The 114,399-nt window shown below is 41.7% G+C and overlaps 2 protein-coding genes and 1 long non-coding RNA gene across 6 annotated transcripts; 2 read left to right on the top strand and 1 right to left on the bottom strand.

Annotated features, from left to right (window-relative positions):
- Nucleotides 1–20,531: 20,531 nt before the first annotated feature.
- Nucleotides 20,532–26,460, top strand: LOC145450867 (uncharacterized). Its single transcript, XM_080329369.1, has 3 exons — nucleotides 20,532–21,730; nucleotides 22,694–22,857; nucleotides 26,117–26,460. The coding sequence occupies exons 1-3, from the start codon at nucleotides 20,590–20,592 to the stop codon at nucleotides 26,210–26,212; spliced, it is 1,401 nt and encodes a 466-aa protein (XP_080185495.1). The 5' UTR covers nucleotides 20,532–20,589; the 3' UTR covers nucleotides 26,213–26,460.
- A 2,636-nt stretch (nucleotides 26,461–29,096) lies between these two features.
- On the top strand, nucleotides 29,097–75,813 carry LOC145451154 (uncharacterized). The gene is made up of 2 exons (XR_013918700.1): nucleotides 29,097–29,439; nucleotides 75,534–75,813. It is a non-coding gene; the product is annotated as an uncharacterized LOC145451154 (long non-coding RNA).
- On the bottom strand, nucleotides 49,740–113,048 carry LOC145451135 (homeobox protein Meis1-like). Of its 4 annotated transcripts, XM_080329635.1 has the most exons (14): nucleotides 112,679–113,048; nucleotides 96,690–96,790; nucleotides 95,061–95,326; nucleotides 93,934–94,075; nucleotides 92,388–92,444; nucleotides 87,888–87,938; nucleotides 87,682–87,825; nucleotides 75,368–75,424; nucleotides 75,142–75,310; nucleotides 62,464–62,612; nucleotides 58,726–58,802; nucleotides 52,463–52,521; nucleotides 50,818–50,928; nucleotides 49,740–50,737 (listed from the first exon to the last, which is right to left on the bottom strand). In XM_080329635.1, exons 2-14 carry the CDS (start codon nucleotides 96,699–96,701, stop codon nucleotides 50,418–50,420), a joined length of 1,614 nt encoding a protein of 537 aa, XP_080185761.1. In that variant the 5' UTR covers nucleotides 96,702–96,790; nucleotides 112,679–113,048; the 3' UTR covers nucleotides 49,740–50,417. The 4 variants fall into 4 exon arrangements, with proteins under 4 accessions (XP_080185761.1, XP_080185760.1, XP_080185759.1 ...); XM_080329634.1 differs by lacking the exon at nucleotides 112,679–113,048 and having other exon boundaries at nucleotides 96,690–96,902; XM_080329633.1 differs by lacking the exons at nucleotides 96,690–96,790; nucleotides 112,679–113,048 and adding an exon at nucleotides 95,570–96,070.
- Nucleotides 113,049–114,399: the final 1,351 nt, after the last annotated feature.

Here is a 114,399-nt window from a genome sequence, read left to right as displayed (position 1 = left end):
CTGCGATTTTGCAGTCGTTTACTTTGATGTTGTGTATCGACTTGGAATCGGCTAGTTTCTGCATTGGCACCACAATTTCAAAGAACAATCTTAGCAAACTTCAATGCATTGCTGGAGGTATATAAATATCGACGAGTCCAGAGGTGGTCAAATTAGACGTCGTTTGTACCCAAGTAGAAGCTGAAGTAATGCCATTAGTTTATACTCCTGTAACTGCAGAAGTCGTGATTTCCAAGTAAGTGAAGTAATGCCATTAGATTATACTCCTGTAACTGCAGAAGTAATGATTTCCAAGTAATTAGGTTACTAAATAAGTGTTCTTAGGCCTAGTTTTGCAAAATTGAAACCTGTTGAGTAGAAGTAGAAGTAGTAGTATATAATTGTCATCACTCCAACAAGTCGCTACTGAAGAGATTCGGCGTCCTAAATATAGAAGATATGCGGAAACTAGAAATCGCCAAGTTTATGTATCAGTTCCACTGCGGTCGTTGCCCATGACTTCTTTGCCGTGAAATCAAAAGCGCTCAAGTAGCCTACAACACACGCGCGTCCACGTCGTCCAAATATCATATGATCGACCGAAAAGATCATCGCTCTATAGCAGTGGTTCCCAACGTGGGCGATATCGCCCCCCCCCCCCCCCACGGGTCGATTTGGCGTACCAGGGGGGCAATAGGGGGCGAAAATGGACAAAGGGGGCGACGGGGGGCGAAAATAGCGAAGGGGGCGATGACGCGTCAAAACAGTTGACCTTTTTTTTTTTAGTAAACCCACGGAAATTTAGTTACAAAAGTGTCAAATTAGGCTTCGAGTCGTGAAGTTGATCTTTTTTTTAGTCAACCCGCATGTGGTGTATCAGTCCCTTTTGACCACTAGTGGGTGTTTATACTGATTGCTCCGATTACCTTCACGTCGGGACTATTCATTTCATTTGTACCAGTTGGGTGTGGCGTCGCCTCTGTTAGTTGTACCTACGTTAACTCTGTATTATTGCCATGTTGTATTCAGATACACTAGCTCACTTTTATGTTAATAAAAGCCTAGGAACCGATCGTATTGAGTTCTATCGAAGGGTACAACAATAATTTTATTAACATAAATGGTCATCTCAACATGGCGTTCTCTCAAGAAAAGTACATACGTGTGCCAGTTTTGGAAGTGATGCCAAGCTCGGCTGACTCGCAAAAGATATTCAATCATTGGGAGAAGATGTTGGGGAAATTCTTAGTTGCCGCGCAGGCCTCCGCTTCAAACTCAACGGCTCCCAATGGATCCTCTTCTGACCCTCCAGCTGAAGTGACTATTGACAAATTGGCTATTCTATACGGATATATATCGCCGGATGTGTTCGCTCTTGTAGAGCACTTCGCTACGTATGAATCCGCTCTTGAGGCGCTATGCAAGCTCTACAAGAAAAAGAATAACGTGATCTACTCCAGACACCTCTTGGCAACGTCTCGTCAGGATCAAGGAGAAAGCGTCACGGATTTTTCGCTAAAATTGCTAACTCTCGCTAAAGATTGCATGTTCGCTGCTGTAAATTCCGACGAGCATCAAAAGGAAGCAGTTCGCGACGCCTTAATTGCTGGCTTACGTTCGCCTAATATTCGTCTTAGATTATTGGAGCACGATGATATGACATTGGACAAAGCGGTTCAGATAGCCGAATCTCTCGAGCGAGCTCAGCAATTTTCGTCATCTTACGTGCCCATATCGATGCCCGTCCCTGTCGCCGTGAGTGCTGTGGGATCTGAACAGACGACTAATAGCGATCAAGTCAAAATAACGCCGGAGGGGACCGGCGAAGTTGCATTAGTCACGAAAGCATACAAGAAGTGCCAATATTGCGGCAGTCAACATTACCCTCTGCGCAAGGTCTGTCCCGCGAAAAACGCCGATTGCTATAAATGTGGATATAAAGGCCATTTCGGTAAGGTATGCAAAAGTGGCACTCAAAATAGGAAGATCGCTGCGCCAGCGTATGATTCTGATGAAGCCTCTCATTTGGCTTCTCTAGCCGCCGGTGGAACTGGTGCGGTAACGTTTAATTCCGCCGAAGTGGCGGACCTCGCTTCCCTGTTGATTGGAGTACCGAAATCACTCAGATACTCGGCTATCATCATCAATATAGCAGGATTGACTATAGAGGCGCTGGTCGACTCGGGGGCCTACGAATGCTTTATGAGACGATCGTTTGCTAATTCGCTTGCACTCCCTCTGCACGGACCGGAATCCACTATTACTCTGGCATCGAAGGACTCCACCTCTAAAGTATTGGGGCACGTTACTTCGCCATTCACAATACAGGATCATAAATACAGCGAAACACGTTTCGGAGTCGTAAACAACTTGTGCGCGGATGTGATCTTAGGATTGGAGTTCCTGAAAACTCACAAGAACGTCATTTTCAAGTTCAACGGGCCTCGAAGCGACTTGATCATCGGTGATTCTCACTGTTCCGTCGCTGCCGCTAAGATCACAGAGACGCCAAAGATATTCCACTTCGTTGATAGAAATGTCGATCCCATCGCTGTGAAATCAAGAAATTATTGCACCGACGACGCCCAATTCATCAAAGAAGAGGTGTCAAGATTACTGCAAGAAGATGTGATAGAAAAGTCCGTCTCTCCGTGGCGGGCTCAGGTTCTGGTGACGAAAGATGAACGCCATAAAAAGCGGTTAGTTATCGACTATTCTCGAACTATTAATAGATATACGCCCCTGGACGCGTATCCGCTCCCTAGAATCGAGCATATTGTTAATGAAGTCGCTAAAGGAACGGTATATAGCACCATCGATCTGAAATCCGCGTATCATCAGGTGCCTCTTTGCCCTTCAGACCGTCCTTTAACAGCTTTCGAAGCTGACGGTAATTTATACCAGTTTCGTCGATTGCCTTTTGGGATAACAAACGGCGTCGCAGCTTTCCAGCGATTCATAGACAATTTCATCCGAAATCATAACCTGCAAGGTACTATTGCTTACCTGGACAATGTTACTATTTATGGCAAAAATAGAAAAGAACACGATAAGAGGTTGGAACGTTTTATGACTTCAGCCAAGGCTGACGGGCTGACTCTGAATGAAAAGAAATGTGCGTTCTCAGTTGAAAAGTTATCGCTCCTGGGGTACCTTATTTCCCATAACAAAATTCAGCCTGATCCTTGCCATTTGAAACCTTTGATGGATATGCCCATCCCTAACAATGCAAAAAGTTTAAAGCGCTGCTTGGGTATGTTTGCCTATTATTCGAAATGGATACCTTCGTTTTCGGAGAAAATGAAACCATTGACTCGAAACAATGAATTTCCGTTGAAAACCTATGGACTCCAGGCTATCAAATCGTTGAAAAATAGCCTTATAGGTGCTTGCCTAAGTTGTATATATGACGACGAACCTTTCGAGGTTGCCTGTGATGCTTCGGACGTGGCTATCGCGGCCATACTAAGTCAAAGAGGCAGACCTGTAGCGTTTATGTCGCATACTCTTTCCAAATGCGAGTCAAAATACAATATTGTTGAAAAAGAGGCTCTCGCTATTATTGAGGCCATACGAAAATGGGGATACTTGCTTCACCGCAATAAGTTCCGCCTCGTTACCGATCAAAAAGCATTGTCGTTCATATTCAGCAAAACTCACGCTAGTAAAATCAAAAATGCTAAGTTGTCGGTGTGGAAACTCGAATTGAGCGCCTTCAAGTATGAAATAATTCATCGTCCGGGTACTGAGAATGTTGTTCCTGATACATTTTCTCGTGTCTGCTGCTCGTTGCCAAATTCTGGCTTGTCTCTCCATCAGGTGCACGAAGCTCTTGCTCATCCCGGAGTACGACGGTTGAACCATTTTATTAGAGCGAAAAACTTGCCATTCTCTGTAGATGAAGTCCGAAAGATCTGCGCTAACTGCAGAATATGCTCCGAAATCAAACCACGATTCTATAAATCCAATGTCCATCACCGTCTCATTAAATCGACTAGACCGTGGGAGATAATAAGTATTGATTTCAAAGGCCCTGTTGAAGGACCTCGAAAGTATCTGCTCGTAATTATTGACGAATACAGCAGATTTCCATTTGCGTATCCATGCCGAGATATGACATCAGCTACCGTTGTTAATTGTCTCACTGATTTGTTTTCCTTGTTCGGTCTGCCCGAATATGTTCACAGCGATCGTTCAAACTCGTTCTTATCGAAGGAAGTAACGACGTTTCTTACCCGTAAAGGCATAGCAACGAGCAAAACTACTCCGTACCATCCCACTGGAAACTCTCAATGTGAGCGTTTGAATCAAACGCTCTGGAGATCAGTAAGAATGCTCTTAGCCTCACGAAAATTGCCTGAAAGTTCATGGGAAGCTGTGTTGCCTGATGCCCTTCACTCTATCCGTTCGCTTCTGTGTACTACTACTAATTCGTGTCCGCACGACAGATTTTTCAATTTCAGTAGGAGAAGTATGATGGGGGAATCGGTTCCAGATTGGATACTCCAAGGAGGCTCCGTGTTGCTGAGGAACTTCGCAAGGAGAAGTAAAAGTGATCCGCTCGGAATCGAAGTCGATTTGCTCGAAGCTAACTCCAAATATGCCTTGATCCGGCATCCATCTGGAGTGGAATCGACCGTCTCAGTCAGGGACCTCGCACCTTATCCGCCTACTACTGAGCCCTACCCAGTCGATGATGGGGCTGCCGAACCGGACCGTGCAGTGGCCGACGATTCGTTTCTGGTTGAACCTACGGTTGACGTTGGCAACAAACAAGATTCTTCAGAAACTTTGCAAGAAGTTGTCGCTGATCCTCCGCCCTTGAGAAGATCAACTAGAATCAAACGCGCGCCTGAACGATATGGACAATCCTCTTTATAATTACTTTGCTTTTGTTAGTGGGGGAGATTGTGGTGTATCAGTCCCTTTTGACCACTAGTGGGTGTTTATACTGATTGCTCCGATCACCTTCACGTCGGGACTATTCATTTCATTTGTACCAGTTGGGTGTGGCGTCGCCTCTGTTAGTTGTACCTACGTTAACTCTGTATTATTGCCATGTTGTATTCAGATACACTAGCTCACTTTTATGTTAATAAAAGCCTAGGAACCGATCGTATTGAGTTCTATCGAAGGGTAAAACACCGCAGGTGATTACAGATTGTATGCCCGATTTTTTCGGTACACAAAATTTGGGGGGCCATGATCGGTGTTGAGCTTGAAAAGGGTGCGATGGGTCGAAAAAGGTGGGGAACCACTGCTCTATATCAAATATGCCGGACCTGATGTTTGGAACGGTATCCCGCCGGCCATCCGACAGTCGATTAGCATGTCCACATTCAAGTCGAAATACAAGCAATTACTACTAAATAAATACAGTCCATCCTCAAGATTACCGGACAACGACTGACCTATCGATCTCGCTTCCCATGACATGCCGCCCTATTTCTTGTCGCTTCTTTTTCTATACTATCTTCTTACTTTCATTCAGTGTGCATGCCTCCTCTTTACATCACATAGGCCAAGGTGGGTGTCTGATTCAATAGACTACTCCAAGTCGCTTCGACATCTTCTGTCTTTTGATTGTATCGCATTTTTTGTGGTGTATTGAACTGATAAAATTGCGAATAAACCAATGATGATGATGATGATGATGATGATGATGAGTAACCGACGTTGTGCAAGCAGTAAAATCTAAAAGTACAAAATTCTTTGGATGAAAAAAAATGGAGTAGGCCTACAAGTGAAAGTAGTCGAAAAATGTAAGCACTTGAGTAAGTACGCAAAATATTCTTAAGTACTCTGACAAAGCAGAAGTACTTCTTTACTGACCACCTCTATCGACGGCAAGGGCAATATATGCTTCCTCATGCTCACACTTACATCGGATTATTTTGCATCCGGATTTTTTCAATAAAGAGGGGAACAGGATCTGGATTGGTTCAGGATTCCGTTTTATCGAAGAGGATCGGACGCGGATCACGAAAAGGCATGCTCCGTAGGTCTACATCTCTGGTTCAATTTTACATGTCACCAGCGTGCCATATGTCACAGCTGCGAGCATGCCAATCACTAGGGACAGCAGTGAGCTATCTGTAAACTAGGACCACTGATTGTGAGCTATCGAATGGATAGAGCTAGCGTGCTCACTAGATTATTTACCGACTTGGTCGGATATCACGGTGCAAAAACGACATTTTTCACTCATGTATTCTTCTTCTTAACGCCTCTTGGTGGAATCACTGATCTGGCGATTCCTAATGGTTGAAATTGAGCGGGAGAGAATTCATGATCTTTCGACGACTTCGATCATCATGATAGCCTTCTTCAATCCCAATTATGTCGTCGACCGCATCCTGAACTGCCGAGTTGATCCGCACTCGGAACCAAATGTTCTCCAATGCTACCAAAAACTGGCGCTGCAGTAACAAAAGTTATTCAATTTCCTACGTATATTATACACATTATACACATTACACAACACATGCATTACACACATTATATTAATACTGTTGCAGAGGTGGTCAGTGACGAAGTACTTCTACTTTTTGGAAGTACTCAAGTAGTTCTCTTCTACTTCTGGTACTTACCCAAGTAGATCTGATTTTCTCTACTTTTACTTCTACTTGAGTAGCTTTGTTGACTACTTTGACCACCTCTGACTGTTGCCCTACCTCGTCCAGTCATTGCTTCATTGATCATTTGCTACCATCGTTTACTTTTCTTCATATTTTCGGATGTGATCAGACTTTGACTCTAAAGGTAGGGTTACCATACGTCCCCTTTAAATAGGATTTGTCCTCTTTTTTTGTCTTTTTTGAAAGTGTCGTCGGAGGACGCCCTTTTTTCCTCTTTTAAAGATTTTGTCCTCTTTATTGAGAATTTTGGTCATATTTATAGCAAAATCCGACTGAGATGCCGTAAAGCAGCACCGAAGTGACTATGCGGCGGATATTTCAGGAGCTGAGCGGGAAGTTGAACTTTTTTTAGTCAACCACCCGACAATGTGAAGTAAAAAACTGTATTTGGGGCACCGGGCGAGAAAGATGACCTTTTTTTAGTTAAACGACCACGATGTGGGTAAAATTTACCATTTTTTGAGAATTCTCCTCCGGTTTTGCAAATCTGAAAATTCTGAAAAAGTGTCCTCTTTTTAGATTTCCAAAATATGGCAACCCTACCCTAAAGGTCGTATCGATCTCTCCTATCTAATATCGAATACTGTGCAATGTGCATTCATCCTTTCTCTACCGCCATCATTGCCGTCTGTTGCTATGTATTTTGGTTGGATGAAAATGAAGACTCTCTCTCTCTCTCTCTCTCTTTCTCTCAGTATCAGTTTCTTCATAATTTCATCGGATCAATACACTGCAACATGGTGATACAATGAAAAGATAGGAAGGTGTCGAAACGGCTTGAAGTAGTATTTGAAATTATACACCGACCTGGGTCTAAGTCAGTGGTTCTCTACCATTTTCGTCTCATCGCCCCCTCATCAAGCTCGACGCAAATTTTCGCCTCCCATATTTTCGGAACCGACAAAGAGGACAAAAACGGGAAACTATATACAACTATAATCTCTGATCGCTGGTGAATTGACTAAAAAAAGGTCATTTATTCGACATGACTCCCGAAAGACCCGCCTCCGCGTATAATCGGTAAGGGTGTAGCCTACATTGTTTTATTCAACTTTCGGGGAACATCCGGAACAACCCGTCATTAACGTGCATTTCGTGCCTATTAGTTGAGTATAGCCGTTCTAACATTTTCACTCCCCTATCGCCCCCTACGTACACTTCCGCCCACCCCAATCGCCTCCTTCGTTATTTTCGCCCGGCCCTGTCTGTCAAAATCGCCCACATTCGATATCGCCCACGTTGGGAACCACAGGCCTAAGCGAAGTAAAGAGGAGGCATACACATTTGATATCACGGAAAACTACCTCACTGGTATAGGTTAGCATTTAGAACAAGTGATATTTTAGACAATGTTTTTTTAAAAAAACGCCATTAAAAAAAAAAAAATTCCTTTTCAGAAGTTCTATAATTATAATTATGCCATAATTGTGTAAGTATTTCGAAAAAAACTGTAATATTGGCCTACGGATGATTTGCACCCGATATAGTCGACGTACACGATACGGATAATCATAATCAATTATCGTCAGATTATATTTTCGTCTGAACAACACACACACAACGAACAAGGTGATAAGACACAATGCGATGTAATGAACAGATAGGAGGACGCCAAACGGCCAGCAATTGCGGTCTCTTGAACTGGAGTCCACCTCGAACTAGTGCCCGACGTCACAGTTCTTTTTCAATGTTAATCTCTATCCCGCCGCCCTTTCCTGCTTTGTTTCATTCCTTGCCCTATCGTTAGGTATATTTTCTGGGCGTTTTGTCGCCGTAAGGACAGCGACGCGAGGTAAGAGGAGCGCAGCATAACCTCCGACGCGGAATCGAACCCGGCCGCCCTTGTAGCAGGCGCTTATCGTCGCCATTACGTCAACTCCTCCACCAACGGAACGGCTGGAACCCTCGAAATCGTCGTCGGCTCAACAGTTATAGCACGTAGTTATAGATCATCGGTACGGAGATATGTGACCGTAGTCACTCCTTGCAGATTCGGGTTCTGTTGATATTCTCCAACTCTTTATTTCTATCAAAACTACACTACGGAATTCTTTGCTGCCTGCTGCTACAGAGGGTTTGGAAGTGCAACTGATAAATCGATACTCGAAAGATTTGGTGTCCTAAACATAGAAGACATAAGGAAGCAAAAAAATGCTTAGTTTATGTATCAGTTTTATTGTGGTCACAGTTCCACAAATTTTAACGACTACTTTACCCCGGAATCAAAAGCGCAGAACTACAACACACATGCGTCCCCGAAGAACAACTACCATATGATCAGGAAGGAATACAACAAACGCATCGCTTTACCAAGTATGCCGGACCTGTAGTGTGGAACAGCCTCTCGCCGGCTATCCTACAGTCGTCGAGCATGTTCAGTTAACATTGAAATAGAAATACAAGCAACTTCCACTGAATCAATACTACATCAAGATTACCTGACCACATTCTGACATATCGACCTCACCTACCGACACATGCAGCATTCCTTTTTGTCGCTTCCTTTTATGTTATTCTTTCTTAAATCCCTTGCGCGTGCCTCTTATTTACATGCTTTAGGCCAATGTAAGTGTCTGATTAAAATACTACTCCAAGTCGTTTCGGTACCCCCTATCTTTTGAATTGATCCCAACACTGAAATGAATGTATTCCAAATATAGCACAGGGTTGCCATACGTCCGGGTTTCACCGAACATGCCTGGAATTTCACTATTCGGGAGTAAATTCTAAAATATGCCTACGTTCGACGAAATTCTGAGGGATTGAAGTAGGCGCAAAGTTTTTTTTGTAAATCAACATAAACAATAATAATTTTATGCGTGTTTATATAACTTGGAATTTTTCTTAGCGCTGTGCGCGATTTAGTGTAACATATAATGATTTTAATATGGGGACCACCGCCCTCGCGAAAAATACAATAAAATATATATAAAACTAACTATCATTTACTGAAATAAGTCTAATTGTAATCGCAGAGAACGGTACATTCCTTGAGTCGGTTAAGGGCGTTTGTAATAGGGTTGCATTTAAAACAAATGGTTGATTAAAACACTTTGTGTAAAACATGTTTTAAACAGTGTTTTAAAAGTAGCCTTTAAATTTCTTTTCAAGTTGTATAATTATGCCATAATTGTGTAAATGCTTTCCAAAAAAACATGTTATATGAGCCTACGGACGATTACCACCCGATATAGCCGACGTATACGATATGGGATGGCTGGAACCCTAGAAATAGTCGGTTCAACAGCTATCGTACGTAGATATAGATCATTGGTACGAAATGAATTTTCTGATGATGATGACCACCGACCGAAAAAATGCTGCATGACGATGTAGTCCTGGTTAGAAATACTTTTGGTCCGTATGTGACAGGGGTTGGAACCGTGGAAGCCTATTTCGTCAAAGGAGCTATATTTTAGGGTTGCCATACGTCCGGAATTTCCCGGACATGTGCGAAATTTCACTGTTCAAACTAGCGTCCGGGAGGAATTTCTAAAATATGCCAAATGTCCGGAATTTTGACGTAGGCTCATATTTTTTTCGTAAATCAGCATAAAAACAATATTGTTTGGGAATATTTATGCTGATGTATCATATTTTTCTTCGCGCAGCGCGCGATTTACTATCACATTTATTGATTTTAATATGGAGACTATGCCACCCTCGCAAAAACTGCCATAAAATATAAATAAAAACGACCTTCATTTACTGGAAAAAGCCAAATTGAAATCACAATTATAGGAGAACGGTATATTCATAGAGATCGTCAGGGCCGTTTAAATGCTTTATTCAAAGATAGTGGTTCCAAACGGGGGGAGGGGGTCGTCGTGTGCCTTTATTCTGGGGTTCGCGAATATATTGATCGTAATCAGCTTCCAAAATAGCCCGTGAGTAAGTCTGGGCAAGGGTGCAGACTTCTTTTAGTAATCAGCTCGCACAATTTTGATCTGGGCCACGGAACATTTTTAAATTGGAGATGGAGTCGCGACCATAAAAGGTTGGAAACCACTGGATGTGGGGTGTTTATAAAGCTCCGTGGTGCGCACCGACATAAGGCTGATTAACAATCTTATCGGTAGGACATGAACATGACTTAACGATGTGCAATTACGCTCCCAGTCTTTTCGAACTCATCATCCTCCACCAGCACTATATATATATATATAATAATACATGTAACGATCAATATTATTGACAGAATTCATTCAAATAATTTAACGACCAGATGCATATAGAAACCAGATTCATATAGCAAGCACCCTCTCCCTTCAGAAGTTGCATCGATTACCCTATAGCAGTGGTTCTTAACCTTGCCCCCAGCGCCCCCCAGGGGGCGCTGGCGATTTTGAAGGGGGCGGAAACGCTCAGGGGGCGATATGGGGGCGCTGGGCTCAGGGGGGCGGTATGGGGGGCGCTGGAGAAAAATGGCTTCGCAGTAGATGATGTGGTGATAGGACATATCCTTAATGAGTATTCAGAGCAAATTAACACCGAAAACTTCGTTACATATAGCCTTCAAAATACATATAGGTTTAATTGGGCGCCTAAATGACTGACACCGAATGTTCCTGTCTTGGCAATCTGAACCCCAGAAGACGAATTCCATCTGGCAGGGAAAAATTATATGTCAGTGATGAAATACCAATCTGAAATCGTGTGCGTCTTTTAGTTTAGTACGATTGGGCGACAGGGATATTCCTGTTGGGCGATATCCCCGTTGAGCGATTCTATATTTTTTGATATTGCAGACAGGGGGTCACGAAATAACATCATGCAACGAAGTCATACCAACGGGTTCGCCCACCCGAATATGTTTAATTATTAGTAACGGGCCCTACAGTTTCCAAGAAACCTCACAATGTTCTTCGCTATAAGTTTTGATGAGTCTGCGCACAGCCGCACACTCAACAACTCACTGCGCTGACCCTTTGACAACAGTGCGTATCGTCTAAAAAAAGGTAATAACTTCGGATTTGTTTTGCGCAACGTAGATTTTCTGTGCGCAGAGACCGTGTCAGCACTGCGCACGTGCGCAGCTTAGAGGGAACACTGCACCTCACTCAGCTCTACCGGTAAATGTGTTTACGTGAGCAGAGAGAGGATAAAAATTGATCTCAATTTACATGCAATTCCCGATGATATTGACCAATTCAATCATTAATTAGTGAAATTTTTCGCGCTCGGCGCGACTAGGCGAGAATAGCTGCCTCAGTAAATGGACACCCAATGCAGATACATAACAGGCTTTCAGCAAATAGAGGACAGCCTAATGGGGGTCTGAGAGTGAAGTCCCCCGGAAGCTTGGTTTATCACCCGATGGGGGCCCAGGACCAACGTATTTTGTTTGGGGGGGGAGGGGGGGCTGACGAAGTGCTGTTACGGCCCTGGTAACGAATAATTGTACCTGCGGGCACGCCCGAATATCTTTAATTATTAATTACGTGCCCTTTATCTTCCTATACAACAGCTCACTCAGTTTATCGCGACTTATATAAGTAATTACCACCTATTCATTCATGCATTATAGAAAATTTTGGTACCTAGGGCGACCAGGCCACACAAACTTTGCTGGCCATCGAAATCACGATAGGGGGTTCGCGGGGGCGAAGCCATCAGAAGTTCGGTTTATCACGCTATGGGTGCGCAAGGCAATCGTTTTTAGGGGGTTGACGAAGTGCTGTTACGGCCCTCCCTCATACTCATTGTCTTTATTACATTCCTTAAATTATGAAGTTGGGGGGGGGGCGCTGGTGCACGATAATTTTTGAAAGGGGGCGCTGGAGGAAAAAAGGTTAAGAACCACTGCCCTATAGTGTGGGCTCAAAATCATTGGGTATTTGGGCGGGAAGGGCTGAAAACATGTGCTTTCGGTCATGGTTACACAACACACAGCCACAAACTTCTGAACCGCACCGTGACCACCTCTGGTCTATGAGCAAAGCTTTGATGGTGTGACGTCATAACTCATTTTGAAATCCACTAGTGGGCGGTAAAGAGTGTCCGGAATTTGGTTTGCTGAAATATGGTAACCCTACTATATTTGCCCTATATATGTCGTCATAATTTAATATTCGTGACGTCTTGGTTTAAAATATACAGATTAAAACAATAAAAAAAGCAAGTTTTAAACTAGGGCTTGTTTTAAACTAGTTTGTTTTAAATTGATTTTTGTTTTCAATGCCACCCTAGTTTGGATGCTGTTGTCAACGACAGAGGTTCTAAACCCGGGGCCGGGGCTGCCATTATTCTGGGGATCGCGAAGATGTTGAACGTGATCAGCTACCAAAATAGCAAGTCTGGACAAGCCGATCTTTTTTAATGATCAGCTTGTCAAATTTTGAGTTGGGCCACATAACATTTTCAAATTGGAAATGGTGTCGCGGCGATAAAAGGTTGGGAACCACCGTATGATGATATGCAACAATATATAGTAACACAGGGAAGAACCAATATTTATTGACAGAATTCATTTACAAAAGTTAACTACTAGATGAATATGTAAACCAGAGCAAGACCCTAAGACAGTGGTTCTCAAACTTTTTACGGTCACGACTCCAAATTTCGATTTGAAAATGTTTCGCGACCCCACCTCTCAATTTGGCGTGATTATTACCTGCGTCTTATGTAGAGCCTGACCGATTATCGGTTTGCCGATAATATCGAGTCGATATCAGACTTTGAAAGAAATATTGGTATCGGGCATTGGAGGTGAAAAATATCGCCAATTTCCGTGTCGTCACAACATGATTGTAGGAAGTCAGAAAACTATAATCTTTGACCACTAGACTGGGAATATTGATCTATTTCATACAGGTGTCCAGATGCAGCCTTCCAGTTTCTTTAATGTTCAAGTATAACAATCGCTCTAAGGCTGATAAAATAAATGCTCTTTAATTTTTGAAAATGTGCCTTTATAGTAGATTCCACCTCTTTGGAATATCGGCTGAATATATCGGAGTTATCGGTGAAGGTGTTAGATATCCATTTTATTGGCATCGGCTCTAAAATCCAATATCGGTCGGGCTCTAGTCCTCGCCGAAATACCCGGTAATAGGCGCTAAAGAGTGTCCGGAATTTGAGTCACAAGTATATGGCAATCCATAATAATGTGAGGTTGTGGATCACTAAACCAAACAGTATCATCCTTTATGATGCGATGAAGAACTATTCTGACAATATAATTTTGTAGCTTTCAAATACTATTGCATTTTCTAATCATTTTGCCCAAAAGGCTTCAATGTAATTATTCTACAAAGGGCACAGTGTAGGAATGGTGTGTACGTGAGGTTCACGTTCGCGTTCTGTGCGTGAACCTTAGAAATTTAGAGGTTCACGCTCACAACCGAATCTTGGTATATGTTCTGCACAGTGAACCTTTTTCAGGTATTGCAATTTTCACGTCATTGTAACATAGTCTTTGCATTTCAACTTCGGACCACTCTCTGCATAGCGCTGGCAGCATAAAAAATCAACACTAAATAGCATGCACTTTTCCAAAAAATTTACTTCCTTTGGTTTGTTCGAAATATTCAGTTGTCTGTGAGCTTGACCCGCAATCACACAACATCAAGAACGAGATGCACTACATGTATGTAGTCAGCGAATGATGGTTATTCAACCAATCATTGAAATTGTTATAAAGAATACGTTGTCTAATGTAAAAAATCCAGCAGGTGTATAGGATCAATCTTGATTTGATAAGTTTATTGTGTCATAAAAGTCAAATCTGTGCGATTGGGGTGTTCGCTAGGCTACAGTACAACTTGTTTATGGGGTAACCTCAGTAGCAAGTATTGAAATCCGTTTTACAATCTGCTCACTATCAATGTAGCAAGTCAGACGATGAATACATATTGTCCGGTCTGGCTTATATTCCCTTGACGATGCAGGTCCTCGTCGAAATTTTTGGGAAAGCGACGGAAGTTATTGATTTTATGGAATTAACATAGCATTTGATTGTTTCGGTTGATACATTTGGTTATGTTTAAAAAGCCAGCATGTACTTCAGCATTGTGGCATTGGGTCGTCTCTAGATATCTTGTATATCACATCACTGAAATGTAAGGTTAGAATTAGCAATATAACGTCACAAGATTCACGCTCGCGTTCACACAGAACCTTTGAAAAAGGTTCGCGTTCACACGAACCTGAACCTTTCAGGGATTCGCACCATCTCCAGCACAGTGCCTCATTCTTCGATTTCGACGCGATGTGCGCTGCAAGATACCATACGTATAGTTCGAAAGATTTTGTGGAAGATAACCCGAGCTAGCGTGACGGGAGTGTTTTTTAAATTAATTTTGTAGGTTGAAGCACTTGGTAATATATTCATAACTAAAATTATAATTTTCTGAGTAGATTTGCAGGAATGTCGGAGATTTGTGAAGTAAATGTTAGGAGTCCGAATAGGCATCGGAGTCGGTTCGGTATATTGGAAGTGTTTGGAGTCGGTGGTATATTGAACCGAACCCACAACCCTGGATAAGAGACACCCACGGAACCAGGACTGAGAATGCGCATTGTTCCTCTGCTTCCCCCGATTCTTGGACGTCGTGACGTCATCAGTGTCTGTCATGTCACATTGTATCCGTGACATCATGCCACTGTGCAAAAATTACTCCCTCATAATTTTCATCCTGGCTTGGCCGTATTGGGAACGAAGATAAACCGTCAACAACGCAAAGGATATGCCGAAATGCTATAGCATATACGGTGGGAACCTGTGGTCCTACTGCATTTTTAATGAGGCCCTCGTAACTACCGAAGGAATTACCAAAGATGATTGTATTCATTTATCTTGGATTGGTCCTATTTCCACCCACTTTTTTCTTTTCGTTCCTTCTATTTTTTTATTTATTTTTTTAGTCATGAACTGTGATAGTTGCTCCTGTCCTGGGTGGCTCAGCTCCGAAGACTTTGTCATATCGAGCCGCCTCCCGTCTATCTTGCATGTCGCCTTCACTGTTACATTTTGTAGTGTCATGTTGATATGTAATGTATAAGAATAAAGATTCTCTCTCTCTCATATTTTGTGATACGATGTATACAATGTTCTTTCCAATTCTCTACCAGTTGCTGACGATTACCCCTGATGACAGCATTGCAGCCGAGAATATTCGGTTTCATTTCAATATGAATATGCCGTTCAATTATATATTGAAGTTCTATACCTCCAAGAAGCTCTTCTTATAATACCACTTGGGTAATTTTACGAAAAATATTAATTTCGCCCGCTCCGAATATTGTAGAATTCATGCGGCCCGCAGTGCCAATGAAGGTCCGCACTTCCGCACTCGTGGCCCAGTGCTCACAAGGTTAGTATAATAGTCAAGGTCCTTAAGACATTTTATATTCATCAAAGATGAATGTCATAATTCATAAAATCCCCCAAACATCTCTGCCTCAATTTTAGGTCACCTGAAATCACTCTTCTTAGAGACATATGGTTCGAGCAAACCAACTTCCGTTGCCTCATAAAAGACACCTGGTGATTTACTTGTCGCCGGAACACATTTCCCAATGACTAGTGTCATCTTTTGTAACAAGGTAAATCGATACACTTATATTTGTAAGAGTTGACCATGGCGGAAATTAAAATACTTGTTTTCGGTTCCCTTGTTTTACTGATTGATAGCGGCTGCATAATTTACTTGTCTCCAGAGAGCTGGATTCTTTCTTACATTTGCTATCACGACAACTACAGGCTCGCCGGGCGCAATGTTCCACACAAAGACAATACAATTATGATATCAACCAATAATCAAATCCTGGCACATGAAGGGATGATTCCGTCGGCTGCATCGTGTATTGGTCGATACGAATCACCGAGTCGAAATCAATTCGAATCATTTGAATGCCGTCCAATTCGACCCAGCGGCGCTCAAAGATCCTTTAAAACTATCACAAAATACAATTGCGTGCGCACTGAATGCGGTCACTGGTCAGTCAAGCCACTGTTATTTTGTATAGTTCTAACGTTATATGAATCAATTTGATTCGGATGTACGATTCGGCTATAGTTATGGAAGTCCGATTTGAATAAGCTGTGATTAGGTTTCCATGACTGCAATGTATTTACCAATTAGACAAATCAATTGCTACGTCATACCATCCATTTAGATTAGAATTTTAGATAATGCATTTGTAGTTTGGCGACGGCACCGGCTTTCAAACAGGCTAGGAAATACCCTCATATTAAATTCAAGGACAACGCATTGATGCGCATTGCACAATGCACATGAACAGCACATTGCCCATTGTTACGTTTAACCTCTGTACAAACTTGTTCCTGATGCGCGCCAGAGATAGAAGTGAAATATTAATACCAGACTTACGTTATACTTGTGTTATATTCGTTGAGATCGGTTATTTATCATTCTATTTATGATATTTATTTTTTACAATTCGCAATGAACGGAATTTTATTGCTCTGCTTGTAGAAACGAAATGAAATCGAAATATAAATTGCGCCGCCTATATAATATGAAGCGTTATTCCATATTTGCAAAAACCATGATAATTCCAAGCGATTATTTATCAATCAGTCGCATAAGTTTGCGACAAGCTTCTGTTTATAAACGTGAGAATTCCAGACTTCCAACTACGAGTGGATGATACTTATTATGAAATACAAACACACCTGCGACAGAATAAAAGTACGTGCTAAAATCGACTACCAGAGTCATTTAGATGATATCATATCATGTATGAGAAATATTGACAACGACGTATGGATTAGCGCCGGTATATTGAAGAAAACGCGCATCTTAGTGTCGCCCATACCCTGCCAATCATATCACCTCGTCGGCTAATGACAAACTCAGAAATAGAACGCCATTATGAATAATATTTCATACTATGCAGATACTCAAACACATTATCTATTGCTCTAGTATTTGACATAACGTATATTACAGTGGCATTAAATTCTTGCAAATCGTTATGACTTATGACCCAATTTAGCTCTTTAATTCTGCCTTGTTCCACGTAGATCAAAAGCGTAACTTTAAATACACAAGGCCTTCAAATTTAACCACATATTACAATAATACATGGATTTCGTTTTGCGAGTACATTTTTTGTGTCAAGCTCTCAAAATCTCTTTTTTTCCTCCTGTTGATTTATTCTGGCAGACACAAACCAAAACAGGCTTTAACAATCGGTTACATGAACATTTTTCGAAATTAATTACGTTTGTTTTAACCAAAGCATTTTGGCCAATTGGTGTCGGTGCTGGCGGTGGTGCTTGAGCGGGCATATACGTGAAGCAGTGGTTCCCAACGTTTTTCGACGTCGGAGCCGCATTTCAAACTTCAGAGTACGTATGGAGCCACATGAAAACAATCGAGTAGTCTACGTGTAACGAAAATTTAAGGGTAGCTGCTAGCTAGCCTACCTCTGGATCTCACTATGGAGCTAATTCAAAAGCATGCACATGTAGGCTATTTATATAGATTCGATATGGGTTATTTCAGCATATCATTATTAGAACATACTATTATGCCGTTGTGTGATAGCTCTTCAAACATTCCGGCACTTGATGCACAAGTTAGCGGGGGATTTTACGCTCAGTAATATTGGACTTATTGCAATTATACTTGACAATGAGCCTTTATTTTGATGTTAGTAAAATTGTGTCGAAATTCACTCCTCGCAGATGTGATATAAAAATATCTATGACCAGCAGAACTGAAAATATATCCTTGTATGACAGGTATTCATCCATGCGTTTGACGCTTGAGCATTCTGCAAGAATTCTATTTCCCGGTTTCCAGAAGCGGCATAGGACTGCTTTAGGCATATCTAACATCCCTCATTTTAGCCTTCATGCACATAAATTGACTATAACTATTAATAGAAACAAACGGCAGCTGTCGTCTATTATATTTTGTGGCATATTTAGAGGTCAATCAGAGCCGCATGCGACTCTGAGAGCCGCGGTTGGGAATCACTGACGTGAAGTCTTTTCAGGAGTTCTCGCTACGTATAAGTTGCATTCCGAATGCGAAAAACCGTAATCAATTTGACCGCAAGAGGTGCGTATTATTTATCAAATAAATATATATAGTGTATCTGTGAACGGAGTCGAATCGATCGACTAGATATAGTTTCTTTTTATATCTCAACGTTGTATATTTACCTTCTCGAATATATGTGAAACTTTGCAAGGCAGTATGTAATTTGCATTACACAGGTTCCTTCTTCGATTGAACCCAACTTGCATATTTCCAGCGTCGATGCTCTCGTCGTTACTAACCCTAGTGTGAATATATTACGCATTTCTGAAATGATTTTCGGTTGATGTTCATCTCATTCTTCTTTATCATTGTTCATCCTAGTACTAAACGCATCATTTCCCTCATTGTATATGTAATTATGTATGCATACCAAATTGCATAGTTTGGGACTGCGAATTGAAGATTTATATACTGGAATGTATTCAATTCTAAAACAAGAATTCTAATAAATAGCAGGAGGAAGTTGAACGAGCTGCGTTGCTTATAGCGATTATCTGAACGCCGACTCCGATTATATATATATCAATGAGATGTATATACGCAGGTCTGCCATTTTGTTGGTCTTTAACGCGACCCGCGAAGACAATAAGGTCAGAACATTGCAAATATCATGCAGCAATGGTGGGTATCCACCGAACAGTGATTGCACTTAGGGGATTTTCTCTACGATAAGACCTTTCAATCAGAAGTATCTCTAATTAGGAAACGAAAGTGTTGTCAGGTGTATTGGACTAATATGGCTCATTATTTGCACTTCTGAACCCGTGTTAAACATTCGAGATCCTATCGATGTGGACTGGCAACAATTCAGCTGTTTGACACAGAAACGTGTACTCGGCGACATAAGCACAAAATAGTACAGATAAGCACTGTTTGCCGAGCGTTCGGGAATTTTCAAGAGCTATCATGATGCGTCGTTTATTGCAAGTAATGACATTTATTGCTCTAACACTTGTGATGCGATTATTCCGGCACAGGTGATGATCCGTCTCCACCGGTGACTAAGGCTGCCAATTACAGCAGGTTGCGATTTTTGTTAAAGTATATCTCGCCAATGCGCGCTAAATTAATGAACCTACAATCAATTTTACAAGCTGTCTGTAAGTATAGTTGAGTGGATATATGGATCGTTTCAAACTCAACCGTCAAAAGTATCAATTCCATCAACCGCAAAGGTCGTTTCCGATTCTAATAATGCTAATAGAGTCTGATTAGGTATGGATCCCCGTGGGAGTGTCGTCAACTATTTCGCACTATCCTGTTGATTGGATATGGCATAGTTATGTCGGTAGGATGACAACAATTAATTAGACACCATGTTAGCGGCGATCATTCCCAACAAATGCCGATCAATCGCACCTATCCTTGACACCGTACTGCGACTGGACACGGATTGGAATCATGCGGAGATGGTCAACAACTGACAGAAATGACTGCGAAAATTTTATCATTGTAATATTTAACACGGGCGCGAGAGATTTTGTCAGTGTGAAAACAAACACGGTATACCCAATCGAATGTTATAACCAACAGCGGTTTATCCAAAGATTCTCTCATTTCCCGATTAATGAGTCTGCCAGCCATTTTCCGAAAGCGTTATGCTCTCGAAGTGCCATGAAACATCTTGCGAGCTAATAAGATACAAAGGGGGTCAATCATTTCGTATTGTTTTTAATCGATAGGCGCCCATTACTTGGATGAAGTGTATAGATTGTTTTTGGTCGGAGAGAGTTGGCATAGCCGCCCGGTGAATTATAAGTGATGAGTGTTTATGACACGATCAGTCCATTCCCTATCGCCCTTCCGGGACGGAGCGGAATACCACTATCTTAGGTTGGTTGCGAGAGGTGAAGACAGATGTGCTGAGTTGTGTCAGTATCAATTGGCGTTGTTCCGAACGAGCGCCCAATTATGTGCAAATCTATTGTTTCGCAGATCCATAGTCAAGTTGCAATATGCTAAGCGCAAGAAATAAACATTTGGGCGTTGGTATATCGTCCAGATTACAGAACGAATTGGGAAGAAACGCAAGAATCGATACTGATGTGGTGGGTATGAATAAAAACGAAATGGACTCGACTCTAGAGGTACCACGAAGCAACGGAAACATGATGATATCTCCACTGTTAATGAAACGCTTTATGACGCGACAAGCAGAACTCGACTCCTCCATCAGAAGCTCGTCGAGGTGTTCAACAGCATCTCCATCGATGCGGGATCACGGAAGGATGAGTTCTACGCCACAATCTTCGTCCGACAACGACGAATCACTGGTCGAAGTGTGTTCAACAGAGCAGTACACTCGCTCCAAAGGCTCGGCCTTTAGAATCGATGCTATCTTGTCGGAGAATACAGAAAGTTTAAAGCAATCCCCACCTTCCAAACAGTTTCAAGAAACAGAACGCATGCACTCGACTCATGCATATGCAGCTTCGCCGTTGGCGGGTACAAGCACTATACGTTCGCGGCGGGCACGACGACAACACGGCACCAACGTGAAGATTGAGGCTCGTGAAACAGACAGCGTTCAGTCGAGTTCTTCATGTTCCTCGACAGAAAATACTGCCGATCCCACCAATCTAGGAAGCAGAGACTGCGGACACGATAACCTCGGAAGCCCCGAAAGAATCGGCAGTGAAAAGGAATCCCCCCGTCACACGCGCGATTTCAAAACCGAAAACCCTGAATGTTGCGACGGCAAATCTGTTCAGAACCGTAATTATGTTTCGTGCGGTGCGTATCCGATGAACCCGTTCGCTTTCATGGCGATGATGTCAATGGGTAGGGAAAACACAAGTAAAATATCCCGCGACTTCGATAGAATGTCTTCGGCTGCGTCTGAGTCCAGAGAATCCATTCATCAGTCACTTAACGGACAATACAGCTTACCTGGTGCGTTTTCTTGCGGGCCGAATGCTTTATTCCCGCGGCATCACGTCGCAGTCAACCCACACCCTTCGCAGCCGTTCGTGCCGATTCAAGCCGTGAATGCGTTCGCCACGAATCCGCGATTTTTCGATGGTATCGGACCACATCTGCCGGCTTTGGACTTGATGAGAGGAGGGTCGTTTCTTCACGGATTCGGAGACTATCCAGGTAACAAAAGATTTAACGGATTGCTATGTTGCCGATACAATCTAATTTGTAAAATACACTGTTGGATTTGGCTGAGTTTTAGTCTACAAATATTAGCTTTCAGGCGTATAATATATTCCGATATTCACTTAATACTTATAGTCCCTGCTGAAGTGTGAAATATTACTTAATAAGCTCTGGAATTTTGCAGAAACGCATAACCAGTATCACTTTTGCACTTATATCAACAATTAACATATCTCAATTGTTTTGAAATGATAGAAACAAAGCAACGACTAGTTAATGTTGATCATTATAATAATTATTCTCTGCCGAAATATATGGTCGTGAATGCAGTATCGATACTGAAATGCATGTACCAAACAAGACGCTAAGACAGCCCTTAAACTACTTTTGCATCCACTTATTTGTTTAAAAATGAAAAATAAAAAGCATCAATGCCCCATATGTCCAGTAAAATCCGTGATCCCAGATTATCAACTTCCATATGGTAATTGTTAATTTACAACGCCTTGGACATCAGCAAGACACCATTATCGCTCTATCCAAATTGATTTAGATGCCTATCTTACATCGGACGCTGTATTAAAATGGTGTTTAGTCATGTGATAATGATGATATGCATTGCACCCTGATGTTTGTATCTATATTTGCTTTCTATGTTACTAATGATCGTCGGATTTATAAGCAAAACGATTGAAATTTTGCGAGACGGAAACAGCTTTTTGCCATATGCTGAACACGGCTTTCTATTTGATTTGGCTGATAGCGAACGCTCATAATCGTTGATTAATGACGCGAAATATATTTCTTGTTCATCCGAACATGGCTTTTACATGGAAAACAGAATTATAATGAGCTGTGACTCCCACCTGCTCAGGTTAAAATGTAACGCCCGCAAACACAATGTAAACAATTTAAACGGAGTGAAGGGGGCATGGAAAATATCATTTTGCTTTTCAGGTCATATACACCCGGGATTTTTCAATAACAAGGCACGGCGACCCAGAACTGCGTTCACATCGCAGCAATTGCTCGAACTTGAGAGCCAATTCAAGCAGAATAAGTATCTAACACGACCAAGACGGTACGAAGTTGCGAGGGATTTGTGTCTCACGGAAACTCAGGTGCGTGTGTGATCCGTGGAATTGAGCCATCCAAATTTTGATTGATTTGGACCAGACACTATGCGTTCCGCCATTTTGTATTTCGCGCTACGAATCGCTCTCACGCAGACAAGTACGACAGTCATTGACTACTCCATCAATCAGCACCACGTGAAACATGACGCCATTGTAGTAATCAGCCTAGTCAATTTACTTCACTATTGTCGTTATAAGTCATTCTGATTACCATCAACTTAGAACTTCACAGTGCTAAGAATTATTCAGTACAATCTCAATGGACTTTCACTGGGAGTCAACGTCAATGATATACAGCAGAGGTGGGCAATTATTTTTCTCCGCGCGGGCCAAATGAGAAGTAGAAAATAAGTTTGGGGGGAGGAATGAAATTTTTTAGCTATATTCTGCAGCGTATTTTGATTTTATTTCTAAATTATATTGTTAACAAATGCTGGTCAGCGAATGTCTTGATGTTAGGTAATGGGAAACTGACGGTCAATGAAAAAATATCAATTTTGCGTCATGATTAGGGCTGGACAAAATCGAGTACCTGAGTGATTCGATTCTGAATCACGTAATATGCTTCGAGTCGAGTCGAGTAATCGAGTATCTCACATAATGACGTCATAACAGAATGTAAAATTTCAAAGTTCAAATATGTACCTTTTATTCGTCCACAGAGAATATAATGACTGTATCCATCACGATAAAGATACTTTGGTGTTTTTTCGACCATACCGATTTCATTGCACTTGCTGACAATGTTGTGGGAAGATATGACTTCAGCAATATGCTATTTCCAGTTACGTTCCTAGCTCTGTACTATATGTTTCGTATGCTACGATACGGCCAAGCAAGGTTTCAAGGCTTCAACAGTGAAAATTAGTTTCGAAACTATAATTCTCGGTGATAAATTAACTTTCAGTCGCGAGGAGCGTAGAATTTCAGTACTCAAAAAAATCGTCTTTCACTACTCGACTCGAATCATTAAAATGAATACTCGATTCAGATTCGAGTACTCGAATCATTATGCCCAGCCCTAGTCATGATTCGAACAAAATGTTAAACACGATACAGTTTCAACTCTCTTTAAACCTGTTTCCACGTTCTACTATTAAGACACTAAATCAGTGGTTCTCGAACTTTTTTAGGCACGCTCCCCTTTATGATAGTGAAAAATTTCGTGTCCCCCATCATGATATCGCAAAATGATAAAAATAGCAACGAGAATGCTAGCAACGCCAACGGATAGTTTGATGGCATGGAAGGTGATGGCTGTTGATGAGATAATTCTGAAATATCAAAGTCGGACAATACACAGAGCAATAACTATATGAGCTGGGTGGGTAAATCGCGCATTGCGTAAAAAAAAATCATTTAACCTCGGTTTCGCGCCCCTTTCAGATGCTTTCACGCCCCCGGTTCGGGAACCACTGCACTGGAATATATTTGGGATAGTAGGCCTACAAAACATATAGTCTTGGTCGCTGCCTTTCGAGCAGTGTGCAGTGCAGCTTAAATAGTCATGATGTTGAGTGAAGCTTTCAGTTTTTTTCTGAAATTCGCCTTCCCTTGACCGAGTGTCTGTCATAATATGATACCTACTTTATTTAAAATCCAACATCTCGGTAGCATGTTATTTGAATTTAAATTTTCGGCTTCCTTTGTGACATGACCGTTCAACCTTTATGGGTGATAGATATGATGAGTTATATATTCATCGCGAGCACTGATTGACTTGTTTTACGAATTCGGTATTTGGAAACGTATCACGTAACAATTTGAAACACTGACCGTACAATGCGTAATGTGAAAATGGCAACATTAATTGATACTCGTACTTTGCTACATTGACTTTATTTCGAATCTGGAAGACGCATGCGAGGTATGTAGGCAGCGTAATCGTGGCGAACTAATTAACAGGCTTCAAGTTACTAGAATTTTCTGTCCACTTAATACAGCCTATGGTTTTATCCCACGCATCAGCATTCAAAAAGCAGGTTTTATATTTTGCATTCCAAGCATCCTCTCGTGGGCCGCACAAAATAGCCCCCCGGGCCTCATTTGGTCCGCGGGCCGCACTTTGCCCAGGTCTGATATACAGTAATCCAAATTCGATTATTAGGGCAGATAATGTCTTTGTATTATGTTTTGTATTATTTGTATTATTATTTGTATAATGTCTTTTATATGATTTCATTTCAATGTCTTATTATCAAGATTAAGAAAAGTCAAAATCCTCCCTCAATTTTGAATTCGTATCACGTCATCGCTGACGAGGTAGTGCTAGAAAGCTTTAAGTGAAGTAGGTTTACAGGTTTAGCAATAAACCATCGGAGACAGTCACAATACCCCAGTGACGAGGGAACTGGTCCTGTGATTAGCATATCCTCAAATCATCGGCTGTCACACCGAACACAATCCAGACAAGTACCGGTCCCAACTACGGATAAATAGTAGCTGGAAGGGCTGCATGCGTGAAAAACGTCTGCCAGAACTAATGCGCTGCGGCAACTCCTACATACGGAAAAAGTTGAATGGCAGGGAAGTGCGAACATTGCAGCTTTTTGCATAATGTGAAGTCACAGTTTCCGAATAAGCCCTAGTTAAATCTAGAATGAAAATTCGCGAGGTACACTTTGACGTTTCCTTTTAGCGTCATAACTTTCTCGTTTTAGCGATGTTGCCATGATGACTGTAGCAGCTGCTTACATCAGTGTTGTCGCCACTGAATAAAAAGTAATTCACATATTGACCATCTAAATTGCTGGTATGGTTGAACATGTACGACTCGCCTTATTTGACTTCCCTACAAGCTAATTATTTCATATAGTGAAAAGTGATACGGTGCGGTTAAACTCGAGATGTGCCAGTGGAGACCCTCTAAAGTCTGGGATCATAAAGTTAACTTATTTGGGAGAATGGAAAGCGTCTAAAAACTGATAATCGTGTACAGCTATACACTTTACTGGATCAAAATTTTCTCAAACGACGCTGGATAATCCTCGCGCGAAATCTTTTCCAACTTTATATGGGCCACGATCAACATTTTTAATCAGACGATTAGCATTCTCCCGTAAGAGCTATCCTTGCGATCTGTTCTCTAAGAGACCTCATTCTAAACAGGATGTCGACAATTTCTTACTGGCATCTCAGTGAGACGTCAAGCGATCATTGATATTATTTTTTCGTCCCCTCTATTTTGATGAATTTTTCGCAATTACTAGATTGTTTCGTCGCACTTAAGATCTTTCGGTTTCAGGTGAAAATTTGGTTTCAAAATCGCAGAATGAAATGGAAGCGCAGCAAAGCCGAGCGGGAGGAACGCCACAAGGAAAGTCTGACCAGTACTTCTTGAAAAAAGAGAGACTCTTGCAAAGCTGAGATCACGTCAAGACCGCGAGGCGTTGTATTGGGGATGACGTTGGGGAAAGCAGAAATTGTCGTGTGACGCATGACACGCATTTGTTTCGTTGTCGATTTATTGCGGTGTTCTCGAGGTTTCGTAGATCTCGAGATGCAGTCGTGGAATATACCTTATAAACATATAGTTTATGTCTTGTTATTCATTTAAATCACTGAAATACACATACATTTTCCAATGGATCACTTGGGGTGATTGCATAATACCAGATATCATGAATGATATCTGTTAATAGGATATTATGTTATTGGGTTTATGCAAGAAATAGACACAGGCGAAAGGCGTTGTACTATTTTAGAAGCGAACTATACCAACCAACATAGAGACTCCTCCTAACAACTTCGGTCAATGGAGACCCAAACTCACACACGTACGGAGTCTATCCGAGAATATGGAGTTAGCTGTACCTCACGCGGGATTAATATAAATCATTGCGTTTTTGCCGATGTAATTTCTCGCCTCCCGATCTTCACTTGCATGGCTGCGGGCTCGCTGTTATGTTTATCTGCGAAGACCCTATATGTGCAGCGACTTGGCATCAGGAGATAGCGTTTATAGTATATGGGAGTTAAAATAGGAAAATTGCTTTACATATAAGGAAAAATGCAAGTCAATTCCCGGTGAGAGTATATGTGTGTTCGCAGTGCATATCATTTACATTACACCGCTAGTCCAATCGAGAAGCAAATTTTGGAAAATAACTTTAGACGAGGCAATGACGCCGCAGTACAGTGCCTTGACGTCATCGACTAGCAATATAGAACAAGTTTAAATTTTCTCTTCAATAATATCGTCGGAACGGGTCCTATATTCGCCGTTTGATCTTGACCAATCTCACGACACAAAATCGTTAGTAATCGCGCCGATGTTTCAGTACGAACGGCTATATCGGTAAGGACGAACACGTGCCAGAGTTTACAGACACTTTTTTTTTATCAATTTGGCGAGTTCCCACAATATTTACGGAGGTAATGAAGAATGCAACCGTTTCCGTCGTGCAATTAAGAGCTACGCGGCACCCCGGCATTTATCTTTGGTCTGCTTGTTATATCATGATAGGTAGGGTTGGATTAAAAGTAAATGGAGTTTTAAAACACTTCGTGCCATTTAATTGTTTTTCAAAGTTGTATAATTATGTCATAATTGAAAACATGTAGTACGAGCCTATGGGCGATTTGCACCCGATATAGTCGACGTTTACGATTATGAAATGGGTGAAATCATAGAAATAGTCGAAGGTTAAAATTTATAGCATGTAGATATAGATCATTTGTACGGAATGGATGCTCTGGCGATGATGACCGCAGACCGTAAATATGCTACATAACGATGTAGTACTGGTCAAAGATATTTTGGGGCCGTTTAAGACAGGAGTCGGAGGCCTTTTTCTTGTCAAGGAGTTATGTTTACTATATCTTTTCAATTGACAACGTCAATCAACTGTGACATCACAATTAAAGATTCATGACGTCAAGGCTTAAACAACTACAACAACAACAACAACAACAACAACAACAAAAACATGTTTTAAACATGCTTGTTTTAAATTGACTTTTGTTATAAATGAAAACCTAATTATAGACCTACTTCTTCATAGTATGCTGTGACTTCCAGTATGTACAGTATACACTATACACTATACAACATGTATCTTGTATCGCCTTCTGGTCTTATGTATAGCCGATATTATCAATAGAAAAATCGAAGATATTATCAATCTGTGAGGTATATAGGAGGCGATAGGTTAACGACGTTTAGCTCAATGCGTACAATACCAAATAATCAGGAGCATCAGTGAGATGGTATTCAACGAAAATCTTACAATTGCAGTTTTTGCGTATAGCCTACGTCAGCATCGCAAGAATCGAGAATTCGATGTAATAGACGAAACGTTTACGGTACGTTCGTAAGCACACCTGCCAGCGACAAACACTCCGACTTCATATGAAATATATATCGATTATGTGCTCTCCCAACAAGCGCAAGTGCGACAAACACAATTAATACCTAACGCTCTAAACAAATCCTTGATATAACACGAAATCGAATGAGCTGCACAGCCGCTCGCGAAAATGTTTTCATTACAAAATCGCTTTGAAAGCTTTATGAATTATCGCCGAAGTACATTAACTGTCAGTTTCCAACAAATGAGCGCAATATTAGAATATGCTGGTTCTGGTATTGTTTTAGTGTGAGCGCGAACAGGTGCGGTAATCAGTTTTGCAACTAGATTAATTGCGATTTTAAAGGATTCTTGATGGCGCGAAGGCGGTCGACGTTTTAATAACGCGGCCTCAATACGACCCGAGCACGTTCTGTAGCGGGAAATGTGTGATATCTCCTCGTTTGCAAGTCCACCGATATGATTTCGAGTAAACAGATCTTGAATCGTGCCCTGTGCCGAGCGGAAATATGTTTATTCAACTTGATGGGCGATGGGGAAATATTAATAAAGCCATATTGCGTTAATGGCTGTCAATTTACCAACGAGAAGTACGCCGCACTCCGCATTCCTGAGGCAATCAAGCTACCGGTTACAACATAGCGGCGAAGTGAACTTTTGACTGTATACCTACTATACATTTGGCTTGCGGTGATTTAAGAGTCTAAATTTCCTAATGACACAAAGTAAATTGCAATTTCACGAAATCGTGGCCATCAAGAATGAATCCGACTATAATAATTATTTGCTAATCCTAATAATGTGTGCTATTTGGATGAAAAATAAGATATAATAAGCATATTCCTTCGGGCCTAAAATCTAATTGCGCACTGTAATCTATTAAAGGTTATGGGTGACCTGGACACGACAGCGATCCATCATATACGCGTAGTCATGACGTATAGGCAACCTTCTTTTACTGAGCGACGGGTTGCAATAAAATCGAATAATGAAGCGGTCGTGGTAGCCTACACAGTGGTCAATATGCTCAAACTATGCTAATAACTGTGTTGATGGTTCATAGACTGGATTCGTAAAATGACTTTATGATGACGTCGGAGTATGCACCAAAGTTTGTTTGTTTTGGGGGTATTCATGGTGCTTGTCGACTACTATGGTCATTTACACCAGGTCGATATTCTTCTTATTTTCCGTAACTGCCGACTTATAGCACGGCCCACCTCTAGGCTTTTTGTAAGACACCGCTGACGCGAATGAGGTGGAAGGAGGAGCCTAGGCAAACCTCCAACACTTAGGTATCGGAATTCGGAAGTCGACCTCGGTCGGACTCGAGCCCGCACCCATTGGTGTTGCAGCCGCGGATTATACCACTGCACTATCTCGCCACTAAGCGAATAAGTATAATTATATCAAACGCAATGGCCAGCGGGCCAGACTGTGTGCTAACCAGAGTTGGATCAATAGTAATTTGTAATTGAGCTGAATGTAATTTATTACATTTTTCATGTAATTGTAATTCTAGTTATATTGAAGCATTTCTATTTTGTGTAATTGTAATTTGATCAGAATTTTGCTCAATCACAATCTCAATTACATTTCAATGGAAACCTGACAATCACAACATAAAATAATCATTTAATCAATCAATCATTTATTCGTCGCACCAGTGAAAATCCGGTACGAACCAGGATGACGACGAGGGGCCTTAAGGCCTTAGTAAACAGTCACCACATATAATAATTAACCTATTTACATCGATGTTTTATGCGTGCTGCGTTATAACTAGATAATTCAGTCACGCTAAACTGTTTCCTATACTTCAGTAGCAACAGTAAACTTTGTGAATTACAATATAGGCTAAACCAGTGGTTCTCAAACTGGGGGCGTGCCCGCTTGGGCGGCGCGAAAGCATCTGAACGGGGCGCGACGCTCCAGTGAACTGAAATCTTTTTCGCGCTTGGCCCGATTCACCTCCGTTCTATGGTTATTGCTCGGTGTCTAGTCTGAATTTCGTATTGCACGGTACTGTATTCTGTACTCGTCACGAACTGACATAAACTGAACAATGAACATTACTGAACAAGGAATAGTGCGCTATAATATCAGGTTATTGATAGCAGAACTGTCGGATTTTCAAATTCCGCTGTTCATTATTACATCACAAGTATTAACTTTGCTCATCATTGTGTAGCTGTAGCGAATTATTATTCATAATGCAAGAATTACCTGTTCAATTTATCTTATTCTCATATGGTCCAACACTTAAAAGGGGCGTCAATCATTATTTCGCAATTCTGTGCTCAACATTTGAATCTGCCGCCGAAGCCATCCGCTGATATTTCATGTTAGCGTGGGTCTTAGCTAGAATGAAAATAGTTGGGGTCGAGAAATCATCAGCAATATATAGTTGGGCAATTGACGCATTGTGACGTCAAAATCAAAAATAAAATTGTTCTCTCGTGACGCCTTCTCATCTCAAAAGCCGCTCACGTATATCAGAGCTGGAGCAACATTTACAAAAGGGTCAAAACGAATTCCGCCACGAATATAACGCAGAAGGCTGGCATCGACAAATATGATCGCGACACATTAATAGAGTTTTCTCATATGCCAGATGTCGAAGTATGAAATCCGAGTTTACGGACGTAAGCTTTTACTGGAAATTATCCTTTTCTGAAGGCCATATGAACTTATGATGCGTAAGTTGAATGTTTACAAGTACGCCTAAGGAGGATTTGATTTCGCTGTAACACCACTAAACTTTATTTGTTACGGCGGCACATCTCACCGTTACCCGCATGGTATAGCCTATTGGTTTAATGTGGATAGTTTATTATTCGTGATAAAGGAATTAGTAAAGGTTTTCACTAAAATAAGTCACCAGCACTATGTTATTAGGGTGTATAAATCAGAATCTGGCAATTTACAGCTGCATTGTCGCAGAAACCAATGTCGCACATATTCATAACTGGCGTATGAGTGATTTGTTGGCGTATGAGTGATTTGTTTTCGTCGCTGCTGCAAATATGACGTGACATGTTTCTATGGTTATCGCTATTTGCGGATCCTGTCTTATCGCAGGTGACACAAATAACGTTATTTATATATCAGTGCATAATTCTTCATTTAGAGAAGATGCTTTTATTTTTACGACTGAGAATAAATCAATGCCAGTCCACTCTGTAACGACACAGGTCCTGTCACCAAAGCGGGCATAATTACAGATAAGGAATGTGTACGACTATGTACTCTATCGTGTTCCGGATGAATTTATCGGTCCGTTGCAAAACGTTTGAGGGTATTGTGGGATCGCAGAGTGCCGTTAATCTGGACCTAGAGGAAGATCTGAGAGAAAGATATATAGTTTCCATTCATAAAAATCGATCGGTCGAAGAAATGAGGCACACTTGGATAGGTCGGTTTTATAATTGACCTCGATACGATTTGGAGTTCTTCATCCCAATAATACATCACTGACACATTGCCATCGCATGCCAACGTAACATGGCGAGAACTATCATAAAAGAGACCACGCTGACGGGCCTTGATGAAACTTACAGTTTGACAAATATCACTATAAACACCTATATTTCACAAATAAATTACTTGAGTTTACATGTGCTACTCAATCAGGTTGGTTTTATATAAAATCACCACCACCGTCCTCAATTAATCCTGCTCGAATCTACATACTCCATACTCCATCATCATCATCATCATTGGTTTATTAGCAATTTTATCAGTTCAATACGCCACAAAAATGCGATACAATGAAAAGACAGGAAGACGTCGAAGCGACTTGGAGTAGTCTATGGAATCGGACATCCACCTTGGCGTAGGCGATGTAAAGAGGAGGAGTGCAAACTGAATGAAAGTAAAGAAGATAGTATAGAAAAAGAAAGCCACAAGAAATAGGGCTGCATGTCATGGGAGGCGAGATCGATAGGTCAGTCGTGGTCCGGTATTCTTGCGGATGGATTGTATTTATTTAGTAGCAATTGCCTGTATTTCGACTTGAATGTGGACATGCTCGTCGACTATCGGATGGCCGGCGGAATACTGTTCAACACATCAGGTCCGGTATATTTGATGATTGCAATTTCAGACAATTCCTTCATCCATATATATATATATATATACCTATGGATGTTTTATGCCCGTCGTGTATATTTTACTTTGGAAGCTTAGTTAAGTTAGATGTAATTTTTGGATGCGTCATTTTCGAGAATTGAAATCGCCAGAGCCGCTGGGAAAATGGCTATTTTAGAACAGTCACGGTGTATATAGTTTCTGAATGGCGCTTTCAAAAGTCAAAAAGTCTGAAATTCCGAGAAAAGTTAAAGTCTGGTCGCAAGATCCTATTAAACTAGACATTCCTAAATTATTCTATGCTCAAGTTCCAAACACAACGTTTCCTACTTCTATTTGGAATAGTTATCGTCGTCTGGAGATTGGACCTAGTGCTACCACCCCTGCAGAATGACAATGGTCCATAAGGTGTGACAGCAGAGGTAAGCATCTTTCCGCAATCACCGGCACACATTGTTATCGAATACAGCCGTAATGCACAGTGAAGGAAATTGGCAGCATGCGTCTGCTGTAAAATTACTGAGGTGCGAAAATAATCCGGACTTGGTATCTTCACACCAAAACAATCGTGATGTGTTAGATTCCTATGAAGTTCTGTTATGAACGACTAGCATAAACGGTTTACACATTCTATAAGTGTGTCAGTTCGGTCTCATTTCTTCAGCAGCTAATTAAACAAGCATTTGAGGATTATCACTTCAAAAAGGAGATTTGACGAATGATTCAGAAGAATAACAAACCACACGACATTAGCTCGCGTTTTGTCTATTAATCGCGTGCCATCTTCGATAATCATCCGCCGAAATTGTTACATCGGAGGTTAGGTGTCATAAAACATATTTTTAATCAAGATGAACCATAATTAAAGAGCAGCAGAGGCTTAGTGGTTGTCCTTTCGACTACCAAACGTGCCGTTTATGCTCTCCTATACGGTGTCCCCGCAACCGGATCTGTCATCATTACATAAACATGATCCGCCAATTTAATTATGGGAATATAGGTAAATCAGCAAAGTAATTATGATTTTGTGTCCAAAGCATTAGAATAACCGAGAGCAAAGGTGAATGTACGTAACGTGTCTCTTTCTTGGAGATACTCGCGCCTGCGGAGATACACCAAAAAAACTTGGGTTCATGCGAAAACGAAAACTTTTATGAAAGGCTCTTTATGAACGCGAACGTGAACAGTGAACACTGACACGTGATTTTATGTAAAGGCCGCAATAGGGATGGTGTGAACGTGAGGTTCACGTTCGCGTTCTGTGTGTGAACCTCGCAAATTTAGAGGTTCACGTTCACAAACGAACCTTGGTAGGTTCTGCACTGTGAACCTTTTTCATGTATTACAATTTCTTTGGTTGAAATTTATTGTATTTCAACTGCGGGCCACTATATGCATGGCGCTGGCAGCATAAACAAAATCAACACTAAACGAGCATGACCCTTGACAATCTCTAAAATATTAGTGGCTTTGTTTCAAAAATTTGCTCGAAATATCCAGCTTTCCGTTTGTGAATATTTAATGACTCTGTGCTGTGAGCTTGGCCCGCAATCACAGAACATCAAGAGTGAAATACACTACATGTAGATAGTCAGCGAATTATGCTTGTGCAACCAATCAATGGACCTGATATCGTTCTCTCGTGTAAAAAATCTAGCAATGATACGGGGTCCATCTCGATTTCATATGTTTATGGTATCATCAAAACCAAATCCGCGTGAGTGGGGTGTTGGCTACTGCTATATAACTTGTTAATGGGGTAGAACCCATAGCTCACTCTGCTCAATATCAACGTAGCAACACTCGGACGCCGAATACATTATATTGTCTGGCCTAGCCCGTTAAGGCGTAAAAGTAAAGCTCATATTCCCTTGCAAGTCCTCGTTGAAACTGCTAGCAAAGCGACGGAAGAAATTGATTTTATGGAATTATTATACCATTTGATAGCTCCAGTTGATACATTTGGCGACCTTTAAAAGGTCAGTATGTAGGCCTACTTCAGCATTGTGGCATTACGTGGCCTGAGTCGTCGCTAGGTATCGTGTACAACTGTACATTAAAACATATCACTTCACTGAAATATAGGGTTGGAATTATAGATATGACGTCACGTGACGTCATGAGGTTCGCGTTCGCGTTCACACAGAACCTTTCAAAAAGGTTCGCGTTCACACGAACCTGAACCTTTCAAGGGTTCACACCATCCCTAGCCGCGCCGATCTTCTCACTGCCGGAGTTTCAAACATAGACCGCACGACAATGCGACATCATGATTTAATTTTACTTGTTGGTAAAATTCTAATAGTGGGAATTAGTTTTCGGCTTGCAAGAAGCTCTAAGTCGCACCCAGTGTTATTCAACTATTCGGGGATCTTCGGATCCCAGGAAAGCATTTCCAGGACTGGATCTAGGTAACATTTGTGGTTGCATCAAAAACGAGTCAATTCATTGTTTAGAACCGTAATAGCGTAATACCTTGAGCAAGATTCTCGAGGATCAGGATTTGGCGACGTAAGGTTTATTTTGCTAGGGAGTTCATGCTGCAACTGTTATTGAAACAGCACTCGCACCATCGCAGCTTTTACTGAGTGAAATCCTCCGTTTCAATATTAAGAATTTAGGGATGATTTTTGTTGTTGCTGTTGTTTTCTGTGGTATTCATGGTGTTTTTTGACTACTATTGTCATTTACACAAGGCCGATAAATTATGATGGAGATCATACCACGATGCTATCTCGCCACACTTACGGATGGGGCTATCCCATAAAAGGTCCGACTTGTTGTGAACTAGAATGTATACAAAAAGATGTCAGGAATTGATATATAATCGCCCTGGTGTAACCTATGGTGACAAGGTCAGTCAAAATGTAGAGCACGGATCAAAGCGTTAACTATTGTCTTGCGTTGACTTCAAGCGGTTGCTGTATATTTTTCTGCCCTGCCTGCATTCGATGCAATACACCTTTCAAATCCGCAATCTCTCCAGGTCAAGGATATTATCCATGTTCGTCTGACAGTTAGCAAGATGAAAGACGAAGCTGCTGAAAATAGTTGTTGGTATGATATAACGGTGCTAAAAGTAACTGTGGCCTCGTGTACCTTAGTCAGTTTTGTTTCTATTGGTTCATTAAATATCTCTTCCTGTTGACAGAACAGATTCAATTGTCGTGGGATTCTGCAGAGGTGGTAAGTAACGAAGTACTTCTACTTTTTTGAAGTACTCAAGTAGTTTTCCGCTACTTGGGTACTTACTCCAGAATATCTAATTTCCCGCTACTTATACTTCTACTTCATAATATTTTTGTGATCTACATATTTACTTTTCGCTATTTTCAGTTTATCAAGTAGAAGTAGTTTAATCCTTCAATCAATAAGATAGCCTGAGGAATTTCGGGGCTGTTTTCACGGAGTATCAACATTTAATTTTCATAAAATTTATGTAAAGCCCAGAATTTTCGTCGAACTTCGCGCACAGTGGATATGGAGAGACCAGTATGATTTCGCGAAAGTACCTGTGAATATAATTGAGGTAGCGGGTTGCGTGGTTCCGTTCACACCGCATTGTCGCCCATATGAAATATTTCATCACAGTATAGAAGGCCCATTATAACGTTTGAAACTGATGCTTCGCAATCCATAGCATTTACTTATATCGTATTTTAGCAGTCCATGGCGTGTCCTAATCTGGACTAGTGGACTGTGACTTTTTTTTTAGCTTAAGACCTGTTTTGGTATAGGTGAAACTTTCTGGACTAAAGTCATGAAATATATTCCCGCTTTTAGAATTAGTATTTACATTGCTCTTTCAAATTCCCAGTATCATACTTTGAGTTCTAGTTAGTTTCAGTTATCTTGTCTGGGGAACATAAATGTTGAAGAATAAAAGCAAGTGTAGTAATGCCTTTAATTTCCGGAAATAAAGCTAGACAATATGGCATTCTTACGATCCATCATATTTTTATTAACGTTTCCTAATCACGCAAAGTGGTTACGCCGTATCCGATACAACTTCTCCGTATTGCTCTTCATTTTAACTACGGGCTTTATAATATGGGGGTCGCCATACCACGATATTTTCTAAAACGGGCTGTTCGAGTAGACAGAGGATTAGTATCGCATTTCCATATCAATACTATCATTTTCATCCCATGATGTAGACCAGAGTTGGATCAATTACATTATTTCAGTTCAATTACAATTACAATTACTTTCATGCATCTTTCAATTACATTACAATTACAATTACTCCATGCTAAAAATATCAAATTAAAATTACAATTACAATTACAATTGCTGCTGTTGAACATGTGATTGAATAATCATAAATTCAACCGTGTTCCTTGACAACCGTAGCGTCGTAATTAACAACAATTCAGGTATTCATGTTTCATTCATGATGCGCAAATACCCGTTAATTAATAAAAAGAAAAAACGTTTTCGAACTATATGCAGTATGTCGTTGAAAAAAGTATTATAATATATGCAAGTGTTGGATATGCGTATATAGTATATAATTAAAGAAATAATATCATTTTTATCGAGGGACGTAGGAATCAGGATGAGGAGTAAAAACAAAATCGTGCTCTGTCAGATAAGACGTTATATAATATTCAGTGATCTGGTTAGTTAGCCAGACAAAGTAACGATGCAGCATCGTGATCTGAAATCGTATTGTAGATTGCCAACCCACGGATAGATGCGCAAGATGTGAGTCACGGATGAATGCACCGACAAACGTACTGCAGAGCCGGCTAAAAGCAGCAAACCTTGTAGTCCTAGAGCTGGCGATCCAAGCGTCTAAATTTGATGAATCTGGTCTTTATCGTACGCTATCGATGTACTAATTCCAAAAATACAAATTAAAATCTCGTCAGGGCAATGTAACTGCTCCAAAATAGCCGTTTAAGGCCGACTGTTCTGAAAAGTGAGAGCGCTGCAGCAGCATGACCACAACAATTACCAATTACGCCCAGCGATTGTTCAGAACAATGCCGATTCCCAGACTTTCACGACTATTTTGGGATGGACCCATTGCCTGGAAATATACTTTTATTGCGGAATCAGTGCGACACTAGCCTTCGATTAGGACCATACATATCAAATTTCGACGCTTGGATCGCCAGCTATGGGACTATCAATTCTGCTGCTTTTAGCCGACTCAGCAGTTCGCTTTTCGGCGTATTCAATCGTGAGTCACGTGTTGCGAATCCATCCGTTGGTTAGTAATCTAATAATTGTATACAATGGCAGCCGAGGCCAGCATGGCGGTAAAAATAAAAAACTTCGCCCGCAAGGGATCCACCAAATTCCTTGTCGACATTTAAAGAGAATGCATTATAAGTCAATTATTTTATGTTGTGCTTGTCAGGTCTTAATAGCAATTTAATGTAATTGAAATTGTAATTGAGCAAAATTTTTGTCAAATTACAATTAGAATTACAATTACACAAAATAAAAATGCTTCAATTACAATTGCATTACAATTACATTGGAAAATGTAATAAATTACATTGGAAAATGTAATTAATTACATTCAGCTCAATTACAAATTACAAATGATCCAACTCTGGTTGTAACCAGGGCCGAAACAATATTTGCAGCCCCTCCCGCCCACAAAAATACTGATCTTGGCCCACCACAGGGAAATCGATGCAACTTCTGGGGGACTTAGTATGTGCATGTGCTTTCCAGATACTCTACATCAGGCAGCTAAATTTTGTTAATGAGTTCTATCAATAATATTATTTCTTCCATATATTACTATAAAATTTTGATCCTTTCTCCCCCAAGTGTTCGGAGTGACTGGTAGAGCTGGTGGAGGATGTTGACTTCGAAACTGATGGGAGCGATATTATTAGGGCAAGTTTTTGTTGCAGTTACATCCGTGGAAAGTTGCATTTATTTTTGAAAAAAGTTGCATTTATTTTTTCACAATAGTTGCAGACCACATTTTGCTCCGTTGACTAAAAAAAAGGTCAACTTTCCAGTTTGACTAAAAAAAAGGTCAACTTTCCAGCTGAGCTCGTACGAGCTCGTACCCATAAGAGCGTTGCTTCAGTGCTGATTTACGGTATTTCAGTGGAATTTGGCCGTGTATTTCACCAAAATCAAAAATACTTTCACGAAAAATCGAAAAGTTGCAAAATATTGCAAAAAGTTGTATGAAATTAAATGGACAAAAGTTGCAAAAAGTTGCACTATAAGATTCCTTCAAACAGCTTAAAACAACATTCTACATATATTACGAGTATTTAGGAAGCTGCCGGAAGCTGTCAAAAAGTTGAAAAAGTTGAAAAAACTTGCCCTATAGTTAATATACATCATTAAGTCATGTTGTTCATATGTCACTCGTATAACACTATTTATGAGCCGAAATCACGGTCCGCACCAGCAGGATGCACACTTGGTGGTTTCCAACCTGCTATGGCCATGACTCAATTTCCAATTCGAAAATGTTCCATGGTCAGGCTCAAAATTTGATAAGCTGATCACTAAAAAGGTCAGCACTTTTGCCCAGACTTACTCACGGTCTATTTTGAAAGCTGTTAATGCTCAACATCTCCCCGATCCCCAGAATAAAGGCAAACGACCCCAGGTTTAGAACTACTGTCCTTGACTAAAACATCCATATAAATGATGGTTATTTGTATTTATTTTTGATTGCATCTTTTGCGAGGGCGGTTGACCGCATATCAGCCTACTATATCGATATATGTGATACTAGATCGCGCGCAGCGAGAAGAAAAATTTCAAGTAGCATACATTTACTTAAAAATAATATTGTCTATGTTGATTTACGAAATTTTTTTAGCTTACCCCAAGCCTTCAAAATTCCAGACATTTAGGCATATTTTAGAATTTCCTCGCGGACGCAGTTTGAACAGTAAGATTCCGGACGTATGACAACCCTATACTGGCTATAAGCTAGCGCACCGTCTGTAGACTTTGATAGTAATAATACCAGTTCGTCGAGTAGTTGGACAGACCAAATTCATTGCGACACCTTCCTATCGCATCAAGCTTCAATAAAAACTTCGCTCCATCCCGCTTTGTTGGTTATAGAGCGACCTCTCGCGTTCAATAACAGTGTTGACATGATCGCAAAAACAGCGACTACCAATGGTTACATACTATTACCGACAAAGCTTTTACCGAGATGGACACGATCGAGAATGTTATTACCGACAATTGGACATTACCGAGACAGTACTAGTTGCTGACGATTAGCCTGCGGCCTCAAGCAATATTAGGAATACACCGTTTCTCATAATTGCGAATATAGCCGGAGTCTTTTCTGTAAATTCTGCATATTTTTCGTCTGGTGGGTACATTATATATATATACTTAAAATCAAGAAATCCGGCGTCATTAACTCGCGCCAGGCACGATGAAAAATGTCAAGTTTATTTAATCTCTCATAAGTATTATATAGGGCCTACTTTATAATGCATTAGGCCCTACCGACAAGATAGCGTAATGGTGAGGCGTCCGGCTTCGTGATCGGTGGGTCATGGGTTCCATCCCTGGCCGGATCAGACCAAAGATCTGATTAGTAACACTGATATCCATGACTTCCCCGCTTGGCGCTCATGCATTACTGGAATAGCATGGAGGGGTGGTGCAAGACTTAGAAAGCTGTACATTGTACAAGGCTATATCTGCACCTTACTGGTCCAGCGGCATATGCACAAGCACATCATGCACTCATGGTATGCATATGCACAGATCATGTGTATATCTATCATGAGTCGGTGAACACGTCGCAAAAAAAAAAAAAACACCAAACATTAACTACCTAGCGACGACTCGGGCCACATAATGCCACAATGCCGAAGTCTTTATTGACGTTTTAAACGTCGCCAATAAATGCATCAACTGGGGGAATTAAATTATATATTAATGCCATAAAATTAATATCCTTCTTCGCTTTGCCAACAATTTCGACGAGGACTTGCAAGGGAATATAAACTTTGTGGTCTAGGCCAGTGGTTCTTAACCTTTTTCACCTCGCGGACCGGTAAAATTTCAAAAGGTATTTGGCGGACCGGTGAACCTTAAAAAATTAAAATCAACCTTTCTGCTATTAACGGCCGCATTCCAGGACATATAGTCGAAATGAACTAACTGGACACCAAATACCAATGTTAAACTCTCCATGTCCATTTCTGGTGAATTCCCGACTAATCTACTTTTTCGTATCGTCTTAGTAAATGCATCGAAATCGCTACATATGGTGGTCACGTTACGAACAATGACCGGGACCGGAACATTTTTATCAATTGACGAAGAAATTTCGTCATTATATTCGTAGTTCCACATCTTAATGCCATTTGTCCTTTCTCGACCAAAGTGGTCGGATTCATCGGTAGAGTTGATGGAGGGAGTATTTTTTAAAAATTTAGAGTAGATGGTGCATCTTCCGGTGGGCCAACTGTTAGTATAGTCACTTTGTGGCGTGTTGTCATTTTTGACCTCCCATACGGATTGTCGGTATAGTGGAAAGATATTTGAAACTCTCAAACGTACCAGAAACATATTTCTTTCGTGAGAAGCGCACGATTCCATCATTTCCCTCCGCTGTTCGCATCTGTACTGTGGGGCTCAAGATTGCAAAGGGCGCTACGACTATACTAAAATCGAAAAATGAAGTCGCATAGAATCGCGCCTATGGCGAGAAGAAAATGCCAAGATTAATTAAAATATCTCAAAAATTCGGGAGTCAATTCGTAAATTCCATTTTCATGTCGACGGCCGCGAACACATACTAATTGAATTACGTGTCCACGCCCGTACGAATTTCCTTCTGCGGCAGCAGGTTGGCCACCCCTGTCCCAGAGAGTGAAATTCTGAGGGTTTTGTTCGTAATTAAATATGTTTATGATGGTATTCATTTGACTTTACGCTATTGTCTGCTGAGACGAGGTAAAATTGACTGGCCCAGATAAACAATTTCTATCCGACAATATCCAGAGATGAAGCGTTTTGGAGTAGGACCAAGCACCTTGTCGATCTATCTTGCTCATTTCCCACTACTTCCAGACGTACCCTACTAACTAGTCAGGGACGGGCAACTTCTCCAGTCGGAGGGCCGGATATAGGAAAATTAAGTACTTGGCGGGCCGGATTGCTGAATCGATACATTATTCGCCTATTTATCCACATATACAAGGAATAAATCGTATTTGATGAATATATTTTAACGACAGCAATGTCACTTCACAGCCATTTCACGCCGATAATGACGAAGACAATGTGGATTTGAGAATAGCGTTGTCATACAGGCGCCACCATGTCTGGTTCTCTCTGATCAATCAACACACGGTGCAAATCCTTAATTAAGATTTCAAGCCGTTCGATAAGTCCAGTACCCCAAATTTACAAAGATATCAATTCATTGGGGTTGAGTCGGTGACGGGATAGCGTCGTTGTTAACTGTGTGGCCTAGTTAATCACGATATTGAATTCATGCGGCCTGCGTCCCCTACGAAACTTGGATAGTGGCCAGCGACCCGTTTTGAGTTGACAACCACTGGCATATGCGGTGTCTCACAAAAGTCGAGAAGTGTGCCGTGCTACATGTCGGCAGTTACGGAATCAAAAATAAGAAATATCAGCCTAGTGTAAATGACCATTGTAGTCGGCAAACACCATGATTACCACAAACGGCATTAGGGTTGAGTACATCGTAAATGCCGATAATGCATTCTCGCTTCGACGAACTTACGCGTACACGCTCCACTCTCGCACGCTGCGCAATGCGCATACACGTATATAATGACATACAGTCACCAAAATTGAACCTAGTAAGCAAGTAGTGGGGAATCTTGGCAGACTAGGGCCGCGGGCCACATTATCATGTAAGACGGAAAACAGTCCGCGGGCCGAACAAAATCCCTTCGTGGGCCGGATCCGGCCCCCGGGCCGTATGTTGCCCGCCCCTGAACTAGTACAATGCGACGCACGAAAACAGCCGGCAACAGCGAGACCTGGATACCCAGAAAACTAATGAGTCGGGAACGAATAGTCGTACGGACTGTGCGGTTTAACCAGTCAGCTGGTACTTGGTGAGTCGCCCACATGTCGTCACCGGAGACAGTTTGAACTTCAAGTCAAATCGAACATGTCTCTGGGCCTAATCTTACCTCACGAAGTTTTGTATCAGTTCACAATTTGACGTTTTATTCATTTTACTAATGCACATTTGGACAAGCCTGCAACATCCTGCATCTTGAAATTAAGGTATAAAATCTTGATATGCCTCGCGGACTGGCGGAAAAGTCGTCACGGACCGGCACCGGTCAGCGGACCGGCGGTTGAGAACCACTGGTCTAGGCAACACCCCAATCGCTCGGATTTGTTTTTATGATACAATAAACATATGAAATCAATATTGATCCCGTGCGCCTGCAAGATTTGTCACATCAGACAACGATATGAATTTCATTGATTGGTTGATGATAACCATCATTCGCTGACTATCAACATCAGTGGTTCTTAACCTTGTCTCCAGCGCCCCCGGGGGCGATTTGGATTTTAAAGGGCGCGGAAACGATCCGGGGCGAAATGTGAGGCGCTGTGCTCAGGGGGCGGTATAGGTGGGCTGAAGGAAAATGGCCTTGCACTAGATGGTGTATTAAGGACATATGATTATATAGTAGAGGGGTGGGCAACTTCTCCAGTTGGGGGGCCGGATATAGGAAAATTAAGTAGGCTACTTATCGGGCCGGATTGCTGAATCGATACCCTATTCGCCCATTTATCCCAATCTACATATACAAGGAATAAATCGTATTTAATGAATGTATTTTAACGACAGCATTGCTACTTCAAAGCCATTTCTCGGCGATAATGACGAAGACAATGTGGATTTGAGAACAGCATTGTCATACCGGCGCCGCCATATCTGCTTCTGTCTGATCAATTAACACACGGTGCAATCCTTAATTAGGATTTCAAGGCGTTCGATAAGCCCGGTACCCCAAACCCAAATTTCCCAAGATATGAATTTATTAGGGTTGAGTAATCGTAAATGCTGATAATGCAAGTTTTCTCGCTTCGACGAACTTACGCGCAAGCTCCACTCTCGCACGCTGCGCACGCTGCGCACACACGTTTACTGTACAATCACTAAAATTTGACGTTGGAGTGGGCAATCTCGGCAAAATTGGGCTGCGGGCCACATTATCATATAAGACGGGAAACTGTCTATTAGTGCGGAGCATGGACCAGACCCGGATTGGATATCCGGCCGGATTTTCTCAATTTTGGCCGGAGCTGGATCGGAGCCGGATCAGTACTTTTTTGATAAGGCCAGAATCTTTATGGATAAGCACAGTGGCGGCTCGTCCTATAGGGCAACTGGGGCATTGCCCCACCTAAAATTCTGTTCAATAACAATTTAACCATTTATAGACGCACAGCAGTCAATATATACCGAGATCACAGCGAAACCCGCGTTCTTCTTGTGCTTTCGCTTGCAAACGCCCATACATAGCGAAGTCTCTGCGAAAATCGAATTCTCTTCTGTGTTTTCGCTTTGTGAATGCCTAGCCGGGGCTTGCCCGGTAGCGCTCATAACAAGCTTTCACTATCTATTCTCTCAAAGCCGCGCACAATAAAGAAACGGTGATTTACTCTCTCCTATTCGTAAAATGGCCGAGCAACCGGGGCAAATATGCCTACTCGCCCCTAAGGTGTGATGTAACAATCGTATCTATATCTGAACTCGGTTACCGTAATATGCGTTGAGTCGACCTTTGCTGGTATAGGTCGATTTTGACGGTGTTTCGCACCATGATAATTCTTGAAACTTGGTATGATATGTCGTGAAGGTAGTATTTAACACTGCTCCAAGTTTCAGGCTTGCTACTTAAAGATAATGGTAGTAATTCCGTTTCCGAAGTTCAGTGTGTGCTGATCTATCATGTACATAGTACAGCAAACAGATTTTACTCAAAAGCCGGTATTGGTCTCCATTGATTTTGACGATGTTCTATACCGAGATCGGTCATGACATTTGGCACGGTAAGTGTTAGTATCGACCGCTGTAACAAGTTTTAAGTTTGTCACTGAACTATGTGGGTGGTAATTTCGTTTCCTAAGTCGAGTAAGAGCTGACTCTTCACTTATCGCCAACAAATTTACGCAAAAGCCGTTATTGGTCTCTATTGATTTTAACGATGTTCCATACCTAGATCTGTCATGAGCTTTCACACGGTATGTCTTGATTTTAGTATCGAACACGGTGCCAAGTCTTAAAGTTGACACTCAATGATTGAGGCAGTTATTTCGTTTTCGAGGTCGAGTATGGTAGAGATGCGCGCTGATCTGATACTTAGCCTACCTACGTCATTGCGGATCTCACGCAAAAGCCGGTGTCGGTCTGTGCTAATCTATAGTCTGCGTTCCATAACGAGATCGTGGTATCAATGGTATATCTCGATGATCGCATGAAACAGCTAACCAAGATTCTCGGTTTGCATTCAAATATTCACATAATTTTATGTTCGCCAATGTCCATTTCACTGTGAAATTGTGGCTTTAAAACCATTTGCTTACAATCCCCTGTCAATTGCGATAGCTATTTCATTTTCGATGTCGGCTAACAGCTGATCATTCGATCAGCCTATTCCTCGATCTATTTTACTCAAAGTTCGGTGTTCGTCTGTTTGCATTGATTTTGACAGTGTACCATACCGGAATGGGTTATGAGATTGCGTATGCTACTTCTCGATGATTTCTTGTAACAGTATACTAAGTTACGGCTTTTATTCATGTATTTATTGATTAATATATTTTCCAACGGCGATTTCGCAGCAGACTTATAGACAGTAAGCCGTATGTGTTGTGTCACAGTCTCCAGTTTCAAGGCCAAAATGTCCTACGTTGTTCCGAGACCGAAGTTCCGAGGCTGCTGTCCTTAGTTCTTCAAAGACCATTCAAATTGATGTTCTGGATTCAATATGACAGGCCCAATCTATGAGATAACAATTGCGTATGTGTCCGAACTCGTTGACCTTTCCAGTTAGGCTTACGCAATCTCTCGAGTTCTAGTCATTGGAATTAGTCAGGTCAAGTCAAGTGCGAACATGAATCGTATTGAATCTTTATTCCGTACGTAGTTTACGCAGTTGCCTTTAGAGCGAAAATGAGAGGTCTAGAAGTTGTCCGGTCTATTGATCCAATCGTACGCCGGGTGCCTCCGCTTTGGTTGCCTATTATCACCTGGTCGTAACCAGAGATGGCCACAGTCCGGTTCAGGAGCCGGAGCAGGATTTCAATGTTTTTTTACCTGGCCGGACTGGATCCGGATTTCGAATTTGGGGTGACGGTCGGATTTTAGGGTCTATCGATTTGCGTAATCTATAACTCTACCATGAAATCAAAACGCATGCTACTAAGGATGACCTGATACTTGATTCGTAGCATAGGGACGATTCTTAGTTCACGTACATTTTGTAAAATAATCCTTTGATTAAAAATAAATGAATAAAACATTTGTTACCACACTTCAAGTCACGGCTCACCGGCAAACCTCTCGCGGCACCTACGTTAAAATCACTGTTGTCGGGAAATTCATGTGACCATCATAAAGTTACTTTTTTACGTTGGAAAACGCCATTGTGACGTCATGTTGATAAAAGTCGCTCGCAGCCCTTGCCCCACCACCCGATATTGTCACGAGCCGCCACTGGATAAGCATGAGGTTTGTAACTAAATAACTACCAACCAATCACGGACAAGTAGCCGCCAAGCCAGTGCGAAAATAAAAGATCCATATTTTGAAATTCAATGAACCACCGTAACGTGTAGGGCCGGATTTCCGACCGGACTTTTTCATTTTTGGCCGGAGCCGGATCAGTACTTTTTCCTGATACGACCGGAGCCGGACCAGAGAATTGAAAAACCGGATCGGAGTCGGACCATAGAATTTGTCGATCCGCTCCTCACTAAAGTCTATAAGCCTATATCCCTTGGTTCTCATTGCAAACTAGCATTCGACAAAATCTGTTAAATCACAACGTTTGTCGTTGCGTTCATCGCGAAATATCCACCTACGATGTTTCCATGAATGCAGTAGTTTATTCTAATTCTTGTAAAATGATTTTGGCGTACTTTTGGATTGCCAATTCCGCGCCAACACTCCCGTCACGATACCTACTCCAAGTTGTTTCGACACCTTCCTATCTTTTCATTGCATCGCAGTTTTGTTGTGTTTTGATATGATGAAAATATTAGCTCGGGGTATTTTCCACAAAATGTTTTGAACTAGGTACTGTATCCTGCAGTGCACTGCGTGTCGAAATCCAAAGGCACTGTACTGTACAACTTTTGAGAGTGATGCCCTTTGTACATTAAAGCTGTTTTGAAGCGTTTTGGCCAAAATGATTACCTGCATTTGAGAGCTACAAAATTAAATCATCGGAAAATTTCTTCATCGTATCATAAAGGACGATGGTAACCCTACTGTAGTGCCAATGGCAGAGGAGAATTCGGGATGTATACATCGATCTCGAACCAAATGCTATATGAGCCCGTATGCTTTACCCGATGGTTGCTATAACAACCTGGATTTGATCCCGGAAATAGCACATACAATTGTACCGTCAATTAGTCGAGTGGTCTAATAGTGAAGTCCAAACCCGAAACCGGAATTCGACTACTTACTTATTTTTTTTACTACAGTCCTTAAAATAGGGGGCACCAGACCCAGGCAATTGTGGAAAGGGGGCGCTGGAGAAAAAAAAGGTTTAAGATCCACTGATCTGCATGTAGTGTATTTCGATCTTGATGTTGTGTGATTGCGGGTCAAGCTCACAGCAGAGAGTCACTAAATATTCACAAATGAAAAGCTGGATATTTCTAGCAAATTTTTGTAACAAAGCAAGTAAAATTTTTGAGATTGTCAAGGTGCATATGCTCGTTTAGTGCTGATATTTTTATGCTGCCAGCGCCAATGATAGAGTGGTCCGGAGTTGAAATGCAATAAGTTTAAATCAAAGATGTTATAATGAAGTGAAATTGTAATATATGAAAGAGGTTCAAAGTGCAGAACCTATACCAAGGTTCGTTTGTGATCGTGAACCTTTAATTTTCTTAAGGTTCACACGCAGAACGCGAAGGTGAACCTTACGTTCACACCATCCCTGCAATTTTTCATAAAATAACAACATTCTTTCATGCCATATTTGATACTTTTTCGCTTCTTTCGCAATTTGCGCAACCTCTCAAGTGATATTCTATTTTGATATGTGGAAATGTTCCGGCGTTATTATTCTAATTACTCTGGATGAAATTATCCATTTGAACAGCCCTGTTCCACCACCAATATCCCTAGTTTCTTTATATTATTTGTTGTCAGCAATTTAGGTTGGCTAATCATCGTAGACCAGTGCTTCTCAACCTTTTTCAGTTCGCGACCCACTTTTCATCCAAATTTCATTGCGCGGCCCACTAGACGCCCCTTCGCGATTAACGTTTAAACCACTGCTCACGGGTGCCAGTTTATGTTGTCAGTGTGTTACAGTTATCTGGTCGCGCCTAGTGTGAATATTTTCCGGAATTCATGTATGGCATTCGGTCAATGACATTGCCAATTACATATACTACTATGAATTTTTGGCGACAGCGATATTTGGAGAGAGCCGTTTAGGCGCCTACCGTATATATTCCATGGACAATTCGGCATACATATACCGAAGGTTTCGATCCTTTTTGATGTAAGTTTTCTCACTGTCGACCTTTTTGACTGCACAATTCGCGGAGTTGCATGTTGGCCGAAACTTCATATGTCTTGGTGGGTCGTGGCGCGGTAATGGCCGACACCGAAAGGCCTATTTCCATAAATTATGCGTATTATTCTATGAGGGAGATGGGTATACTGCTATTAAAACCAAGACATCTAACGATGTCAATTCGCCCGATGGACGAAGAAAATTTGAAAGAAGTTTAATAACTCTCCAAACAAATACTCCATAATTTATGTTGTCTCTCGAGATAATTTTGGCCCCTTTTCAAGCTCGATGCACCAATTGGGGGATTGGGGTGGGGCAGGTGAGGTCCCGCATGTAACAGATGATTACAGACGTGAAACGCTTATCTAGGCTCCTCGCCATCCGATCTGCTTAAGCGGTGTTTTAAAAAGGTCTGGAAGTGGACCGTGCTCCATAGTCGTCAGATGCGGAATCATAATAAAGAATATCGGCCTGGTGTAAATGACCATTGTAGTAGAAAAACACCATGAATACCACAAACAACAACAGACGAGCAAGCGCGTATCCAATCAGCCATTCGTCATTACGTCGAACACAAAGGGGCTATGAGTAGGCCTATAACTTGCGTTGTGGCAATTGTTTGCTGATTATAACGACAAATCGAGCTGGATTGCTGCATTACCCGATCAACGTTCGCAAAGCCTTTGCAGGAATGAATGAATTTCAATCTCAAACATACACAATAACGCACTGTCAAATTTCACGCTTCAATCAATATGACTGTGACGAAAATCTCGCTCACAAATTATTGTGAGCACGGCAACGTGGCTTGTGGCGCTTATGGGCGCAAAACAATTTAATTTGGAGGAGGAGAATGTGCAATAACTCTTCTAGTCTTGGGAATATAAAGTGTCTAGAATAGTTGGAAAATTGAATACGAAAGTGTAACAGTTAGGACGTCTTCGCGGCCCACCTAAAATAGCTTGGCGGTTCGCGGCCCACCGGTTGAGAAGCACTGTCGTAGACGGTACGTATAATATGTACACATCGACGATGACAAGAAACATTTTATTTTTTATTGGACCTGCGAAGTCCAAGTGAATCCGTTCAACGCTTTCACAGGTTTTGGGCCATTCGCGATACTGACGATCAGGCACTCTCATTACATTACGGCAAGCGTCGCAACTCTTAACGAGATTTTCAATGTGGCGATTAATGGAAGGCCTTGCGATATAAAGTCGAGCCATCTGTTTCATTTTCGCGATATCCCAATGTCCTTCGTGCTACAATGATGAGGCTCGCGATCGAAGTGACTGCGGATTTACTACGCGCTGAAAACCATCAATATTGACCATGACTACGTCTTCGTGCAGAGAGAGCGAATGTTTGCGAGACGAAGCCCCAGTAAAATCAACGTGCGTCTTTGGATTACAATTACCATAAGTGACAGATAATTTTACCAGTTTCATGGTTTTGTCTTGTTTTGTAAGAAATTAGGTTATCAATCATTTTGCAAATTTAGAGGTTTCGCGGACTCACTCAGAATGCTTCGTGGACCACCGGTTGAGAATCACTGCTGTAAGATATCTGAGAGGGGATCTGTGATTATATACGATTTCTAGGCGACCTGCGACCTGTGACCTTTCCACAGACGAGATGAGTAAGCTATTTAGAGGAAGATTTCCCACAACAAATCCTGTGACAATATAGGTACATTGCCTCAAACATATACGAATAACATGGAATCCGCAAACTCCTCAGTGACCGCTGTATTGCTGGTATTTATTTATTAAAATTTACCGATCCACGGAACCGGATCGTGAAAGAATACTGGAATCTACTAAAAAGGATGATGGTAATAATAATAAGAACAATAATATTAACGATAACAATTATATCGGATAAAAAAACGAAACAAAGATAATAACAACAATAGCGGCGGACGAAAATAGCAAAGAAATTCGGTCAGTTCTATTCGGTTTCCGGCGGCATACCCCGAGACGTTGTCTGAATTTCGGTTTCCTTTTGAGTTCGGGCGGTTCGGGTTCCAGCGCGTCCGGATTTCAGACTATTTTCCAGAACCAGGGATCGTTTTTAGTGCTACATTTCACCATTTTCCACCGGACAACAACTCTACCAAGATCGGGAACCGTAGGAATTTCGGAGTGCAAGCGGGTCCGTGTTCTCTATGCAAAACCGGATCATATTCGAATTCGTGAATCCCTCCCTCCGATATACCGTAAATCGTGGTCATATGCGTCCTATGGGCCTCCCAGGAAGTCACGCGGCATATCGGTCCCTCTCTGTTCCGAGGCCGACTCGCCGTATTACACGCCCCTTTATGGCAGTGAGTAACGATTCCATGTCCCGTGCCCCCGTCACAGTAGGAACGCAGCGGCCATCAACAGCTATTCAGGCATCAGCCCGCGTCTCGCTAGCAAGGGTGGCCCAGCATGTGCGACGCTAAATCGCTGGGGTTGACCAACGACGCCGGGTTCTGCCCTGGATGGTGTCCGTGCGCGTGTCCCAGCCCGGCGCCTGCGTGGTGTGGCATCATCATCGCTGCAGCGGCGGCGGCGTGAGGATGGTGGTACTGCCCCGGCAGTAGTGCCATTGCTTGCGTGTGAACCGGCGGGCGTAGCTGATGGGACAGGGCGCTGGCACCTGGCCCGTGATGGTGGTGGTGGGAGGGTGACACGGTCACGGACGGGTTGAAAGGCATGTTGCGGGAGGCCATCATGTCCGCTTGCATTCCTGAATATTGAGTATTTTGAAGAATTATTACGAAAAACATAAATGGAATGCATTGTAATCAAATTGATTTGAATACCAACCTGGGGGCCAACCATACTGCAAAGGCATGTGGGGTCCTTGACCGTCCATAATAAAACCACCCATGGGCTGTCCGTCAGGACTATACGGTCCGACGCCCATTGCTCCGGACACTGAAAAAAGCATCATTTCGGTTAATATCATGATACACAGCCCTAGAATATTTCCGATAGCATGCTACTATGAAAGAATACGAATGCTGGCAAATTATATCGAAGACATGCCAGATTGCCGGTATAGACGACTTCGTGTCCTGTTATAAACTGTCTTATATGACTGCTAAGTGGAGCAGGAATTCGTGTGCTGGTATCCCGTTAAATTAACCTTATAGTGGTGCAAGATAAAGAGGCTAAGAGGCGAGGCGATTCGGTGGACATGACGTGGCGTTACTGAGTATATATGAGAACTAATTTTACCGAAACGCTTACAAGGATAAACGCGTGGTATAAAATCCGCGAGGTGGCGCTATGCACCAACTCCTAGAGTCCTGGTGATGACCTGTTGTTAAATTCAAAGTTTTCAAAGATGCTGTGATGGTGGAGCGTCCGGCTTCTTGATCGGTGGTCGTGGGTTCAATCCCTGGCCGGGGCTGACTTGAGACATAATGTGGTATGTGTGCCTTCCCCGTCTGGCGCTCACCATTTTCGGGATAGCATGGAGACGTGGTGCCGGACTTAAAAAGCCTTACAAAACTATATCTGTACCTTATTTGTCCAGCGGCACATGCATATGTATGTCATGCACTCAAGGTATGTATATGCAAAGATCATGATGTATGTTTTATATCATGAATCGGTGCATATGCTGCGACAAACATCAAGGACAGAAATATAACGTCCTATTCAAGCTCAAGGACTTTTAGAATACTTCCACGTCTTCTAGGCAAGATACTTATTCAAAACTACTAAGTGTTACACTTTGGGTTTGGAAAAGTAGAAATTAGTTTAAGACAAAATTGCACCACTTTGTTTAGTGAAATTATAAAACAAATAGCCAGAAAATGGCTCCTGTATCACGGTAACTCACTGTATATTCGAAGACTTCACCTATTTGTGGCGGCATTACCATTACTAATCAGTGGTGTGTTTAAGTCGCGAAGATACATCTAAGCAGCCACATCTTATTACCCCTTAAAATTGTGTGAACCACGGGTTTAAGAACTAATTACTCGAGCACTCTTCAAACCTTTTCATTTTATACTTCGACTTGAAGTAGTTATGACATATATCGGAATTCGCTACTACTATATTTGTGATCGATACGATGTTGTTTCTACTTCTACTTGAGCAGCAATGCTGTGTAGTTCGGTCACCCCGGGTGGTGCAGATTCCTTGCGCGTTAAGAGGCGCAGGTTTTGAAAGTAGTCACCGTTGGTACTCAAGTAGAAGTGTCGTCTAAATTTCGATTTGATCACAAGTAAAAGTAGATAATTCCAAGTGAAAAACTATGTATTCTATGTCTAGTTTTGCATAAAAGACTGAATACTGTTTAGTAGAAATAGACTAAAATCACATCCAATTGAGTAAGTATTTAGAGGTACAGGATTAGTAAGTAGAGGTACATCGTTACTGTCCACCACCGCCACCTCGTGTCGCAATTACACCCGAGATTTCACCCCAGCCTACTGACACAAAAGTCCAAACTCACCTGCCCGATTGGACTGGTCTATCATCGGCTGCACGATTCTCCGCCTCGCGTTGATAAACCTGCGAAACAAAACGACACCGCGTCAAGCCACAGTCGCCAACAACCGCGCGGAAACACCGCAGTCGCACAGGGCTAGTATTACGTCACTGCCATCGCGGACGCGCGGATTAATCCCGACAATGAAATGGGTCACATTCCGGCTTATCGTTTACTCATACGCCGACATTGTCCGCCACACATTGGCAGCGACGCGAGAAGTTGACTTCGAGAGTGCAAAGGGACAGTAAACGCAAATGAAACGCGCTTGCCCTCAAGTTTACCGATACGGATCATTTCGAGACTCAAGGCGGCCGGAATGGTATGGGGATACCAGGGAAATTTCGCCCCGCGAAATAGGTGACAACGAGCGATCGCATTACGCTGCGCGTTTCTGTACGACTGTACGTGACATGGTATTGACATCGTACGTGACATTTACGCCGATCGCTCGCGCTACAGCGTCGGTTGACTTGGTATCCAAAACGTTGTTATGATTACGCTCATACCAGCGAGTACTTCGCATTGAATGTTCTGTACAGTGTCGTACATACTGTTACGTGCAAAACAATCTATTGTGAATTGCGCGGTTTTAAATAGGTTGTATCTTGAAGCACGCGCACAAACGCGAAACCTGAAAACAACTTTGCTCCGGGTACGCACAAGATTGATTAAAAGCAGAGGCGGTCAGTAACTAAGTACTTCTACTTTTTCGGATTACTCCAGTACGTTTTGCTTCATTGCGATTCTTACTCAAGTGGATATAATTGTACTTATACAGTTTTCAGTTATTTTAGGTAAAACTTGGAGAAGAATACCTACTTTTTTCAATTACTTGGTAAATGACAATCGCTACTTTTACGTGTACTGCACAGTTTTCAGATCTTACGCAAAACTAGGCCGAGAATACTTACTATTTTACTAACATGCATGAAAATCGCTACTTTTAATTATACTTCACAGTGTTCATTTTATAGGCATAAGTAGGTCTGGCTAGACTCTAGACCTGCGGCTCTCAAACTTTTTGACCTCTGAACCCGTAAAACAAATGTTGTGAACCGGTGAACCTTCAAAAATCAAAAGTTCCCCTAAAGGTAATTACGACTGCAACGTAAATATAATATGAGAAATTCTTTTAATCGGAATTAAACTAAGTTTATTTTAAAATCTCCGCAGTTTTCACATAAAATTTGTCCAAAACTAGCTGCAGGCCACTTTTTAACAGTTGCGCCACTGTAACGCACGTTCAAAGTAGACAGTAAACCAGAGACGGGCAACATACGACCCGCGGGCCGGATCCTGCCCGCAGAGAGTTTCTACCCTGAAAGTAAAACTCCTGGTGTTCACGTGCAGTGCAGTCTTTACTAAGGGTGGCTACATGCGGCATGCAGCCAGAGTCAAAATTATTGACAACTTTAACCGACCACAGACGTCTGATTGACTTCAACAGCTACTGTTAATAAATACATGACATACTGTTTTTGGTCTCTATGCTTTAAACTTGAAGTTTACATTAAATACGATATACGATTTATTCCTTGTATAGGTGGATAAATACGCAATTAATGTACATATTCTGTAATCCGGCCCGCCAAATACTTCATTTACCCTATATCCTGCCCGCCGACTGGACAAGTTGCCCGCCCCTGTCATAACCCTCTATTGCGATAACATACAAAATGGCACGTTCCACATTTCTAATTAAATTTGATGTTTTATATCATCTAATTAATGGACAAGCGCCCAACTTCTTGCATTTTGGAATTGGGATATAATATCCTAATACATCTGGCGGACCGGCGGGAGACTTGCCACGGACCGGCGGTTGAGAACCACTGTTTTCGACTACTTACTTTTGTACTTACTTGCAAATCACCAGTTCTACTTGTACTTCACTTCACTTCAACTACCAGCGAAAACTTGTAGTTTACTACCCCCGAGACCAGGGGGGTCAGTAAAATGGTGGTTCTACTTTTCCGGGATCGTCAAGTCGATTTTGCTTACATAGACCGTTTCCTCTTTTACTTTCAGCTTGTTACCCAACACTATCCATTTTTTACATTTGAAATTTGGTTAAGTAGAAAAGAGTTTTGGTATAAGTTTGAATCGCATTCATCAGTGACATTGTACTAATAACTGGGCGAATAGCGACTATAAAACTGCAGCTGAAACATAGTTTCGGAAATAGCGCCCATCTATTTATACTGCCATCAGTCATTTTGCGTTGGTCATGCATGTTAGTAAGTACCCATCTCCGATTTACTGCTAACGATTAGCGAGATAATCGACCTTTTAAAACTATACGCGAGTATCGTTAAGACCTCCATCTTCTGCATCCATTCGAAGTAGTTTTGACACATATCCGAAATCGCCACTTCTACATATTATTGAGCATAGATTTATATTACTTCTACTTCTGCTCATCTACTAACGTTGACCACTTTGGCCCACATTGCCACTCCCACGTTCTATCCACACCGCTACCCGAAAACGCCCGAATCGGTAATTAATTCGCTGGAGGACAGTCAAGAAAATGATTTATCTGCGTTTCCAGTCATTACGCGTGCAGTCAAAAATCCAATAACGCAAACCGCCCGCAATTACCGGTCATGCGAAAACACCAAGGTAGCAGTACATTGGCGCTTGCAAATCAAATTACTCTCGAATCTCGATTAAGCTTGGATTTGATACAAACTAATCGATGCCACGTTTGACGACGTCAAAGCCGGACAGTTCAATTCAGTTCGTATGAGGAGCAACAAAGACGAAAGCAGCACACTGGATCAGCCAGGTTCTCTAACTTGCGGCAAACGCAACAAAGACATTTCGCAGTAAAATCGAATCTCGGGACTAACGAGGCGTACGGACAATTGACTTTTAATAGGCAGTGAACTGTACGGTCAATTTGAATTATCCCTCCGCGCTATCGGGCGCGCCGTTGCTGTACTACCACAGCGAAAGACTCTACCTACCACAGCCTAAGTAGGTGGCGGTGTATCGCGGAATGCGGCGTATCGCACACGTTAAACCGATTAAAGGCAGGTGCGTGGATCATTTCATCTGCGCACAAATCTCGCGCCGCGATTAACGAAATGTCTATTGAGGTCTTTCCCGTGTAGGGTTACACGAGCTGGTTACAATTTTCGAGTATTTTGAGAACCAAGCTTAACGAGTGTTACCGACACACAAAATGCTTGACACAGCTGTTCTTTCTATGCTGATCAAAGGTCCACTACTGTGGAACACAGAACACCATTCTGTTCCATGGGTTAGCCAATTTGGGCCCAACCAACTTTTCTATCAACATATTGTACGTAACAACACGTCACCGCGCATATATTAGAATTTGAGGCGGACGTGGGATGCGATTTTTACAATAGCTACAGCCTGACTATTGTTGTCAGCATCCAATGGTCGCCAGGAACGAAGTATACGTATAATTTTTACGAGTTCCCAAGTATGTTTCGCCTACCTGAGCTACTCACTAAAGGGGCTATGCTTCAACACTACTTCCACTTAACAATATCTTAGGCAAAACTATTTACATTATACACTTTGGATTTCGTAAAGTAGAACCTAGCTTTTGGATATGTTTGCAGCACTTTAACGACCGAATTTGTCATGACAAGGCGCGAAACCATGGCGAGATAGCGTAGTGGTACGTTCCGCAGCTACAACACCAATAGGTTGTGGGTTCGAGTACGACCTAGTTCGACTCTGGAATTCCTCCCTAAGTCTTGGAGGTTTACCCAGGCTCCTCATCGACATCTGAAGTTTCAAGAAAGCTTAGAAATGTACCGCGCTACAACTCTGCACTTACGAAATTACATACAGAATATCAACCTCGTGTAAAATGACCAATGTAGTCGAAACACATTAAATATCACAGAGAAACAAACAAGACTAAAGACCCCCTATATCACGATAAGTGAATATACTTTTGAAAATTGCACCTATTTTAGTGTCATTGGTGACTTTGCGTTAGTGGCGGGATGTACCCTGCAATTTAGAAAACAGGCACATCCGATTAACTGCTGGAAGTATAGGATCGATCGATCAAACCTATACGTAAAAAGTTACTTGTTGAGTACTTTTCATATCTTCGTTTTTGCGTCTATTTGATGCAGTTCGGACATGACTTCGAAATTACTACTTCTACTCATAATTGAGTAGAAATTTTCGATACTACTTCTACTTCTGTAGCAGCGTTGAGTACTTTGACCGTTTCTCTCAGCGCCAATATTTCCCCAATGGTTGCCTGAACTTGTCCCCCACGAGATGTGGATACATCGTATTTCACACGGGTCTTAAAACGGGACCATCGCGTACAAAAGAATCGGGACGTATTTATGCCGGATCAACAGAAATTACTGTCAGAGAAAAGCTTCTGTCGTGCTGACAAAAGTGACTTTCCAAAAAACTCCAAGTTTTGTGTGCAGAGTACACATTATTCTCCCGTAACGAGGCGCTGGCCTGCATTCAACGCATCACGATTTGAGAGGCTTCCCGTACGATTCTCCACAAGCGTCCCTATTTGCTCATGTTCAAATTGTTCATCCTCCGTCCTACACAGTAGCAGACACAGACCCGCTCGTTCGAAGGCATACAACTCAGCAAACACGACATCTATTATATTCCTATACACTATTAACGTATCAATTCGCCGATCCCAACACGAATTCCAGCGGATGAAATCGCCAAGAAATCTGCGGTCACGAAATACGTTCGCAAATAGTCGTGGGCCGTACGTTATTGAAGCGATGTAAACGCTCTTTATCGCCAGAGCCGTTTCTATTCACGCAGTGTCATCGATGTGACGGAGAGCTGGCATGGCGTGTTTGTCGATGCATTGTTCGCGGGCCCGAAGGCGGGAGAGTGGAAGCTACCCGTTTGATCGATTGCTGTTTGAGCAAGGTCCGGGATGCGATAGGATGGCTATGATACATCATTCTGTCATCACGATTTCCCTTTCGCGGGCTCGCTCACTGCTGTTCTGCAGCTCATTGTGTGCGATGCACCGGTCTAATTTGGAGGTAATGAGAATAGGTTTAGCGTTTCTGATGTGTATTGCGCGAATTAACGCGAATTCATGTTAATGATGGTCGGAGACCGCTGCACTGCGTAAGGCGTAAAAGCATCGGATTTTCCGGATTACTTATAGACGTCACCATGGCTACGCATGTAGAAGTATAGAAAACCGTATTACGATTTTTACCCAACAGAAGTAACCATTTACAAGTAAATTGTCTAAAATCATAAGCACTTGAGTAAGTAGTGCAATTAGGCTGAACTAGGCAAGTAGTCCGAAAAAGTAGAAGTACTTCGTTACTGACCATGGTGACAATTGACCACCTTTGATTGGTACTTCCATAACGTTGATGGCCCAGTGAAATTTCGAATATTGTAACGCCACCTACCCCATGATTATAGCGGATTCCGACACAGCCATAGCACAATAAATTGAACATCACAGCGAAACTACTAATAGCGATCAATATAAATTTAGTAAACACCTCGCTAATGAGACAAGTTGAGGGCTTGTGGATTCAGATAAGTATTGAATATATCACTGCAATTATTACTAGATATAGCTTCACTTCAAAAATATTGTACGGAATACGGCAATGGTCAAATGAGGTTACACGCAGTTCATGTTTCGCTAACTAGTTACTTTGTAAGTAATTTACTGGCCTTGATCTATGGTACAGAGGGCAAGAAAATTAAACTTCAATATTGGCCTAGGATCTTACTGCTAGATCTCACTACTAGAGATCGATTCAATTCATACATATTGTACTGGACAGGGCAATACTTAAATGAGGTAGGACATTTCATATCACGTCAGTTAGTCAGCTAAGTAATTTCAGATCATTCGCTTATACAGCCTACAAGCAAAGTGAACTTCGATATTGGTGTCGTATCTTATAGAACCACTCAGTATACGCAATGTCAGAACGATTCCACATTCAAGTACACCGGCACAAACAAATTCCGATTCCATTTCCGTATTCATCATACTTGGCGCGACGTAGCCGGTACTTTAACCACTTTTCTACATCCGCGGCATTACAGCGTCGCCGGTAAGAGATTGTATCGCGCTGTGGAAATGTTCCCACGGCTCGCCTATATCGAGACGCAAGCAGCCGGAGCCTAGATACCGGCCGTCAGGCTAATCAGACGTGACGTGGCGAAACAGAGCCTTCTCATCAATATCGCAGGGTACTCACCAGTTATTAACTTGCAGTATCGTCAGTCCTGTTTGGCTGGCTAACGTTTTTTTCTGCTCTTCGGACGGGTAGGGATGCTGAAAAAGAATTCGCGCGGTTCTTGAGAGAATTCTCGCAATGGCGAGAATGCGATTCGGTCCGGTTTACGATGTAATGTGGCAACATTGAGGTGTTGATTTCCAAGTAGAGTTTTTCGTCACCGGAAACGGGAGTAGGGAGATTGATAAATTTAAAGGTGCAAAATGTTCGACAGTAAAGTGACGTGACCGATACATTGTGATGTAACCAAAGAAATGAGTCTCATCGAAAAAATATAAAATTTGTGAGGAAAGAGCATCTTTTGCTTCTTGACCAAGCCAATGATTACCACCATGGTACGGGATGTATCTTGATCAAGAAAAGCAGATGGAGGCATATATCTGCGTGCAATGCAGCCGATTGTTGCTACAATCCGAAACCTTGGAATATATCATATCAGCGACAAATCTAGGGCTGCATTTAAAACAAAAATCAACTCAAAACAAACATGTTTATTTAGGCCATTACGCCACGAATACTTAATTGTGACGTCATAATGGATTGACATTGACATGACACTTGAAAATATAGGGTAAATATACCTCATTTGACGAAATATCTACGTACTATAGCTGTTGAACCGACTATTTTGAGGGTTCCAACCCTCCCATATCGTATGTCGGCTATATCGGGTGGTAATTGCCCGTAGGCTCATACAAAAGGATTTTTGGAAAGTATTTGCACAATTATGGCATGATTTTACAACTTAAAAAAACACATTTTTAAAAAGGCCTGTGATTAAAACAACCATAAGTTTTAAATGCAACCCAAGTCAAATCACTTAGCGAGTAAGTGTTTTAGTAGCAAACTGGATGAAGGGAGAGTTTATAGCAGGAAACTGTTCAGAAAGACAGACAGATACACCAAAATTCATGCCATCAGTTCAAATTGGTATTAGCGCTAATCCTACAGAAATGCAAGCTGGCCACGAGGTAAACATACGGCCACCACACCAAGGCTAAGCATACGCTCGTTTTAACCGACACCACGATCTTTGACCAAGTGGGACATTCTAAAAATGTAGCAGTCACGTTTCCGACGACCGGTGCAAGCAAACTATCCGCTACGTATACAATGCAAACCTGCACAGTGCACATGCACATGCACACATACCAATTCTTATTGAGATCTATCCCAGATGTGGGGTGGATCTGCTTTTGTGTACCACCATCAGAAGCGGTAAAATGGTAGAAGTACACATAAACAGGACCCACAAACACCCCTGCGATATGTCTCCACAAGTCTTGGTGTATTCGACTCGCTTTCGCCCAGTAGAATGGGTCGGAATAGTCGGATTTGTGCCATACGCTATGCAGGAAATCTGGTAAATACACCTATTTTCCACCCATGTATTTACAGTGCACCTGTTCGTGCAGATAAGGATAAGTATAAGTATAAAAATATAGATACAATGCAGTCGACGGTGCCTAAGGCGATTCCTACAAGGCGCAGGCAGATCAATCGCGCTCAGGCCGACGACAACAATCGACGGGGCGCTGCGCGGCTTTGTTGTGCTCTTTGAATCCGCCCCGGTGACTGATTACTATTTATTTTCGCCTGTCAAATTGTCGTGTAATCCGCATATGCGCGAAATCGATAAAACCCGTGTAGAGGGCCGCGCGATTCTCTTCAGGATTGATTTTTGTACCGTTTCCGATGCGGAAACTTTTTTGCCTACAGCTTTTACCGGGCCCTAAGAGCGGCTTACACAATTATACCATTCTCCGCGGCGGAGAGTTAAATGATGTATGACAAGGTTCCGACTTTGAGACGGGTCGCTTCGTCGTGAAAAGATTTTACCTTTTGACGGATTGAGATTTTATTAATTTTCGAGAGAGCGCGGTATTTACGCGGTACGGAAATACCTGGTTTATTACCGGTTACGTTTTTGTTTCGTTGCGATGCCGGCAATCACACAGGAACGAGAGTACTAAGTAGTCTGGACCACCCATGGAGTACCGCGGCTTTGATATCGACAAGGAAGGTCTGCTTTAATGTTGAACTTGGGTCGATATCGCTAAATCGGAAAATAAACGTCTATGTCGACTACAGTGAGCTCAATTACTCCTGCCATTTGTCCGATACTTTCGACGATATTGTCGCTATTACATAACCTGTTTATCGCCAGTAATGCTCGTAAGCGAGTGGCGAATGTGGAGTCGGGTCAACGAGTTGCACGACAGCAATTTACGGAAATCCTATCTTATAATGTACTCTGTCGGCGATGTGAGTGTGTACGCAGACGGCTAGATGGATAATAGTACGTGGATGTTTTTTCAAAGAAGCTCCATATTTACCCTATATTTTCAATTGTCAATGTCAATCCATTATGACGTCACAATTGTATATTCGTGACGTCTTAAAAACAAACAATAGAAACATGTTTTAAACAAGGGCCTTGTTTTAAACATCTTTCTTTTAAATCCAACCCTAAATATGTATACTAAAAATGCTATGATATAGCTGTTGAACCGACTATTTTGAGGGTTCCAACCATCCCATATCGTATACATAGGCTATATCGGGGGGGGGGGGGGGGGGGGGTAATTGTCCATAGACTCATACAACATGTGTTTTGGAAATTATTTACACAATTATGGAATAATTTTACAACTTAAACTTAAACTTAACAATTCTTTTTTAAAGGCCTGGTGTTTTAAACAACCATTTGTTTTAAATGCAACCTTACACATATTTACAATAATGTAACAGGAAATCTCTTGGAAATTGCGTTGTCGTCTGATTGTGTTCTGGTTTTTAAAAGGCTGTGACCATGGCGACAGGGAATTCCGTTTTCAGACTTTTCAATTAATATTCTTTCAAATGATGAAAAGTCCCTGGAAATATACTTCGCTTATGGAGTTTGCTATATGGAAGTCAACAATCAATTATTCGTAGACACAACCATTCAGAACTATGCCATGATTGGGTAACCAATTGATATATTGCGCCTTGTGCCTGACTGTCCCATTCCAATGACACGGCCTGAATCGTACGTAAACCTCGCCATTGAATGCGAAAAGTTTTATCTCATCTGACCATGGTGGAAAAGGCAATAACCACCATATATCTTTCTCACTAGGGGTTCCGCATTTGATCCACTGCGTGATGCAGCATTTCGACGACATGAAAGTTGTATCAATAACTAGACTATGCATAAGTCAACTGCGCACGTTGTCAAATTTAGAAGAATTTATCTAAAGCGAGGATATAGGGTTGATCTTGAACGCATAAAACACCATATAGTTCATGGTATCACAGGTAAGCTACACACTCATGACGAAACATAGTTGAGCCAGGAAGGTAAATCGTCGGTTCACAAGTATCAATGGCCAAGGTCATTGATAAATGAGCATGGATTTGGATATTTTAAAACGGATTTGGAAATCTAGGCTGGATTAGGGTCAGATCTGGATACGCGATTTTTCTGAAGCTGTATTTTGACTTGGAATTTAGAACTATTTTAACTTTTTATGCACTTTCGAATAGAATATTAGTCATTACCGGATATGGCCGCGGGCTTGATAAGAAATGAATTCTAAATTTAAATTTGGAAATATTGTACCCGCTCATATCTGGCGGTGAGACGACGCAACACGTCGCAGCCCCGTGCGCGTCACGTTATAGAGAGCGAGAGAGAGAGAGTAGTGATATACGTACTGTTAAATTTTGGAACAACCAATGCCTCATTGTGTTAGTGGCTTGCTTAGGAAATATTCCTCTTTTCTTTTGAGGTTTCTTGCACGGATCGCAATCGTTGTCATCGCCCGCTCCTTCCCCTGAGTATGTGCTTCCTTCTAGGTTGCTCTCTGGAAGACAAAACGCATCCACCACATGAGTCACGTGACTTCACGAACGGATAACACGCTAACGTGGACTTTTGTGACGAAACAATTCCACTAGTGGCACGTGACGTCGGTACCGCCGAATCACTTCGAATCAAGCGACGCCGTAAGAAATCTCGACTGCTTGAATAATTAACACTTCCATCGAATTTTGCAATATTTCCGCGTAACGCATTAACCCCATCCGAGCTAAGAGCTATTCGGCAACGCAGCGGGTTGGCTTTCGTCCCCCGAGAGCGGGCATTTTCCAACGTTTGAGAAGCGTAAAGGGGACTTTTATCGCCAATTCCGATCCAGCCAGAAGTACTTTACGGATCGGACATTGCCTGCCAGTGAATGGCAGGTATGGATATATGAGGAAGCGCATAAAAACATCCCAACAAAATCACACAGATCGACATTATCTCTTTAGTGCAGAAGCAGACTGTGCCTCTTTACGTAATCGATGATGACATCAGAGGCCACTACAACGGAAACTTGTTTTACGAATACTAGTATATTTAGAGTAATTCCCGAGCATTAATCAGCGGCCGGACTACAAGCATGTAGCATATATTTATGCGCACCGCATGAACTCGTTCCACTTTTCTTCAAGTTCCTGAGTTATAATTTAATTGCACCCTTGTCCCGAAACCACTCTCGGGGCTCTGCTATCTGGCAAACGTGACGATATACAGGCTTCCAGGCGCGATTACGCAATGCCGGATTTAATCTAGCGCTGTATTGCAGCCCTAGTACATAGGTTGGTATTTAGTGAACGAAATCTGTGTGCGCCTGGTAGGTAAACACGCCGCATACGACCCGGATACAAAATGGAGAACGCGCGCCATTTTAATCGGGGTTTCAAGATCAACCGGTTGTGCCTCTGCAAGCGTAAACCAAGTCCCGGTTTGCAGTGGATATATCAATATCAGTTTCATGTTACAAAACACAAATGTTTACGTTGGCTGACTAATTGTGGAAACGTTCTGGTAGGCCATCAAACCTACGAATCTGAGTATTGAAACATCGCAAAAAGTGGCAACGCGCTTATGAGGTCAAAGGTGAATGTCAGCAACCGCGTCGTCAGCAAGTCGCGCACGGTTTTCAGCATTTTTGGATGATCACGCTACCCATCTTCATCTGCAATCTACATCGCTGGGAGCAACGTTACAAAATCGAGACGGCATTTCAATGTTTGCACAGCGTTCTCCGTCAACTGACCTCTCGGGGTAAACAGAAGCTCAAGCAATAATAACAGAAGCCTTCACAAATAGATTTCAAGCTGGCGTACGACAAACAAAGTTCCCGAATCACCACAGCATGACAATGGTTCACGGCCCGCGTCGATGTCCCTAAAGAATTTACAAGGCTTACACTCGTACCGAGGGTCACCCAAGGTTCAGCGCGATGTGGCCATCATCGGGCGTACGAGACAACTGTCATGTAAAGACAGCGCGCCTGTATTTTTCTACCAGTCGAACATACCCAATATGTCAATCATACAGAATAATGTCATTATTTCCTATGAGACTGCGTGTATGATCGAATCACGATAAGGCGGGGAGTACTGACGACAGCCGTTAAAATATGCTTTGCGCCCTACTGCAAATAAAAAATTACGCATTGCGCGACAAAGGTAACTTATCGCCCGTTTTCGCTACCGTATTGGCCACCCTCTGCTTCGGGCTGCGAAATGGCAACCGTTGCGCGTTCTGTCAACATACAAGATAATCTCGATATGATGAATCGTCCGCTAATGGGGAGAGGCTTAAACAAATCGGCCATCCTTTAGCATGCAGAAAAACGACAACGTCTTGTCTAGACGTGGTACGAGCGCTTGCCGTTTCTCCGGTAGAGTTAGGCATGAGCCGGTCTTTTAATGCTGTCATTTACATCATAGTAGGGTCTATCTCTCCATATAACGAATCTGTTGGCAATCGAAGTGCAAGAGCGCCGCTGCTAATGAGGCTGTTACGCGCCAACGACCTCGATATACCTCACACGTCTAGAGCCGGCTTGAATAGGCCGAATCACAAGTTAATAGAATAACAGAGCTTCGACTCCTCTTTCCAGAGAATCGTTTCATATGCAAATTTACGGCACCGCATTGTTTGCTTATTGAACTCCTTGAGAAAGACGGTGACCTTTACCGTTCTATGAGGTGTCTGTCTGAATGTGTATATGGTACTCAGATGTGGTCACTGACCAGTACTTATACTTATTTGGAGTACTGTAATCATATTTGAGTACTTGCACTACTTTACTTCAGAGTTTTCAGTCCTTTACGCAAAACTAGGCCACGAATGCTTACTGTTCAGTTACTTGGAAAGAGGTACTTTTACTTGCAATAGAATTGAAATTTCGAAATTTTACTTCTACTTGAGTATCACAGGTGACGACTTTGACCGCTTCTGTTGGTACGATACACCATTGAAATTTGTTTTTGCAGATATGAAAATATTAATGCTTGTGCGACTGTAGGTGTGGGTACGCAGAGTGCATACAGGTTTCAACTTTGAATTGAGAGTGCATACAAATTTTGCATATTTCGTGCATGCCACGTGAAAACGAGCGAGATCCCACGGCACTCAAAATTTGAATATTAAAAACGAATCGGAACGATGTAGCGCGAATTTGCAAGTAAGGAGAGTGTTCAGCTGTTAACGCAACCGTGAAAATTGTTCAATCGACCGTAGAGAGAGATAGTTGTATAAATAACCACTTTGCAGTATCCAGAACCAGCCGTTTTCAATGGGTGCCTTTATTTTGTACATGCAAGCTAATGAAAAGCTAATGCAGCTAATTAAGCTAAGGAAAAGCTAATTAAGCTAATGAAAGGCTAATTAAGCTAATGAAAAGCTAAGTAAGCTAATGAAAAGCTAATGAAAAGCTAATTAAGCTAATGAAAAAGTAAGCTAATGAAAAGTAAGCTAATGAAAAGCTAATGAAGCTAATTAAGCTAATGAAAAGCTAATTAAGCTAATGAAAAAGTAAGCTAATGAAAAGTAAGCTAATGAAAAGCTAATTAAGCTAATTAAGCTAATGAAAAGCTAATTACGCTAATGAAAAAGTAAGCTAATGAAAAGTAAGCTAATGAAAAGCTAATGAAGCTAATTAAAAGCAATTAAGGTAATGAAAAGTAAGCTAATCAAAATCTAATGAAACAAGGTAATGAAAAACTAATGAAGCTAATGTAACAAGGAAGCTAATTGAACACCACGCATCGAAAAACTTCGCTGATTGCAATTGCTAAATGTGTGCGTTTGTTGATTGACGCTGAATTGGTATCTTTGAAATAATAATTATTAACCGACATCAATGCCAGCCTCGTTTATAAATAAACTATGCTGCGAGTACTATCTCGCGATATTATTGAAAATACTCGTGATATACTCATTTACGACTATGAAAATGTTGCTACTTTATCGTTCCCAATGACTATGAAAATTATTATATTTGGAACCACTACACATCGCCGATTTTAGGTTGAACATTGTGCCAATGAAAACGTAGCTTTCTCTTTACAAAATATATTGACCCTACATTGCTTAACTAGACCAGTTATAGAACTTTTTCTCTCCTGCGAACTGTTTGCTCTGGTTAAACCTGTACTCTACCAAACGATAGCTGTCCCGACAACCCATAGCCGCAGGCGCGTAACATCAGTGCCGATATCCAGTCTGGTTAAAAAGGTACGATAACGACAGAAAAGGAATCCGTCGTGAAAAAATCTGTCAACTCATTTAGCGGATCACCGGTTCGTTGAGGCAACCTCACATTCGGGAGAAACCGAAATACGCCATCTCATCCTTGCTGTTCATGTCATTGGGTGATAATTTTCAGTTTTGAAACACGAGCAAGCGTAACACTGTATTGAAAAATATAGCAACATATAAAACGAAACTGAGCATTCACTTGCAGAAAATTACGACAACGAAAGGAAATACGCCAATATGGACAGGGATTTCAGTACTTGCAGACAGAAAATGTTGTACATGTTGTATATGTTCAATTGTTCATGCTGGCAGTATAGGCACAATTGCTGCAAATGTACAGTGCATTTATGAACTTGATTTTCTTTAGTTACAGCTCAACGAACTTTTCTTTTGCATTTAGTTCCTCCTGGCTTGCTGCCACTTCGTTTCGAAGGATTATGCGCCATCAATTGCCCATCAGTGGAGAGTGATAATGATTTAGGCAGCTTACAGGCTGTCGGGGCGGGAAAATTCATTAACTGCTGAAATGAACGGTCTTGCTCGTCTTTTGGCATGTCGTCCCAATCCCAAGGAGATACCAAATAATTTTTACAATTCTCAGCAAGGGTAAAAGTACCACGGCCTGTGATACTCTTTCGTACATCCAAGTATTGTGAAGTGATCGCTGATTTGAGTAGATTAATTAGATCTGGTAACTTTTTCTTTTTCCAATCTGTCAATCGCTTGAGAACATGGTTCATGCTCTCGCAGTTGTTATTGGTGAACCATTTGTGCTCGGCGCCGATAAAGCTACGCATTTGCCAGACCTTTTTTCGCAACAACGGTAGCAATCTATTTTGTAAGTATGTGACCAGCATTGGGCATATGCTATGGCACCTAGTGAGTAGGTCTTCTTCTCTTCGATTAAATTCAATTTCGTCCTTGCTATCCAACAGATTGAAGACTTGATTCACCAGACTTTTTCTCAAATGCTTGCTTGCACCGATGCCGTGCTGAAGTTTGTCGACCAAATTTGTCTTTAAATGATTGACACAGAGAACGTGCTTGCAGTTTTTGAACGAATTTTCTATTGCTGAGTGTAGTGCAATTTCGTCGTCTGTCCCCACGACAAGGTGATCGAAAGTACCTCCTATAACGGAGCTAAGATGACTGAAGAAGTCGTTAAATGTCCCTCTATCTGACCTATGGTGGAGATATATGGGACCAATGAAAATCGGATTTTCCTGCGTTCTGGTGCTAATCATCTTCACGTTTTTGAAAACTGCTACAGTAGCGTACACATTGCCTAGGTTGTATGTCTTGTCAATTCCAAGTACAGTTTTTCCAGTACAACACATCTTTTTAAGATCTGTTATTTGATCATCGGTGTATACAATTATGCTGGATGCTTTTGCTGGAGAATGGATGACTCTTCTCACAAATTTTTCCGTGTGCATCATGTTTATGACATCCAAAAGTTCGTCTGCATAACAGTCTCGCGACAGGCTACTGTGCCCTTCTTTGCTTACTTTTTCCCGGTGCTTAGTGTGGTGGATCTGACTTATATTCCGAGGCATTTGCGAAATACTTTCGGAATCATTTTGAAGATCAACGTAAACTCGCTTTCCTGTCCCGTATGTAACCTTTTCCTTTATCTTCTCAATAGTGCTGGGCGGAGTGCGGATGTAATTTTGAAAGTTCACAGAGCTGTTTCCGTGTGGACTGCAGTCCCCAGATATACCCTTGTACTCCACGATACACACATTACATGGATCCGATGGTCCGCTTTCAATCCAGCTTATACGTTTTTCGTAACCAGGGTTGTTCTTTGATTTAGCGTAGTATCGCCCAACCATGAGTACGTCACCTGGAGAAGGCTGCGGTGATAACGGCAAGTACTCCTTCATTTTTAGGGTACAAATAGCACCCCTGTGGCACCGCGGCTTGTATACATACCTGAGTCGGTCCTCGGTCTTCAAGTAATATGAATATGTTTGCTTGGTTTTCGTCCAAGCTCCCATGTCATCATAAAATATGCGATGAATTTTAGCAGCCTTTCGAAGTATGTTTGTTTTAAAATCAACGATAATGTAACAATTGTCTTTCCGTCCTGGAGGAATCTTCGAAAGGGCGTTTTTACAATCCATAATTTTTTTCACCACATCCTCAATTTTCAAAAACTCGTTAAAGGGCAGCTTCGTTTCATTGTTCAGCTCATTGTTCAGGTTAGGTAGAACTGATTTGGTTTTGTCTCCGTCAGCAACTTCTCCTATTTCAGAATTCATCTGTTCCCCATTCATTTGGTCAATAGGCGAATCTTCACTTAGGATACTGCTTTCTAGGAGCGAATGCTGTTGTTTATTAGCATTCACATCGCCAAGTTCGCTCTTATGAAACGTTTTGAAGTCGTCTTGTTCGCGTATATTCGGCTTGTCAATGTCGTCTTTTTCGCGTACATTCGGCTTATCAATGTCGCTTTTCTGATCCTCCGATTTCAGTTTTGATTCGCATAAACTATTTGGATCACTTGAAATCAGATCGGTGATTTTGATGATTGGCACGAAGTGATTCGGTCGAAATGGATTGCTTGTCGTGGGCACGGTAGTTTGTGTCCACATCAGAGTCGCAACTGGTATGGCAAATTTCGACACACCCCGGCCGCAACATTTGCGCGTGAACGGTTCTGTCAGGTATTCATTTGCCAATGTTGACGGATAATATGAGCGAATCGCGGAGCCAAGGGCGGCACTCAATGCGTAAATATGCATCATCTCGGACCAATGCCCCGGAATGCTTGCTTTTTGTACCAGACTGGCATAAGGCGATGACACAATTCTAACGTCAGCTATAAGGTCAACAAATCCCTCTGCGTCTTCGTCATAATATTTCGGATGCTCAATAATTTCGAGCGCGGTCAGAAGCCTCAAGCGCAAGTGGTGTTTCGCAGTGCCGTATAAGGCAAGCGACATTGCGCGGTAAAAACAATTCCCATCGCCATCAACTCGCAAGGCCGTGTGATCCGTGGTGATGATATAATGAAACTGCTTCAAAATCATAAGTGAAACCTCATCCACTACTGCTGCCTCATTTGGCATGCTCCGATCAGGCTCGAGTACTTTATACAAACGAAGAATCCGTTTTATAGCTGTACAATGTTCCGGATTTGCTCTAATATGTTGCAATGCCCACTCATAATTGAATTCACCTTCGAAGAATATGCAACAACGACATATGAAAATCTGGATTTTCCGCTCATTGAAGCTACCGATCTTCGCACAAGAACAGTGAGAGTATCTGTTGCATTCGTAGCATTCGACGTACTCGTCGGACTTTAAACAATCAAGTCCGCAAACAGTACAAGGATGAGACATAATCCAAGACGAAAACGCAACGTTGTTGCGGAAAAAACAATGAGAATTGCTATCCTTTCCACTGTCCTTCGCTACCTCAAATGATGACCCCAATGGGATTGCTACGAGCGCTGCCGCGCGGGGAAAGTTGCAAATTTTGCACAATTTCTGAAGCGAGGGGACGTCACAATCAGGTTCTTTGATAAACACATGTTAACTCTGTGGTGACGTGGTGACGTTGCAACTCTACCTCAAGTACACGTACAAATGTATCGATATGTGAATTACAAAATTAATGTTAGAGACAGTTAGTCACACTTATCAGTGGTCACACTAACGTAGTAGGTTGGTATTAATGGTGTTTCTACAACTATAGGATGGTCATTGGTCATTTTACACCAGGCTGGTATTCGTTATTACGGTTCCTGATCCACCGACTATTATGGGTCGGGGCCTTTGCAAGACACCGTCTACGCGGATCGTACGAGCAGTACAAGCCCACACCCTAAACCAGAAACACTTGGGTAGGAATACTGGAACCGACTTGGGCCTGATTCGAACCCCCAACCAATTCGTTTTGCAGCTGCGGAGCTGTGAATAGGCTATATTCAAGCGAACTAAAGCGGAACTAGTCAAGTATATTCCGCGCTAGTTAAGCATTATTCTTGTCGGATATTATAATAAAAGATCACGAGCGTGAATGCGTTACGACTCGCTAGTCGATAGGCTATACCTTGCCCCTCCCTGTGAAATATTATAAAGCAGAAATGATACGTGAATATCCCAATTCAGCGCAGCAAATATATGCAATTACAAAGTAGTACATATCCGGACGTTTTCAACTTTAGTTTACTCATTGCTCATTATCAGGATGACAATGGTGCCGATGTCTCACTAGTACGTCATTTAGGTTTCGCAAAGGTAACGAAAAAGAAGTCTTCCCAATTTTGAAATTATGCGCAGAATGATTCAGTTCTAAAGAAAACGATCAATAATCTAAATTATAATCTGTCGATCATGATGTGAAGTTTATTTGTAAAATAAAAATTACTGTCAAGCCCGCAACCAATATCCTCGCGAATTCGGTTTACCAGACATATCGCGTTCCGAAACGGGTTAATCCAGTTTTGTATGATGCGTTGATTGATAGCAGGCATGCTGGAGCTTGTGAGACAATGCTGTTTTCAAATCCTCCTTGCCTTCCTAACTAATTACCATCAAGAAATGAACTCCCTTTGAAACGTCGTTGATGTTCAATGTTCATGTTCGTTCACGCTATCAAATTCAGTTTGCAAACATAACCGGCCACATTATCATGTTAGGCATGCTGGCACTTTAGCACCGAGTAGGCAGAAAAACTTCGTCAGAGATCACCGCTGTATGTAGTGGCGAGATAACGTAGTGGTATAATCCACAGCTGCAACACCAATGGGTTGTGGGTTCGAGTCCGACAGAGGTCGGCTCCAGAATTCCTACCTAGGACCTAGGTGCCATCTCATCCGTGTAAGCGGTGTCTTATAAAAGCCAAGAATGTGGGCCGTTGTACAAGTCGGCCGCTACGGAATAAAAATGTAGAAAATTGCCTGGTGTAAATGACCATGACCATGACCATAGTAGTCGAGACACACCATGAACACCCCAAAACAAACCTGTCGGTGCCGTCAAATCTTCCGGTTTGCAGGGTGCAGTTAGGTCTGAATTGGCACTATTGCAATCATAATTCAAAAATCCCTATTGAGAATCGAATATCCAGATTCTAAACTTGGATTTAAAATTTCGGATTTGATACATCCAGAATCATATGAGCAAAATACTAATCTGGACTTACTTCCTTGCTTCATTGGCTTCATTTTTACATTAGCTGGTTTCATTAGCTTTTCGTTAGCTTACTTTTCATTAGCTTACTTTTTCATTAGCTTAATTAGCTTTTCATTAGCTTTTCATTAGCTTACTTAGCTTTTCATTAGCTTTTCATTAGCTTTTCATTAGCTTAATTAGCTTCATTAGCTTTTCATTAGCTTACTTTTCATTAGCTTACTTTTTCATTAGCTTAATTAGCTTTTCATTAGCTTTTCATTAGCTTACTTAGCTTTTCATTAGCTTAATTAGCTTCATTAGCTTTTCATTAGCTTACTTTTCATTAGCTTACTTTTTCATTAGCTTAATTAGCTTTTCATTAGCTTTTCATTAGCTTACTTAGCTTTTCATTAGCTTAATTAGCCTTTCATTAGCTTAATTAGCTTTTCCTTAGCTTAATTAGCTGCATTAGCTTTTCATTAGCTTGCATGTACAAAATAAAGGCACCCGTTTTCAATCTGGAAAGCGGCGACGTACCGCCGTGTCGATTCTCGATAATGACAAATGATCACTCATGCACGACCGTAAAGGAGTTTTTTTCGACCGCAAAACTTTATTCCCCGCGTACGCACGGCGGAGGAAATCATATTCAAAACTGCCGTACGGTGAGACGGCGGAAAATAAAATATTTATGCTCTATCGATTTCAAAATACCCAGGAGATGCGGCCAGAGCAGGTCCAGCGCCGTGCGGAAACGCCTGGCGCTTGTGTATATGGGAATTACGTATTCTCTTCATGATTATCGAACTAAAGTGCCGATCTCAAGTTTGTCGACTGTACACAACGGCCAGCGAAATCCTCGAATCTCCATTTCACTGCAGCAGTGGAGTTCGACCGCTACATTAATGCACTTTGGCGGTCTTGGTGTTAAACTGGACCGTCTCTCTTCAGTTCTAATCAGTTGTGTTTTGATGGTCAGTATTATTTATTTCGATACGGTTAACAATAATTCATCTCACACTTAATACAACTAAATAATCCATCCAAGTATAGCTATATTAATTACACAATCATACATTTCTTCCTCTCAAACGAACAACAACCAAAGAAACATGTGTACTTTGTGCATGGAAAACCTAGGCACGTGACCATCGTTATTCACCCGATGCACCCACGTAATGACATTTCGATGGCTTTAATGAGATCTGCGAAACGCCATCAAATACCGCAAGACAATTTGAATTTACGGCGGCTACCAGCAAGATCAATGACTTACAATCACGTTGTACGGACGGTATTTATCGCCGCGCCGGGCTGTTTGCGACCGCAATTAAATCAAGCGACTTTACACCCGCCGCTAAACTCCAGCGAACGCTATATCAAAGGCGAGGCCGGGTCGCGACGCAGTGCGGCGCTTTACCTAGTGTGCCATCGACAAATATTGACGGACCAGCGATCACGAATCGCCGCTGATGATTTATGCCCCGTAAATACGGAAGGATAATAATTACCGATGCAGTGCAGGGGCAAAGCCACAAGATGACTGCCTTGAATGCCTTGCGTCGCCGGGCTTTATAGTAGTTAATAAATAGGGCTGAGTTCGAATCCGAATCTAGTATCCATTTCTATGATTCATGTCGAATAACTAGAACCGGTGTTTTGGAGTACCGAAATTATACGCAACTTATTATTACTTTTCGAACGAGAATTGTCGTTATGATATAGAATTGTCATAATTTATTTCGTGCTCACAGAAATAGTACATATTTGGACAGGTCTAGTCTGTCTTCCAGTATGGGATTAGTGGTACTCGAATTGACTCGAAGCATAATATTCGGAACTGAATCGAACCACTTACGGCTCGATTTCGCTATTTGTAAAGCGACTCGTCACGCGTAACATTTCGATGACATTGTCGCGTATGCCGACTTGGACAGCTCCCAAAATCAATCGAATTGGCCGGTGTTATATAACGTGCCCAGACATTCTATCACACCACACCCCTTTCCTATCGCGTGGGAGTAAGATATGCGTCCGGGAATAATTCGTATACTGCCCGATATCACCGCCTGCAGCAAATACACAAGACAAATAGACAGTAGACACACATACACAGTCGATCATCTATATTAGCAAACTGGTGGATATGAATAGAATGACAATCGCCTCCTGCGCTTGAAAAAGTCACGAATCCACAATAAGTACAAGTAACGATGATAGACTGGCTCACGGAGCATGCTGCCTCCAACCACAGGCCGATAGTGGAGCAATTTTATACACTTTCGTGGTCGGATGAATTATATCGGCGTCAGGATCAAAATTCACGACATCTGTTCCAAATGCCGGCGTAATCGACGTTGAAAAAGTGATGCCCTTATCGGCGAATATCGACCCGAACAAATATCATACAACTTGAGCCACACGGCACCGCGCGTCATAATACAGATAAGGCACGAATGCCATTGATTCAGAAAGGTGCGATAGCGATAGGTAACCAAGGGTAGAACACCGATTGGAGCCAATTGTCCAAACCTAATTCTGATTCCGTCGTAGGTATGCAGAAAACCAAGGTCATGGTAACTTCACAATTCCTTAAGTAGGTGACTTGAAATTATAATATTTGAATGCAAATCTTCATAAGATAACTATATAGTCTCGGAGCAGAATGAGTCCTGCTGGCAGTTAGCACGCCGAGACCAACTCGAAAACATGACAAGACGACCGTAAGCTACGCTTGCGATTTGAGATAAAGCCAATCACCACAAACTTCGCCTCTATTCAACGACAAACATTCTACAAGATTTACTTCCATAGATGCGTGTGGTGACAAGATATACCTGCTTCTGATACTACAGATAAAGGCAGAGGGGAAAGTCGAGTCTGACTTTTCGGGATTCGACTAGCCTATGTGGATTATTTCGGGGCGAATCGAGCCTCATGAACCCGGGTTGATCAACTATAGAAAATCTGTACCAGTTACCGGACTCGCATCAGACCTTAACAATAATCTGCGGGTTCGAGCTGAGTTCGATTCGGTTCGACTCCACCTATGTTAACGAGTTTAGAGAAGATTTCTATGATATTCATAGTAAAGCCGAATTGGAAAGATACTATCTTGTGCAATAAGGTATCCCACTACGAAATCTCTCACATTTTGTTACTTTTACTAGGATTCTTAAATGAAGCCGTAGTAATCTCTTGGATATCCGGAGCAGATCCGTAATCTCAACTTCCTATATCCAGTATGAACTTATATCGACAAGTATACGGATATTTCAGAGCAATTCCGAAGTCCCTGAACCATCCGTTATCGTCATAAGGATCCAGCCGTGGCTGAAAGGGACGAGAAACTCTAATCACAAAACTACCTTCCACATTTCAAAATAAAAGTATTAAGCCTAAATATGTGTGAGTGAATACTGCAAATAGCCGAAAAAGTAAAAGTATTTCGTTACTGACCACCTCTGCATGCAGGAAACCAAAGGTCACATCCTTGCAGCAATTTTACCCCCCTTCCGTTTTCCTGGATTCGCGATTGGGCCGGGTTTATATCACATAGCAGTCGTACCATTCCAGAAACAATATTTCCCATTCAAAGCAAACGAAATCCAGGACCGCATTCACGCTTTTATAGATCTACATTTCAAAGAAAATCGAAACCCTGCCAACCTGTTGGACTCGCCGTTTCAGAATTGAGGTTATTCATCGAATGAACGCTTTGCGATTGAGACGGGTGGTGGTGATTGATTGAGGAAGAGGTGGCCGAGTTGCCGGTGGTCGATCCGCCCGTGGCTTGCTCCGGGCCGGTGACGCTTGATAAATCTTGCCCGAAAAACGACTGCAAAAGAAGAGAATGAAATTTGGCTCGCGGCAGGCGACTAGCGAATTCTCTAACCAAGCTAGTCCGTTTGCCTGTCTTTTCATGTAACAGGGTTGAAAAATTGAACGGTGTCTGTAAAGGCAAACGAAACTCAAGAACGCGCGGCATTTGTGGCGATGTCACGAGGATAGCTTGCAGTAAACAGGATTTATATATCTTAAATTCAACTGAATCCAGACAGGTGGCGAGATAGCGCAGTGGTATAATCCGCGGCTGCAACACCAATGGGTGTGGGTTCGAGTCCGACCGAGGTCGACTTCCGAATTCCGATATCTAAGTGTTGGAGGTTTACCTAGGCTCCTCCTCGCCACTTCATCCGCGTCAGCGGTGTCTTACAAAAAGCCTAGAGGTGGGCCGTGCTATAAGTCGGCAGTTACGGAAAATAACAAGAATATCGGCCTGGTGTAAATGACCATAGTAGTCGCCAAACACCATGAATACCCCAAAACAAACAAACAAACTGAATCCAGAAACGGATTGGGGATAAAATCAAAGCACAAATGCTACGCCGGAAACGACAATATGAAAAACTTCCGAGATCAAATGATCATAGCAGGCCATTGTAAAATTTAAAAAAAAACAGATGGAAATAAATATTGCATCATACTTCGCACCAATACCGCATCCAGTCAGATAACACAAACAAGCTAGTGTACATTGTACAAGCACCTGGCCAACAACGGCCAGCACAGAAGAGTCTGTCTGGTCATGTATATTTATGCACGCAGACGTGGCCAGTAACGCAGTACTTTTTTCATTGTACTCAAGTGGGTTGTGCTGAACTACTTATGATTTCAGACTAATTCCCACTTCTACATAACAGTTTTCAGTTTCTCAGGCACAACTAGGCCTAGAATACTTACTTTATAACTTACTTGGAAAGAGCTACTTCTACTCGCACTATAGTAGAAATTCAGGACGTTACTTCTACTAGAGTACAAACGATAGCTACTCTGATCACCTTTTCATGCATGTATTTCATGTTCGTACTCATCCTTAGTTGGTCAATGGTTACACACTTATAAAACGAACTGTATCATGTGGTAAACGGCATAATCCACGACAACATTACAACATATTATAAGATTAGCTCGATTCCCGCATTAGCGCCGCATAATTCAACTGGATACGACACGAGCGACGAGGCATAATCTGTACAGTAAGGGCAGATCAGGGCCTACTATACTATGAATATAGTAGGCCCTGGGCAGATATTTTTTTTAAAGTCCTCCTATATCGGTTTGTTTTCACGCTACCGTTACCACCGTACCCCGCGTCACAGATCGCCTAGGAATTCGGATAATCCCGTCCGTTTTAGAAAATTGCTTTTCGTCACGCTGTAGACACCTTAAGCCGGATTCCCGATTCCTGAGCTACCGTGGATCTGAGGTTATTCAAAAAGCGGGGAGCGGGCGATAGAACACATAAGAACACAACTATTATTGCCATCCAATCACCCGTGACACACCCAACTCCGCGAACAACAATTATTTCCCCTCCGATATCCGTCACAGGACAATGCCGCGCATGTGTGGTCATTATTCGCAACCCCCGTAAGCGACGCGGACTAGATAAATATATATATCGCGTAAAAGCGTGCGCCGCGTTCATACACCCCGCAAAAGTTGACTACAATCAGCGGGCAACCGAAATGCGATTTAATCCGATTAGTTAGACAGCGCAGAAACAAATGGTTAGTAACGGGCGATCAATATCACCTCGGCTGTTTGTTGACGCGGTTGCGCAAAATGACGGCCCGTGTCACCACACGAGCCATAACATTGCCTTGTCACACAAGTCACAGCCAGACACGCGGCGATTACTGCACCAATGTAATCGATTGCGATTAGAATGACGATTGAAACTCGCGATTACGATTACTTACAGCAAAATCGCGCGGTGGACGAACACGATTTCACGGAAATGTATTCACGATTACAATCATTTTTCTTCCTTGAGCCTGAGAGCATCAAACACATCTTCGAATACAATAATATTATAATGTTTGAGATGAGACTGCATAAGAGAATGAAATTTGGAGACGTCATACTATGTAGGTTGGATAACGTTATCGCCGACGATTTGTGGCCCCTACAAATTTTCGTTCCAGCTACAACACATACTATAACATGATACAAGCGCGTGATTGACAGCAGATCAAAATTTTGAGAAAGGAATGACGAAATAACGATTACTGCCCGCTCCAAGTAGGATCCTAGCAGAATAACAGAAAGTGAGCACGAAATTCTGTCATAACGAATAATTCTCCTGGTCAGAAGTGGCAAAGTAATCATCGGCACTATTCACGCAGAAGTAGAAAGAACGCCGTGAATTTATACTCGATTAATAGTACAAGTGTACCGTTTTGTAGGCGTTTTAGGACCATTTGAATAATAACGTAATTTGGGTTAACAAATTGACCAAGAAAAAGTAGAAGTTTAAAAACATGACCACGTAGGTAAGTAGCGTTAAGTAGTTGAAATGTACTGGAGTACTACGAAAAAGTAGAAGTACTTCGTTACTGACCAACGTTACTGACCACTTCTGGTAACGTGTTATACGTAGGGTTGCATTTAAAACAAATGGTTGTCTAGAACACTTTGTTTGAAATGTGTTTTAAAGGCTGTTTTAAACAAAAGCCTTTTGAAAAAAATTGTTTATTTTTAAGTTGTAAAATTATGCCATAATTGTGTAAATACGTTCTAAAAACATGTTGTATGTATGAACTTACGGACATTTTCCAACCGATATAGCCGACGCATACGATATGGGATCGTCGGAACCCTCAAAATAGTCGGATCAACAGCTATAGTAGGTAGATGTTTCGTCAAAGGAGCTATGTCTACCCTATATTTTCAATTGTCAATGTCAATCCACTATGACGTTACAATCAAATATTCGTGACGTCATGGCCTTAAAAAATGTTTTAAACAAGGGCCTTTGTTTTAAACATGTTTGTTTCAAATGCAACCCAATCACACGTAATCGTACACTCCACATAATGCGGACATTGCGACTTGCGAGTGTCGAGCGGTGCTAATACTTCTGATCTAATAATGAATGAGTTGGAGCATGGAGGTTCACAAATCCGACGTTTCTAACGTCAATAACTTGATACGCCGGAGTATTCTTTGTTCAGTTTATCACTGTTTATGACACGCTCTTTTGTCAGAGAGAACTTTGGTAATGGTAATTTTGCAAAGTAGTCGATTATATGCAAAACAATCTACTATGATACAATCTATCACGGTTAACCTCACAACACAGTACTCATCGCGACGTCGCATGCCTCTGTTTCACATTTTACAACCCGAAACTCAATAACAGCGGTCTCGTCTCGATACTGGTAAACGCGTGCAATAACGGAATCGTGATGCGCATTCTGCGCAGCATTTACAGCAGATAAGCCGCTTGTTTCAAGCTAAAAACCGTCCGGCCATTCTCGGTTGCTTAGCGTTTCGACGATAATCTGCCTCAATCCCGTGTATCGGGACGCATTTCTGCGCGTAGTCGCAAATATTCGCACCTGCGCCGACGCGTTCGATAACCGCACGGTGAGTCAGTGATGCGGGCCGATTTAGTAGAACCTTAACCGATCGACTCATATTCAATCGGGTATTTACCGAGAAATTTGTTTTGTTCTATATATCTATAACAGGGGTGTCAAACATACGGCCCGCCAGACGATTTCATCCGGCCCGCGAAGCAATTCTGAGTAGATTTGAAATTTTTTTATATTATCCAGCATATTTGTTACAAATATTGAGATTTTTTGCGATTTTTTGCAGGAAATACTTCCATGTTCATAGGCACCATTATAACCCCACGACTACGGTGCCGTGGTTCCACTCAAGTTACCACTAGTATCAAGTCGGTGAAATTTATATCCAATTTCAAGAAGGACGAAAGTGCACACTAAGTTCAGAGTTTTTACAAATATGGACCAAAAAGTAGTTATTCACAGAAGCGAAAACACCAGTGCGGGACCGTGATATGCAGTTTACTCAGAAATATGTATTGGTTGCGCAAATATATAATTGAAATATCTATGGTCGCATTGCTGTGTCACTTTCGACCCAATAGATCCCTAGACATGGGAGAAACCGGACTCGCGGTTAATAATAATAAACCAAATTCGAACGTCCGCCTTTCCAATTTAAAATATTGTATCGTCACAACGCATATGCAGGTTAACGCCAGATTACGCCAAATTAGATCGTCTTTAACGCCACTGTTTGAGCTGTTTTTAACTGTATTCAACCGGACAATCATAGTATTTTTGCCAATTCCGTTGTTCGCGAATAAAGGTGTTGCGACTTGCTCCTTTAAAAACGCTATGGTCCGTGTGTCATCTATTTTTGCTTTTATGGTATTCAAGTGGAAAGCAAGAGCACGAGGTAATATTTTGGAATCAGTTGACTGGTCCGGACCGCCAGTGATTTGAAGGCTTGAATCCGGCCCGCGACGCAATTTGAGTTTGACACCCCTGATCTATAAGAAAGTTGTTGTAATTGTAACAGTTGACACACAATGCGTCTTTACAAAGAGCCAGACAATTCTGAATGCTTGAGTCTAAGCCAGTGGCTCCCAACGTGGGAGAAGTACTCTGACTACCCAAGTAGAAGGACTCTGACTTGAATGGACGTCACGGAGCATGATTTGCGTGGGTGCGCATGCGCATTGCGCAACCATTTGTCAATATGTAGATTCGCCGACCATCTCACCACAACCAAAAGCGAGACAAATGAAAACGAAAACTTCTTCCGGGCCACATGAGAGATCGAGAGAAGAGAAATTTCGAACGCAAATTCACATCGGCTTATGGAACGCATCAATCTCGCCACGCAATTCATGTCAAGGGACCCGTGATGGATATACCACCCTCTAATTCTATTTCTGCATGCGTTGCGTATACATGATCGGTCGCAGCGCAGTGGCAACGGCCCCCGCGCGCACACTTCATTGTCGGTCGCAGTGGTATTATCGCCATCAACGGCCGATGATTTATGCAATGAATATTTCAGCGCGGCGACGCGGCCTCTTTGGCTTCACTTTTTATCTCATACATCACATTTAGTCATCGCGGCCCAATCTGAGGACTCGATCTACCTGCTATTTCGCTTGAAAGCAAAGTGAATAATTCATAAGAGAAATGTCATGCTTGCCGCCCAACTGGAAGACGCGGAGAATGCATACGCGCCGAAATATCCTAATTCTAGAGCACGCATGCCAATTCCGATATAAAACTGTATTTTATAGCATCGACCATTACACTCAAACAAATTATTGCCATAACGTTCTACTAAATTACAAGCAGTAGTAACAGACATGAGACATGCTAAAACTACTTTAAGTAGAAACATAAAATCAAAGGTCCTAAAAGTACTCTAGGAATTGGTTTTGTTTTGAAAAGTAAATTTGGTAACTTTGAGCAGTCAATCGGGGTTGCCTACTTGCAACATTACAGAGGTCATCTTCGCGACCAACGCAAAACGGCCAATGACACTTGAAATAAGTGCGATTTTGACCCGGTGTATATGAAAATTTCACTCCCCAAAGTGACGCAAACCAGTCCAAAACGACTTCCTATACTCTAGCAAAGCCAAAGAGCCAAAGTGGAACATGTAAGCAGCTTTGTGTCAAACACTGATGTGTGTGGAAGTAGAATTACTCCGAAAATTTATCCAGTCAAGTAAGTAGTGAAAATACTCCTTCTTCAAAGTTGAAGTATACTTCGTGACCGACTAGATAAGTGGTCTGCGCAACAGCGCAAGATTCAAACGAGATATACCCCGCGATGCCACACTGCTCTACGGGTATCGAATCGTAGAAGGCAGACGCAATACATTCAGTATCGGTGCAGCGCATCGCGGGAATGAATTGACCATATTTCCGATGTTTATTTTGAGTTTGCATAAATCATGAGAGGAAGAGGACACACACCGTGACACACGGTTTTATTATTCTCATTAATTGCACGGCCAAACGAACGATACTTCATTTCGGCGCTGTATAGTAAAAAGTTCTAACAGTTTCGCCTGAGAACATTTGGCAATACTCGTTTTGTCACGAATTATCGTATCAGCAAGGTATCCAAATTTTCATTTGGGAGCACACCTCATCCGCGTCAGCGGTGTCTTACAAAAGCCTAGAGGTGGGCCGTGCTATAAGTCGGCAGCTACGGAAAATATGAAGAATATCGGCCTGGTGTAAATGACCATAGCAGTCGACAAACACCATGAATACCCCAAAACAAACAAACAAACAATTTGGGAGCACACGGTTAGGTATCGTGTCGATTCCATGCGTATCACTCTATCACATGATCTCTCAACTCTCATAGAAGCGGTACTTATTTCAAGTTTATTGGCGCTTCGCAACTCTGCAGCATTGCCACACCATATTCGGGCATCACCATAATGGTACTCCTCCACCACAGAACTGCGGGCAAGGCAACACTATCATCTCCCTATGTGTTTAGTCTGCAGCTATCGAAGAGGGTTTTTGCGCAGCTGGATTTGGTCAGCTGTCTTACTTGGACAATCGACATATGTAATTATCATCCCTTTTAATACAAGGCTGAACAATTGAACATACTTGAGTCATTACCAAATTAGGTGTTGATTTGCATTTGGATTTGAATATGTTGTAAGTACATCTGTTAATACGCAAATTAGTGGTGACACACGCATTGTCCCGAAGCGCGATATTTATTGTAACGTATCGGTGACTTGCAGCGGCAGGTAAACGCGGTCGAAATAACGAATTTTCGCATCACCCTAAACAAACTGGCGACACCGCCGCTAACTCTCACGCGCGCTCCACTTCCGTAAGGTTTCCAAACGCACTTGACACGCGACATGTAGATGCCACTCGACACCAAGTGCGTCATTTGATTCGAATCCGCAAACTACACATTGTGTCCGGCCACAAAGGGTAAGCGAGAGGAGATTAGCGCCACTCACGTGACTCTCCGGTTAAGCCCGAACGATGTGGGGCTTTCAGTGCTATGAAACCAGGTTATAAGATAGAGGTATCTCGGCGTTGCGAGTCCATAGTATTGTAGGCCGGGGGTGTGACTGCGAATACTCGAAGCGGTCTTCAAACCGAGTCGAGAGCCTTTCCTAGTACGCCTCTCAAATCCCCTCAGGCGACGACGCGTAAACTGACATTGCGCGAGCGCTGTACCAATATCTCTTTCACAAACAGTACAAATGATGATGTGACACGTGCGACCGCCAACGTAGGCTTATCTGTACTATCCGAAATAATCTGTCGATTTCGTGAAATACATGTGAGAATAAGAAGAGTTGGTGATACCGAGATTGCGGGCATAAAACGGCGATGTGCCGCAAAGGCATGCCATGTATAAATAGAACCTAGTGATCATGATTTGAACATTGATTGAAAGACTACTCCAAGTCGTTTTGACACCTTCCTGTCTTTTCATTTTATCGCAATCTTGAATCGTTTTGAAAAACGAACTTAATAACAAAAGGAACCAGAGCCCAATCCAGGCCCGATAGCGAACCGGGCGCAACGTGGTGAAGGCGAAATAATTTACAGGTGGGCGAATCGCGAATTGGCACACTCATGGTTTTGAGATAAGCAATGTCGAAAAACGTATGGACAATTGAACATCCCCCATATTGTCCTACGATTGCAGACACTATACCATTTCCTAGCTAGCACCAGCTTCAGAATGGTTCATCTATAAGTGAACTAGTCACAGTAAGTGAGTATCACCATGGTTAGTGTGACCAATTGGCCATGGCCACACATTGAAAACACGCCCAGTTACATCTAGCACTATTTGAACCCAATGTATGCAGTGTTGTTGATTATGTATCGGCATAATACCTGCGACTCTAACCGCGTACTACACAAGCTGAGATCTATGGACCATTCCATGATACAAGCAACATATCGTGATTGAGATTAAAGTCCAGAACTATATGGTCAAAATGTTACCAAATAAACAAAGGTGATCAAAGCAGCCATCGTTGGCACTCAAGTAGATCTAGAAGGAGCGTCGATAATTTATGCTCAAGTTGATTTCCAAGTTAGCAAGTACGTATTTTAGACCTAGTCTAGTCTATCAAACTGAAAACTGTAAAATAGAAGTGTAAGTAGCCAAAAAACATAACCACCCGAGCGAGTAAAGGAAGTAGGCAAAACAAGCTTGAGGTCGCCGAAAAGTATATGTACTTCGTTACTGACCACCCCTGATTCCAGAACAAAATGTCACAATGCCAGTTAAGAAGTTATGAATCCCAAAACTGTAGCGATCGATGTGGGAACGAAGAGGAGTATCTCGTTTTAGGAAGAACATCCCACGGTAGGCCTAAGACTTCATCTTCAATGTAATTTACACGTAATCTTATTGTGTATTTTGTATTGGTGTGATAATGTGCACTATCAAATCACTACTCATCACGCTATTAACCCTGCACTTATCGTGAAGTAGGCTACACGTAACAAAAGACAAATTGATGTAAAATCGAATCGCCACCACAAACAATCATTAAATAAGGTGTTTATGATAAGTTTACGATTGCGGAGTCAACGGTAGCATAGTTGAAGTTCATTACAAGGAGCCGTTTCCCAAACGTTGAAACTGAATTACAAGAATTCCGCGTGACGATAATTTCCTTGTTGCAATATATCGACCTTTTCGTGGCATCTGCCTTATACGATCTCCATACCGCGGCCGTGTACACATTATCCAATCGCAATGTATGCTCACGTCAAAAAGCATGGTATTTACGTGCCCGACTGCTCATTTCTCGACGAAACTTGAAAGCGAGTGTGTACGGCATGTTTCATGTATCTTGTTAATAGTGATTAATAAACGGGTGCAATATGCGGGATGAGATGAGTAAGGATTGTCTTGGAGTGATCAATGTACTTTTGATATCCTCGAGACGCCACGAAATTCCCCGCGTTGCGAGCGATTAAATAAAACCGCCCCGCGCTCGCATCGCGTCGAGCGCCGGGCCGGGTCGAAAGTGCAGGCACGAAGAGCAATAAAATCTGTATTTATCAAGCGGGACAGAATTTACTAATGGACAAATCTCGTATAAGGTGGGATCGCCTCCTTCGCTGTGCGCTTTGATTGTTTTAACGCAATATAATGAGTAATGTACTCCTACAATAATTTATCACGACCGATCGACTTCAAACGGGCCGGCGGCGTTTGTACGCGAGGTCGGCGTGTGGACATACGGTTTGCGCGGTTGCGATAAGAAAGCGCGAGAGATGATAGCTTGGCGACAAGTATCTCAGCGCTTCAATCCTTATTCATGGGATGCTTGACATTGTCTTAATCTCATAAGCTTACCTGCGAATACGGTCAGTAACGAATTACTTCTACTTTGTCGGATGACTCAAGTAGATATAGCTTTCTTGCACTACTTACTCAAGTACGGATATATTTCAGACCAGAGGTCTAAAAAACGCGGCCCGCAAGAACATTTTGTACGGACCGCCCCATCTCTTTTTCATATTTACAAACTACTCCAAAAACCTGAAACTACTCTCATCAAACTTTACTATCACATCATTTTCAAACGCTACCATGCATTTCCTCCCGCCAAGTAAGGCATACTTCTAAATACATTGAATATTGCTATTAATGCTGCGGCCCGCGGCGTCATTAAATACTAGGATATTGGCCGGCGACCAAATTTGAGTTTGAGACCAGTGTTTTAGACAGGGTACTTCCACTTCACAGTTTTGTATACACAGCTACTCACTATTTGAACGTTGGATTTCGAAAAGGATAAAATATTTTGCTATGTATTTGTATAACTTGTATGAGTGAAAATGGTACAAAAACTGGATGAAATATCCCGTGTACCACGGTAACTGAATATATTTTCGAAAAGTGTACCTATTTCTAGTGTCACTATCGTCATTCTACGTTAGTTGCGAAGATTAACCCAGCAAAGCAAGCGATCCTTTGACCAAATCTACTTTGAAACTACTTGAATACTCTTTTGACTGTCTACTTCGACTTCAAGTATAGCTTAATGGCATGTCTTGAAAATCGAGTAGTAATTTCCAACGTCACTTCTACTACCTTGGTACCAACCCTGACCACTTTCAGCACCTCTGAGGGGTCAGTCTCGGCGGGAAGCGCGACGTAATAGCTGCTTTTACGTCACAGCGTAACCTTCAAATTACATCAGTGTCGCAATGTTTTGACCCGGCCAGTGGAAAGTGACAGTGGGATGCGTATGTCTTTTATTGGAAATGCGGAATAATCAACATCAATACAAGGCCATACGTGACATACGTCAGTTCAAGTACGAAATGACTCAGGCTCTTGGCTTAAATACAGCATTTCATGAACAACATGGACGCCAAATTTTATAAAAGCCTGTAAGCAGTTTCATATCGAGAATGCGCTACCGCGCAGCGTAGCGCACGAGTGCGCCGTACAGTCGCAGCAAAACTGGACTGGCGATCAGAAACAATGTAGCTATCGATGCGTAAAAGGGTATGATTGTTACGTGACGACAACAAAACAAGAGCGTTGAAACGAAGTCGCGGGACAGTTATTATCAAAATCGAGAAGACTAGAAAAGGAGCGTATCAAACATAATAGAAGTTGAAAAAATAAACAACGGCTTGACTCACTTAACAATATTTAACAGTCAGATATCGGATTTAAGTTAGGAAGACGTAAAATCATGACCGATCGTCCTTGCGATCTTGTTTCGGTAGCCAGGAGGCATTTGTCCATACCTGCATTAGGTATTCCTACTGTGGATAACTGCGCTGCCTGAACACATAGTAACTAAAGATTCTATATTCTAAACATGAGAATTTTCAAACTAAAACAATGCCAATACGCTGAACATTCAATATGCATGCGGTAAGGGCACCTGCATGTAATATGTTGGGATGATTATCTGTTCAAGATTTGACGATAAATAATCAGACATTTACACAAAGATCAGCGATCATGCCATGATTTCTGCTTATCGGGCAACCGGTGTCGACGTTGACAGATAGTTAGATAATTGCAAAGGCACATACTACAATACCTAGATATTATAGCATCAATTACATCGGACGTTTCAGAAAGTGTCTATAGGCTTCCAGGAACATTAGATCATACGGAATTTAAAAGAGGCATTTTCAAATGATGCATGAATTGTGATCGTTTTGATACCGTTGCGATTATGATCTTCGCGTCATAAAACCCGCCGGACCGTTCGTGTGGTATCATATCAGCTTCGATGGTACCAATGCAGCGTGATTTATACCAGAAAATTAACATTCTTAAATGCTGAGTAAAAAGGACGTAGACCTGTTTTTACAGTGGATATTACGATTCTGACCCCAAACACCATATTTGTACAGCATTTTCGACGGAAAACCGATAAGTAATTACGTACGATCTGAATCAGAGCCGATACAGAGTACAGCAATATTCCTGCTAAATTGAGCCTAATAGCTGCGTATCTCTAATGGTTCAACATGATTATCGAGTCCAGGTGGGTATTCCGGTGTATTTTCACGATTAGAAGTTGCTGATCACGGATATGACGTCACAATAATTTAGGCGTTCGCTTTCAGGCCGAGAGACCTTAGCATCGGTTCTTAGGTCATGTCAGAGACTTCCTTGTAACATTTTCCATCTAGCATGTCCCTGCTTAGTGTCAACAATAAGTGGTAAACTAGGCTTGATGAAGACGGATTTACTTATTCGGATTCATATTGTATGACACCGCTTTAGTCTCCCGAACACGGAAAAGGCTACATACGTTCCAACCTATTGTAATATCATCTACCATAATGTTACAAAAGTATAGTTAAAAAGTACCAACCACAACTAATAACTCGAACACAAGTGCCCTATTCTGCAAGGTGCAACACCAATCGTTTTCGGTCACAAGATTTAAGGTTTAGCTACCTCCTCGCCGAGTGTGCCTTACGAAAGCTTAAAGCGAAATTGGAAAGTGTTCAAAGTAGCTAGATCAGGAACAGGAGCAAGGGTATGGAACCTGGCGTAAAATGACCACAGATATCATGACACTGTCAATCGACAACAGTAACCCCAAAAAACTAATCATAGCGCAGGAAAAGAGTACGTTGATCACTTCGCAACTTCATGGCGCAATCCATGACAACACTGCTTGAAAATCTGGTGGTATATGATAGAAACCACCAACCACGATCAAATTTCATCAAAGATCAAATCATTGTAATTCAGAGGGAATTGATCCCGAATCAAACATAATCACGGTTGGTGAATTCCACTTCCACCTATACACGGATATATGACCAAAACTTTTCGCACGGATGCAATAAAAGCTTACTTGGTCGGCAGCGGAAGTCACTTGATCAAGACCCTCGATCGTTTTCAACGACGTGTCCCGTTCGTCCATTACCAAATCCACGGGCATTTTCCCTTTCAGGCAGTTAATATACCGGCGCGTGAAATTCGCGCACAACTCGTGAACCTGAAACGCATAAAGTTCGAGAAATAACGGATGACTTTGCGATCGCGATTCGGTAAACCTACTTTTTCTAGCTCCAGCAGATGAAACCTGAGAACTTGAATGGACAATATCATCTGCAAAAAGGGCGAGAAATAATACGATTTGTGTCATTCTGTTCTTTCTCAATATTAAGAAAAACCAGGGAGATATCAGACGTCCGGCACGGTTTACAGTAGCAATATAGTACATTCAGTGTAGTAAGGAGGGTGCCCTGTCCACTAAGTAAGAAAAACATTAAATTAATCAGCCACAACAAGAACAAACAAGACTATAAAAATAGAATAATAAGAAATATCCATTCATGTCTGTGAAAGTGGTAAGAGAAATCAATATGTTGGATACGGAATCTGGAAAACACATGCTGGCATTTATTACTTTTAGCCCAGCCATGTATACACGATGGTACCTTGCCTTGTCAAAATGGATTGAATGGGCATAGTCAGGCCCAACACCCTAGTGAGAAGTTTATTCAACAAAGACGCGACAAAATGTCATAAAATATAACAGAGATGGAACAAATTATAAGGCTCGAATGAGACCATCGATGGAGCTCAATTGGAAGTAATGTATCCCTACGTTATGCCAAAAATTCGGTCAGGGTCCGGAAGGAGTCGGCTGCTTTGAAAAAGTACATTTGGAATTATGACCCACCGTCCAGTATTTCAAATTGTTACTATTCTGAGACAATAATATAGGAGTATTAATTATTTTTACTATTCTGCCACCATAAACACAATAATTAGTATTGTGGATAACATTTGCGAATAATTTAATAACACCAAGCGCCCAACTAAGAAATTACCATTATGTCCGAATTCTGAAGCAAAATCTTTGCAGTTCAGATTTGACTGCACGTATACAGCACAGTCGTATGAACAAATGAAGATACGATTGTCGTTTCGTAGTGAAGCGAACGTATTCGCATATCGTGCTTTAGTTCAAATGTTGATTCCATTGGCATGGCCGGCCAAAAACTTCATACTTTGGCGAGAGTTAAAATGCGTCTCTCATTTTATCGACGGAAGTTGTGTTGTGATGAAAGCGACGGCTACTACGATGCCAAAACACAACGGTTATCTCCACCCCAATTATCATCGGCAAAGCGCCCGGGAGTTTGAGTTGCACAGTTACGCCTTGTCGGTGGTCTCGGGCTACTCGTCCTTAAGACAAAGGATCGAATCTTATCCGCGACTATACCTAAAATAACGCCAGTATCGATGTAAATCTGTATACTCAAGAGGTATGCACGCGTTATGTTTCCAGTAAGCCGACGGTGTTTGTAGATAATTGCCACGAATCAGTTGTTCTGAATCCCATGAACGTGTGTGATTAAAATAAATCATCTCCCCGCTATTTCAAGCTGATTGCTCAACCCCGAATTATTGTCAGCGTAGCCTCGCTCGATCATAATATCGCTTATCAATCTTATGCGTAGCGTCACAGTTTTGGCAATCGGCGCTTCAAACGGCGCGATTCCGAGAACGATTTTGACGTCAGTATTCGTTGTAGCTATGATATTGTTTGAAAACGACAATTCTCGAAAACTGGAGAATCGGGGCCTGGGCCCATGATAACTTACGAAGTCATCGTACAGGCCCCGGTACAATATTTGTGCGCTGTACGAAACACCAGCGGAATAAATATCAATTTAAGGTTCGAGCTACGAAAATTGTGTTTCATTTGACGTTTAGCTGAACTATAATATCGCACCAATTGCGCCTTGTTATTAATGCCCGTCCACTACCTAGCTACGCCGGTAAATTATCTCATAGTATACCATACCGCACGTTCCGACATGTACTTTGCCCGATTCCGTTGCCCGAACACCAGAGCATTCTCAATTACGAGCCAATACCCGTTAGCCGGTGGTGCCGGTGGAGATTTTATCGGGCGAAATTACATTGGTATACAAAACATGGCATTATCGAATTGGTGACGGATAGCACTATAGTAATAAACAAACACTGCAAAGCACCAAATATATTTAGGCAATAGAAAAAATGCGTTTCTTATATAACGTTTCGAAGAAGGACTGAACAATACTGCCCTGAAGTTAACTTGTATTTGGAAGCATAATCATGGCACACTCCGCATCTCAGTTGGTTATCGTACTCGAATATTTAGTTCAAGTGATTATTTAAATCGGGGGTGTGCGTTTGTGCAACCTTTGTGACAAGAGGGCCAGATATCAATAAAATTCCACGACTACACATTAAAATTATTAATGCTTGAAAGTGCAAACATTTGTTTACGTTATTGAATTGATTTTGTTTGAAATGTTAATATAAAAAGTCACCATATGCATATCTTTGTCCCCTTTCTCGGCTCATTTAAGATTGGATTATACGAACCAGATTATAAGCTAAATTATACATATTTCGCGGAACGGACAATTTTTGTCTGCGGGTCGCATTTGGCCTGTGCAAGTACGATAAACCTACTTGAGTACTCCGTAAATGCAGAAGTAGGCTAGTTCGTTAATGACCGCCTGCGATCTAAATCGTCCGCTAAAAGTTACGCAAAAATTTACCATTTCATACAGAATCACCGCCATACTGTCAATTGTAGTTAATAGTCCAATGGTCGCCCATAAATTCTCGGATTTATCATCGCGCACGCCACTTTGTCACCGGCTGTCAGTCAGCGTGATGAGTTATGCTTTCGCGCGTGATTCAGCATTAGTACTGTCGCGCGAATACAATCGTGAAAATTCTCACGGATGACAAATTGTAGCTAGACGATCCCGACATTAATTGGTTAATGATTGTGACAATTTCCCAACATCGTCGCAGACTGCGACGCACCGGGAACGTAAGAAAAAGTCCCGTATAAGCATAAAGTGATAGCGCACTCAGCGTCGGTTAATTCGTTTCAGGCTGTGCAAATTGGTTGAAGGTTATAATGTCACGTCACGTTAAAACTAGCGACATCGCTTATGGTATAAATCCACCGTCACCAGCGTTGCGTATCAATCCCTAATACTAAAAATGAAATAAATCTCGGTACTGTACCTTACAAGTGACAACAACAGTGTTTTCAATAGTTGCGTTAAAAATATATTGTTCCTCATTAAGCCATTGCGGTCAAACGACACGGGCAAAATCAGTAGCACCATAACGTAGCTTTAAATTACGGCACAACGAACGTAATCACGTGACTGTGATCGTTTTTCTCGACTCATTTCTTGGGAAATGATTAGACATCCAGTATTTAAAACGACGAGGCAATGTCAACTGCTTAGTAATGGTACGATAACATCGTAGGCCCCGACCCAGTGTCAAATCCCTTTGTGGACACCGACATCCATTTCAAAGGCCATGAAAGCACACCTCACAGGCTAACACTGGACTAATTAACGCACTCTGGTAAGGTTAGGGATCGTTGATGACCACATATATGAACTGCACGCGCCTTCTAACCAGAGGTGGAGATGGAACCTGAACCAGGCCAGCTTCCGCCCGAAAACTATAATACATTGTCATTGATCGGTGGAACCCGGTTCTGGTCCGAACCCAAAAAACCCGACCTAATTTTCCTCTAACTCTAACTATACAGTAGAGGTTTCCTGAACAGTGGCTTATAGGAATTATCATTCTTTTCGCAAGCGAGAAAAATACCATAAGCCAGATTCAAGACATTCCGACCACATTCGCCAACGGATCAGCGATACGCATCTGATATTGTCGCACAAATTCGCGCGATTACGCGGGTTATTTATGAGGACAGTGTTACATTTCCTTAATGAGATATCCGATCTGAAAATGATCTATCGATAACAAAGATACGCATTTTACGCGAGTAAATGGCAGCAAAGCCTGTATAACGACACTGGTGTCGGTTAAAGGATAAAATTTGGATTTTACAGTATTCAACGGTGCGCTGCTAACGGCATGAAGAACCCACAGCCGGGGGTCAGGTGTATTGTTCTCGTGCGAATTTACAGTCGTCATGCTTACATCACGACATAATTGATGCCATCGGCGATTCGACGAGGTTACTTCAAAGCGATTGGGTGGTTTTTATCCATCTTTGATCGGTGGTTTTATTTAAAATCGATATTATTCGCCTAATTTCCAATGCAGTAGCGCGACCAGTCATCGGGATTGCCGTCAAAAATCGAGCTTACCGACCGAGCCATAATTAACATACGAACAACTTCTGATAGACTTAATAACAAGATAGGCTTCAAGCATAAGCAGACGTAATCAAGGTGAATACCACCTCTACACATATTCAAAACATTTACAAAGAGTCGCATATGTTATGAGTACCGGTACTTCAACCTAAAAGTCCTAGGCAATGGTATACAATACATAGAGTGAAGGCGAAGAGTACGTATGCGTAATATCAAGGCTTCATTCAAGCAGGCAGCCTTGTAGGAACTGCACAGAGGTGATCAACGTAGCACTCAATCAGAAGTAGAAGTAAAAATAACATCCTAAATTTCTAGTTAAGTATACATAGCACACAAAATTATATGCAGCATAGCACAACGGGGCCGATGAAGATGAACAGAGTCTTACCAACTTATCAACTTCGTCGTTCGGATCTAACGATATCAGTCTTTTCTCCGTTTCAAGCTGAAATGAAAATAGATGGATCAGTATACGTGGGGAAATACTGCAAAATGCACCCTCTGTCGCGTTTCAAAGTTGCTTTCAACAGCGCATCATTCGACACGGCTTAATCGAATGGCACTACACGCATGTTTCACATAATTCCGCACCCGACACAGTTTAATTCAATAGGGAGTAGGGATAGTAGCGGATCACGATTTTCTCGCGTTCACATAATCTCCACCGTACCCGTATCGGACACGATTTCGAAGTGTAACGAATCAAGATATTTTAAAGTAACGTATCCAGGCCGTCTCTACTCAGCAACTTACGAGATGAGCTAATGCAATCCGAATTACAAGGATTGTAAATTGTAATGCCATGTGCCGACTACACCTCGCGTCACATTAGCTTGGTCGCAACGGGATAACTAGACTTGATTTTACGGCACGTTCTGCAATTTGCCGGAGGTGAAGTAAGATTGGGTGGTGGCGAATATAGAACGTCTCTCGTCGCGGTGACCTTCGCTTCACCCTTCGTCATAGTTAGCAGAGTGGAATCGCTTTCCGTATTAGTGACACAATAAAATGGAGCGAAGCGATCCTTGCAGCTGGGATTAAGTTAAGAGATTAACGACCCGGCTACAATTATCGTCAGTTAGTAATGCTACAGCAAGGCAGTTGGAAATTTAATGAATCGCGGGTGATTAACGTACAGCGGCCGCGAATACGATTCCGTAATTGACATTTGTCAATGTCATTGTGTCAAAGGGCGCTTGTACAAAGACTAGTAATGAACAGGATATTATCCGCCCACGACATGACAAGCGATATCGCATTTGTATACGACTGCTAACACAATATGCACTTGTCCAAAATGGCGATTACCACTCGGTCACGAGAGCTGTAATACCCAAATGTCAAGCAGTACTTTGAAGGCAGAATAAATAAGCTACACTCTGGGGTTCAATTGAGCTCCTAAATCGCATGATTGCAAATATACCAGGCCGACCAAAGATACTGAATTATATATACATATGTATAGCTCAATCCCATCACCTCCATGCAGGTCAAAACCAAAGCTCACACTATAAAATTGTATCTACGTCTTTCGTTCTATATAGCAGAGCAAATTATCAAAGACTTGACTGATATTTTAAGTGAGCGCACCACTATCACGGACTCAAATTCCACTGAACATATCTGTAATGATCGCGTTACTCCCGCGAGCGATATTTAACGTCACCCACCCCCAAAAATTCGATTATAGGCCGGTCCAAGTATCCCGGTATAAATTGGTCATAGATACTAGGACAATAAAAATTAAAATTAAATGCCCATACAACAGCAAATGAGTATGTCATATTTTCCAACATTGTTGAATTATGCACAGGAATGTGTCTATACCAGAATGTATCTAAACTCTTTTGGTGGGACATATCCATGCCATATCACTGGTGATAAACTTTCTGATGAGCAGGAGTCTCTACGGCGAACGGTAATTGAAAACTCACTTGCTTAGCGAAGTGGGCGATATCATCGTTGAACGAATCAGATGAGCAGACATCGGTATTGGAGAATTCGGAGTCGTAGGGCGTGCACGTCGCTAGTTCGCATTTTTCAAAAACAGTTGCTAGTAGAGGATATAATGGATGCCTGGAAATGCAACCATTATAATACTACTGCCCGAGTTGACATGCGTGAGATATAACGACCATCATAGCGCGTGGGACGTACAGTCAAATGTTAATCATGGAAGGTATAACAATCGAAAGAAATGGAAAAACCTCAACAGTTTAATGAAACGACACCTAAGTAGCATATAATCGAGGATGTAATTTATGATTTTCTGTAAACATCCACCAACTAGGCACCAAAGGGGGATTGTTACCTACAATCGCTACTTGTCCCATTTAACCAGGGTAATAATAATCACTTAATGAATGGTAATCCGGGTGATAAGACGACCAACATCCGTTCATTTTTGTGGCGCACCATCGTTCCATTATACAAAACAGCCGAACAGCAAGCTGACAAGGGTCAGTGTCCGAAAATCGACAACTATCACACTTATCCGACAAGAAAAAGAAACAAAATGCAAATCAAAACATATATTCTGGTCCCAAACACGGATAGCTTTAACCGAAAAATTGGGTTGTAGTATGTTACGAGAAAACAATTCAACTTGAAGGGGGCATTTCACCTGATTTCTGGTGCAGTGAACGGTTTATTCATACAGGTAGCATACAAATTATTAACTAAAAGTAAGTCATTACTCGTTACTCCACATTAATATAGGAAGTTTACTTGCTAGCAGCGAAACTATTTATATTGACAGTGATTGTGATCTAAGTAATAGTTCTGCATTCAAATTTGGAACATTACGGAATGACGGCTGTAACTGATTATAATAATACAATTTTCAATGTCATTTAATGAAACTTTAAACTACTATACTACTGTCAATTCAAGCGAAATTTGTTTCCAGAACTGCCGCGTTCTGACTATTATTCTGCATGCGTCAAAAATTTGGCGTGGCGAAAAATGAGGATTAACGATGCCCCGATCCATGTACATTGCACACTGAACACTCTACAGCGTACAGTCCTTTCAGATATATGTTATTAAGCACGTCACTCACGTATATATACTATCTTTATCTCTTTTCAAAACTATTTGGTCTGCTTCGCTCATTCTGTCATCGCCCACCGATCCACCTGTGCTTTGTGTATTGTGAATAGGACGTGACTGGGTGTCGGACGAAAAATGCGTCAATGGTGGACCGTGATTTAGATGAGAAACCGGCGGCATTGAACGATTCAAATCGCCGCCATAAATTCCAGCGGTCCCCGAAGTGCTTCCGTTTATATCAGACATCCCACTGTAATGTCCCATCGGGTCGTCGTACTGAAATGAAACGATCATTATACAGCTGGACATAATGGAAAGCGTTCAATAGTTTGGTTATGAATTATCAACCTAATATCAAGTGCGGATTCTGCGCGGTTACGTATTGTCATCGTGAAGTTCAAAATGGCGATTACAGCAACATTGTATCACTTGCTATGGCGCATAGGAAGTACGAATTATAAACAACATTCATCTATACTGCGACGCATGCAATCATTAATTGCTGAAAGGCGAACTTACACAAACTGTAGCAGCCATCCACGATTTGCCGAATGTAAACTAATCTATATTCTATCCGGCGGGTAATCGCAGATTTTTAACGGTTATTCACTCTCCCGCTTTCACCACTCGCCAATAGTCCTCATTAGAAGAATTTCGAGCAATAAGTGTCGACGGCAAACTTGCACTGACAATCCGCAAGCGCTTATTCGTTTAATTAGACATGCGGCGATACCTCGGAACGTTGAAAACCCTGCACGTTTCCGAGTCCTTCACACTCTACAACTACAAGCTGCAAAAGTATCCTTGCATTAGCACGGATGTGTTACAATAAGCCTCGACTGTTATGATCGCGGTGTGGAGGCCGAGAATGACTCCATTTTAATCCAACTCTTGCACATTGCTAAGCGACGTCTGTCCTCGATTGACAACATCGGTGCTATTCTCTTTTTTTCTACGGACGATAATATTTTATCCTTTTCTCGGAGCGTAGAGCTCGCTTTCCTGCGTACAGTTTCAATTCTCGCGACGAGAGCATAAAAATTCGCAATATTCGCTTGAATAACACTGCGTACTATCACTATCGCTTTATTTTCACGCATCGATTACGGTGCCGTCAGTGGCGCCGAAGCAGCGCGAGCTTTCGCTCTCCTGAACGATAATTTATTTCCGCGTCTTCGCGGTGGTCAAAGTCTTTCTGCTACCACAATCCGCCGGAATAATCATAGCGTCAACGCAATTAATGCCATCGTCCAACTAGGGCCGTCTGGTGTCAACGGCTCTGAGTAAGAATAGAGGAATAATAATCTTCGGCAAACAACAGGCCAAATCAATTGTGGCAGGTGTCAGTGTTTGGGTTATGCGAGCCTTTAGAATCTGCGAACAGAGGAAGACCCTAATTCTATTGGTATAGCGCTAGCAATTGTATTGTCTTAGATATGCTCCTCTCAATCGCTGCATAATTGATTGATGATTTTGCATGATTTCGCAGCTCGGCGGTGACTGACGACCTAAGCGCCTTGCGGCGAGGACTCATAACCAATATACTTTTACGAAAACCACTTGCGAATTTCGACAAAGTCACTTTCAATAATGTTATAGTAAATATCAATCGCCTGAATATTGTCAACGACCAGCTTACCTTACTAGCCATGCAAAAGATTGCTTGTACGTAGCTCCTGTTTTTGTCGACTTATATCCCAATCCCGACTTATTTGAAAGTCGACCGGCCGCAAAAATGCTCTATGAGAAACGAGCAATGCGATGATATATTACAAATGAATATATTATATATACATCTAAAGACATGAAGATACATAGTAATGAGAACAACAATACCATTCGCCGGCTCAATAGTCAAAATACGCCAGCGTGATTGAAGGATAGTAAAACGAGTCAAGTCACACAAACAAATCATTTTCACACAATTCCTATCGGATCACATCATATCACATGAGTAAACGTACGAGGCGCGTTATCATAAAGGCATATTTGCGGACTCAATTCGACGGTGGCTCTCATTAGATAATTCGTAGCTGTTGAAAAATCCATTGTTACAATTCCTAATGTACCTTCGACGATGCGCGTCTTTTCAGAACAAACGCCTAAAATAAATAATATTGTGATAACGCCCTTGGAAGGTAATGTGACTAGTTGATCGTGGGGACGCCATTTTGTCTATTTCCGATCACAACTCTTTAGCTGCTGCGAATATGGGAGTACAGGCCGAATACACGAATCCGGTGAACCCACGTGACGTCAGTTTATAAAACAATACCGTAACATCTTCAGTTCAGGCTCTTTCTCAGTTTTCACGAGAATTACGACCGTTGACCGCATCCTGCCGGTACAAGGTCTTCATTTTAAACGCGACATAATCGAATTTGTAGTCCTCACACGCTCTCTACCTAAAAATCATCATAAAAAACCGACGGCTACACGGTAGCGAATCAGGTCCTTGTGTTTTCGAAATGAATTGTTGTATTGGTATGTGTTTGTGCGATTCTTTCCCACTCTTCAGCGACTCTTAAAACTCGTTATCGCGGCCTGACCGTTCGTTGACCTCTCAAAAGTCCTACTTGGCTATTAACAGCCCCTACAGCGATTCCGCGAAGCGTGAAAATGCCAAAGCAGAACGCCATCCCTTTTACGACTCTCGACTGAGGTAGCTACCACGTCTGTTGATACGACGCTCGTCTATGTTGGCCTGTTTCGCTCAATTTACGGTGGATGTTGTTTTTGTTCAACCCACGACATATCTTCACCTGATACACGGGGTCACCATTGATATAGACTTCCGAGACCGCGGGGCAGTTGTCGTGGAGCACGATTGGCGAGCTGGCTGGATGGGATGGATGCAAACAGGATCCGCTGTCACGTACGGAAGCCTATGGCAGTTAGACACGGGATAGCCTTGCTCGCAAGGAAGAAGAACGAGGGATGATTCGAATTCGTGTGTTTAAACAAACTGATAGTAAACATTCCTAAGTGAGACCACCCCGGCAGGATTTCGCTTCCCGTCATTATCGCTGATACATTGGATATCGGCTGGGATTTCGGGAACGTAGCGTTGATCAGATGAGTGATGGCATAAATTGAGGTGTGGGTCGAGTAAAATGGGAGACGGGATATCATCACAGATTCCAGGCTGGTTTGATAAATCTGTGCCCGGCCGTGGGACTCTCAGTTCTACAAGTCTAGGATATTGCTTACAAAATTTTGTGTACACACATGTTGCTTAATCGCCTGTACTGATATTAGAAGGGACACACTGTACTGCGCTGAATGTGTGCCTGTGGGAATGGGAATGATTCCGTGCCTTTATTTTCCAATTCAGGCACCGATCACCTGCAATCTTTCTTCTTGCAGTGAACTGACATGACTCTTGGAAGTATCGATTATAGTATCTTGGATTGGAGTATGATTGGCCCTACATGGAGAATATGTGATTAAGTGGTTGTCAGATATTTCATCATGTTACATTTTATCTCCAAAACCAACCCTATCACATGCCCCGCCCATAACCCCATCCCAATCCTAGTCCTATCTTCAATCCATATATTTAAGTGTTTCATGCTAAGGAATCGCGTGCTCGAAATATCGGTGAATATGGCGACTTGTATTGTGTGAGGTCAAGCGAATGCGGGAAGATTGTTAGCAGCTTCATCGATGCGATTGATCGTAGATATAGATGTTGAATACACCCCAACTTCTGAGTGAGAATGCTGTCCTATGATGACATACATTCACACATTATGTTTGTGAATAACGCCCGGTTTGGCATCATCGAATTCGAAATGATTTGAGAAAATAATTGGGAAATGCTTAGCTGATTCGAGAACAACAATATTTTATGGTTCGAGCCCTAATCCGAATCCCACCATTCAACTTTACGCCTCCAAGTTGACAACATAGCGGGGTCTTGATCAGGGCTGGGAAGTCGTATAAGACTATTGCGAGATTTTCTCTGATTCTTACTCACGAGTCAGCTAGTTTTGAATTGACGAGCTCGGCTTCTATTTTTTATTATTACATGAACGGAATTGCGACTCCGACTCTTACTATACTCAAAACCCTGATTCCCAACACAAGCCATAAGTGGAAACTACTATCCAATTGCGAGTCGGGAAAAATTATATGTCCACTAGGACTCCTGACTCTCGATCAATAGTGTCGAGGATACCAAATCTTACCCACTCCGTTCAAACTTCAACTCTGTCTCCCGACTCCATATCCAATTTCGTGAACCCTACACTGATTCCGACAACCAAGTAATGGTCTTGAACATGGTTCGTGATGGTAGCAAAAAATTAATTCCTCATTAAATATTTGTTTGGAGAAGACTCACGGCCCCTGATAAATAATCATTTAAACACAAATAGTAATTGGTTTTGTGTCATTTAGAAGATAGGAAGGTGGAAATTCGGAAAGTAACCAATAACCATGCACTACCGCGAATTGTCACGACCCCAACCCATACTAAGTAACATACAACTCGTGGACAGTGGAGATCTATGCCCTGAAAGTTTGGAAAATTAGATTAAACTTATCTTATCGTGAATTTTTCGAAGTAGGCTAAACATCTGTACGCTGTCTTCTTTGCAAAAATCACAGCGAAGTCACAAATCAATTAGCGACCGGTCAGACAGATATATCGTGGCAAAAATGGACAATTCTTGGTCTATTTGCCATTTAACATAAGTGTTATCTATATATAGTTCCAGCTCAACGGTGGCTGAATTTACTGTCTCGTGTTGCGAGAGGTGAGAATATAATAACATTAGGGCTATTTGACATCTTAGCACAGCATCATATTATGCGATTTACACCACTCCTTTTTAACAGATAACAACAATAATAACCGGTATTTTATAAAAGAACTTGGACCTCATGCCCTGGCCAAATCACGGAAAATAATAGCGCCAAGAAAGTTGTTATACTACATTGACAAAACAAAATGATCGGCAACGGGACTAACGGAACTGGTCTGAAAGTTGAACATAGGCCAATGACTGGAACCAATAAATGTCCAATTTCTGTTTTGGGGGAAAGATGGATCATTCAAATGTCAATATGCCTGTCTTGGAGCTTACGTATTTAAAGTGAGTTGATAGTTTAGCTATTCTACTATATTTATTTCATATATTGCGAACAGCTTTTGAAGTTCACACTTATAGAATGTTTCTCCTAAACAAAGTTGATTCATAAAACTTGCTTATAAGCGGGTTTATCTACAATTTTAACGTTACGATTATAGGATTTCAGAATCGTTGCACACAAACTGCAGAGACATATATAAGAATAACCCAAGTCACCGGAAATACATATCGAATTTCTGTGCTTTAGATTAATTCAAAATTAATTACTATAGCGGTAAAACCGCATCCAGATACAATAAGACAATTCAATATTAACTATTCTACACCACACACGACATGCGTTAGGATTTAAAAACGAACACTTCTGTCAGAAACTGATATCTCATTAAATAAGCGATCATTTGTCAAAAACAATAAAATCGGGTTAGACCTGCCATACCAACTTCCCGGCTTGGAAGGAAGAGATGGAAACCGCAATGACGTGTAAAGAATGTTTACAGGCCACGGTTTCAGTTTGTCACGAGAGACAGGAAGACTTTGACAAGTCTACTGAATTTAATTTAGTAATCTCGCAGCGGTATACAAGTTAGTTACATGCCTGGGCAATGGCCTTTGTTGTGAGCTGCGATCATTATGAAAGTAACCATCTCAGGTTAACGCTAAGAAGGGTTTACTTAAGGGTGGCTCCGCTTGCAAATTACGTTCCGGATGCATCCAGTCTATTGCTACTGATAAAGGATTGCAGCACGCCATAAACTAGTGACAACTGACTTAATCAGGCGAGCCATTCTACCGTTTCATCGCCATTGCCGTTCGAGCCACTCTTCCAAGTAAAACATATGTCCGATTGAACTATCTCACTATCCCACTAATCCGTAGCCCAGAGAGCACATCCAGTGCGTAGGTTTGGCACGGCGAAAATAATTCGAGTCAAGAAGAGTTGTGGTGATTTCATGATGACGTCATAAAGAAAACATAACCATCTCAAATGCGAGAGGAAAAACTTGTCTGCATTCATACATTGGTTTTTACGGCATTGATGGGGACAGTAGGCTATACTATGACCATCAGTATAGACACTCACACCTTTCAACACACGTAACGAACGATGTTCCCGGACTATTAACCATGGCCAATTGGCCATGATACATACGCAAATGACCGACATGCACATCGTGATCCCCAAACGGTGTAGACCGGCCTTATCACTCAAGTACACGGGGTGTGTACGTTTTTACGTCTGTCCGCGTGCCATAGATATTTTCTTCGGCATGGCGAAACTTTATATTTGTCTGGAGACTGTCATACGATACAACTTATCACTTTACTTCGTTGCGTTAAACCGGAAGATATAGCGGATGTCGAAAAGATCTAATCTCCTGTGATTTGTCAAATTTCGCAAGGCATGGGGTGTACAACAAGCTGATCTTCTACTAATTCCAGACCTTGCTACCAGCAAAAACACATGATGTATGCAGCAAACATAGCCAATCCTGAAGCCATACTCGTTTAATGATTATCTGTCCACGAAGTGACACTGGCAATAGCTAGTGGACATGACTGTTGCGCGTGTATGATTGCATATGAATACCGTAGTCGGGTTTGCTAGAAGAGGACAACGACAGCTGCAAGTTCGAAATGACTCTTTGTGTGTAACTTTTGCGTCCATGTCAGCAATAACGGGAAATTATTATGTTCAGACTCCACCTTGTTCAGTAAAGGTTCTAATTATATAATCGTGGAGGAATCACACTAGTGTTGGACTCCTCGACTGCGAGATGTATTTCAGGCGGTGAAACACTTACTGTAAATGTAATAATCCTTAACCTTTGGCACAGTTGATTGATCGAGATAAAAGAAGGAAGACTAGAATGAACAAATCATGGCACGTAAAACAACGCAGTATTAGCCTTCGTGATGCATGTACGAGGGACAGTCAGGGTAACGAGAACGGTCACAGCATAATACAGCGGGTGGTCGAAGGCCAAGATTGTAAAGTACTCGTATTCCGTAAACTTACGAGTTTTGACAATGATGAAAGATTAGATAGCAGCGAAATTACCAACTTTTCGAGCATCGGCTACCGCAAACGTATCCAAAGCGATCGCGCAGGAAATTAGCGGTCCCGCAACGCAGATATTCGCTGCGAAATATCGGTTAGCGATCTCGTAATCTTCGCAACGCGCAAGACGACAGCCTTTCACCAAGACAACGATGTTGTCAGTTTGAATGGCACCTTCGAATCAAGTTGAAACACATCAAAGGCGAGATGTCGAGTAATCGTCTTAATGCCGTCTAAGGAATAGCTGAATAATTGTTTTATGCTTACGTACTTATAGGTTATCGCAGAAGCAAATCTTTTCGTGACCAGATATATCGTTTCGCGTTTATTTATTCTGGTTAATCAGATTACCAAATCGACGTTGAATCCATAATGCAGGTAATATCGTGCGCGGCATAATCTCATACACGCTTGGCCGTGTAACTGTCTGCAACAGCTTCCAGTCTACAGTTTATATAAAACTCAATTCAATGCGATTTACCAACATACGAAAGGCATATTACGATCTACTTTGGTACGCAAATTTGACATGTTGCAGATATACCAATATATCACACGATTAGAAGAGGTAGTACTAAAGTGGCCCTGCAATTGAGTCGCGGACGTGAAGCGATGGCGTGGTATGGACAATTAATACGTCAAATTATTATCAATCGAGGTGCTGAATCTGATAAATGTATTATCATACACCGACACGACAGTTTTACCTGTGATTAATTTACATGGTTTAATACCACAATGTGCAAGGAAAAATCGGAATATCGGTACCAGGAATGTCCGCATATTCGCTGGCTATGTGGCCCAACAGTCAATACGCAGACAAGTGTGATACCCCATGATTTCACAATCCGTATCGCGCCTGCAGCATGAAGTGACAACCAATGGGGAAAGTCAGATGAGCATGAATTTCCCGAAATCTAACGTGCCGCATTTGGATGAAGACTGCTGCGCTTTGACTGGACTACAGACAATAGTTAGGGTTGCATTTAAAACAGGGCCGGGCAACATACGGCCCGCGGGCCGGATCCGGCCCGTGACGGCATTTTGTCCGGCCCGCGAGCAGCTGCCCGTCTTACATGATAATGTGGCCCGCGGCCTATCAGTTTGCTGAGATTCCCCACTACTTGCTTACTACGTCAAATTGCATCTTGTGTTGATTGATCAGAGAAAAGCGAACATGGCGGTGCATGTATGACAGTGGTTCTCAAGCTGGGGGGCGTGAAAGCATCTGAAGGGGGCGCCAAGTCACAGTTAACTGAAAAAATTTTCGCGCTCCGCGCCATTTACCTCGAGCTCATGCTGTTTACTGTATCTATTGTCGGAATTTCATATTTGAGAATTCTCTCATCAATAACCATAACTATAATGCCAATAAACTATCCGTTCGGATGGCTAGAATTCTGATTCACCTCCTTGATATTTGTGATATCACGATAAGGGTGGGGGGGGCGCGGAATTTTTCACTATCAAAAAGGGGTGCGTGTTCAAAAAAGTTCGAGAACCACATGACAATGCTGTTCTCAAATCCGCATTCTCTTCGTCATTATCGGCGAGAATGTGCTTTGAACTTGCTTCGTTAAAATACTATCATTAAGTTCGATTTATTCCATGTAAAATGCATATGTGAATAAATGGGCAAATAATGTATGGATTCAGCAATCCGGCCCGCCAAGTACTTAATGTTCCTATATCCGGCCCACCGACTGGAGAAGTTGCCCGCCCCTGATTTAAAACAAAAAAAACATAACCTTTGATTAAAACATGTTTTTTATTGTGTTTTTTAGTCATGACGTCACGAATCTAGCTGTGACGTCACAGTGAAGTGACATTGACAATTCAAAATAGGGTAAATATGACTCCTTTGACGAAAAAGGTTTCTGATCCTGTCATAAACGGACCGAACCTCTCTCAAACCAGGACTACATCGTTATGCAGCATTTTGAGGTCGGTGGTCATCATCATCAGAACACCCATTCTGTACCAATGATCTTTATTTACGTGATATAACTGTTGAGCTGACGACGATTTCGAGGGATGCAACCATTCCATATAGTATACGCCGACTATATCGGGTGCAAATCGTTCTTAAGCTCATACTTCGTGTTTTTGCGAAAGTATTTACCCAATTATGGCATAATTATACAACGTTTGAAAAAGAAACATTTTTTTAAATGCATATTTTCAAAACACTGTTTAAAACAACAGTGTTGGAACGAAGACATTTTCTTTCAGCAATATCGTCATCCACAGTCCTCAACAGAAGATTGAGAGAACATTATCCACGGCGCCATACTCTTAATTAATGAATTAAATACAGACTTAAATATATATTTTCTATGCACAAGGACTGCTTATATATGTATGAGAATTTATAGGAAGGAAATCGGGAATATTGGAGCGAGTCGATTGAAATCTGACGCGTAATATGTCCCTCTGACAATAGGCTATAAGTGCCGCGCCGCGTGTATGCATTGAAATTCTTTCACGTGCACCGTACAGTGCTCAGTACCGCTTTCCAAGAAAATTGCATTGATCTGTACTTGGGAAGTTACACAAATGCTAATCATGTTACATATTCATCTTATTTCGATGTGGCTATGTATACTTGGAATTAGGCTAGTTCAAGAGATTTCCTTGAAATGTATTTCGAGGCGGTGTAATGGTACGCTGACCTGATTTTTTGGCCGTGAATATAGCCCAGTCCATATCCTGGACGGCCTCAAATAGCTACTTTGTCGAATTTATTCCTGGACTTGCAGTACGGAGTACGTCTCTACGGTGGGTCAGGCTATAATTGTACTTGCAACAGACGACGAAGTAGTGATATTATCGATTTATATATCACGTTTTGAGTCAGATTGTTTCCTCAAAATTTCAACATCCACCATCTCATACATCTCATACACATAAACAAAAACTTTATTTAAAAATTCCTTCGGCTTAGTATTCCGTACGAGCGTGAAACTGAATCTGTAAGTATTGTGACGTCAGATTGGAACTCTCATTAGATTAGACGAATAAGTATTTAGTGTAAACATATCCCTAAACAATTTCTGACTTGAAATATTTTACTGTAATACAGACCGTGACATGGCTTTAGAACGGCGGAAAATAGTCGCTAGACATTTTTATGCCACTCAAAACACGGCCTGTAGCGACATTATGTATTGAACGGAAATGTCGATCAGGATCCTTCCGGACTCTCTTATCTTTCACCTCGGATCCGGAATACGAAATTTTTAGAAAGTAACGAGCCGGACAGTATTCAGATTTTAGATTAACTGAGTATTGCGTTTAAAACGTATGTTCAATTGTTCAGTATGCCATTCTAAAGGAAGAATAACAATTTTAATATATTTGCGACCACCACGGGCACCACCGAGTTTGTTTGTTTTATTAACACATCATTGGCGCTTATCGCTATTAAAGTCATTTGCCCCCAGTACATGAATTTCATTAATGTCAGATGTCTTTTTGCTTTTGCTCCTTCAACGTGATCTTTAGCTGCCATCTTTCAAGAGTTCGGCTCTCTCTTCTTCCGGGCTTTTGAAGGCGCTGTATTGGCACCACCGAGTTGATATACCATGATATCCATAGAGCTACGATTATAGAAATATTATATTTTGATTCCAATATGGGACTGTGTTCTTCTACAATCGTGACATGCAAGTGGCACGCATGGACTGCTGATGCGATCAATATCTTATTTCGAAGTTAATGAACCAATTTGCGTTCGACAGTATAATCACATGTCCACGTGTGCCTTGGATCAAACTTTTTTCTCTTCCGAGATAATAGAATTCCCGGGATTAAAGCCCTCCAAAAGCCTCTTGTTATGTTGCAATATAGTGCCCGCACTTTGTTTTTATGATATGACATAAAATCTATAATCCAATCACCGCTCGACAGGATATGACATTAATGAACCACGCAGGCGGGCGATTCCTGATGCATGAATGGTCACAAACTGTCCGAAAAGCTAGACGTGTACTTTATCTACATAGACTGCATCACCGTGTCATGGCTCTATCGATTGAATTTAGCGATATTTTACATCAAAAGACCAAGTGATCTTGTTCCAGGGTAATGCACGTTCGGTGTACCTGTCGGGTTTATCTTTTGTATCTCGCTTTTTTTCGCCGGCAACACTCCCCCGATATTCGACAATGGCGTGTTGCCAGCGCAAAAATGGAGTTCAATTATTTTAAAAATCCGTCCGCGTTAGATGGAGTAAGTCTGATACAATGCTTGATGGCAATTCGCAATCACAATATTAATCATTCCACTGGTGGGCGAATCTGCACATTCGGGATTGTAATTAGGTTGAAGATTAGCAAGGGGATTATTCGATTGCCAACCGTTACACCTGTCGCTGAAGCCTTGAGGTTTCGGTTGTATTTTTGTACAGCAATATATCATGAATTGGATGTTCGGGTATTGATCGAAAGTGGCCAACTGATAGGTCGCATAACCATTGTGAAAATATACAATTGTGATTGTTCTATACGCTATAGCTGCACACTTTATCAGTATTCTGGCTTGAAATCTCATTTGACTGATCCAATCATACGACTTCAGCGCCCTGCAAATAATAATTGCTTTCTACCAAGTGACGATTTATTAGACACAGCAAACAGAGACGTGAACACACGCATGCGCAATGCGCATACGTAGGACGGGACAATGTTAAATTATGTAGCGCAGTTTTAAGCACATAAAACCGGAAGCGTCTTGCAAAATCCATAAACTATTGGGAATGAAATTAGTGTGTTAGAGGCGTTATCGGACCCCAAGTTTTGCTGAATGAATTGTATCACGTCATAAGATTTGTGATGCCAAATTGATCACGTGACGTCATGCCGTACATGCACCATTTTTGAAACCTTTTTGATTACGTTTGGAGATGTCGAGCGAATTGGGCGAATTTTGAATTAAAGATTTTTTGCTTTTGAGGCCGGATTTAGATTTGGACGCGGAGTTTCCAATAGTTGACAACTTCCATGGGACTTTTGAATCAAATCTTAGACATTACCCTCCACGGACTTTGATTCAAATCTCAACTTCGGATCAGGATTTAGATTGAAAAATATTAAATCCGCCCAACTGAAGGTTATTGCTGATTCGAAACGGGTTACCGTTTGCACAACTCAAGCCGCCAGTGCCGCATGAATCGACGCGGCTATTAATCCTAAACAGAAGAACACAAGCCAATAAGGGCCGTGTTTGCGCTTCGTGATATACGACGAGGAGGCAGCGAGATCAAACCGTCCTGCGCGCCCATTGGGCCGTCTTCGAGAAGCCGAAACGTCACGCGAACGCATGACACGGTGACACCCGCAGTTTACATTTCTGGCGATTCGCGAGATGAAAGGCAGTGCTCATGATTTATATCGCCTTATCGCCAATCTACGGAATGGTGTTTGCGGAGAACTATTTAATGAAGCTTGTCACGCGGAATTATAAGATTTCTACGCAATCGAGATAACGAAGTGCAGCGCGCGGGAACCCCGAATATTACAAATTCCGACGGCCGCCCGCGCGCGGCATCGTCGTTGAACAAAAAACAGTTTCTTCTAAATCACAGGTGGTGCGATACTATTACTGTTTTCGCATCGGAGTCCAGTATCGAGATATCAACTTTTATGCAATGTTCCTTTCTCGTTACCCTTTACTGCGATAGGTTGGTAGGAACAGAGGTGGTCGAAGTAGTCACCGTCGCTACTCAAGTAGAAATAGAAGTAACGCCGGAATTTCTACTCAAGTAGAAGTGGGAATGGTGGTTCACAAGTAAGTATGTAAGTAGGTATTCTACGGCTATTTTTGCCTGCAAAACTGAAAACTGTCAAGTAGAAGTAGAAATAGTCTAAAATAATAACTACTTAAAAAGTAGTGTGAGTGGGCAAAATCTACTTCAAGTACTTCAAAAAGTAGAAGTACTTCGTTACTGACCACCTCTGGGTAGGTATATGTCTTCACTGTTGTTTACAGTTACATCCATCGCCAGACTTGTACAAACTACTGGATTTTCAAAAAGCGGAACTAGAAATAGAACTGGAGCCACTCAATTTTTAAAACTCACAACTAGAACTAGAGCTAGAGCTACCCAATTTTTCAAAATCCGCAACTAGAAATAAACCTAGAACTATACCCACTTTTCAAAATCCGCAACTAGAAGTAGAACTGGAACTAATCACTTTAAAAACACAACAACTAGAACTAGAACTAACGACCTTTAAAAATCCGCAACTAACTAAAACACAACTATTCACTGGATCAGTGTTTCTTGACCGGTGTTCCCGGGCGTATACTACTAAGTGAACTAAGTGTGTAGTTATTGTGTAATGTGGTATACTTCTGTTGGACCATCGCTGATTATTTCAGGTTATTTTGAATTGTAACCCATCAACAAAATCGCGTTTACGTTCTGTATGCCCTTACGCTCGGCAATCACAATGCGCGAAGCGGATCGACTTATTTATTTTGTTTGCACTCGAAAATTGTAAACTGTTGATTAGCTTTACACGTAATTCATGCTTTCGAGGTCAAATCTGCATGCTCTTGAAACATCGCGAGCCGAATAACGTATACCCTGAGCAACACACCACATATACGACATGTTGCCAGTAACGGCGTATTTACTTTACTGGAACAGCGTCGAAAACTTGTTTATTTATAAACTGAGTCCTGTAATTATACGCCCCTCTCCTCCCCTCCACTATCAGTTATATTATTATCAACGCCGATGGTATTTTCGATAGTTTTCCCAGCGTGGAAGCCTTGAAACCCTCGATTGGTCGCATCCAGGGGCTGGGCAAATTCGAGTACGTGAGTGATTTGATTCTGAATCGAGTTCTAGGCTTCGAGTCTAGTATTCGAGCATCACTCGTTATTACGTGACAATAGCATGAATGATGTGGAAAATCAAAATATGTAGCTATTATGCGACCAGAAAGAATATTTAACACCAGTTCTCTATCACGTTAAAAAAAAATTCGACCATAACTATTTCATTGTACTTTGTGCTTTGATCACGACTTTGACACGACAGATATGTAATTTCCACTTACGCGTGTAGCTTTGTGACAGGACTGTTCAAAGAATGCCTTTTTCTTCAAATTTCTCTGGCTATTTGATGAAAATAGTAGGTTGGCTAAAACAACGCTGCACACAAAATTTGGCTTAATTCAAACCAGTAGAAGCGAAGTTGTTGTTGTTATTGTTTGTGGTATTCATGGTGTTTGTCGACTACTATGGTCATTTACACCAGGCCAATTTTTATCATTTTATTCCGTCGCTGCCGACTTGTAGCACGGCCCACTTCTGGGCTTTTATAAGACACCGCTTACACGGATGAGATGGCGAGAAGGAGCCTAGATAAACCTCCAACACTTGGGTAGGAATTCCGGAGCCGACCACGGTCGGACTCGAACCCGCAACCCATTGTTGTTGCAGCTATGGATTATACCACTACACTATCTCGCCACACAGAAGCGAAGTTTTTGCAGTAGAAAGTTTGGGATTTATTGTATAAAAAATAATACTTCAAAATTTTCTGTCTACCCCACGAAATTGTCAGGCTGTCAGTAAAGATGATGCATACCAAATTCGGCTCAATTCCAACAACTAGAATCGAAGTTATTCCAGTTGAAAAATTTCTAATTATATGATTCTATAATAAATAACGAACGAGTTAGCCACCGTAAATACTATTTTATTCAAATCCAAATTCTGCTGCAATAACTTCGCTTCTAGTTAGAATTGAGGCATATTCGGCGTTCCCTGACAGCCTAACAATATTATGGGGTGGACAGATTTTTTTTTTTATAGTAAATCTAAAAGTTTCCACTGCAAGAACTTCGCTTCTACTATGGTTGGAAATTTTGAACAGCCCTCGAGGCTGCAATACGACCAATCGAGGTTTACAGCCTTTACAGCAGTGGAAAAGATTATCAAAACTATAATTCTCCTCGGTAACTTGACTCTTAGTGGCAATATGCATGCAATTTCAGTACTCGAAAAATTCTTCTTTCATTACTCGACTCAAATCATTAGAATTAATACTCGACTTAGATTGAGTACTCGAATCATTGTCCACAGCCCTAGTAGTGTACTAACCTCCAAGGATGTAGTAAACGTCTAAACGCGTTAGTGCAGGTGGCATTTCTGAGAAGTTGATCAACACGCAGCATTGTCACAAAGTGTAATGAAATAGGTATTGTCACAAAACCATCGAATTGTCCTTAATGCAGCGGACAACTAGCATTGCTTTCTCGATTTTGCCAAGCCGTGGTTTATTATTACTTGGCGAAATTGATCGCGGACAAGTTGTTCCTGCTCAGTGCCCAATGTATCTGTACACTTGTACATTTGTACAATTGTAAATTGATCATGATCATGGCTGCCAGATAATTAGTAGTTTCACTTGATTAGGCGAAAGTTAGAAACCGGAACATAGAGAAAGATCCCATACCATATAAATATTATTTTCGATAAATACGTAGTATTTAGGACAGATTGTCCCATCCAAAATTATGGTAAAATAAATTGAAGCCTACGAACAAATTTCTATAATTTGGCAGTGATTACCATATTCCGTGTAAACTGTGAAGTACGCTCAATGAGACATATGTCCACCCCTTCTCATAAACCTCTTTTCGGGCGATGGCGATTTTGTATTAAAACTGAAATGATGTGGATATCATCGTGGCTCGATTAATCCCTTTTGTTGGAGCTATCAACAGCACTTTCGAGCGCATACAGCCTGCATCAGAAATACAAACGATGTCATGATTACTTTTACCCATCATGAATAGAGAACGCAGGACCACCAAGGATAAGTTCTCTTTACACCATTATTGTCGAATAAGCGGTTTACGATATCATGGTCTTGTAGTTCGAAATATATTTAAAGCAACACATCTTACTAAAAGTCGCTCGTATTCTCGATATTTCAGAAGTAGATCATTTCGTACTAACTATATGGCAAAGTTGCCTTGTAACGAAAAAAGTCGATTTGTTTATGAAATATTGATATAATACTCCGACGAATTCGCGAGACTTCAGAAGGCTTTGGCAAAGCCTGCTTCGCCAAAGTGGCAAAAGCGGCGACATGAAATGGATAGACTGTTTACAGGATCTCGCCATGTCTTGTCTTAAGCAGATTGATCAAGATCATCTCAGAAATAACAGCGGACACTATTTCGAACCACCTTAGGCAACGCTTATCTTCCGTTCTGCATGTTACTTTCCGATTTCAGTCGCGGATCTGATTAACACAGTCCGGATCGGTAGAGGAGATTGACACCTGACAATCGCTTTGTGTAATTACCTCAATCCTACCTGGAAGCTATAACTCAGACTTCCTTTGACTTTCCAGGCCTGAACATGGCCTCGCTGTCTGCACAGCACACGACTCGCAATTCATCGACAGAATATGATCTATATCTTATAAGCCTTGATCAATACCTAATTTAACAAGCCTGTCAAAATGACAAATCACGAACTTTGAGATCCCTAGAATTTCCACGCAATCTCTAAAATGGCAGTCTGTGACATTTTAACATGAATGAAGAAGACACGCCGCTCTTACCGGAGATAGCTTTCAACGACAGGGGGAGAATTATATACAACGTTGATCTGGGTTAGGTTCTCTTTGACATTGGGTAAAATGGCGGCACAGAGCCAGTAACTGAATAAAGCAACGCCTCGAAATGGTCATAAAATGCTTGCTGATAATAAAACACAATAAAGCATAGACAAAGTTAAGTACAGTAGGCGTCGAGCTACGTATGAAGTCGTGCTATATTTCCGAAGTCGGGGTATATGAAGAACGAGTAGAAATCATTGCCACAAAAAACGCGAAAATCATCCAAGGTTACCTGCAAGGGCACGGTTTCGTTGACCCAAACCCTTGAACAACAAGACGAGCAAGCCTACGTCAAAGGGAAATCTCAATACCTGAATTACGAAATGCAAACCGCTTCGAATCGTTGTGTCACCTGGTATTTAGCATTATCTAAATGTTCATCAGCTGAAGAGACGCCGCGGCTGATATGCCGAGTTCGTGACCCGACAATTGCTCTCTGTATAGGAAGCAATAATTGTACCTAAATCTAAGAATTGATGACTGCTTGATGCGCACAGCCAGCCGATATAAAATCAGACACTTCAAGGTCACAGAAAGTGCGCGCGGCAAATCGTGATTATTGCGCGTATCACGATAAGTCTTACGGAGTCTACACACAACGATGACGCAAAATGAACAAAGATACAAAATAAAACAGGAGATATTTTAGAGAAGCTATGCATTTGTAATACAAATTTCCGCAAAACTAAGTTTATCACGTCATCTTTGATAGAATTGAAATTACTCTGCCCACTGCTCACATGCTCAGAGCTCAGTGTAATCCTGTATGCAAACTCAAAGAGCACCGGACAAATTCAACCAAGACGTACATGTAGGGTACTTACCGTTTGATTTCCGTTCTTTACTACTGAACTACAGTATTCCTACAGTTTTCTTTGCACATGAGATATTGCAGATACACGCTTGCTTGCCCCACAAATGAACTAAAATTTGGTGCGGGACTGCAAGATGACAGATACCTCCGTGCTTCGCGACGTAATGATGATTCGTCTTCATTACCCTATCTCGGATCGTAGCGGCGTATAGATGGGCTATGTGGTAGAGCGATGAGAAACGTTGTTGGAAGATCTACATAACGTGCGTTATAGGGCAATCATAAAACAGCGCAGCGGCTTTCTATACCGAACCAATGTACCGTATCTAGAGTTAACTCATGCCGCTTCAATTTACGTTACCTCTGAAGCTTAAGCTGAGCGTAGATAGCTGACCGAATCAAGCGTCTGACTTTGATGGAAGGCTCAATAAAGCTAGAAAAATTGACATTTGACACTTCACGATGAAACATCCACAGATCTTCCTTTCTAAACAAGCTCGGGCCTCCATCCGGACTGTATATCGCAAATGAGCAAGAACACGTATCGGCTTTGATTGAGATTATCATTTTCAAAACAGAACTAGTGCGCTGGAATGAATCACATTAAATACTGATACTGGTCGCAATATCTAGCGAGTTTACTATCTATGACCTGTATATACGCTTACCTGTAGGATACTATCTTCAAACTAAGCTACACGTTTTCACCCACTTTTCTCATTAGTCTTTCCGCTTGACAGTTATGCATTCAGTGGAAGGGTCGTGGCGAGTTTAGACGTTTCGCATTAGGTGTCATAAATAATAAAATCGTGTCAGAATTACCTCGACATTATGTCGCACGATTGCCGAAGAAGACGCGAACCATCATTGCTTACATGAGTCTTGCCCGATCAATCATGCGAGCGACCATTCTCTATTTTGAAACAATCACAGACAAAAGTCGCGTAAGATGCTTGCTAGATATCAAGCACAAGTATGCATATTAGACACATTTCCGGTGCAGTATTTGGTCTCAAATATCACAGAACCACATATATTTTACAGATTCATAATTTTTATTCCTTATTTCGAACAATATACGGAATCAGATATATCTGCACAATTAGCGTATCACGCACAGTATGATAAGCAATTAAATCTAGGATTTGGCATGCTCTCTGCACAGACGACATTTGGTATGCCAAAGTATAATATTATTAATATTTATCAGAAAATAGATCTACCGCTATAAAAATAGATTGCTATAAAGACTTCTCATTAGAAATATGGCCAATTAGTGGCAGGATACATAATTTGACCAATATTGCATGTTGAATTGTCTATTGTTGCAGCACAGCACGCAAGATATTCTTCCACTGCATACCAGTGATTTTTGTGGCTCTTTACGCCAAAGTTTTGAATTGTTTTGATTTTGGACACATCAGCACCATTAGCCACTAAACGTTCGCTACCGATAGTTTCTGAAACCCAACGTAGAGAATTTATTATTTATTATTTGAGTTATGTGATAATTTAAAAATGACATTTTAAACCTTTTCCTCACTACTTTAAGATTACAATAACTGGCTAGAAACTACTAGCCTATGTTGCGGTGTGTGGGCTTATATTTGTTGTCACTAGTCGAAATGATTCGGTGCATTAGCATTATCATTGGGTGTGCATTTCTGGTTTACAGCATTGGCCGGATTCAAATTTTGACCGTCGGTTCTATTGTACAAAAAGTGATTGACA

Source organism: Botryllus schlosseri, chromosome 11 (genome assembly GCF_051294905.1).
Source record: "Botryllus schlosseri isolate E-star chromosome 11, Bs_hap1, whole genome shotgun sequence".
Taxonomy (NCBI): domain Eukaryota; kingdom Metazoa; phylum Chordata; class Ascidiacea; order Stolidobranchia; family Styelidae; genus Botryllus; species Botryllus schlosseri.
This window is presented reverse-complemented; position numbering and strand designations above follow the sequence as displayed.

What these genes read in the sequence shown, in the direction of transcription:
- LOC145450867 (XM_080329369.1), top strand. Translation starts at nt 20,590, where the DNA reads ATGCTAAGCGCAAGAAATAAACATTTGGGCGTTGGTATATCGTCCAGA. An exon ending in CGGATTCGGAGACTATCCAG is followed by an intron (nt 21,731 to 22,693) that starts GTAACAAAAGAT and finishes TTTGCTTTTCAG; the next exon opens with GTCATATACACCCGGGATTT. An exon ending in TGTGTCTCACGGAAACTCAG is followed by an intron (nt 22,858 to 26,116) that starts GTGCGTGTGTGA and finishes TTTCGGTTTCAG; the next exon opens with GTGAAAATTTGGTTTCAAAA.
- LOC145451135 (XM_080329633.1), bottom strand. An exon ending in TGAAACGGCGAGTCCAACAG is followed by an intron (nt 62,613 to 75,141) that starts GTTGGCAGGGTT and finishes TTTGTCTTCCAG; the next exon opens with AGAGCAACCTAGAAGGAAGC. An exon ending in GGTTGTTCCAAAATTTAACA is followed by an intron (nt 58,803 to 62,463) that starts GTACGTATATCA and finishes ATTCTTTTTCAG; the next exon opens with CATCCCTACCCGTCCGAAGA.